Source organism: Panthera uncia (genome assembly GCF_023721935.1).
Source record: "Panthera uncia isolate 11264 chromosome D3 unlocalized genomic scaffold, Puncia_PCG_1.0 HiC_scaffold_8, whole genome shotgun sequence".
Taxonomy (NCBI): Eukaryota; Metazoa; Chordata; class Mammalia; order Carnivora; family Felidae; genus Panthera; species Panthera uncia.
Window position 1 is genome coordinate 12,947,903 of NW_026057586.1, and position 125,342 is coordinate 13,073,244.

The 125,342-nt window shown below is 41.4% G+C and overlaps 2 protein-coding genes across 4 annotated transcripts; one reads left to right on the forward strand and one right to left on the reverse strand.

Moving 5' to 3' along the window:
* Positions 1–43,249: 43,249 nt before the first annotated feature.
* Positions 43,250–117,589, reverse strand: SERPINB11 (serpin family B member 11). 2 transcript variants are annotated; one of them, XM_049619715.1, is made up of 8 exons: positions 117,275–117,589; positions 61,667–61,851; positions 60,554–60,613; positions 59,246–59,374; positions 56,317–56,434; positions 47,549–47,691; positions 46,479–46,634; positions 43,250–44,378 (listed from the first exon to the last, which is right to left on the reverse strand). In XM_049619715.1, the coding sequence occupies exons 1-8, from the start codon at positions 117,321–117,323 to the stop codon at positions 43,974–43,976; spliced, it is 1,245 nt and encodes a 414-aa protein (XP_049475672.1). In that variant the 5' UTR covers positions 117,324–117,589; the 3' UTR covers positions 43,250–43,973. The 2 variants fall into 2 exon arrangements, with proteins under 2 accessions (XP_049475672.1, XP_049475673.1); XM_049619716.1 differs by lacking the exon at positions 117,275–117,589 and adding an exon at positions 66,653–66,806.
* On the forward strand, positions 100,034–106,880 carry SERPINB3 (serpin family B member 3). 2 transcript variants are annotated; one of them, XM_049619717.1, is made up of 7 exons: positions 100,034–100,201; positions 100,744–100,800; positions 102,032–102,160; positions 102,908–103,025; positions 103,831–103,970; positions 104,461–104,616; positions 106,479–106,880. In XM_049619717.1, the coding sequence occupies exons 1-7, from the start codon at positions 100,034–100,036 to the stop codon at positions 106,878–106,880; spliced, it is 1,170 nt and encodes a 389-aa protein (XP_049475674.1). The 2 variants fall into 2 exon arrangements, with proteins under 2 accessions (XP_049475674.1, XP_049475675.1); XM_049619718.1 differs by having other exon boundaries at positions 104,524–104,616.
* Positions 117,590–125,342: the final 7,753 nt, after the last annotated feature.

The following is a 125,342-nucleotide window of genomic DNA, read 5'->3' on the forward strand; positions in this document are numbered from 1 at the left end:
ATTTAGTGAATCACCTCAACTTCCTAAGCTGAAATAGAGCAAAAGTGCTCTTTGCAGTAAAACAAATATTAGGACATTAGACAGTCTATTAAGAAGCTATAGTCCTTGCTTTCTAAATCTGTAGTTTTAAAAAAGGTTAACATTTGGAGATTGAACACATAATTTCCTACTCTCCAGTATAGCCACCATACATGTGCTTAGAGTGATCCTATATCCTAACTCTTTTCAGGACTTCCCCAATTTCAAATATTATGCATCCTTAATCCTGTAGTTGTTATTGTCACACCTTTTTCTAATTTAGGGGGAATGGAAATGCTATTAACCATATTATGAATCACAAACACGCACATGACCTTCCAACACAGAGGTCTATCTCTTACCGGAGAACCTAAGGTATAACAGCTAATTTAGAATCTAGGATGAAAATGAGGCTGTCTTCAAATTCTTGATAATGTTTCCGAAATATAGAAGGCTGCCACCGGCATGGAATTCTTCAGGTATCTGCTCTGGTATTTCTTTGCAGACTTTTTCCACAATGCTCAAACTGATCCCCAGTCCCACAGGTGGGGCTGCCCTGACTAAATGGATTAACATGGATCCTCCAAATTATTCTCCTTGAATATTCTGTGACATTGCACCTAATGGTGTGGCAGGTTCCAAGAGTTCCTTAAGGGACCCACTGCTAATCCCAAACTTGTTACTAACAGTTGTATGACCTGGGTCAAGTCTTTCACTTCCGTAACCTTCTAAATTTCATCTTATTCAGGGTTGCCTGGGTGGCTCCGTCGGTTAAGTGTCCAACTTCGGCTCAGGTCATGATCTCGCAGTTCGTGAGTTCGAGCCCCGCGTTGGGCTCTGTGCTGACAGCTCAGAGCCTGGAGCCTGCTTTGGATTCTGTGTCTCCCTCTCTTTCTGCCCTTACCCCACTCATTCTCTCTCTCTCTCTCTCAAATATATATAAACTTCAAAATTAATTAATTAATTAATGGTACCAGATCACTTATCCTTAAACGTTCCTGTACAGACATGTTTATGCATTTTGAAAATAAATGCCAATAGTATGTTTCCACTTCACATACTTGTTTTTATCTTTCTCTACGCAGGTGCACGGTTAGTTTCCAGGAATGAAAGCAAGATTCTTTCCTTCTCTTTTGATATAAAGTCTAAATCCCATTGGCAAATAGATAACTATATTTAAGGTCAAATTACTTTTTATACACTCCCCAGATTCCATCTGGTGACATGAATAAATACTAGCATTAGTATTTATTGGAGTATTATTTCCTTATTATTAAAAGGAAAAGTGTGATTTTCCTTTCTCCTATAATTACTTTGCATAGCATCTTTTAAAGAAATAAACAAGCACCAACAGAAATAAGTTAATACGCACAAGTATCCAGTGATTTGGGTCCCAGTTAAATAACTGAAGGAAGTTGAAGAAGAAAATAAGTTACGTGAAGCCACAGAAAATGTCAGCATGACTCTACCCATTAGGCCATGGTCCAGACATAGCAACCAAGGAATATTCTTTCCAAATCATTACAGAATCTGGCTTCAGATTAATTTTTCATTCCACTAAAGATATACTGTATTCTTACATTCTTTACACAAACATTTTAGTTTAATGTACAGACATGAAATTTACAATTTACAGGTTAACACAAACTAACAAAGACTCATGATGGTTTTTAAATCCCAAACATCCAACTTAAGGATCTAAAAGTCCACAGGAGCCCAAAGCCCATTTGCTTACTTAATGGTATATTTCAATGCAAGAAATGTGCTATCCTTCTTAACTACATTTTTCATGTCAAAACAAAAGGATACGTATGTTCTCACTGAAGTTTTTTAAGTCTAATAAAAGGCAAGAAAAATAATTTTTAAATAAAGCATAGGAAAAACTAGGGACAAAACACACTAAAAAACCCCATGAAATTATAGTGATATTTTATGGACCCAAACTTACTATACTTGATTGATAAATAATGTGCCTTAAATGATTGATCAAAATATTACCTAATCTCAGGATAATTTTGTTTATACAAGGAAAAGCAATCTTACTTCATGGTACATTGTTGAAGAAAATAAAAACTCCTATAGTTACTGAATTAGAATACACATACTGGAGGGGGAAAGCAGTAGGTAAAAACTACTATTGAGCATGCTTAATTTTTATTCCTATCATATAAATCAGATGTAAGGCTATCAGTAGTTACTTTTCCACCCAAGTATTTTCAAATCTATTTCTTTCAGAATATGGTTTCAAATTTTGATAACTCTGTCATCAAAAATCTTGCTGAGTGATTTTTAAAGTTCAGTTCTCATCTCAAAACTTAGTATATTCCAACCCATAATGCCTTGGAGAAAAACACTGGAAATACAGAATCTAGATTTGTACAGAATCCCCCACCTGCTATTTGTTTCTCTATTCCAAAATGGAATATGAGGTATTCAACTTGTCGCTGATCCCCTGCATGATGGTGCCTGCCATCCTCCCCACGACACCACATACACTCAGCCATAGACAAGCCAGAAGACAGAGAAGCTGACGACAGGACTAGACAATGACTTTGATGTTGTTTGATGAGTTCAGACCCTCAGGTACAGTGAAACAGCCACTGTTCTCTCTCGCACTCTCTCTCTCTCTACCTTTCTCTCTTAACCTCTTTGACTCTCATTCAAAGTGTCTGCCAGACTTCAAGTTGTGGGCTTCAGAAATATTTACCTTACTCTCTTCATAGAGGAAGTTAGCAGCTGGTTGGGTGAGTCTGAAAGAGTTCCTTGCATTACTCTGAAATATAAAGCCTCTGACTCAGACACTCCCTGCTTCCTTTTGTGATGACCATGGAAATTTTAAATAATGGCATTAAAATGCAATTATGTTAAGGCCCTTTATAAAGCAAATGAAGAGAAATGTGTCACATACGTCCTACAGATCCAATTCAAAGTAGTCAAAACAGATAGGTTTTAATAGTCAAATTTTAGCATGGAATTTTATCTAATTTGATATTAGCATCACATCGTATTTTTATGTAGTATACGTAAATATTCATGTATCGTGGGACACCTGGTATTTTTCCATATGGAAAGGCTTCCTCCCTAGAGGAGGGCAGAGAGCAAAGAGCTGGAGGACAGAGTGCCGGGAGGCACTGCTCTGGCCCCAAGACTGGGGATTTCTGTTTTTGGGAGAGCAGGGGAGCTCAGTCTTTCAGGAGTCGTCAGGTTTTACTTCACATAGATAGTGTTTCTCATTTTGCCTTACACGCTATTCCTACAAGCGTTCACCCACCCTGCCTTCATTTAGTTGTATGTTTTAATGCTAAAAGGGAATATCCTGATCTCCTGATCATTGAAAGTTGAAAGTTGAAAGTTCTCTAAGGTGAATATCCCATCAGAGGGATAGATGTGTTAGAACGTATATAAAACATGGCGTAATACCTATCTCCACCAGAGAGGAATGAGCTGGTGATAGGAACCCTGGAAACTAAACAAATAACGAAAAAGGGTGGGGGGGAATATAATTGTTAATTAGTGAGAAAGCACAGATTCCACAATGAAACATATATCCCACTACACTTTTTTTTTTAATGTTTATTTATTTTTTAGAGAGAGAGAGAGAGAGACAGAGTGAGTGGGGGAGGGGCAGAGAGAGAGGGAGACACAGAATCTGAAGCAGGCTCAAGGCCCTGAGCTGTCAGCACAGAGCCCGACATGGGGTTCGAACTCACAAACAGTGAGATCATGACCTGAGCTGAAGTCAGATGCTTAACCAACTGAGCCACCCAGGCACCCCCCCACTGCATTTTATAGTTCAGCTGTGGATAATATTCTCTTAGTTGTAATGATTTAAACAACCAAGTACTGATCTAAACAAGACTCATGATTTCTAAGGATGCTGGGAGGAAATTGTAGGGGGTGGGTGGGGAATGGGGATTCCAGGAAGCATATCTTCCTTCCATGAAACGAAGTCTACAAATAATCCATAAGAGTAAAATGTAAAACAAAACAACAACAACAACAACAACAAACCCAAAAACCCAAAAACAAAAAACCAAGCAACATTAGCATGGTATTGAGATGTCTGGAGAAAGATCCAAGCACTTGAGATTGGAGATAAGTATACACCCATGAAATCACCACCACAATCAATCATACTTTAATGAAGTGGTTTTAAAAACAGAAGCATTGAGAGTTGTTTTTCCTGTTATGGGAGAAGCAGGGTGAGAGGGGGAGGGAGGAGGGCACTGTTGGTCTACTCCATCAGCTCTGAGGTCTCCTTGGTCTCCTTTAGAGACCATTCACTGCTTAGATCCTATATGAACTTGGCAAATAGATGGATAAAATACTAGATCTAGGAATACATTCCAGCCAGGCAACTCAACTAGCTGTGTGACCTTGAGAAAATAACTTCATTTCTCTGAGCCCCCCATTCTCCCATCTGTAAAATAAGAATTCAGATCAGTACTATTTTTATTGTTATTTGAAAACATATGAATGCATGTGCACATACGTAGATACTATATACACCAGCACAGCGTTGGCTGCAGGATGGGCCCTCGAAAATGTTAATCCTCCTCAATGCTCACTTTGCCTTTGCTATATTGTATTACCTGTGATTACACACAGTATAAGAAGTTGGATCACTTCAACTGTTTTTATGTAGCATTCTGCCTTCCAGAATCTGGAGTTTTACTGCTACTATCCCTCTAGTGTGATAGTTCCATCCCTCTGAAATAATACAGTGATACATAATATATGGAGATTTGGGGGGGCACCTGGGTGGCTAAGTCAGTTAAGCATCCGACTCTTGATTTCAGCTCAGGTCATAATTTCATGGTCTCGTGGGAACAAGCCCCAAGTCAGGCTCTGCTGGGCCTGGAGCCTGCTTGGGATTCTCTTTCTCCCTCTCCTTCTGCCCCTCCCCTGCTCTCGCTCTCTCTCTCTCTCAAAATATTTGAGAGATTTTCATCCTCCTTCATAGGAGGAATGGGGAAGACTTTTGGGACTAGTGGGCAGTTGGGAGTGAAAGCTGAGAGTTAAGAGTGGGGGAAGGGACCACTGTTGGCATGGAGCTTGATATGTGGGCAAAAGAACTGAGTATTCAATTGGTTCCAGTTTGCCTGAAAGTCCCACATCCTGGGACCCCCTCAGTCCTGGTTGGATGCAAGAACAGTTCCCAGACCGTTGCTCATCTAGCACACCCCAAAACTGTGCTCCACAGCAGGTCATGGTCATTCGACTCAAACTATCTTGAGACAGACATGTATTCCAGACGCTAAGAATATGTCCTCATCTGCTCACTGATGCGTGAAATCACCGTGACTGGTGGGGTCCCAAGCCACAGTCAGAAGTAAGGCACAAAAGACTACACACGTTACGATTCCCTTTATGAAAAGATCCGGCCAAGAAAAATTGCATTTTTAATGATGCCTACATAGGTGGGCAGACTATGTATGTTAAGGGAATGATTCCCTTTACTTAGCTCTACTTACCTCTTGGGAGAGGGAAGTTTTTGTTGGTAAAAGAATGAGGAGGGAGGTGTCAGAGGTTCTGAAAATGTTCTATTTGTTAAACTGTGTACATATACAACTGCATATGTAAATATGCATACATAAAACGTATGTATGTACTTGTATGTATCCAAGTTATATTTCATAATTTAAAAAGTTGGTCAAAATACATAAGGAAATAAAATACCTCCGAAACAGGAGCAAGTGTGTTGTATGTTAACTGGTAATTGGTCTATTCCTGAGTGCAGATTTTGATGGAGGATGGGCTGGGGACCCTGAGCCCAAGATAAACAGAGTGGCAATGAGGTAAAGAGTAGGATGTCAGAGAAGGCCAAGAGACCAGACCAACACAGTGCATGATGGAGACCAGGGGTCCCCGTGTTCCCTCCAGCAACCCCCAAACCTAGCAATCCCTCCGGAGAAGTGACCTGGAGAGATTTCAGGCCTCTGCATGAAATCATTGGCCATTTTTCTACATCTTTCTGGAGATTCAGCAGGGAGCTTTCCTCTTCCCTACTGCAGCAGAAATGGGAGAAGCCTTTTGAATATGCAAATCAATAATGCATATTCATACCCACATCCCTGGTGCACAAATGCAGTGATGAGAATCTGATCTCCTTTCTCAAAGTGATGCATTCTCACAAAGGAAATATTTCCATGCTGCTCTGGACTGTTCAGCCTCCGTGTGTTCCCTGCGCACTTAGGAAGAGGACAAAAGCTGAAAGAGGCAAGCTGAAAGCCTGAGTCACCACCCGCCAATAAAAAGAAACAAGCGTCCCTAAGTAGATTTTTTTCTAAAAACCTTAGGATTAGGTGTTAAAGGCTGTCTGCGGGTGCAGTCTACACCCTCCCTGCCCAAGTACCTGCTTATTGATGTGTAGACTTACCTTCTGGGATGGATTCCCTGTGACTCAGAGCAAGCACTGTCTCTAAAGAAGCTAACAAGCATTTAGACCTTCGCCCCAGGTTTCAGAATAGTCTCTGGATAAAGACGGTCATTATGGGATTCACTCAGTTTGTATGTGAGTCAAATTAAAAAATTGTTTTTAATTTTTATTTGTCTTGGGGGGGGGGAGAGAAAGTGTGAGTGGGGGAGGGTGAGGGGCAGAGAGAGAGAGGGAGACACAGAATCTGAAGCAGGCTCCAGGCTCTGAGCTGTCAGCACAGAGCCCAACACAGGGCTTAAACTTACAGACCATGAGATCATGGCCTGAGCTGAAGTCGGACGCCTAACCTACTGAGCCACTCCGGTGCCCCAAAATGTAAATGTGTAACCTGCCCATCTCTGTTCTTTACAATGCCAATGGTTTTAATGTAAACATGAAAAAAAAATTCAGGATCTACGGTATTTATCAGCCTGTCTCAAAACATATCCTTTGTGAGAAGGATCATCAACAGATTAAAAAAAGACAGCAGAGACTCTGAGTTTTCTACAAAGTTTTATCACACCTTGTTGATGATCTGTAATCCTCTAATTCCTTTCAACCCTATCCTGTGTAAATGTGCTTAGCTTAAGGGCCTAAAATAGAATTTAATACAATATTTTCATCATTCCTCAGACTCAGATGTTCATCTGGACCTGAGAACATCCAGTTTTTTTCTGGCCCGAAATTTTCCAGAAACATATCTGTTGGGTTTGTAATCCCACCTGGCTTCTCTAGATGCACACCTGAATGCAGCAGCCTCAGGTAGAAGCTGAAACTTGGGGTGTTAGTTCATTATTGTCACTCAGCCAGACTCTTCTCCACCCTTCTGATCTGGCAATGGAAAGCCACATCTACAACACCTAGATTCTCCCTCCTAGAATACTGGCTAGAGTTCATCGAAATGGGTTTGCCCCTTGCTTAAGTGGCCACGTGTAGACAAAGGTAGGTTGGGACCAACTGGGTGCTGACACCTTTACCATCAGAACATACCATACTGGGGCATACATTCCAGTGTCTGTGCTAACATCACATGTTTGAGCTCCTTGCTGTACCCACCTGCGTCTGCTGTGCACAAAAGGAACTACAAGCCTAGTTCTTCTCGCTGAATGTTTTCCAAAGAGTCGCCAACGCTTACCCAAATTACTGGATCCTCTATTGTAAAGAGCTATTGGAATCTGAAGGGGCCATAATCTTACAGTGGCTTGTCAATTTTGTCTAGTCTTGTTTCTTTCCCAGGAAGAAGGAAGTGCCTGCTTATCCAAAATCAAATGGATCATTTATTTCCATGATGGTCTATGAGTAATATAACAGTAGAGAAAAATAAAGTCACAATTAATCTGGGAAACTTGATTTTGACTTAGCAGTTTCAATAAATTTTCTGATGGAGAAGGCTGTTGTTAATACGGAAGACAGGGTTACAGATGGATTTCCTGTTCTCTGTATTCTCATTGCACAGAGCTGAAATACGTTGAATTCCAAATTCTTCCTACCATCTATCTACCTGTTGTAGGCAGAAAGTACTTCCAAGTGGTGAAACAGCCAATAGGTAAAAGGTAAGAGATTCGAGTGACACATAAACTGGCCAATCCTCCTGGAATTACCAAGAGTCAATCATAATTAAAGTTCTCATCATTGTTTCCTTCTCCACTTTAACCCAGGCAACTCTCTTACTACCGTATTTGCAATAGGCTATTTAGAACTAACCAATCCCAAAGTGACGTAAGTCTGGGAAGGAAGTTCAGCCATGGGAACTGGTGTGTCACATCAATTCTTCTTCTTTGCCACACGTCAACAACCCCAATTTCCAAAGGCCTCACCAGTTCATGAGTACAGATGAGGTTTCATAAATTGTAATAAGCTAAATTTGACTGTCTCTTGCCCTCGCTTATTTACCCAGGACTGAAGCCTGCTATGATGCTTGAGGGTTCCCAAGGAAACAAATTTGCTCATCAGCTGGAACCACTACATAAGCCTTCCATATTTCTTGTCTGTTCTGGTACCTTCATCAACATCCTCAACCTCCAGGATCCTTGAGGCTCCCTCACCCTTGTTACTGCTGCTGGTGCTTAATGAGGGAGCACTGGTGTCCCTACCAGAATACCTTCCTGGTGCCCTCACAACTGTCATGGAGAGGTTTTCAACATCTTCATTTGGCCCCATGAAGAAATGGGAAGAAGGTCCCTTCCCTGCTCATATTATACTGTATTGCCAGGCACCTAGCAGGGATGCATCTCCCAGGATTTGTCATCTTAACAGTTTCTTTGGCTGATGCTTATCCTTAGGACCAGACGAGTAACAGAGGTTCCTCTGTTCTTGTTTTCTCACTCGCCCGTGGTGCCCATAAATGCCTATGCATGAACATCCTTTGGATAGGCTCCTTGCCTCAATTAAACAATAATAAGCAGGCACTTTGGGGGACTACCGAGCCATCATATGACCCAAATATGTCTGCATTTTCTTTAAAGTAACTACTGCACTTTCTATCTTTATTTTTTTTTTTAGTTTTTTTTTTAACGTTTTTATTTTTGAGACAGAGAGAGAGCATGAATGGGGGAGGGTCAGAGAGAGGGAGACACAGAATCTGAAACAGGCTCCAGGCTCCGAGCTGTCAGCACAGAGCCCGACGCGGGGCTCGAACTCACGGACCGTGAAATCATGACCTGAGCCAAAGTCGGCCGCTTAACCGACTGAGCCACCCAGGCGCCCCTGCACTTTCTATCTTTAACATTTAATACAAAGGCTTTATCTGAAGCATGTTTTTCTGTTACTGTCCTCAAATGGCCCACTAGGCATATATTCTCTTTAAAGGCGTAATACAAAGTGAATAAAATGCCCACTCTTTCCAACAGAAGTCTGGGGAATAAAACAAAGTAGTCTATCTAGACCCAAAGGCATCTCTCTTTCTTCCCTCATGTATATGACAGCGTCTGGTATTTCATTCCGCCTTAATAAATACTATTGAATTAATGAAAGGGCCTAGGGTAAAATAAATGTTATGACAGAAAAGCAAACAAGTGAGAGCTCTACAGAAGGAATAATTAATTGGAAGTGGGAGTCTTAAGTAGGCCTCAGAAGTAAACAAGCATTTGAGCTGGATCTTGGGAAATGGAGAAAATGAGAGGCATTCCGGGGAGACAGAACAGCAGGAGTGCAAGCCCTTGGGAAGTGCTGTACACAGCGTGCTCTCGGAATAGCCCGGCAAGTACCTAGTGAGGTGGCGTGGAGGGCTGGAGGCCCCGTAGGCTCTGCCGCCTGGGTAGGTGACGGACGATGTCATGAACAGAGACAAAGAACCCAGCAGGAAGAGTATGCGGGACAGGAGAAGAAGAGGTAACAAGGTCTGCTTTTAATATGTTGAATTTGAGATGCCTAGAGGACACCCAGATGGAAAAAAAAAAAAAGTACTTGGAAATTCAGGTCTATGAAAGAGGCAGTTGGCGATGCAGATGCGAATTTAGGAATCTTTGACACCGGGATGGTAACTAAAACCATGACTGAGATTACCAGACAAAGGGTCCAGAGCAAGAAGACTAAAACCTCATTGGGAAGGATCCCTGAGACATTTCTCCATTTACAAGATAGACACAGCAAGGATCTAGACCCCTAATGAGACTTACAAAGTCCAGGCAACCAGCTGTGGCTAGAAATTAAATACCCGAAGAGGATCTAAGTAGCAAGGTCGCGTGACTTCTCCGCAGTAGCAGCAGGAAGTCCAAGAGCAGCGCAGAGAAAAAAAATGGTTGGGTTTTGAATTTTAAATGCAGATGAGGTGGATTCAAAGTTAGTGTTGATGAAAGTGTGGTTGAAATGGTGGAGCACAAAGTTCAGGTTAGACATAGCGTAGTAAAGAGAGAGCATGACCGTCTTCACAATATCCCAGAGCAGAGACTGTTTCAGAACCATGGACATCAACACAGGGGGCTCCCACCCGAAATTCCCGTAACTGCCCTGAGCATGGTGAGCCTTGGCGGGCTACAGAGAAGATGGAATGTGGGGCACCTGGGTGGCTCAGTCAGTTAAGCATCCGACTCTTGGTTAAGGCACTGGTCATGATCTCACGGTTCAGGGGATCAAGCCCTGCGTTGTGCTCTGCAGTGACAGAGTGGAGCCTGCTTAGGATTCTCTCCTTGTCTCTCTGTCCCTCTCTCTCTGTTCTTCCCCCACTCATGGGTGTGCTCTCTCCCTCTCTCAAAATAAACAAATAAATACACAAATAAACATTTTTAAAAATGTTTATTAAAAAAATGATGGAACATAAGATTATGCACATCACTATGCTGGAAGACAAGATGTTACTAAGCATGTTTATTGGGAATGTGGGCCACACAAAGGTCAGTACATGTGACTGGGGTAAAGGGCTCAAAACTTCAGAAGTGGACCCTCTTCAGCAGATAACAAGGTCCACACGTGCTCAGAGAAATGGGCAGCTGAGGAAGACAGGAGGCTAGATATCAGATGGCATACCAACGTGAATGTTCAAGCCAGGAACGCTTGGAAGCAAAATCAAAAACAGTAACTAAGATGCCAAAGTCCTCTAGAGTTCTAAGGGGGTAACTAAGAATCTGGCAGATGGGAGAAAGGAGAAAGGGCAATACAAGAAGATAGAAAAATTCTCTGAAAATGATGGTGGGGAGCCAGAGTAAACCTCCTACCTTCTTCTCCTGGCCTCAGATAAGGAGTTCATAGGGAGTAAACAGCTTCCATTGAGAAGAATTTGTAGCAAGTACTCAGAATAAATTCAGGATTATATGAGGTATGGGTTGAGGAGGCTGTGAACTCTGATTAGAGAGCTCTGTAGTTGGGCTGAGAATACACAGTTTCTGTGGTGAAAGAATACTGACGGGGAGGGCATACTGGAGGGTGCAAATCTAGAAGGGTGCTCTGAAAGGGGACTGGCCTACGGCTTAGTGCTGACTTTCCCAAGGAACAGAACAAAAACTCTTTATTACGTGCCTTCCATAGTAAGATTCTAAAAGGGGCGTGATAAAAGCACATACGGGGAGTGAAAAAAGAAGTCCCTGTCCTCATGGACTTTTCAGTATACTTAGGGTGAAAGGACATTAAAATGCATACAAAGAAGGAGAGATACAGAGTGGCATTGACAAATAATACACAGTCTAAGTGTATAGAGTTTAGAGTCTAAGTGGACAGAGGCTGAGATCCTCGCAGTCTGAAGTTGTCACGATTGTGGCATGGACGATGCCGGTTTTGAACTTGTGTGTTTAGAATGAAGAGAAGCAGGAAGGCTACTCCGGGAGAGGATGTTCGCATCGGAAAGACCTGACCTGAGCATTAAAATTGACACCTTATTAAGGATTTGTTTCAAAATAACCCCACGATGTGGCAGAATGACGTGGGGATGAAACAATACTGGCCACGTGTTGAATCTGTTCAATCTGGTTGGTGGATACAGGGTTTGCTTTAGACTACTTTCTCTCTCTCTGTCTCTGCATGTGCTTCAGAAACAATAAAATGTAATTTTAAAATGTCTATTGGAGGGGTGCCTGGGTGGTTCAGTCGGTTGAGCATCCGACTTCGACTCAGGTCGTGATCTCACAGCTTGCGAGTTTGAGCCCCGCGTTGGTCTCCATGCCGACAGCTCGGAACCTGGAGCCTGCTTCGGATTCTGTGTCTCCCTCTCTCTCTGCCCCTAAACCACTCACATTCTGTCTCTGTCTCTCTTAAATATTAAAAACAACAACAACAACAATTTCAAATGTCTATTGGAATGACAGTCTAGGAAGAGAATAATAGTACACCATTAAATTAAGTTAAAAAAAAAAGGATAAAATACACATTTCATGTCCTCACTGCTTGAAGGGGAAAGAGACCAGTTGGGGTCCCTTATAGCATTCATGTGTAGGTCAAGTTTGAGAGCTGGGACAGAGACCTGTAGGAGACCCCTGAGGACTAGGCTGCCGTATTTTGACTGTTTCCTCTACTACAACCATCATCGTCACCCTCTTCAGCACCAAATATTCCTCTGTGAGCTCCTAGAGTTGGCAGGGAACACTCTGAGGTATGCAAATAGTCTAATCAAGATCTACCTGTCATTTCAGGTTGATGTTTTGCAATCCACGGGCTTGCTGAATTCTCATTGGTGGGCTAGGTAGGATTCAGTCCGATCGAATAAGCATCCAAGGCAGAAGCAAGAGGCGAGAGAGTAGGAGGAAAACTGGGAGGAAGTTTGCAGACCTCCAAAATGCTTATTCCTCTCACTACACTAAACTGTTTACTGACGTAATGATGTTTTCACCTTTTCTCCCTGAAGTTTCTCTTTACACAATTTTTAACTGTTACAATACAGTTATGGCCACTTCCTTTGAAAAGCAACGAATTCATACTGCATCGCTTCTGCCTCTTCTTCAGCAGTGCTAGTTTTGGAGGTTATTATTAAAATCCATCAAAAAGCATAGCAATAAAACATTACTTAAGGGAAATTTCCTACACATCTTAAAATAGATTACGACACTCCCTCCCTGGAAGCTGAAGTCATTTGCGTTTTGTTTTGTTTGGTGTTTCGTTCGTTTGTTCTGAATTGCAGACACTGAAATTTTATTATAAACTGTGTGTACCCTATCTAATCCTCTAATCTAAGTTATCTATTTGAGTAAAACCTTGCAGCAGCAAGTTCCATGGCTTAATATCATATTGCGTCATGGTTAATTCATCCTAAATGCTTTGAATGCTAGGTCTATTTTTATTTCTTGTATTCTCTGTTGTTGCGAGATGGGCAGGGCACAAAAGAATTCCATTAGTCTACATCTCTTATTTACATGTATTTACCCAATCTTCCCTTCTCGGTCTTCCTCCTCCACTTTCTTCTTCCCCCTTTTATTTATGAAATGAATGAGCTTAGCTCTCACCTGGCCATAAATACCGTGATGGAGCATTCTCCTCCGACATTTCAATGAATGCAGTCATTGGAACGTCCTACAATCTTTTCCCATGAGAATTTCAAATATCGGAGGCTTTATTGGTTTCCACTTATTTCTGCCATGTCATTTTGCACTGGGGTCATGGTCACAAACAACAGAATAATAAATGGTAAGTTCCCAAAGAATTGAGTCATCACTGTTGCTTCTTAGTAACCTTTCCTATTTGAACTCTTTTAGTTCTAGCTTAAGAAGCAAATTAGAGTCCACTTTTCCATCGCAGAATGTCAATTTCCCAAATAAATGCAATAATCGGCCCCATTTGGTTTCCTGAATTACATTTTCACCCCAACTGGAATATCACCTATCTTTCATGAAAAATAAAGATTTTAAATCTGCAGACTCATGAAGCTTTGAACAACTTTGGTGGTCAAGTTGAACGTAAGTGATGTACAGACATCCCCCACTTCTCCAAGTTAAGCCACTTGGCTTTTAAGGAAAGACCTGCATCAGTAGGTCTAACCGAAATAATTCCAAAGAGGAGTTTCTCTTTTATGAGAAAAGGTACAAAATGAGTTTTGCAGGAGCCACTGCAGAGGCAGCACTAACCTAGCAGCGAGAGTGGTACTTGCCCAGCTCCTTCCGGGGAACCGCACAAGGCGTCTCAGCAGCGAGCCCCAGACCTTTGAACTGTGTGTGTGAGCATCTGGGCTTTGTCTCCATTTACTGGTGCATCTGTGTCCTAAGGTACCAGGAAAGCCTAACAGGGGTTATTGTGGGGTCAGGGAATGCTCAAATATTTGCCATGTAAATTAATAGTAATCGCTTCTTCTTCTTCTTCGCTTGAGGCCATTTCAGCTTACAAAAGGATAGCAGGGGAAACCTTTGTATTTAGTTTTTCTATAACCTTTTATTTCCTCATCCTTTGACATCATGGTTCTGGGGGCGCCAGGGCGGCTCTGTAGGTTAAGCATCCAACGCTTGATTTTGGCTCAGGTCATGATGTCACGGTTGTGACATTGGGCCCCAATTCTCTCTCTTTCCCTCTCTCCATGCCCTTCCCCTGCTCCTGCTCTCTCTCTCCCTCTCTTTCTCAAAATAAATAAACTCTAAAAAAAAGTCACATTCAAAGAAAACACATATCCCACTCCATTTATTAGCTTCCTTAAAGAGACCATTCTAAGGACTTCGCAAAGCCTGCCACACAAAAAGTCCCTCCTAGATCCTTTTTAGATCTCTCTTCCCACCCCCAAACTGTCACTCACAGCAGCAGCTAAATATCCTTCCCTGTATCACAAATACATATTTCCTCACCACGATTATGCCCCACTTTCCATTCACCCCTTCCTGTTTTACTCAAGATTGCAGTATCCCCGCCCACGGAACACCTAACGGCAGGGGACCCACCGCTCCTCCCCACCACGCGAAGTGCATGCACATCTTTTGGAAGTTCAGCTTCTCTCCCACTCTGATTACATTTCATGAGACTATCATCCCCCTTTATTCTGGTGAAGGGTGGTAACATTTTTTGGCGTGTGTGTGTGTGTGTGTGTGTGTGAGACAGAGAAAGACATGGCAATAAAATAAGGTAGGATGCTAACATATTTACACAGCATTGTCATCAGAGTAAATCTAATGGACCTATATGAATTTTATATCCTGAGAACACAGAATACACTCTTCTCAAATGCCCATGGCTAATTCATAGAACTTGACCATATACTGGCTCACAAAGAAAGCATCCATCAGTGGTTTCAACAAAGGGAGTACTGCCAACAACACCTTCTGATCCCATCGCAGCAAAACTGGAGTTTACGAACAAAACCAGAGCACAAAAAGACCCTTCCACATAGATAGTAAACGTCCTGTTAACTCCTAGGGGAAAGGGAAAAGAGAAACTGAAATTACAATAATAATAATAATAATAATAATAATAATGACAATGGTTTCCAGTTCTAGTCAGAATAGGAAAAACATACCCCACCCCATTTTTTCCTATGAATTACAACTAAAATCCCTGGACAAAAGCCATGAGACGACTGTGAATGGTGGGAAAAAAAGGAGGAAGAAAGGCTAGAACCTCAGGACTAGAGGCACAGCTGGGTCTTTATCCTCCTATACATTCCAGCCTGTGTTCCATACTTTGGAAGTACTACCAGGGACAGGAAAGAAATCTTGAAGGAAAGCCTGTTCTCTCCAGCCAGAGGTCTAGGAAGAGGGTAGCCCGGCAGGACAGAGCCCTTTAGACCGCACCCAAACAATTACAGGCAGCTGTCATGAAGGAAGCAACGCCCCAACTCCCCCTCACCTTGGCCTGGTTGCGGCAGAGACGGTGGGGTGAAACCACGGTGAGCGTCCCCACCCTACCTCAAGCAAACAGTGTCACATGTCTGGCCACTGGTGGTGGCTGCAGCCACAGAAAACAGAACCCTACTCCTTCCCATTTACACCGAGAACACAGTCTTTGAGGTGGGATCTTGTCCACTCTGACCACCCTGAAGGAAGGAAAATGAAGAATACAATAACCAACAAACAAGTGGCCCCCTCCTCTCCCAACTAGAGAGTTTGAGAAGGATCACACAAAGGCAAGAGATGGAAAAAAAAGACCCTTCAAATTTGTATATGAAGCCCCAGGCACACCCCTGTTCCACTCATCTGTAAAACCAAACAGAATCAATAAAGCAAACACTGGGAGAAGGGAATTGTGGTGCAGTTCCACACAGGCCTCTGGATAATGCAGAAGTGGGGCAGACCAGAATAGTACTGCAAAGATTGTGGCAACTAAATCGACACTAAAACCACAGCCTACCAAAGGGAGCCAGGATGTGCTTTGTAATAATAAATGTGTTAAATCCTACCAAAGAGAAGACTGAAATGAAACCCGAGTCTCCTTACAAAATACTCAAAATGTTTAGGATACAATTCAAAATTCATCATCATACCAAAATCCATGAAAATCCCAATTCACATGACAGAAGATAATTAATAGATTTCAACATCAAGATGATACAGGTGTTGGAATTATCTAACGAGGATTTTATTTTTATTTATTTTTTTAAATATTTTTTACATTTATTTATTTTTGAGAGACAGAGAGAGAGTGTGTGAGTGGGGAGGGACAGAGAGAGAGGGAGACACAAATCCAAAGCAGGCTCCAGGCTCTGAGCTGTCAGCACAGAGCCCGACGCGAGGCTCGAACTCACGAGCTGTGAGATCATGACCTGAGTCGAAGTCGGATGCTTGACCGAATGAGCCACCCAGGTGCCCCAAATGAGGATTTGAAAACAGCTATTAGAAAATGCTACAACTAGCAGTTTCAAACACTTTTGTAAGAAATAGAAGACACACAAACAAATAAATGCAGATACACTGGAAAATCCAGATGAATCGGATAATTCCCTAAAGAAATACAGATTACTAAAACCAGATTAGAGCTGAGAAACTTAAACAGACCAATTTCCATTAGAGAAATAGAGAGCATTATTAAGGAACTACTCCACAAAAAAACATCAGGTACAGATGGTTTGACAGTAGAATTCGACCAAACTTCCAAAGACCAGAGTCCCAGTGCTCATTATTCTAGAACACTGAAAGGAAAGAAAACATCCCAATTCCTTCCCTGAAGCAAGTGTAACATTGCTACCTAAACCAGAGGAAGACAGTAGGGCAGGGAGGGGACACATACCACACATCACAAATATTGATGCAGAAATTCTAAACAAAATATTAGCAAATAGAATCCAATACGACATTAAGAAAACAATACGCCAATACCTTGTGGAATTTATTACAGAAAGGCAAGGTTAGCTCAATATTAGGAACTTTACTGCTATAATATACCATATTAATAAATCTAAGGAAAAAATATTATGATTATCTGGACATATGATGAAAAATCCACTGACGAAATTTAATACCCATTCGTGATTAAAAAAAAATAATTTAAATGCTGAAGAAAAAAGATGTCCACTATCTCTGCTACTACTCAGCTTTGCACTGAAGGTAGGAGCAAATTCCCTTAGACAAGAGAACTCAATCAGAAGAATAAGAGTGGATGAAAAAAATAAGTTAAGTCACCTGTATTTTCTAGATGCTATAATAGTATAGCCGGACAGCCATAGATAATCAGTAATAAGAGCAAATCAAACAATTAAAGAATTCAATGAAGTAGCAGGCATAAAAGAAACATTAAAGAAAGTCCACAGTTACATCCAAATACCTATGGCAAATTAGAATATGATAAAGGCAGCATCTCAAATCAATGGAATAAAGATGGACATTTAAATAAGCAACTCTGGGACAACTGGGTAGTCAATTGTAGGTAGGACAATTGGGTAGAAAAAGATAAAATTAGATCCATATCTCACCCCATCTATAGGAATCAACTCCAAATGGATAGGGATCTAAATGTAAAAAACTGAATCATGGAAGTACTAGAAAAAAAAAAAAATACTGGTCAATTCTTCTTTAACTTCTGTGAAGAAAAAGGCTTTGTAAAAATCCAGAGACAATAAAAGAAAAGCTTAATAAATGTGACTAAAAAATTAAAATTAATGCGTGTCAGAAAATACCAAAAACCAAGTCAAGCTATAGGAACATTAACAACATACACCACAGACACAAGGTCTATACTTCGAATATGGAAAGAAGTCTTAAATGTGAAGGGCAAAGGACCAAAAACTTGATGGAAAAAAATGTAGAAAAGTCGTGACCAGGCAATTCATACATAAAAGAAATTTTTTTAATGGACTTTTTTTTAAGAGAAATTTTAGGTTCACGGCAAAACTGAGTGGCAGGTAACCAGATTTCCCATATACACCCTACCCCCATTCATAGCTCGCCTCCCACACAATGTCTCCCGCCTAAGTGGTACATTTGTTACATCTGATGAACCTACAATGACACATCATAATCACCCAACGTTTATAGTCGATTAAATTAGAGTTCACTCTTATTATATATTCTGTGGGTTGGACAAATGTATAATGACACATAGCCACCAGTATATAGTATTATACGGAGCAGTTTCACTGCCCTAAAAATCCTCTGTGCTCTGCCTACACATCCCTCCCCTCCTCCCCACTCCTATTTTAAATGTTTATGCAATTAAAAATACGTGATTTCTTCTACTGCTCTTATGTTTAAAAATTCCCTCTGTGCTCTGAGATTCAATATCTACTTGCCCATGTCTTCTGCTAGTTTGTTTTGTTTCTTTCTGTTATTTTTTGGTATGAAATGAAGATCTACATATTTAATAATAATAATAATAATAATAATCAATTATCCTACTAGTATTCCTTTAAACTCTCTTCCCTCCAAATCTGGGTGATTCCCATTCATCACAGGCTGAGTTTTAACTATGTAAGTCTATTTCTGCATTCTATTCCATGCCATTCATCTGTCCATTTCTTTGCAGTGAATTAAAACTGTTTCATGAAAGTGTGTTTCAGTATTTGCTAAGGCAAGTCCCTCCAATTGCTCCTCGCTTTCAAAACAGTCTTGACTATTTTCAACTCACTTCAATTTTCTACAGAATTTTAGATTTATTTTTCAAGAAAAACATCCCATTACAGAGTATAGTGGAATTAATGTCTGTGATTTTAAAAATACATTGAGTCATGTGTTCCTTAAGGAGACTAGCCTTGTTTCTCTGATGACAGCCACTCCTGGAAGACTAGTATGAAGGCTCCTCAGGACACTTCCATCAGCAGCTTGGAAGGAGCAGGAAAGAACATACAAGGGATGTAGAAAGAGATAGAGACAGTCAGAACTCAAACAAGCAGAGACCTGACTTCCTTCAAAGGGCCAGACTATTCAGTCACTCCATGTTTACCTGAATATGAATCAGACAGAAAACACATTTGGTCTCGTGAAACATCCAAAAACCCCAGTGTCACTGGGGTACAGTCTGCAGAAGAACAGAGGTGGCATCTTCATAGGTTAGATAACCAAATCCCATCTGCTTTCACATTATTCTACTCCAGATCCTGGGACCAAGGCTGTAAGTGACGGAGAACAATTCACCCAAACGTGTCAGATCATCCATCACTCATAAGAGTCCAAGTCTTGGGAGAATTTTCTTTTACCCTTAAGGTTGGGTAAGTTTCACTGTTGGGCCTGCCTTCAATTCAGTTCATACCACGTAAATGGCATGCAGTTTCTGTTTTCATAACTTGGGAAATACTACACAACTGTAATTGTTTTGTAATGCAATTCTTTATAGTGACCCATTTAGAAACACAGGTCAAACTTGTTCTTTTCTGGGTTCCTTGGCCTGGAATATGTTCCCAAGTCATGGAATTCTCAAAGCATGGCATGGTGAGATGATAGAATTCAAGTTGCCAAAAATTAGTAAAATAGCTTAGTGCATGTTAGTAAAATAACTTAGTGCATGTTCCAAGGACACGATCTTTAACAAAGGAAGCTAGTTATAGTCTTCTTTGCCCAATGGCCACTAATTTCTGCCTCACTAAACCCAAATCAAAGCTATCACTAACACCTGCAACTCTCCTAGCTCCAGCCCCTAACCTTTCTCTGACTTTCTGTTATTTAAAGTACTCTACATAAATGCTTTATATTCCCTTAACACCTTAACAACAACTACTTAAAATGTGGACAAGTAATAATCCTTTAGGTCAAGCAGCTGATGAACTGGAACATTACCAGATTTAGTTTTGGCTGTAACTTCCCCAGGATTATTTTAAAATAAAATTATTTATGAGTGGGCCTTTGTTAGACCCACTAATAAATTTGAAGCGGATTAGTTACCAGTTTTTTCAATATTGAAACTAGACTATCTCAAACATAAGCAGCAAGAAAGTTTGTAGCACAAAGCTACATAGAGAAGACATAAAGATTTCAACAATTCCCTGTAGCAGTTCAGAAAAATTATGTCTATATTTTGATAATGAAAAGCAGAGATTTGTGTGATATTGGTTAGGGTGCTCAATCTCTTTCTGGAGTTGGACTTTCATCCATCCTTTTATTCCTTTCCATAATTACAAAGTGAGTCTGTGGCTAACCTCATCCACCCAATTCCCAAGGTTATAGAATATGTTTAACACTAGACTATAGTAGCTGGGCCCCCCTCCCTTTATTTCTGATGGAGTCTGAAAGTAAGGATATGACCTAACCTCAAACATATCTTATCAGCCTCTTAATTCAGAATTATCTGCTAATATTATAGGCATGAGAGTAATTCAATGTTTAATTTAAAATGTTATGATATTTATATAGTTCTTGTTTTATGGTCAAATACATAAAAATAAATCTAGAATGTGCCACTGAATATAGTGAAATGTGTCATTATGTTAAGTGACTCTTCTCTTCCTAAATATTCATACCTGGAGAGGCCACGTTTAATAGAGCCCTTATTTTACCTATCTGTTTTAAAAAGTTAAGTGTTCATAGCAGTTGGTTGTGAAGAGAGAAAATGCTCAAAGCCACAGAACAAGTGAGGGTCAAATGGATCAACAAAACTCAGGCCTCTCGCTCTGTCTCCTGCGCGTGCCCCTGCCCCTCGGACATCTTCAGAGGTGGATGAAAGTCTTGTGGAGCCTCTACCCATCCTCAGTCTCCTCTGCTGGATCCTCCTGTTTGCTTCCTGCTGTAAATGCTGGTCCTCTCTTCCCACCCTCTCTCTGGAAGATCTCAGCCACTCCCATTACTTCCACGGTCACCCACCACCGAGGACTCCCAAAATTGCATCTCCAGACCCAAGATCTCCTTCAATTCCTATATTCTAATGTCTACTGGACATCTCACAAGCATCTCATGATCTTCCCTCATGATCTTTCCCCAAACCTGTTCTTCCTTTTCAGCCCTTCTCTCTATGTAAATGGAACTTCTATTTGTCCAGTTGTTCAGCACACAATTTTGAGGGTAACCTTTGAATTCTCCATCTCCCCCATACTTATGCAATCCATTGCCAAGTCCTACAGTGAACTCCTACTCCAAAACCTATCCCAGGTCTATCCACTTCTTATCATCTCTTCCTGGACTACCTTAGTCCAAACCACCATCATTGCTTATACGCCTTTAGAGCTGACAACTATAGCTCTTAAGCTATAAGAGCTTACAATTATGTATATGTGTATTTGTTTAATGTCTGTCTCTCCTTTATACTTTAGGCCCCATGAAGGCAATGCCTGTGTCTGTTGTATCACTACAATAACCTCTATCTTAGTAGAAACTAACAACAGTCCTTCCATAAATGAAATTACAGAAAGAAGAGAGGACTAAACAATCTCCTCTTGTTGGTGAGTTTTCCGAGAAGTGGCGTTTCCCATGTTGAATTAGTTGAAAGCCATCAACCATATTAAAGTTAAATTTTAACTAAATATTGATAAAATGAATTATATTCTTATATTCCATAGATATAGGATTAATTCAATTGAATCGATACAAAATTTGAGATGAAAATGCCACTGCAAGGGAAAGTACTTCCTCTTAGATATCTGGTCTGCTGGAGAACAAGCCCAGTTGCTTCCATGCACCAACCCCCATGTGCACTGGCTGAGACAGCCACGATACCCAATCAACAACCATGCCAATGAAAACCATGCAGATCAGATCCTTGGCACATGCAGTCTTTCATGAATGTGCCTGAAGCTAGGATCCTTAATATGCATATAATCTCTTCCCACTTCCCTGCAGCCCATAAACATGTCTAGGAGGCCACTGTGTCTCCTACCATCTGATCCACATACTAATGCACATAACAATCTTTAAGTCAGACTCAGCAGTAGTAGAATGTCTTGGCCAAGGATGACATGAATGAAGATGCAAAGACTGTACACCAGAGAGAAGAGGGAAAAAACCTCACAGTATTATTTCGGGAGGAAATTCTATGGACATTTTGGCATCATTCACAAAACCAAAGAAGACTATTAACAGAACCAAATTTTTTTTTAATGTTTATTTATATTTGAGAGAGAGAGACAGAACATGAGCATGGGCAGGGGAAGGGCAGAGAGACCGAGAGAATCTGAGGCAGGCTCCAGGCTCTGAGCTGTCAGCACAGAGCCAGACGTGGAGATGGAACCTATAAGCCGTGAGATCATGACCTGAGCCACAACCAATGGAGCCACCCAGGCGCCCCACAGAACTTACTTTAATAAGGTTGCCCATTCAAATCCTTCATCTAGTGGTTCTTCCCCCTCCAGTCAGCAGTTCCAAATTATCTACTCATTGATCCAACAAATTTTCATCAGGGGCCAGCCAACTGGATGTTAGGCTTGCGCCACACTGTGGGGATGCCGTGGTAGGTAAATTAAAACACCGTCCCAGCCTTCAATGAGCCCAAAGTTTGGTAAAGGAGACAGCTGATGAACAATTACAAGGCAGCATGAAAAGTGCCACAGGGGGGTGTTGTCTGAACAACCAAGAAATAGAGTTCATTGAGAACTAGAGGGAGCAGGGAAACCCAGCAGAGACAAGTGGACTTGATCCAGTCTGGAGGGGAAGAAAGGAAGCCAGAGCCACACATGCAAGTCTTCAGGGACAGTAGGGAACATGGCAACCCTTTAAGTGGCCGATGGAACTAGTGGTCAAAGGCAGAAAGAAAAAAGAAAAAAAAAAAAGACTAGGGGAAATAAGAAAGGAAGAGAAAAAACTAGATAATGAAATTAAAAAGACAATCAGGATTTTAAATTAACCCATCCAGTTGTAGAAGGAAAAAAGATGTGTATGTCCAGAGAGGCCTGAGTGCTCCATTAGGTCCCTGTGTCATGCTGTGTCGTGTGTGAAAGAAAATATATATTGTTTCCTAGCCATCAATTTTAGTAGGCAAGAGTCAGTAATGTACCTAGAACGTTGCTTTTCAAACTGCAGATTATAATCCACTGGGGAAAATGAAATAAATTTAGTGGATGGACATCAACATTAAAAAAAAAAAAGAAATACATTGGTACATGATAAGACAGAATAGTATAGGACACATGAGAACAAACAAATAGAATAGATCATAAAGCACTGCTCACAGGAAGGGCAAGTATTATTTCATGGGTACCCATGCATGTGATCAATTACAATTGCTTGATAGCCACCCACCAAGAAGTGGGTCCAGTGACGATTCCAATCAAGTCTTGGCATCCCTTTGAAATCTTTCTTAAATATTTAGGGCTTACTAAAGCTCCTGGACCCTGGCCAAAAGGTAAAATTCTTGCTCTCTCTGCTGTTAAGTGAACTTGGATGCTGGGAGAATGCCTTTGAAGAGCTGGGCTCTGTGCCAAAGGTGGGGAGGAGGGGCCTCATAGTGGTCGTTCACCTTGGAGGGAGGGTCAGGGAGGGAAGCCTATCACACACAGCCACCAGGGTTTCCATGACAGTCTTGTGTATGTCACATATACCAAAAATCCAGATGCTAGGACGGGCCCATGCACTAAAGCATCTTTTCCCTGTAACTGTCCCAGAAACTTCTCTCTACAGTCAACCACTGCCTCTCCAGGGGCCAGACACAGAAGATTTGAGACTGGATGATAAGAGCCAAGTCATTGGTGTTTAGAGCCAGTTTCTAGACAGTGGTTCTATTTCTGAGGGCTTCGGTGAATCAGGTAGCATCTTTAAGAAAGGAGTTCATGACTTTTTGCTTCACTTTATATTAACTAATCCATTCTAGGCAGTGAACATTTGTTTATTATAAAATTTAAGTCCCATGTGCCACTCTTCACCAGCCAGGACATGCACAAATATCTGAGGAAAAAGAATTCATCTCCGCAGATGGTGTCAGGCTCTGGGCACGGGTAGGCAGTTGGGCTAAGTTGTGGTCATGATACTAATAAAGATTTCTGGGGCTTTATATCTGTAAATATTTTAAAGTCACACCAATCGTGCCATTTGTTGCCTGCCACGTAGGCCAAAGTTAGCGATGGCAGTTGTACCAAGTGTGTGCATGACAGGGGCGGGGCCAGGTGCTGTGAGAATGTGGCAACGTGACACTGAAGGTTTGAAGAAGTAATTACTAGAATATGTGGGCAACACACCCTCCTGGTAAAGCCACTTGCGGTTGAGGGACAAACAAGCGAACAGGAAAGCACCCCTCAGAAACTAAAACTTACCAGAGAGGCAAACTAGACTGTGAACTCGAAGGGGAGCTCTGTTGATATTTTGCTAAGTGTGGTGTCCAGTGTTGACAATTATATGAAAGACTGAGTACTGCAGTGCAGAAATTTCGAGACCGTTTATTTCATCAGGAACTCCTGGGAGCAGAGGTTGGCAAACTTTTTCTGCGAGCGACCAGACAGTAAATATTTTGGGTCTGTGTGCCGTGTGGCCATCTTTCACAGCTCAATGTTTCAGTTGTAGCGTGAAAGCAGACATAGCAAGTAAGTAAACAAATGGACATGACTATGTTCCACTAAAACTTTATTTACAAAATCAGGTTTGGACTGAGAGCTAAAGTCTGCCAACTCCTACCCTAAAGCATTAAATGCCCCTCTGGAAATCAATGAGATTAAAGACTTTGGCAAACCACACAATTGATTCTTGACAGACCTCTATCCAACTTTATAACTTAAAACTATTACACCAACTAAAACTATAAAAAGGCAACAGCAAATTAGCCTCTCTCTTGACCCTCACAAGCATATCCCTCAATATCGTTATTTTATTATTGTCACTATTGTTATTACTATTTTCAGCTGAAAATTTCAAGCGATTCAATTGTTTTTCCAAGGGTACACATGCTGTAATAAATAGAATTTATGCACAATCATTTGACTCCATAAGAATCAGAAAATCCAGAATCCAAATTTTTGTTTTGTAGCTAACCAAATTTCCTAGACAAGGAAGATAAACTTTCTATGTTTCTAACTCGAAACACGGAACAGAAACTTTCAAAATGGTAATGGTGACTAACTTGGGAAGCAGTAGAGAATTTGAGAAAAGAAAGACTTAATTCACTGTTATGACAACCGCAAACAAATCAGAGTCCTTGTAAGTGTTTCCATTTCCTCACATATCTCTTTCTCCTCCTTCTCTCTGTCTCTCTCTCTGTCTCTCTGTCTCTCTGTCTCTCTCTCTCTCTCACACACACACACACACACACACACACACACACACACACACACACTCTGAGTCCACCCAAAACTCTGGAAATAACTGGCAAAATCTAAAATGTAGGACAGGAGTCTTGGAGGAAGCTGCCAGGAAGTCTTGGAGTGCCAGGCCTAACCACCCTAGGTAATTGATGCCTTCTAATCTCACAGAATCTCCTTCACCAGTTCCCCCCAAAATACTGAGCAGCAACCTCTGTTTATCCTCCACCCTGATTTCAACTGTGATGGAGCGGAGGTCCAGACCCACTCTGTCATATGAGATGAATGGCTTGCCTGGCTTTCACAACCTTTAACAAGAGACCGGGCTGGGACTGCTGTTAGATTGTGGTGTTGTCACTGGATCCTTCTGCGGGTCCTGCGGGTGTGGCTGAGAGCAAACCACTCATAAATGGATGCTCTGTGCCCCACGGACAGAAATGGCCAGTCACTGTCCATGTGCAGGAACACACATTCCCAACCACTTTGCTGAAACACTTCATAAACCCACCCCGTGTAATGATTTTATGAGACCTGGCACACATCAAAGTTCATAATCTGAGCCTGAAAACAGGTAGCAACAGGTGTGAGAAAACAGCTCTGGTCTTTACTTTGTATCCCCTACGGCATGCTCTCATTACATAACATCATGTGCCCTGAGATGAGTACCTTCCTACTTTTAAACTTCAAAGTCTCATGTATAAATCCCTAATATTTATCTCAATAAATGTTATTGCTATTTGTTTCCACCTTTGGTGACAGGTAATAACATATTGGTCAACCATTACAATGATCTTATATAGAGAACTGTAGGCTTTTTACTGGTGATGTGATACAATTCTTGTCCATAGTTGAATAAAGATTTTTAAAATTCTTCAAGTTTGCCTCACTAACTCACCTTTAAAATGATACTATTGTAAGTGAATTCTGTTCAGTCAACCTGCAAACCTATTGTAAGTGAACCTGCAAACTCCAGTGTCTGCCATTAAAACAGGCTAATTGTAATGCCAAGGGGACCAGTAGAAAGAAATCAGGGTCCTTCTCATCTTATCCCTGATTTTTGTCCCTATTCATGCCTCCTCTAACCCCAAAATTTCTCAACTTCTCATAGGAAAAGAAAAAATGGGGGAAAAAAAGGTGGGGGAGAGGAGGGGAAATGAGAAGAAAAGAAGTATAGAAAAATTGTTTTCCTTCATTTCAGAAATAGGAAAAAAAAAAAAAAAAACAGGAATCCTCTAGCTATGGCCTGAAATGCCACCTCAACTCAACACTTCAGATTGAACACTGTGGGCACTAGGAAATTACTAACATTTTCCCTGCCTCCTTCCAACAGTCCATGCTCTGTGATGGCTGGAGATACTTGGAAAGAGCTTTGGGGCAGGCAGAGCAACTAACTGCAGGAGGCTTTCCAGGAGAGACAATGCTCCAACTCCTTCTAGAACAAGGAAGGAGAGAAGCCAGTGAGGTTGACTGAGCTGGAGGGAAGGGCTTGGGCACAGAGAATCTCATGCACTACAGTCCTTGGGGCTCCAGCTTCTCTCTGGATGGCCCGGACAACCAGCCTTATCCCATCTTTGCACCTCTGGGGAACATTCTAAGACTAGAGGGCTTGTACCTAGAAAATGTCACAGGTGGAGCTTTTTATCTATTTGCTGGTGTTCCAGGCAGCATCACCTACAGCAACACTACCAAGTTCAGACAGGAAAACATAATCTGATTATTTCTCAAAGAATAAAGGAGGAAATCTGTGTTTGCTTTGGAGCAAACCCAGACCCCATATTCTGTCACGAAACATGAACAGAATAGCACACTTCCCTAGTGTGAAACTGAGGTTTTCAGTCCGCTCTGTATGGATCTCCCAGCACTTTTCAGCCAGACAAAAGACTTCACACCTCTTTTCTAAGATAAACTTCCAGAATAGTTTTACTTCATCCCTGTCAAGGAATAAATGCAAATTGATTTATCAATATAAATATAAGCTTCTCTTCAAATATGTTAGCATTGAAAACTCCACCATAGACTTTGGATCAAAATCTTCCAGCTACAACTTTGATTAAATGCAAGGTTTCCTGTTGTAGTTCTGTTCTAACCGCAGAGGTCAGGGCGTCACAAATTAAAAAGTCCTTTTCCTTCCCCTCCTCTTGTGTCATGCCGTTTGGGGGCCCCATGAGAAGCCCACTCCCTAGTCCATCTGTATCGAATGCAAAAATACTAGCAGAGATATCCAGGCTATAAATTATTATAGAAGACAACATTTACAGTACAGAGACCTTCTAAAGCTCAGCTGTACCCAGCTTTGGCTTTTTTTGGAGAACTTTGGATTCTGAATAAGTTTATCAAGTACTCAAAAGCTCCAAACATTACTAAAAACAACAACAAGCTCAAGCCTCTCACCATTGTTGCTAGAAGTTGCCAAATATCATTGATAATAATGAAAATATCATCAACAGGGAGCGTCTAACACGTAGCAGACTTTTGGGGGGAATGCAACTTGTCATCAGGGTTTTAGATCATTTGCTGTTAAAAAAAAAAAGTAGAAAACACTAGTTTGTAAATATCCATTCATTCATTCACACATATTTATTCGTGTCGTTACGCCTGGGGGATAGAAAGCCCAGATGCAAGAATTAAGTATATTCATTCAGTGCATAAGTTATCTTTTATAAGCATGGCTTTGTTCTGCAATTGGCAGGCATTTTTCACACACAGTAAAGAACAAAGCTGATTTTCCTATATCCAATATGTCGGCCAGTGGGATAGAGGCTGCCATCCACTGTCATCCTCATCGCAAAATCACTCTACAACGACCCTGAAGAGAATAGAGTAGGACAGGGGAGTTTACAATGCCTTCAGGGAAGCAAGAGAAGACTACAGTTTTACCAAGCAAGTCATTGTCTGACTTCCAGAAACCCAGATGCCGGAGGCAAAGCTGTTCCTCTGAAGGCAGATAAATGCCCACACAGACAGCCCTCAGGCTCTGGGGGTTGTCATCCATTTTCGGGTGTCTGAGAATACTCTAGAATAACCCAGCATGCATAAGAATGCCACTTACCTCCTCCCACTGCAGTTCTGCCACCTGCACTGATGGGCTCAGGTTCCTCCTGCCTCCTCCCTCCTGACTCCTCACTCCTCCCACCTCACCTCTGCCAAGGTCCAGGGAAAGTTCTCCAGAATTCCCACTGGCTCAACCCCTGAGGGAGAGGCCGGTCACTACAGCAGCAGTAGTGACAGCAATGCACGGAAGTCCCTCCCCCCTCCCAGACTGCACTAGTACGAAAATCATGGAGGGGACACCAAAGAGGCATACCAACTAGGCTTCCCTGTCCAGCTCAGGAAGGCACACGGCAGCCCCCTGCTCAGCAGGAAGCCTAGGGTGGTGCCATAGTGTCTGTTATTCATCCTACTATTTGTTCATGAGCAAGTAAACCACAGAAAGAAAACATCCCCATCTAAACCGTATGTACCTGGATGTTGGGCAGGTTATCAGTCAAGAGCCAAGGATCAGAGCCAGCAGAATAGAACACAAAGAAGGGATGCACATGAGGGTAAGCCAGAGCCAAGAGGGGCCAAGCACCAGGTGCAGGACTCAGACAGTCCTGTCCTCTGCCCAGGACTGAGACCATTCCGAGGGCACTCACTATCTAGAGTTCAAATGGTGTCCCTGGAAGATGAAACGACTCAAGTCCCAGATCTCAAGATAAGCTTGCAACACATGGATCGTTTTTGCCAATGACAGATGGCAATGTGCGACTCTGGAGAAACACTGATGACCCAATACACGACAGAGACCATATACTCCAAACCAGACGTCAGGATATGTCTTCTGGGAAGCACACTTTTGGTGGCAGAATACAGAAGGGTGTGGTGTACTGGAAATTCCAGCTCCTCACCTTGTACCCATGTGACCTTTGGCAAGCTCTCTAAGTCTTGCTTTGCTTATTTGAAAAATGGGGAGGATTTTGGTAATGGGGAAAAACGGGGAGGATTAATGGTTGAGAGGATTGGGGCGCCTGGGTGGCGCAGTCGGTTAAGCGTCCGACTTCAGCCAGGTCACGATCTCGCGGTCTGTGAGTTCGAGCCCCGCGTCAGGCTCTGGGCTGATGGCTCGGAGCCTGGAGCCTGTTTCTGATTCTGTGTCTCCCTCTCTCTCTGCCCCTCCCCCGTTCATGCTCTGTCTCTCTCTCTGTCCCAAAAATAAATAAAAAACGTTGAAAAAAAATTTAAAAAAAAAAAATAATGGTTGAGAGGATTATAGGTAGCATACGCAAAGTACTTAGTATATAGTAGGCATTTAATAAATGTGTTATTAATGTAAAAACAGATTGAGGCAGTCCTGGAAAATCTGTATCTATAATGAGAACTTCTATCTACATGTTCTATTCTTCTATCTACTTGTTACCCACTACTCAAGGTCCATGTCAAGTCTCCCCATTTTCACCATCTTCTATATGAGCATGCACCCATATTGATTTCTTTCATTCTTGATAATATGTTTTCAACATATATTTTACTGAATGTTCTACCTTTTAGATACAATTTTACCTTGTAAGTTCTAAGTCCCTCCTATAAGATCTTTTCCTGAGCACAGAAAGCAAGCCATGCTACTTTAAAATCCCAAAGATTTAATATAACGTAAGAGACCTGGTAAGCATTTGAAAAATATGTACTTAATTAATTGTGGTCCAAGCAGTATTTTTGGTTGGCCGTGACTATAAACATCCTTCATATCCACCTGCACATTTCCTAAATTATTTCTGAAAGAAGACTTTTCATGTTTGCATTGCACCATGATCTATATGGAAAATAAAAATCCTATCCACCTCGCAAAATTATTGTCACTTTGCTTTTGTCGTTAAATACAGCTATGGCCCTGTGACAGTGGAACATGGAGATGTCGTGTCTGTGTGCTGAAATAAGGAGACATCCCTGCTTGTGTTAAATAAAGTCAGCCAGCATCACTGATTTATGGAACCACTTCTGTTCTCTATTTCCATTTATTTGGGCTGGGGATACCCAGTCTCCATCTTACTGGATGCCCTGGTCCATGGGGTGAGTGCCAGGTTAGAAAGGGTAAGCATGGCAAAATACAGTAAGTTATCTGAAGGTCACTAGTCTTTTATAGAAACAACATCCCCTGTACCCCCTCACCCTCTCACCACAAACACACTCACCCCTATGGATACAGGAAGAGTCAGACCCATTGCCAAGGCTAGACTTAGGGTATAAGTATGAGTACATCCCTTTTCCTCATTCCCTCCCATTCAAATGCCCAATGCCCTCCAAATCTCCCTTAGGTTTTGACCCCTTCCCCAGTAACAAAACCTGTTCTTACCTCAAAAGCAGTGATATTTGCCATTACTTCTTAATCTGAACCTTTATCAGAATCACTTTCCCAAAGAAACCCGTACTTGGATATCCCTCTAATCTTGGAGGAAAGAGTTTTTCCCTTAAGAGATTTTTTTTTAACGTTTATTTATTTTTGAGACAGAGAGAGACAAAGCATGAACGGGGGAGGGTCAGAGAGAGGGAGACACAGAATCTGAAACAGGCTCCAGGCTCCGAGCTGTCAGCACAGAGCCGATGCGGGGCTCGAACTCACGGACTGCGAGATCATGACCTGAGCCGAAGTCAGCCGCTTAACCGACTGAGCCACCCAGGTGCCCCGATCCCTTAAGAGATTTCAACATCAGAAGCAGGTGAAAGAGTTTTGAAGATAACACCTCTCCATATTCTAATGTATTAACTAGTACAACGGTTTTAAAGCTGTGGGAAAAGATGAGATTTGAAAACATACATTTAATTCTCACCCCCTCATCCCATCCCCCATATAATGTTAATGGAAATTCTGTAAGAAATTGTAATGATAAAAAGTACATCATTGATGGCAGGGAAGAGAGTTATGTAAGTACCAGAAATGCCAGGGAAAGATAAACAGGGTTGACTTGCAAATCACCATCACAAGGAGCAGTGACTCAGAGGGAGTAAGTGATGGGACCCTGCACTCCCCTCCTGGACATGAAAATAGAAGAAAGAAGTGGAGGAAGAGAATCAGGGGGCATGACCAGCGGAGAATGGCTTCACATGGACTCTCTTTTGCTGCTGCAGACTGGTGGAACTGGAAAGCAGAGTTCCAGTGGAACCCAGAAATTCAGATGGATACAAGGGCAGAAAGCCCCTAGAAGGAGATTTCCTGAGATGAGAAGACATGTTAGAGTGAGGAACTTCATGAAAAAAAAAGGTCTTAAAAACCAGGGGTACCAGAAGTTACACCAAGATACCACTGGCAAAGTGTTCGAAGAGTGAATTCCCAGGGTGGCTTTGTTATAAACTGGTGAATAAAACAGGGTTCTTCTACTCAAAAATGGATTGGATACTTGGCCACAGAGGATCCCACACCTACCTCAAGGCATTGAAAAACAACCACCATCACAAGAAAAAAAAGCAAAACAAACATATCAAAACAGAGACAGGACAGCACAGAAATGAGTCTTCCCTAGCAGGCTTGTCCATGACTCTGAATCTCATCTTCTGCCCTGACATTTTCCTTGCTGAATTAGCAAATATGAAGATTGATGACATTTCTAAAGGGATCCAAAAATCCAAGAATGGTCAAGACCTCCTCACAGAACATTAAAAGAATGTAATTGAGAGACATGAAAGAAAGTCTAAATGGCAGGACTTATTATGCTTATGGATGGAAAACTAAATATTGGAAATATGTCAATTCCTCAAAATTTTTTCATAGATTTTTTTTTGCTATTCAACCAAAATCCAGTAACTTATGTGTATGTATTTGTAAACTGATGCGCTGATTCTTTTTTTTTTATTTTTTAGACATTTTTTAATCAAGTGTAATTAACATACAGTATTGTATTAGTTTCATACGTACAGTATAATGATTCCAACAATTCTGTATATTACTTATTGCTCATTATAAGTGTATTTAGTCCTTTTACCAATTCCACTCATCCCTCCACCTGCCTCCCCTTCAGCAACCAACCACCAGTTTATTCTTTATATTTGAGTCTGGTTTTTTGGTTTCTCTCTCTCTCTCTCTTTTATTCATTTGTTTTGTTTTTTAAATTCCACATATGAATGAAAGAAATCATGTGGTATTTGTCTTCCTCTGACTTATTTCACTTAGCATTATATCCTGTAGCTCCATCCATGTTGTTGCAAAGGGCAAGATTTCATTCTTTCTTGTGGCTGAGTAGTTAGTATTCCATAGTATGTATGCATATATATATACCACATCTTTTTATCCATTTATCTATTGATGGACACTTGGATTGCTTCCATAACTTGGTTATTATAAATAATGCTGAAATAAACACAGGGGCACATAACGTCTCTTTTACTTGGGTAAATACCCAGTAGCAGAATTACTGGCCCATATGGTAATTTCATCTTTAATTTTGGGGAGAATGTCCACACTGTTTTCCACAGTGACTGCACCAGCTACCATTCCTACCAACAGTGCATGTGTTTCCTTTTTCTCCACATCCTTGCCAACACTTGTTATTTTTTTGTATTTGATTTCAGCTATTCTGACAGGTGTGAGGTGGTATCTCAATGAGCTTTTGATTTGCGTTTCCCTGATGATTAGTGATAAAGAGCATCTTTCCATGTGTCTGTTGACCATCTACATGTCTTCTTTGGAAAAATGTCTATTCATTTCCTCTGCCCATATTTTTTTGTTATTTTTTTAAAATTTATACCCAAGTTAGTTAACATGTAGTGTAGTAGTGATTTCAGGAATAGAATTTAGTGATTGCTCACTTACATATAACACCCAGTGCTCATCCCCACAAGTGTCCTCCTTAATTCCCCTTGACTGATGGGCTAATTCTAAAATTTATATACAAATATAAAAATTTATATACATAAAAGAAGACAACCTTGAAATATAAAAACAAAGTTGGAGCCTTCCGTTAGGAGATGCCAAACTTAGAAAGCTATAGAAATTAAGAGTGGTATTAGTGGAAGGACAGACTAACAGGCCAATAGAGCAGAATAGAGAAGCTAGAAACAGATCAACGAATTTGATTTTTATTTAAAACAAAGACACCACTAAGTAGGGGAAGAGGGAGGGAATACGGATAGCCATACTTCTTTTAAACAAATGAAGTCTGACCTATACTTCACAGCCTTCACAAAAATAGATTCCAGATGGATTATAGTTCTTAAGGGAAATGATTCAACACTAAAACTTCTAGAAGATAACAATGGGGAATATCTTCGTTAACTAGGTTTAGACAAAAATTTCTTGAACGGATAACAAAAAGCATTAGCCGTAAAGGAAAAGATTGATAAATTGATTCCATTAAAATTAAGAACTTTCTGGTCATCAAAGGGACACCTTCAAGAGAGTGAAAACATAAGCCAGAAACTGGTAGAAGATGTTTGCAAAAAATATTTATGACAAAGATCTGTTATCCAAATACATGAAGCGTGTTCTACAAATTAGTAATAAAAGGAAAGAAAACCCAATAGAAAAATGTGCAAAAGATTTGAACAAGAACTTCTCATACATTGCTGGTGGGAGTATAAAGTGCAAACTCTACTTTGGGATACTCTCTGGCAGTATCTCAAACTGATTATAAGTCTGTGTATAAGCTGTTTCAGCCCTATATACGTACTCAGCAGAAATGTACACACACATGTGTCAAATTAACTGCATATTCTGCTTCTCTCATGGTTTGCATCCTGCATTTTTAGTGCCAAATCTTGGAAATTCAGAAAGCCTAGTCTCTCAAATTCAGGTATACGCAAACAAAACCTTGACTTTCAAGGCTATTAACTAGAAAATCCATTGAGGAACCCTTTCACTACCCAGAGCATTCTCTTGCTTCATGAAGCCAATGTACACAGAAAGCCTAGAGGTGGATCTGAGACATCAAGGGGGCAAGTAGCCCTCAAATATTATCGCAAGCTATCATCTGATATGTTTAAAATCTAAAAAGTAAACCAACTGAAAATATACAATAATAAGGAATTATTTATAGAAATCCTGCTGCATCCTGTAAATGAACACTGTACTGCTCTTAAGAATTATTTAATGTTTTAAGTACACAAATCAAGTTTAACATGATATATGCAATATAAGCCTTCTTAAAACAGAAATTGAAATATATGTGTATATATACATAGGAAAATTATAAAGGATACTGGCATAATCTTAACAAAGGTTAGAGTTCAAGGAAGAATTAATAAGGTTTTTTTTTTCTTTATGATTACCTATGATTTCTAATGTTTACACACTGGGTAAATTTTTGCAAATACAATGTCTCTTTAAATTTTCAATGGATATAAGAGGGTGGATCCTATTCCGTTCATTACTGTTGAAATTTGCTTCCAACATTTTTTTCAGAGCATAGTTTCTTACTTTAAAAATATCCAAATTGAGGTCCAGAGAGATCCAGTTGGGGAATTTAATTACACGTCAGTAAAATAATCTTTACCTGAACCAGCAAATAGGTAGTAGGTGTACAATATATGCACACTTCGCTGTCTCTTATCCACACTCCAGTGCAAGTACCTAGAGGGTCACAGAAGAATAAAAACTGAGGCCAACAGTATAGCGATTGGCCAAATGGATCATACAGCAATGTACAGCAGAAAAAGATGCTAAAATTGGTGGGCGAAGCTTGAGGGGAGACTAGATTTGCATCATCTCCAGAAAAAATCTCCTCAAAGGTGTTTAGTAAGACAAAGGGATAAAGAAGTAACTTTATAATGGAGAAACCTAGCAATCGTCACATCATCCAAGCGATCAAGGTAAACATCACCATCAATAAGACATATCAACATCATGAACACCCTGATGTGGTGCACAGATGAAAGCACATCATTCTTCTGGTTTTCTTGCCCCAAATGCAACACCTCACTCCAATTAGCAGAATACATTGGACAAATCCAAACTAATGGACATTCTGTAAAATAATGGATCGATAAAAACTGTCAAGGTCATGACACCAGGAAAAAAATCAAGGAATTTTTACAGAACTGGAGAAGACTAAGAAAACATAATAACTAAATATAATGTGAAACCCTAAGTATGGGCCCAAAACACAAAGAGAACGTTAGCAGGGAAAAAAATGGGCGTAATTCAAGTAAGGTTTGTAGTTTAATTAATAAGACCGTACCAATGTTAATTTTATATTCTTGATATCTGCACTAAGGTAATGTAAGACGTTAACATTACAGGAAATGGAGTGACAGATATAAGGCAACTCTGTATTACGTTTTCAACTTTTCTATAACACTAACATTTGTTCAAAATGAAAAGGGAAAGGAAATCCTTACAACATAAAAAAAAAAAAAGAAAGAAAGAAAACCTCAAATAATTTTGAGTCCTGACTATAGGCCAGATACTGTTCTGGTCATTGTCATGAGCGAGGCAGCCAAATTCCCTGCTATCTGACTTATACTCCTTTTGTAGATACTGTATACATTGAACAAATAGACAGGAAAAGGGGGAACTATTAAATACAAACTGAAAGAAATGTAATGAGTAGAAATGTAATGAATATTTATAATACCAACTGAAATAGCCCATAAACTATTTTACCAGTAGGATAGAGATTTACAAAGTAAATACCATACATACATCTATACCACACCTTCCCCTCCCTCCCGCCACCAACTCTGCCATCTAGTGACAGGAAGGGGAGCTGCCCCAATACATCTAGAGCCTTTAAGCAAGTGTCAATTAGCCCAAAGTGTTTAAGGACTATAGGACTTAAAGGGGAGTGTGGCAGAAGCAGAGTTAGAACACAGGCCTTTAAACTGCCAATCTAACCCCCCGCTCCAACTTTCACAAATGTACCAAGTAGCATCACAGCAATGGTGCAGAGGACAGAACACAGACTCTAAAGTCAAGCTGCTGGGGATCACATTTTGGCCCTACAACCAACAGTGTGACCTTAGGTAAGTTACTCATTCTTAGCCCAAGTGACCGAGGGACATCACATACAGTTGTGGGGATCAAATTGGTAAAATCTTAAAATGGTGGCTGGCATGTAGTAACACCTCAATAAACTTAGTTCCCACTGCCATTACTGTCATAAAAGCTGAATATGAGATACCACCTCATACGTGTCAGAATGACTAAAACTAACAACACAAGAAACAACAGATGTTGGCCAGGATGTGGAGAAAGGGGAGTCCTCTTACATCGTTGGTGGGAATGCAAACTGGTTCAGCCACTCAGGAGAATGCTGCGGAGCTTCCTCAAAAAGTTAAAAACAGAATTACCCTACAATACAGCAATTGCACTACGAGGTATTTACCCAAAGGATACAAAAGTAGAGATTTGAAGGGGTACATGCACCCCAATATTATAGCAGCGTTATCAACAACAGCCAAACTATGGAGAGAGCCCAAATGTCCACCGACTACAAAACGGATAAAGAAGAGATGGTATCTAAATACCATGGAATGTTACTCAGCGATAAAAAAGAGTGAAATCTTACCATGTGCAACAATGTGGATGGAGCTAGAGTGTATTATGCTGAGCAAAATAAGTCAGTCAGAGAAACACAAATACCGTATGATTTCACTCACAGGTGGAATTTAAGAAAACAAAACAGATGAACATATGGCAGAGGGGAAACGAGAGAGAGAGGGAAACAAATCGTAAGAGACCCTTGAAGACTTAAAGATAGAGAACAAACAGTTAAGGGAGGGAGGTGACTGGGGGATGGGCTAGGTGGGTGATGGGTATTAAGGAGGGCACTTGTGCTGAGCACTGGATGTTGCTTGTAAGTGATGAACCACTAATGTCTACTCCTGAAACCAAAATTGCACTGTATGTCAACGAACTAGAATTTAAATAAAAATCTGGGGGTGGGGAGGAAGCTGAGTAAAATTTAGCTGAAGTAATTTCAAAACCTGGTTACATTATATAACACGATGAAATTTTGTTTTGGAGATGCCAGAAGACTCTTGACCATCCTTAACAATTTGACTTGATTTGAATGATGTCCTAACAAACTAGCAACCGCTAAACTGCTCAGCTCGCTGTTATCAGCACCTTGCACTCAGTTAGACAGGTTGGACGTCCCCTTTCACTTATAAGCATCATTGCAATCGGTCAGCTGACTTCAGTGGTCATGGACTCTCCTCAACTGTGGTTTAGATGTTCTGGGAAACCCAGCTCAACACAAGGTGCATCTTAAACCTATTTACATCGGAGTATACAGGCTCTTTCACCTTCTTTATCAGAAGAGATTGCGCATGCAGAAATAAAACATTTTTCCACATTGCAGCCTGGGGTCATCTTAATTTCACTATAAGCAATCCTATTAGAATTGTCACATGAGTTCTGCCATGGGCCAAGTTCACTGCATTAGCCCCCAATCAGCATATCTCACTCAGACCAATAAATGCTCTTCATTTCCCAAATCAAGAACATAGTAGACACTCGACGTACTGAAGGATTTAAAGATTTAATTCCTCAACTGATTCAACTGGCATTTATTGTGCATCTGTTATGTTCTATGCATTACTGGAACTGAGACAACAAAAAATATTTTAAAAAACAGCCCTTATGAAGTTCACATGCTAGTGGGGAAAGACTGTCACTAAACTAAATAAATAAAATATATAATGAGAGTGACAAGTATTAACGAGAAAAGCAAAACAGAGAAGAGGGACTGTGTGTAGTGAGGCTGCGAATTAGAAGTTTGGAGGCTGATATGTATAAGTGAAAACTGGGAGCATGGCCAGATGGACCTGTGGTCCACGCAGGAATTCAGGTGGCATGGGCACACAGGTGGGAGAGCGCACTGGAGCCCATATGCACGAGGAACCAAGAGGCATCCTGGAAAGAATTCATGTTCAGGAGGAGAGTCAGGGCGTCCATGAACCAAGGACAGTGGCTCAGGTTCAGAGATGAAGGGCAATTGTATAAGCAGCCCACCTGTATGCTCAGGTCATGTCCCTCCCACACTCGAGCCTGAGTCTCAGGGCAAAAAGCTTCATGGGGCAGTTCAAATAGCCTCTGCGTCATCCTTGAACAAGACTGGGACAGCAATGCAGCCCTGCTTGGGAATGACGGGATGGGATACGGCAAACAGGTAGTGAGAGTTTTCCGACCCCAGCTTCCACTGCAAGCAACGAATTGCCTCCTCACACCAAATCCTTGGGCCCCCTGGACAGGGGCAGCAGGTCCAGGCCTAACCCAGTGCGGTTCTGGACACAGCACCAACAGAGGGTGGCCCCTTCATGGACCCATTAGTGACATCACAGGTGGCTTCTGTGGCACCAGAGAGAGGGGAGCAGATTCGACACTGAGCCAACCACAGGGAAGGGAAAAGTGGGGAGTCCCAGAGAGGATTTGGGGCACTATGGAAGTAAGGGGTGGGATTCTGAAGGACCCACAGTAACCAGTGGGAACAAGCGCAGGAAGAGTCTGTTGGTTCGGTGTAAGTTCTGTAAGACTTACCAAGATTTAATTAACAGAAAGCAGTATTTTAAAAAATAAATCTGAAGATTGCGTACAGAACCTAGAAACCCTGCCAAACCCACGCTGGTAAATGTCAGCCAACAGCCTTATTACCTCTTCACATGAGTCTTTTCTACATTGATGGTCAAAGATGCTTGGGGACTAGACTGGGGGATTCTTGGCATAGATGTATCAGAGCTGCTGTGAGCGACGCTGACTCATGTCCACATTACCGGACATTTCCATCACCCATTTAAGCATCTTAACGGCGCCTTCACTGTCACACCTAAATTGTCAAAGATGCTATCTGCATATAACCAAAACAAACCATGAGCAGGCATTGTACCCGTACCTCTAGCCTCTTCGGGTTCTGTCAAAATAATTGTTAACGTGGAAAATACTCCTTATGATGTACTTTATGTGGCTTATACTGCATCTTTCCCATTACAAAGGTGGCCATTTAGAAGCTCAAGTGATGTTTACAGAATGCAAATCTGATCAAGTCATTTGTCTCGGAAGAAAGTCCTCATTCCCTGAAACGGCTTACAGCGTTCCACATTAGGAGGTCCCCACCCATCACTCAATGCTTGTCCTTGCCCATTGAAGCCTTCTCACAGCGCCCAGCACCCAAGTGGCGTTACTGTTCTGAAGTCTGTCTTCTCTGTTTATGAAGACAAGGACTGAGGCTCTGAGGCTCTTTGGTATTCATTTTATATATACATAAATTCATATATATATATATATATATATATAATGAATAAAATACATAAATAATATGTATAATAGTACACACAAGGCTTAGAACTTAGGTGCTCCAGAAATCTATCTTCCAAAAATTAACCAGGTTATAAATGAATAATGAAATGACAACAATCTTTTTTTTTTTTAATTTTTTTTTTCAACGTTTTTTTATTTATTATTTTTGGGACAGAGAGAGACAGAGCATGAACGGGGGAGGGGCAGAGAGAGAGGGAGACACAGAATCGGAAACAGGCTCCAGGCTCCGAGCCGTCAGCCCGGAGCCTGACGCGGGGCTCGAACTCACGGACCGCGAGATCGTGACCTGGCTGAAGTCGGACGCTTAACCGACTGCGCCACCCAGGCGCCCCGACAACAATCTTTTAAAGTCATTCACTCTTGGGCAGCAAATCTGGGGCTGACTGGAGGTACACGTGCTTTTTTGTGTTGGACTGAGGGTGGGCTGGGTGCCTCACTGAACTCCGCTTTCTCTACTGACCCAAAGGAAAAATCAAGTGCCACCAATGGAAAGAAACAAAAGGAGAAGGTTCCCCCACAATAAGACATAGAAGGAGCAGCTTCCCCGAGAAAGGCCCCAAAACAAGAAGAGGGATGACACTCTCAGGAAGTGAATCAAAGGGACATGGGACATGAAAGCAAACACCAAGAGCTGGCCGAGCATCAGTGTTATAGCTGCCGGGAGAAGTGGAGCCTCCTTCCAGCTGCCCTTTTCTGTTGCCTTAGGTAACTAACAGCCATTTGATAGTTTGACCACAGACCATGACATAATATCCAGTAGGATTAAGGTAGGAAAACCATATAACTTATAATCCAAACCAGGATACTTTTGAGCATGAAATGGGAAGCTGTTGGTTGTTACACAAGGAAAATGGGGGTGAGCTAAGACCGGGCCAGTCACACCAGTATTTTGGTTACCCCATTAATCCAGGCACTCCAAGGACAGCATGGGGAGAAGGATCTAGATTCCTCAATGCAGAAGTCTGAGGGGGATTTCTCCCCAAGAAGCGTCTCCATTAAGTCTTCATTTCTGCCATTCCATTCTACTCCTGAAAAAAAAAAAAAAAAATTAGAAGTCAAGGGAAAAAGCTGTACTTATCAGTAAACACACAGACAAATCTCTCACTGTACCATATTTTTTTTCACTTCGTCTTTTAATTGTGCAGTAATTTCACATGGAGGAGGTCACTCTGAAAAGAGAGATCCGAGAAAAGTCCGAGGTTCTATGCCCCGTTAATGCACAAGGACGCAGAATCTGGTGTGACGCTATTTACTGTCCAGGGGGGCGTCCCAGGCTTCCCTGTACATTATAGTGAGGATGTGAATGCAGTTAGGAAAGCAGCGATTTTGCCTGAGTCACTGTGACATTGTATATACCAAACACTGATCTGGAGGTTCAGTGTTCCTGAAATAGAAAAAAAGACGATTGATAAACTAAGAAGAGTGTTTAAGTATGAAAGGGAGTAAAACTGATAGAAATGAAAACAAAATACTATCAGAAAACACTTAAAAAAAAAGTAGAGACTTTTTGGTTTTTGAAATCCATGTAAAGGAGATTTCCTCCCTACTAACTTTTTTTTTTTCTTTTAATTATTAGTCTTTAAGTTTTTTGGAGCAGTTTTAGCTTTACAGAAAAATCGAGCAAAAAGACTTCCTATCTACTCCTTTTGCCCATCCCTCTGAATTTCCCCATCATTTAACATCTGGCATTAGTCATACACGTATCCTCCCATATGGTGTCACATTCAACAGTTTCATGGCTCTCGGTGATGGATACTTGGGTTGTTTTCCTGTCTTGGATATTATGAATAGTCCTGCAATGAACCTGGGAGTACAGATGTATCTTCAATACACTTACTTCATTTCCACTGGATATGTATCCAGAGATGGGATTGCTGGATTTTATAGTAGTTCTGTTTTTAACTTTCTGAGGAACCTCTGTACTGTTGCAGTAATGGCTAGACCAATTTACACTACCACTGACCGTGCATAAGGTTCCCTTTTATTTACATCCTTGCCAACACTGGTTAGTACTTTTCTTTTTGACACGGCCATCTTAACAAGTGTGAGGTGATATCTCATTGTGGTTTTGATTTGCATTTCCCTGACGATTAGTGATGTTGAGTAATCTTTTCATGTACCTGTTGGCTTTTTGGAGGTCTTCTTTGAAGAAATGTCTTTCCAGGTCCTTTGCCCATTTTTTTTTTTTTTTTTTTTTTTTTTTTTTACTGAGATATAATTGACATATAATGTTAGCTCTTGAAAGAGTGAAAATAGCTGTGTTCTCTGTATCTGGGGGAGATGTAGGAGAAAAAGGTCAAAGGAAAAGACCTCAAAAGGGAAAGGCTGCAGCAGGTGCAAGGCCTTAGGACATGTTTTCACAGCTGCTCTTAAGGAATGCCTTGAGCCATTAGCATTGTCCAGGGCCTTCATGGCTGACCCTTCCTGGTCATAAAGAACAATCATCTAGAAATTCAACCTTGAAAAACAAAACCATTAAGTTGATTAACACACTCGCTTAGCTGACTTTTTGCACGTAGTCTTTAGCAATTTCCCTAATAAAAGGGGGCCTCATTCTGACTTCAGCATGAGGACCTTCACTTAACTGCATTTTGTTTAAGGACTCATCTTTTGCAACTCTGGCCATACTCCCTGCAACGGGTGCCTGGGTGCCCTAAAAAGCTCCCCATCCTACAAACAGACTTCGGAGAATGACTCCATCCAGCACCCCTCCCAGCTTTGCTCTCCCAGGCTGATTTAGTCACTGTCTCTCCAAGTCCTCCTCTCCTATCCCAGCACTCACACTGGTGTTTCTGAAGGCCCCTCTCTGAGGCTTATTCCTGGCTTTGACTCTAAATGATGACCATCACCAGCTCAGTCCCCATCCCTTCAAGCGGGTTTTGGGGTTCTAGGACTGCAGCCTGTGAGCAGACACTCAGTCTGAGTCTTTTTAACAGACAGAGGCCAAGCCAAGTGATCGCCATGATGCTCTGCTATGGTCAAGCCCACAGCACTTGGCCTATGTGATACCCCTGAGTTCCTATACAGCATATGCCAGGTTCACGTAGAAGGACGCGGCATTCACTGGACAGGTCCTAGTCATCGTTTCATTAGGATGTTTAAAGTGAATAGTAGATGCCAAGATACAACTCTTTTCTCCACCCATCATTGTTGCTTCAGGTATCTCCACTGTAGCACAGTTAAACCCTCTGTGCTTGGGGACCACTGGGTTATTCTGTGAAGTAGGCCAAGGTGGCCTCTTGACTTTATGCCATGTGACAAATGGGCTTATAAAGGATCATTAGGATAGCCCATCCTTCAGTGCCCTGATGGGGAAAAAAAGCCATCACTGGCTGCCACCACTGTCAGTAGAAAAAGAGGGTGTCCCATCACCTTAGGGGGGAAGCAGTGGCCTGTTATGGACTGCCCCTTCTAAGATTGGGTTATGGAAGAGAGAACAGAAGGGCCCCTATGCTTTGTTCACATCTCTGAGAGAGTTCTGGTAGGAAGCATTTATGAAGAGGGCACTGAAAAGGCAGTAAACGTATCATGGCCATCATTATCTGATTATCACTTCATGTTATCTTGAGTAGAAATTAAGGAGGATTTCTTTTTTTAAAAAGGTTATCTTTTAAATAAAAATCTCCTGATTGATTTCTGTTTTTGCTGTTCTGAATTTTTATTCATTGCATTATTGAAAAAAAAGAGAGAGGGAGGGAAGAAGGTAGGAAGGAAGGAGAGAGAGGAGAGAGGGAAAGAGAAAAATGAAGGAAAAATGGAAAGAATAAAGGAAGGGAGGGAGGCAAAAAGAAAAATCAGTTATCCAATTTAGGGCTTGAAAACATTTGGCCAAAAATTCCACGAAAATGTTGATTTAGACTCCTCCTTCTTCAATCTCCTTTGGTAAGTCATTTAATTACTGGAGTATATTAAAAATCTTCACAGAACTGAAGGCATTTTATATATTTATTATAATGAATACAGAATTTTGAACTAAAATTCATGATGTTATGTCTACACATGCAAGGAAAACTATATTTAAAAATCCAACCAAAGCTGAAGCCCTTAATTTAGTTTTCTGAAGGTAGATTGGTCACTTGTTCAAGAGATCACGGATACATACAAGTCAAGTAAATCTAACCCTTGAAAACTGTTCTCATTGACTTGATCATGTCACCCAGATAGCACTTAAATGAGGCCCCAAAGATAAGAGAACCAGAGAAGCTTTTTTTGTAAATGTATCTTCTTCCATGATTTCCATAATTTTAGGGTTCACCAATTCAAGGTATAAGTTGAGAGAGATCCTAGACCCATTTTGCTGATGAGCAAAGTAAGGCACAGAGGTGTGTAAGGGATGAGCTACTTTTAGTCATGGGTTTGTCCCTGTACCTCTTCTGTGACCCTGAGCCCCCCTCAGCCCCACTTGTTTAGGGAGAGGCAAGCTTGCCACAGAAGACGATCATGTTGGTAGGGATGTGCCTTATGAAAAACAGGAAAGGGTGGTTCGCCATGAACTGAGCTCGGATGGGGAGTCTTTTTACAACGAAGCTGTCCCCAGTAGCTGCTGCTGCCTCGGTGCCCTCTTCATTGACATCCACATATGACTTGTGGATGACCTTTGATAAATGCAGGCCTTTGGCTGGTGATATTCCAGAGAGATCAGCTTTGATTTCGTTGAAGATATCTGTCATCCCAAGGGAGTTTAGCAAAGCATTTAGCTCATACTTCATTTCAAGTTTGAACCTGGGGATATGGACTTCAACTTCCCTCTCTATCATGTTAGCAGAGCTGGTCCACTCGTAAAACGTCTTCATGTTCAGCTGTTTCTCTATCTAAGAGACAAAACACAGATGAGCCCATGTAAGCCAAACACGTGCCTGTGGCATTAAATGCCATTCGTTTTATAATTCTCAGTGTGAATGATTTCATGTATTGTTTTCTTTTGTACCTTGAAAATATGCTCAAGTCCTATCTGGGAAAAAACAAAAAAACAAAAAACACAAAGAATGTTGCATTCAGCCACATCTTCCCCATTCTATTGTCTACTTTTCATCGATGTTTCATAAGTAAACGCCCCAAACGTGTATCCTACAGTCTTCTGCCTTAACTCCCTCAGATGCAGACTTCATCTAAACTCCCTCTCTTGCCTCTGAAGTCCTTGTGTTTCCTGGATGAAGTCACCATTTCTTGATTTGGTTCTCAACTCCGAAACATTAAATCACACCCTCTATTACAAATTTGTTGCTCACTTGACTTCTGTGATGCCAGGAACCCCTCATTACACCTGGCTTCCCTCCTGACTTTGCCCTTGCCCTCACTGCCTCTGCTATGTGACTACTCCCGAAGTCCCGAAGAACTGAGGTTCTACACACCTTCCACACCTCCGCTCAGCCATGCAGCCTACCAGGCCCCTTCTCATCCCCCCACCCAGTGCCATCATTCCGTGTAAGCCCTTCAAACCGCTCCCCTTGGGCATGTGATCCCTCCAGCCAGTCCTCCCCACAGCTCCAAGACCAGCAGGCCAAAGCCCATCATCCCACAACAAGAGTTGAAAACTTTTTGTCACCTTCTCTCCATCCTGACAATATACAATCAGACATAAACTATCTTTTCCTTTTGTCCTTTTCTGCCCTAATCCGAGTTACCATGATGCAAATCTGTCTTACTGGTCTCATATCTCTAGGGCATTTTCATGAGCATTTTGCTCTAGTTGGAACCCCAGGGTACCCTTGTTCACCTATTCATCTTCTACCCCTCCACCTGTGAGACATCAAGGTTACTCTACCAGGAGCCTTCCAGATCCCCTCATTGTCTACTCTCTCTACTCCCACAGGACTTCCGGCAGAGAATCATGGCACTTGTTACATGCTACTTATAACTGTGTGTTGGAACCACACATTTGTCTATGTTTCAGAACCCACTACGTCTATGTTCTATGTTCCAGAACCCACTAGAATTCTCAGCATAAACAATGTTTGGTGTATGAATGGCTAAACGAATAGATAAATGAATGCATCACAAGCTAATAAAGACCACTTCTACACTGCTTCCAAAATGCTATCTGCCTCCAAATATCTTCCCTGGCAGTCCACAACAGGTGCCCAGAGGTCTGAGCCCCTCTGAATCGGCCATGCCAGTATCACACCTGTTCTCCTGGCCACAGCCATGCTTCGCTTCCTAGAGGTCCACACACACACATCCCAACCCAGGTGCTTCAAGAAGCCTTCCCTAGGCCCCACCCGCCCGTGCCACATTGTTTAACCTCAAGCAGGCGCTCCCTGCCTTAGAAACCTCTGACTGGGACCATCCCGTCCGTGCATGTACGTCAGCTTCCTCTTTGTCATTCCTGCAGAGCACTGGAGAGTTCCAGCAAGGCTGGGGAGGTGCACTCACTTCATGTCAGTGGCTTGCCTGCTTCTGTGCTAGGCAGTTTTGGCTGCAGCCAGAGAGGGGGGCTTTGACCCAAACCCCTGCCACCACCATGACCTTTCTCAATGGCTGTGGCACTCATTTCCCCTACAATAGCAGGATGCTAAAAAAGAGTGGTTGCCTCACGAAAGCATGTTATAACTGGGTTGGAAAAACTGCTCCCGAGTGGAAGGTGGCTTAATCAGATTGCTGTGTACTAAGACCCTAACCGGCATTACAAATCCATCACTAGAGAAAGATGCTTCCCAAATGTCAAGTAAGCAGCAGGTGCATGTATTAGTACAAGATGGCACTTTTGCCTCCTTGTGCCCTCTTTTATGGAACAATAGATTATTCCCCCTGGAATGCATGGTCCCGAAGGCAGGGCCCAGGGTCCCCCTTCCTCTCACAGCCCCTGCGGCCTACCGCTGAACCCAGCGTGTGACTGAATTAGGGACTGACCACACTAGCATCACACACACGTGCACGTGTTTCCTCTTCACATTAGCATTTTCTAACTTCACCTGTTCCAGGCTGGCCGTGCCCGCGGGAAGCAGAACAATCATGCTTAGTTTGTGGTTCACGTAGGGCAGCTCCAGAATTTGCATCCGCGGCTCCTTTATGAAGGCTAATTTATAAGTTCCCGTTTGATACATCATTTCCACAAGTACGCTTTTACCCTATTAAAAAAGGGGGGGGGGTTCTCATTAGGTACAACAGTCACATATTTGCATGCACATGTACGTATGCTGATGTTTTTGCAAAACACGAATATTTGCATTAACACTAAAGGCGTGGGTAAAATAAAACCAATAAAGGACACCCTTTATTACTTTCCTTTGCAAAGGTTATGAATTTTTTATTTTAAAATAAGTCATTGTTAGAGCCTGTCTAGTTCAAATACTATATACAGTCATCTACATATAAAATATCTTTTATATATTAGCTTGAGACGCATTCAAAACGAAGCTAGCGTTACCACCTAAGATGATTTATGTGGAAAAATGACATCATAGGATCATTTTCTTTGCTAATCCAATTGGAGGCTCTCTAGCAGAAAAGTAATACGGAGAGCTGTGTTGTGCTGAGAAAGCAACCCCAGCATACGTGGACAGAATGCATGGCTACGGGAAGAGGCTCTCTTATCTGCGAGAGGGGTGCCAGTGTCCAAAGGCTCCAGTACGGGCCCCATGAGAAAGATTACTGGCACTTCGTGTGGAAAAATGAAAGTAAAATTCACAGAAAACACAATTAAAGAAACCTATGGAGGGGCGTCTAGGTGACTCACTCGGTTAAGTGTCCAACTTCGGCTAAGGTTGTGATCTCGCAGTTCGTGAGTTCGAGCCCCACATCAGGCTCTGTGCTGACAGCTCGGAGCCTGGAGCCTGCCTTGGATTCTGTGTCTCCCTCTCTCTCTCTGCCTTCCCCCCATTCACGCTCTGTCTCTCTCTACCCCCGCCCAAATAAATAAGTAAATAAATAATAAACATTTTAAAAAAAGAAAGAAACCTAGACCAGTGTCTTCACTGAAACTTTCTAAATTGGCCTTAACATTCTCCAGAATTTATCATCAGTCTGAAAACAAAATACTTACCCCACTTAGCAGAAAAGGGGTTTTAATTGTCTCTCTTTCCTGAAACTTATTTTGCCATTGTCCTTTGAAATATATGGCGTTCACCAGGACCATTACACAAGAAGGATCAATTGTGCCCTTTCCAAAGAGGTTTGTGACTTTTCCTTATAATAATAATTTAAAAAAAAAAGATAATATATTTGGATTAGAACTTGGGTTTATTGATAACAGAGAGTTGAACATTCACTAGAAATCTGGAACCATTTCTTAATTTTTTTTAATGTTTATTTGCTTTTGAGGGAGAGACAGAGCGCGATCAGGAGACGGGCAGAGAGAGAGGGAGACACAGAATCTGAAGCAGGCTCCAGGCTCTGAGCTGTCAGTGCGGAGCCCGATGTGGAGCTCAAACCTGCAAACTGTGAGATATGACCTGAGCCAAAGTCAGACGCTCAAACCGACTGAGTCACCCAGGCAGCCCTGGAACCATTTCCTTTTTAAGGCTAGTTATAAATTTGAGACACCAGAAGAACCCTTTTATCTCCTGGCCATGGAGGCTGTCCTTGTCAAATGAAGTTTATATCACAGGATTGAATGCTTTGTTATTTCTAATCAGAAGATGGCATCTGGAGAGTAGCTAGTATATTAGCTAATGATTCACTTGTCTGATACCTAGTCATATCCAATGCCTTCCTATACATTACTGCTTATTTAGAAAATCTTTAATAATTTCTTATGGCTTCCCTTTAATAGTTATCAGGCTTCATACTTACCAGCACTTCACCACATCCAAATAGGTTAAGCATTCAAAAGATTCACTGATTCTTACAATGTACTAGAAATTCGTGTATCACAAGTATATACCAACACTTAAAGTAAATACATATCTAAAAATCAGAATTTATAAAAAACATACAAGATGTTTACTGCTTTGTTAATATACTGTTCAAATTGAACACCAAGCCCCCTTGGTGCACCCTGCTACACTGCAATTTACAAAACCTTAATTCAATACAAGCTAGCAATAGGAAACATAAGGATATCTGGAACATCAGACTCTAAGCTTAATTTTTCCACTACTGTTCTACGTAAATTAACAGATCTGAAAATATGTAGACCTTTCCAAGCATTTTCTAACTTAACACAAAGAACTGAATAAATGCATATTTTAATCTTGTCACCTATTACTAAACTTGAATAACACCCATCAGTCCACCCATCAACAAAATATTGTTGACACTTCACTGATAAGTGAAATAGTGAGATACAAATATGTTAGGGGCAGTCTTCAGGCTCAGAGAAGTATTTATTTTGTTCTACTGACATGTTCTTCATAAATGCAATTAGCTTTAATTTAATACTTTGATGTTATTTCATCCTAATTTTATTACTTAATAAGCTTTATTTCTCCTGTACCAAGGAATATGATTGCCTACATTCATAAACCTCAGAGACTACCAGTACAATGAGTTGATGGCGTAACCACACAGACGGGGATTTCAGTATGGTACTTTGTGCATCTCTAGTGGGATAGACCCAAGGACAAAAAGAACTCCAAACAACATCTTAAGCTACTGTTATATTTTATTAGTATTGTTATTTGGAGACTGTGTGTATTGTTGGATGATGCAATTTTGCAATAATATTGGTGACATTGGAATCTGGGATTTTTGACACAAGATAAAAGGGAAATAGATGTAAAAAAGGGAGGGCTGTTAAGTAAAAATCCTTTGAACCGGAATTTGAATTGGTCGTATCAGTAAGAAATTATGCTGTATTTCATCTAAAAAATATATTCACTGAGAAGGCCTTAAACAATGACCATGCCAGTATCAATGGGAACGCTTGTACCCAGGCTATGGTCTCTAATATCATTTCTCATGAGAATGATCCAGGATTCCCGCGAGAAGTAATTCTAGGTCATCAGCAGGACAGGAGTCTGGAACATCTGGTAAAATCAGAAAGCAAAGAAGCCATCAAATTCCACAAGAGTAGGGTCAAAAGGACTTAGGAGCCAATATAAAGATGGGACCCCTGACTAAAAGGAGACAATAAATGGAAACATCTCAAAATGTTTAAATTTATGAATTCATAATGATACTTTAAAAAGAAAACGGGGCACCTGGGTGGCTCAGCTGGTTAAGCGTCCGACTCTTGATTTTGGCTCAGGTCATGATCTCTGAGTTCATGGAATCGAGCCCTGCGTTGGGCTCTATGCTGACTGAATCCCTGCTTGGGATTCTCTCTCTCCCTTTCTCTCTGCCCCTCCCCTGCTCAGCTCGCTCTCGCTCTCTCTCAAAATAAGTAAAAAAACATTTAAAAAAATCTTTGGGAAAAAACTCATTGACTGTCTTCGAGGATGCTCAGAGGGAGTAAACGTTGGCTCAAAAACTGGTATTGAAGAGAAGGAATCTGGCATCCTTTTTTTTTGTTTTCCTCATATCAACTGTACTTAGAATAACCAAATATTTTATGAGAAGTTTCTCATAATCCAGATTATAAAGAAGGAATGGAAGAATTGGAATACTGCATGGGGCGCCTGGGTGGCTCAGTCAGTTGAGCGTCCGACTTCATTCAGCTCAGGTCATGATCTCGCGGTCTGTGAGTTTGAGCCCTGCATCGGGCTCTGTGCTGACAGTTCGGAGGCTGGAACCTGCTGTGGATTCTGTGTCTCCCTCTCACTCTACTCCCACCCCCCAACTTGTGCTCTGTCTCTCTCTCCTTCAAAAATAAATAAACATTAAAAAAATTTTTTTAAAGAAATAAATGTTTTTAAAAAAAGTATTTTTAAAAAATTAGAGCTAAAGGAAGCCAGGCAGTCAACGCTGAAGGGGTAAAGATCTCATAGGCAGGAGAAACACAAACAGATGAGCTCAACAGGGACTTCTGAATAATTTTTTCCTCAAGGTATAGTGAAGTTTCAAAAGTTTCCCCAAGCCTCGATAAGGAAAAACATGACAGAAACTGAAGACCAAGAATTTAAGAACTACTTTTCTCAGTGTCTCAGTGCTAGTGAAAAAATAATTGAAGTTCAGGAGCTGGCAAGGTGGGAGAGATGTTTCAGAATAACACAAGGAGCAATCCACTGAGAATGTATGGCAATTTAAATACCTATGCACTTAAAAACGCAGCCTCAAAATATGTGCGGCAAAATTGGACGTAACTAAAAGGAGAAACGTAAAAATCCACAATCATAGTGCAAGATTTTAATACAGCTTTTCTCAGTAAATGATGATAAAAAGCAGTCAAGAAAGAAGCAAAGACACTCAAACACAGACATCACAAATAACAAAGTCAGCCTAACCGATAAAATTAAAAAATCTCACCCAGTAACTAAAGAATACACATTATTTTTAAGTGCACATGAAAATTTTACCAAAATTAAAATATGTTTTACCTCAAAAGTCTCAATAAATTGCAAACAATTGATTATTATGTTCTCTGATTACAACAGAACTGAGCTAAAAATCAGTAACTAAAAAACCAGAAAATTTCCACTTTTAAATAACCCCTGAGTCAGAGAAGAAATCTCAATGAAAATTAGAAAATATTTTGAGGCCCCTGGGTGGCTCAGTTGATTGAGCATCCAACTTTGGCTCAGGTCATGAGTTTGAGTCCCACATCAGTCTCTCTGCCTCCAGTGTGGACGGATTCCACTTCAAACCCGTTATCCCCCTCTCTCTCTGCCCTTCCCCGCTCACGTGTGCGCATGCACGCACACACTCTCTCTCTCTCTCTCTCTAAAAATAAAACATTAAAAAAAAAAGAAAATCAGAGAATATTTTGAACTGAATGATAATGGAAATACAATGAAAAATTGTGAGATGGAGTTAAAGTCATACCTAGAGGGAAAGCAATTGTCTTAAATGCATATATTAAAAGAATGTCTGAAAATCAACTGTTCATCTCAAGAAAATTACAGAAAGAGTAGTAATTTAATACCAAGATAGTAAAAAGAAGGAAATAAATGATAATCATAAATATTCATGTAATAAAAAAACTACAATAGGGAACACACAAGTTGATTCTTTGAAAAGACTAAAAAATTACCAATCCATACCAAGTCTAATTAGGAAAAAAGAAAAAATGCACAATTCATGTTTCCAGAAATAAAAAAAGAGAAAACATTATATAACCAAAAGACATTAAGAAGGTAATACAACTTTATTATGAGCAATTTTATGCTAATACATTTGAAAATTCAGATAAAATGGCTGTCCCTTGAGAAAAAAACTCAAAAACGTACACAAGAAGAAACAGAAAATATAAGTAGGTCTCTATTTATTAGAGGAATCAAATCTCTAATCAAAATCTTCCCACATAGAAAACACCAGGCACAGAGGGCTCACCTTGAAATTTATGTAAGATTGTTTATGTAAGATTGGCGTGAATTCTTCCAAATATTTGAAGGAGAAAAATTCACACCAATCTTGCATAAACTCTCTTTTGGAAATTAGAAAAAGGGGAGAAACACTGCCAACTGGTTTCATGAAGTGAGTATAACCTGGATACCTGAACTGACAAGAATATTTGAATAAATAAAAACTAAGGTCAAATTCTTTCATGAACACAGGTGCAAAACCTCTAAAGAAAATATCAGGAAATCAAATCTGGTGATATGCAAAAACCATAACATACCATGATCATGTTTTGTTGATCCTAGGACAAAAAGGTTGGTTTAACATTAAAAATCAATGTAGTTCCCTAAATTAGTATACTAAAGAAGAAAAATCATAGCTAAATAGATACAGAGAAGGCTTCAATATGATATGGTTAGTATCTATGCCTAAAATTCTTAGTAAACCAGAAATAGAAACTTCTTTAATCTGAAAAAATGCATTCATAAAAATACAGCAACAAACATTATGCTTAAATACATATTATCAAAACCATTCAGAAACAAGATATAAATCCAGAAACAAGACACAACGTAAGGATGCCCAATATCAGTACCTCTATTCAGTGGAAAGTCCTAGCCAATAAGAAAAGAAAAGCAGCAAGGAAGGCTAAAGAGGAAATGACTGTATTTATAGAAAATCTAAAATAATATAAGAGTAAACTAGAGTTATGAGAACTCAGCAATCTTAATATATGACAGCCAGTTATATGCTCCTACATCAACAACAAATAAAATTTGGAATAACTGATACTAGTAAAAATTCAGTAAACACCTCAAATATCTGAAAACCATTTGTCACAAGACATTAACATAGAAAAATACAAAATGTTAATGAAAGACATTAAAGGGGACCTAAATAGAGATAAACTTCGTGGAAGTGGATTGGAAGCTGAATATTATAAAGATGCCTGTTCTTCTCCAACTCTATAGACTCTATATCACTCCAACTAAAATTTCAACTAGAATATTGACAAAAATTGACAAGTTGATTTTAAAATGTACATGGATTCCACTTATGAGTGAAATCATATGGCATCTGCTCTCAGGCTGACTTATTTCACTTAGCATAATACCCTCTAGATCCATCCATGTTGTCTCACATGGCATGATCTCATCCTTCTTTATGACTGCATAAGAAAAACAACAATGGGGGCATCTGGGTGGTTCAGCTCAGGTCATGATCTCACCGTTCATGGGTTCAAGCCCCGCATCAGGCTCTGCACTGACAGTGTGGAGCTGTTTGGGATTCTCTCTCTACCTCTCTCTCTGCCCCTCCCTTGCTTGCTTGTGCTCGTTTTCTCTCTCTCTCTCTCTCTCTCTCTCTCTCTGTCTCAAAATAAATAAGTAAACTTAAAAAAATGAATAAACAAAGAGCAGAATCAGACCTATAAATACAAAGAACAAAGTAATAATTGCCAGAGGGGAGGGGGTTGGGGGTTGGCCAGAATGGGTGAAGAGGAAAGGGAGATACTGGCTTCCAGTTATAGAATGAGTAAGTCAAGGGAACAAAAACCACAGCCTAAGAAACATAGTCCGGGATACTGTAATAGTGATGTGTTGGGACAGATGGAGCTACACCTGCGGTGAGCACAGCATAACGTATAGACTGAATCACTATGTTGTACACTTGCAACTAATGTTACCAGCGTGCATCAACTATACTCAAATGAAAATAAATAAAATGTATGTGTAATGCAAAAGATCAAGTTAAATCAAGGCTCTTTGGAGAGGATCAACAATGGACTTAGACTTCCAGCTATCAAGACATATTATGAAGCTACTATAATTGTGGTGTTTTCATGAGAATAAATAAATAGACAAATGGAGCCCACTGAAGAACCCAGAAACAGACTCACAGATATGATCATCCGGCTTATGAGAAAATGTACGTTGGAGTGTCATGGTGACAGGAACCTTTTCCCAATAAACAGTGGTATGTGAGGTAGATGTCCATGTGGAGTGGAATGAACTTTTAAATGAATCTTGACTGTAGTGAAACAGTAAAGCTTCTAGCAGACAGCATAAAAATATTTTCATGAGGTAGGAGTAGGCAAAAGATTTATTTAAAAGTATGCCAAGGTACTGACTATAAAAGAAAAGATTGATAAATTTTGCTCCTTTGAAATTGAGAACTTCTATTCATCAAAGGCACCATTAAGGGAAGGAAAAGACACGATACAAAATGGTAGAAATTACTTGCAACATACATATTCAGTATATGCAAAGAATTCCCTAAAAATGTGTAAGAAAAAAACCAGACAAATCATCCTGATGTATGGACAAAATATTTAAACAGGCACTTTACAAAGGAAGATATGAAGTGTATAAAAATGTTCAATGATATAATTCAAAAAGGAAATGCAAATTAAAACTAAACTCCCTACAATGGCTAAAGTTAATAAGACTCACAGGTGTTGGCAAAGTTGAGGAACAAATAAAACTCTCATTCATTGCTTGGGCAAGTGCACTGGTAAACCACTTTAGAAAATTGTTTTGGGGGCGCCTGGGTGGCTCAGTCGGTTGAGCGTCCGACTTCGGCTCAGGTCATGATCTCACCGTCCGTGAGTTCGAGCCCCCCGTTGGGCTCTGTGCTGACAGCTCAGAGCCTGGAGCCCGTTTCAGATTCTATGTCTCCCTCTCTCTCTGCTCCTCCCCTGTTCATGCTCTGTCTCTCTCTGTCTCAAAAATAAATAAAAACGTTAAAACAAATTTAAAAAAAAGAAAACTGTTTTGTATCTATTAAAATTAAATACACACATACCTTATATGGTCAGCAATTTCATTTCCAGGTATCCATCCAACAAAATCACATACAGTATATGTACCAAAAGAAGTGAATCAAAATGCTGATAGCAGTGCTGTTCATAATAGACCCAAACTAAAAATGTTCCGAGTGTTCATTAAGACTCAGTAGACTGGATAAATATATTTAGGTATTTTCAGAGAACAAAGATAGACATCAATGAAAATGAGCAAACCATGCAACATGTAGTCACAGGGATGAATCTCACAAAATGTTGAGCTTAAAAAACTGTAAGCACATGCTTTATGATTCCAGTTAACATGAAATTTAAAAATAGGCAGAACTAATATATAGTAAAAGGAGTCAGAGAAATCTTAATGTTTGGCAATAGGGTGGGTTCGTTTCTGGGAGGAAACACGAGAGTGGCCTTGGAGTGTGCCCTTCCTAGTAACTAATGTTTTATTTCTCTGACCTGCTAAAGGTAGAAGGGGGTTACCTGAGGGCATTTGCTTTTGTGATAATTTCTGCTTTGTGATAATTCATTGAACAGCAAACATATACTGTATATATTTCTGTAAATATATATATATATATATATATATACACATACATATACACACACACATATATATATATATTTCAGTCAAAAAAATTATTTTAAAAATCAAGATAAGGGGCACCTGGGTGGCCCAGTCAGTTAAGCATCTGACTCTTGATTTCAGCTCAGGTCATGACCCCAGGGTCTTAGGATCAAGCCCCACATCATCTACCCCACTGAGCATGGAGATTAAGATTCATTCTCTCTCTCTCTCTCTCTCTCTCTCGCTCTGCTCCCCCAAACTTCCCCCACTTGCACTCTCTCAAAATAAAATAAAATAAAATAAAATTAAATTAAATTAAATTAAAATCCAGACGTAAGAAACATACTGACCAACTGCAATGTATAAATGTTACCTGAGTCCTGATTCACACAAAAGCGAGACAATTGGGGGGAATACAAAAACTCGCTGCATATTTGTTAATATAAACGGTTATTTTTAACTTCCTATATGTAATAATGGTGCAGTGGTATTTTCTTTTAAATAATTTATATTTTTGAGAGACACAACCTGAAAAAAGATATCTGGGCTTTGTCATGGAAGAGGCAGTGAGAGAAGAGTGAGAGTACAGATAGAGAATTGGCCTTAAGTAATAAATCTTGCAGCTGAGAGGTAAATAAGGATTCACTATATTATTCTCTCTCTTTTTTATTTAAATATTTCCTTAACTAGATGTTTTTAAATAATGAAATGAACACATCTTTAAATCTAAATATTTAATCTGCCATTTTTTAAAGAAGTATTTGACAACTGCAAGATTGATTTTAAAATCACGAAAGGTGGATTTCAATTTAATTAAATTTAATTGCAGAATGTACAACACTTCTATAAAGTAGAAATACTGTTCTTCTCATTCTCAGAATCACCTGGCTTAGCTCACAATCAGGACAAATGATTGTAAAGAATATTCCAAAATACTCCCTTCTTGTCCTCCATTGTTGATCTATGTTAGGTCCTGGAGGTCACCCAGCTTCCTTGTTAGCACTGACTCAGGGAGTTTATCAAAACAGTGCAATTAAAGTTTGAAGACACCCGTGGGACTTATTCTTACCATTAGTTTTACTTTCAACCCAAGCATTAATAGTTTTCCTCGTTTCTTCTGGAGACCGTTCAAAATCAACAGTTTGCGGCGTGGTTTGATACAGTTTCTCAGAACAGTTTAGATATTGCTGTAAAAAGAAAGGACAATAGCACAACACAAAAATAGTAGAAGGGAAGCAAAAGCCTACAGCTCTATGTGTTCTAAAAATCACAACACAGAGGGGTACCTGGGTGGCTCAGTCGGTTAAGCATCCAACTCTTGATTTTGGCTCAGGTCATGATCTCATGGTTCATGAGTTTGACCCCCAAGTCTTGGGCTCTGAGCTGACAGCATGGAGCCTGCTTGGGATTCTCTCTCTCCCTCTCTCTCCATCCCTCCTCTGCTCGTGCACACTCTCTCTCAAAATAAAAAAAAATGAAACTTAAAAAAAAAATAAGTAAAATAAAATCGCAACACAGAGACAAAAGCAGCTCGTGTTTATATGTCTGAAAGGAAGCCGAATCCATGTATACTTATTCTTTAATTTTTTTTTTATGTTTATTCATTTCTGAAAGACAGAGAGAGACAGAGCACAAGCAGCGGTGGGGCAGAGAGAGAGAGGGACACAGAATCTGAAGCAGGCTCCAGGTTCTGAGCTGTCAGCACGAAGCCTGACACGGGGCTCGAACTCACGAGCCGTGAGATCATGACCTGAGCCGAAGTGGGACGCTCAACCGACTGAGCCACCCAGACACCCCCATGTATACTTATTCTTAATAAAGCAAATGGATTTAAACAAATCAAACAGCTTTCCAAAAGGAATGTTCAGAAGTGTTTGGTTGCCTCTTCTGCCCTATCATTGGCATTCTTTGTTCTAAAATGCTCAAAGCAAAATGGCAAGTTACAATTTACTCTCACTGCTCTGTCCTCTCAAACAGACAAATGGGAGTCACTGCCCTACGTTCTAGATGAGAAAACTGAGGACTAGAGTGACGAAGTGATTCAGGACCGGAGTGATTACATTTTGCTTGTTGGAGGCCTAACAGAGGGTTTGGTCTCCCCGTGGTATTTGTATCAACCTCCCTAAAAGCCACTATAATTAAAATGGTAATAATATTCTCCGGTGGACATAATTGACATTTTTTCAACTTTACGTAAAATGTGAACAAAAATAACTTAAGGAATTCACTATTTTACTCACCTATACTAGTAATCCAAGTAAAAACAGTGTGCAAAATCAGTATAAAGAACCTAGCCCTCTCTTTTAACCAAGTTCCCAAGCTGGCCCCAATATGACATTCTGGACCCACCACTGATTACCACCCATGCATGGCCCTTGATTTCTAGAACTGGGAACTTTCCACTGCCTCACTGCCAAGGCAGCAGTCAAATCTACATCGACTCAAATGAAATTGCCTGCTGTTCCATTCTTGAGACCTTGGGGACATACCTCTATGGTATGTCCATAGCAGGACCCAAGGCCCCACCATGAACTGAGCAGGATGATACAAGACTTAGAAATATGGCAGGTATGAAAGTGGCTGCCTGGGGTGTGGCTTGCCATTTGCTTGACTGGGTTCTCTTATGCCAAAACCATTATAGAACAAAAGGAAAGCTTGCTAAGAGCAAACTCTGGGCCTTGGGATGACTCTTGTCCTGAGCTGGTCCAACTGTGGCTAGAACATGCTTAAGTGATTGTCCTTAATCCATGAGATGAAAGTTTTTCCAGACAGAATCCTGGGATAATAATATCTCATGCACGATACAGATCATGACAATCTGCACGACACTAATGAGGAGCTTCACATTTTAGGAACAGATGCATTCGTCATTATCCCAAATCAACATTTCTCTACTACCTATGTCCAGATCACTGTTTGGGGAAGACACAGGGCGGGAGAGAGAGTATTCCAACTTTAGGGACCATGACTGCTAATCCCTACCACATCAGCAGGCACTCCATAAAAGAGTCACTGTAAGCTTTTAGGACAGTAGGAAACAACACTTCTAAAACAGGTCCACACCCCAGGATGGACCACCCCAAGTTGCAAAAATTCTGACAATCAACTGTTAAGACACAGACTACATTACCAGACTAGAGGAGAACATTAGAAATTCAGGACTTCATTCTGCTTCCCCGAGCCAGCATTTAAATAAAACTGGTCAAATAAAAGCTATGTCACTGAGGCTAGCATTTCACCTTAATCACATCAGGATAACACAGCAATTAAAACAGGAAGATAGATTTGGATAGGGGTCACACTCAGGCTTTGCCACTTAATTATCTCGGCTACCTTTGTCAACTTGACTTTTCAGAATCCGCCTCACAATTGTAGAATTAATGGCAATTTTGTACTTATATTAGGACTATGTAGCAGTTAATGTGATAAGACCTACAACGTATTAAGTAAACGGCACATGGTAAACACTCAATAAAACTACATATTACACTGCTGTTGGGAAATGTTATAAATAGTGTTAGAATCTTGAAGCTAAAAGGGATTTAAGTCTAATTCTCTCATTTTAAAGATAAAGGTGACTTTCCCAAAGTCATGTGTCTCACAGGGAACAGAATTCACATCTCTTGGCTCCCAGTCCGGTATGCTTCCCATTGATTCTTAGTACTCTGCCATTAAAGACCTCTGAAGAAGGGGCGAGAAACGTATTTTGCTTTTTCGTGATCCACAAGAGAATTCTTAACTACTTTGTTTTGTGCTTCATCCCTGACCTTGCTTCTTGGACAACTTTGGTGGTTTTTGCAAAAATAAAATTGTTATGTGATATTTCACAACTTTAAATGGGATTTTGATAAAACCATTTCACTGAAACTCTAAGTCAGCTCAAAATTTAATCTCTTACAGATGAATGCCATGTGGCTCTTCTCACTCTTCCCTTATTTTATGCTTTGAAACTAGAGGATGCCAAGACAGCTGTGGGTCACCATTCCAGACGGACTTACCTGATGGAACATCATCGCCTTTGTCCCGTAGAGTCTGTTGGCCATGCTGAGGGTATAGTTAGAGTCTGGCTGGTTAATTTGAGAGAATAAGACTCCAAACGCTGAATGAATCCTTCCAGCTTGGCTGCACTGAAGCACCAATAAACAAAGGATGGAGTGTTAAGTTGCTTGATTTCTTGCCATTGGAGGGTTATAAATAATGTGGAAACAGTAAGTAGACAGCAAGGTGTTTGCCTCTGAATAAAAGGGTAGGGAATACTAACAAGCAAAGAGTTGGGGAGTTTAAAGCATGTTCCTTCTCTAGATTTCCTCCAGCACAACAATCTCAGCACTCTGTGACCTTAGTCACAAGTTGTGTGCAGAACTGTAAGCTATTGCAAAACACACAAGCACTTGTTGGCCCCTATGGTTAAATCCAAAAGCACAAGTTTTCATAAAGAGATCCTAGTGGGGTCTTTAGGGTGACGATCCAAGTTTTGCTGCTGTCCCTGTACCTATAGAATCATCTCTGTCACGCTCCTTCCAACGTCTCCATTTTCTGTGTGACCATGGAACCAAACACTTTAGCCCTTTGCTGAACTGATCTCACTCACCCATCCAACCCATTCCCAGGAGCAATTCTGTTAGACATACGGCTTTGAGGCATCTGCACTCAAGGACATTATTGGGGTCTACCCACATTCCCTGAAGCAAAGTTTCCCAAACTACGGACGTGCTTTAATCTCCTCACAACAAGTTGGGTTCTGTGAAGCAAGTATTTTTTGAACCTGTATGTATTTATGTGTTTTCTGAATCAATCACAATCAAACACATAACCATATCACGTGTGAGTTCTAATTTTGATGTTAACAGGAATTCTCCTACTAGAGAGAAGTGGGAATCACAGTCCCAGGCAGTGTGGGCTGGGCAACATCAGGCCCCGTTTTCCTGGGGTCTAACTATAAGGCAATGGGTCCTCTCTCAGTGACCCCACTGCAACAATCTACTCCCTCACAGATGAGGCTGGCAGACTCAGTCTCATGTTGAGATTTACGGCACAGTCCATGAAAGAACAGAAAGCTTGAGCAAGAATAACAATAAGACATATGATAAAAGCTGGGGGACTTTAATACTGTAATTATTTTCATTATGTTAACTGTATAGGCTGTAGCAATTACCAGGAAGACTAAAGGACTTGACCAACGGAGACAATGCTTCTGGGTCCTTTAGGGGCCAAAGAGAGGCTCTGCCACTCAACCCCTGCACTATTAGTCCTTGGTGCTCTTATGTTGAAGAGCATTTGATAGCTCAGTAGTGATACTATCATACCTTAGCTGAGGCCTTGAACTCTGGTTTTAAGGATTCTGCAATACGATTAAAGTGAAGCACCTAGGAAGGAAAAAGAGGAGTCAATTGATATCAAAAGCAACATACAGTCTATAAATGTGAATATTTACAAGTTACTGTTTTTCCATTTCAGAAAATGACCAATGATAACAGCTAACATTTAGTGATGTCATCTTCCGGGTACCGAACTAAGCTTTGGCATATCTTACCGAATCCTCGTAAGAGCTTCGTAAGTAGATGCTATTATCCCCATTCACGTAGGGAAACCGAGATCAAGAGAGAGGTTCCCTGACAACTGTCTGTCCGTCTCCAGACAGTAATGAGGCTCCTCTGCCCCCTCCTACTGTTCTCAGGCCCTTCACTATGACAGTGACCCTCTAGGGTCATGTAAAACATCACATGGTGTCCCTTTACAATATCTACTTTAAGCCAAGAAAATCATGAAAGTGCATCAAAATATGGAGGAAAGAAATAAAGGACAAACAATAATATGATGTATAAGTATCCAAAGAGTTGTTAAGTGATATTCATCTAGACTTTCCATAGCGACCAAAAATACATATAATGGAAAAATCACTACGTATCAGCCTTTGTAACCAGAAAAGTCACCCCTTTTCTCTTAGTCTTTCTGTTTCCCCACGTGCAAAATAGGGATAATAATCCCTACCTACCACATAGGGCTGTTGTGAACGTCAAATGTACTAATGAATTATTTTTTTTACACTTGAGAGCTTTTAAAGTGTTATTAAGTTTTTCTATTGGTTGCAATCCTGGAGGGCAAGAATAGTATCACACATGTGTTCTCTGTCATATTTAAATCACTGAAAAAAAGTGAACTCCAAAAGTAAACTACAGAAGGGTATGCATGGGAACACCAATGGGAAGGAAGAGACTGTGTTGCGTTTATTGTGTTATTTGCACTATAAGTATTGCATCATTTAACCATTATTCTAAGAAATATGATTTTCCCAAATGTGTTTCTTCAGTCACAAGATGGCAGAATTTCCTTGGTATCAAGATGCGTGTATCTGGCTGACCCAGACGGGTGCACAGAACACGTGAAAGGTCTGTGGAAATCTCTACTGTGTTCCATACCTTCTCCATCTGCCCTGCACTGTTTCCTCTGGCCCCAAGGAGAACCATACTTAGAGCATAAAGCAGACTCAGTGGTGAAAAGAAGATGTTTTCTCCTACGTTGTGCCTGTTCAGCTCTTTGAACACATCAAGGCAAAAGTCAACGTTTGCTGTGCTGAGAGGATCCATTTTATGCCAAGCACTACCTGAGAACACATGGAGGGAAAAAAATCTCAGAATATTACTTGGAAGTACAGGTAACACATAGAGTTCGGTTATTAAATTTCATGAATTTATGAGTCTGAGCACACTGCTTCGTGAAAAATTACATACTAATGAATAGAAGTCACTAATGAATAGAAATCACTAATGAATAGAAGATTTAGTGTTCCTTTCAACCAGTGGTTCAAAGCTGTCTCACTCTCATTTGTGAACATTTAAAAGTAATTGTTCTGCGGCAGAAGAACAGAAGGAATTAGGTCTTCGTGCTCTTAATGTCAATGCTACAAGATCCTCCTCATCCTGGAATTTGTACAGAGAAATTCTCTAGCTACACAAGTTCAGCCAAACAAGTTGCTTTACCACTAGACTGCACACCTTCACAGCCTCACAGGAGAACACTTTTCTCTTTCCAGATACCTTCAAGTTCTCCCCAGATAGCACTGTAAAAACATTAACTACCTGCTGCTCATCCTTCCCTTCCCTTCCCTTCCCTTCCCCTTCCCCTTCCCCTTCCCCTTCCCCCTCCCCTTCCCTTCCCCTTCCCTTCCCGCCCCTCCCCTCCCCTTCCCTTCCTCTGTGCTGAGAGGACACAGATTTCATGAATCCACTTTCATGTAACCATGCACTTCAGAGAAGGCTTCAGGATCTCCATACCCCAGGGGCCAGCCTTGACTGGCCTAAGCCAAGTGAGGTAATTCTGTCTCCTGCAACAGTGACTAATTGGGTACCAACTTTGAGTTATATTCTGAGGATCCAATGTACAGCATGGTGACTCTAGTTAATAATACAGTATCATATAGTTAGTTGAAAGTTGCTGAGAGTAGATCTTAAGCATTCGTGCGCACACACACAGAAAGTTAACTGTGTCAGGGGTTGGATGTGATCCTGGGAATCATTCCATGGTGTTTATGAATATGAAATCATCACATTGTACCTTTTAAATATATACTATTATATTCGGCAGTTATTGCTCAGTCAAGTTTGGGGGGAAACAAATAAAATTTTAACGATCAGAAGGTGCCGTGATTCTTGCCAATAAGGACAAAAGGTCATTGCTGGGCTTCTAGAAGAGGCTTCCCTCTGATAAAAAAAAGAGAGAGAGAGAGAGAGAGAGACTCACAAGAGGAAGACATCCCTCTTCTTCCTCTTGTTTTGTCTTCATGTGACTACTATCACAGCAGCGACTGTGTGACCGGGATGTAGCCAGCCCAAGAGGATAAGCCAGACGTCGGAGAGGAAAGGTGGACGGAACCTGAGTCCTTGCTGATGCACCATTAAGTGGATGGATTAATCCACCCTGGATCTGTCCTACCTTGGGATTTCTCATCATGTAGGATGATGTTTCCTTATATTTTAACTCATTTTGGTTGAGTCTTCTGTTACTTGCGACAAAAAGCACCCCAGCCTCCCCAGGCATTTCTTCCTACACCCTTGTCCGCTAGGACCCATTAGCCCACCTGCCTCACATTCACACATTTCTAGCACAGCTGCATCTTTCTCCCTTATTTAGTTCCCCAGCGATCTACAACTACTTTGTTCTTCTTCCTCTCATCTTCTAGATTACAGCTTCGCACTCTTGTAGAATTCAAGTCTAGGCCTATATTCTGTAGGCTATTATGACAGGTGACCAGTCCACTGCCTCCACCCGGGTATGTTTATTTTAGTTACTAACCTGCCTTGTTTTCAGTACATATCTGAGTTGAGCTCACTGGAAGTGTGTTCTCTGGGGCGTGACTCTGTTGGCTACTGATGTAGGCATTCGTGTCATACCTCTCACTAAAACATACTTCTCTGTGCCTTTAGAGCCAAAGGAAGCTAAGCTGAAGGTGAATGCCTCAGAACTGGGGCTGGGAGGAGGGTGCACAGCTCAGCGCTTCTCGGGCAGAGACAGCTGAAAGGAAACGTGTCGCTTGTAGACTTTCAAAATAATGACCCACCAAATTTATATGGCAAAAATGGTGATGACACATCCCTGTAATTAAAACTGGTTGTCCTAAAATAATCATTAAGGACTAAGTGCTATGTATTCGAATCATCAGACCACCCAAGATAGTATAATAGAGCCTAGCAGTTATATTATAACAAGCCTGGACTGCATTTTTCTTTGCTTTGGACAATTTTTTCTAAAGGTAGAACACAAGGGTTTTGCTAATCTTATTTAATGAAAATACTAGCATGTGCCTTTAACAGGATACTGTTCTTCAAGTTAGTTTTAATACAGCTCTCTGTAGCTGGTCTAATAATAACAATATTATTGTTGTTATTCCAGAGCGACATGGATAGAGCTTGAAAGCTCTTTATTTCACTACCTTAATAATGAAACCAGTTTTGGTCCAATAATGAGGCATGTCCGAGGCAGATGCTCTTTATACTGCCTTCTGCGTTTCGGTAAATGGGGTTAGCTAATGGAATCAGGTTCTAGAATGAAATTTCAGATTTCAGATTTATAAGTGAATGTAAATTTATTCTTCTTACATCTACATCATCATATTGTCATTATTAAAAACCTGCCTACATATTAGAGTGAACAGTAGCCCTACAGTTATGGGGGCACCTACCAAAAGAGTCTGGAATATACTGATAGACCACCTGTATGAGCCACCTACTTTTATATTACTAATCTGTTGGTTTCTTTCTCTTTTTTCAACCACAAGCATAGAAAGCAGAAGTAATCACACCCCTCAGTTCTTGGCACAGCCATCATTGGACCATAATTCTCTTCTTGGCTAACTGACTTCAACCCAATTCATTTTCTTTCTCCTCCATCCCCGTAGACAACACTTATCATTCGTTTAAAGCATATTCTTATACCTACATGTGTCCTTAAAAAATATTTGTTTCTTTATGTAGCTTTTCATTTTCATAAATGAGCTTATATCAAGTAATTTCTTTTTCACCGAGTACTTTTTGAAGACTCATCCGTGTCACTCTGGAAACATCATCTGTTACTTGCAAGTACTGTGCTTTTGTGCCTTTGCATTTTGCCAATCCATTCCCCAGTGACAGACGCCCAGACGGCCTCCTCCTCACGTCGTCACCAGCAGTGCTGCGATGGGCATCCTCACACAGACCCCCCGATGCTCCCGTGTGAGATCTCTTCACAAAGGAAAGGACTGCATCACAGGCTCCATGTACATGCCAAGCACTGCATACGTTATTCAGAGTTTAAGTCGTACAGGATGGGTTGGGTTACCCCAGTTTTGCAGACAAGGCGGTGAGGGGTTGAGAAATTCACATGGCATACGTGGGGTGGCCATGACATGAATGCAAGTCCACGTCTTCTGAAACCTATGCTCATTCCACTTGCCACTGGACACATTCAGATAAGCTTTTATTTGAGGTAACATGATTTTACTTTTGTGGCACTGTGACTATTATCCCTAATTGATAAGGACAGCATCTTACCAGAAAAATTAAGACATGTTGTCCAAGATATAAGGCATTAATAGGCTTAATCTGTTCACGAACGGTTACTAAATATAGTATTATTTGCCTCACTTCACAGTGAGATCTTCTAGCTCTCCAAGCATTTGGTTCACAATACCAAGAAGAGAAACATTAGGCTTAGGTTTTTCAACAATTACTGGGAATACATAATTCTAATTAATTCACGAACTTTGGCATTTGGCATGTCTATTTGCAAGATAGAGTTTTCACTATCGTTAACCTAGCTCTTAAGATCTCTATTTTCATCATTCACTTTCCAAGGCCTCACTCTTCTTAGTACAACAGAGTGTCCATACTAATCTTAAACTCAATAGATTTTATGCAGTAACCTTGACTGACAATTTCCCCTACATCTGAGTAATTGTCTTTGGAAAACACTGAGACGCAAATATGTGGATGAATTCGCCGATTCTTGTTAACTGAGTAACTTCCTCACTAGATTTAGCGTTCTTTGAGGGCAGGGAAAATCTACCGGTGAAATTATCAGTGTCTTGCACAACCACCCAATCACCAACACATATTAGAGAAGTCAACATTATAAACAGTTTACAGTTTCTGGTCTAATTAATATTATGCAGTCAGTTGCCGAAAAGAGGATGCCATGAGGGACAGAAGTCCCAAGGCACAAAGAATCCTACCAAAGATGCACAGACCCCAGAGAAGGTTCCACCCAGGAGATGAGGGAGAGCTGACGTGCCCCTAGAAGTAGAAGGACTTTGAATTGAGCTCCCAAAGAAGGAAGGAATTGCAGAAAATTCCTTGTAGTATATCGTCCTGCCTGCTTTTAGACTGAAAAAACCCCTCCCAAGCAAAAGGAATAGGTCACCTGGAGGCTGCCATGGGAGAAAACCAAGAAAAAGATGCCGGAAACTGCAGCCCTTCTAGGTTAAGAAGGGGGATTTCTAGGAAAAAAATAAAAAACTATTCAGGAAACGCGAAGAGAGGACATGTCTTAGAGGGGGATGTTGGCAATAAAGTACTGAAAGAGGACACAGCACTGGAAGGCATTCTTCCCAGGACATCAAGTTATTGATAAGGCCAGTCCAGTGCAGTTAAGATCTTCTAAAGAACCAAGAAGAGTTTTGCTACACAGAGGCCACGGCCATGTGTAACCAGCTCCGTTCTGGATAAGGGTTATTGGTAAGTAGAAAGTATCAACAGAGTTCTGTTTTGCTAAACAAATCAGAGGTTGGAAATTAAGTCAGCCTGCCTCCAGGATTTTAAAAATGCACACCATCCACGTTAATGTATTAACAAGCATGATAATGTACTCATCAAGGGATCAGCAAAAGGCACGCTCAAAGAATAATCTTCGCCCTCGTGTGGCTCATTACACACCTGTCCAATCGTCCTGTTTTACTGCTCTTATCTGTTCGGGTCTGGCAACAAGCGCAGCTGAAACACTGAAGCACAGAAATACTTCTCTTTACCTTTGCTGCTTTCCCGGGTGAAGCGGACAATTTGGCAGGTGAGATTGGAGCTGTGTCCCTGACGAGGAAATATAAAGCCTTCACTTTTTGCCCCTCCCTTTCCATTGTGTCCTTAGTGATTCAGCTCCACATCCGCCTGGCAGAAAGCACAGCCCTGGGAAGGAAGTCCCTCTAGAGGCCACCCGGAGCTGCCTTGCATCTAGGAGACTCTCAGGACGGCCAGTGCTTTCTGGAGAAGTGTGCAGTGCTTACCCGCCTTCTGCCCTGCTAAGGAGGAAACATTTGCAAGCCTAATCTCTATTCGAGAAAATAAGCTGTCTTTCTAAAAGGAGTACCTGGAACATATCCAAGTGGGCAGGGCCGTGTTCAAAATTCCAAAGACTGCTGTTTCCGTGTGCACAGCACAGAGCAATTCAAAAAGAAAGCTCTCGGCTGTGGCAGAAAGATTCCAGCCATCATGGCTGCTTCCTGGCCTGAGGCCCATTCATCCCGAGATTTTCTGAGCTCTGTTGCGCGGAGTAGATGTTTTTGTGCGAAGCTTCTGCAATCTGCTGGCAGGTAATTCCTGTCCCATATAAAGGACATAAGAATGAGCTCAAGCAGGACTTACTCTGTGGTTTCAGTTTAAAAGCTTGGTAGGAACAACAAGCCACCTCTACCTAAACTGAGTTCAGAGGTATGATTCAGCACCATGCAAGAAAGATTACAAATTAGGGGTAGAGATCAAAGCTAGAGACAAAAAAAAAAGGGGGGGGGGCTGTGCAGTAGTCGAGAATCAGCGCCAAGAGACAAGCCTAGCTTCCCAGAGGCTATTCTTGCCCGTGTGATCCAGAGCCCAGCCTCTCCGGGGGAATACCACTGTCCACACTTAAACTATGATGGCAGACTGCACTGCGCTTGCAATAAGAGAAAGCCCTTTATGGCCAGTGATTTTTCTTTTCAACAGGATGTTCTCCCCTAGTCGAAACTCAACCCTTCTAAAAGACATTAAGAGCCAGAAGAGTGAGATGTAAAATTGTGGCCCTAATAGCCACCAGGCCCATAAGATTCTCATAGAAACAAGTGTATACAACGAACCCTACGGAACTAAAAAGAGTCCTAGATCTGTCCAGTCTTTTTTGCCCAGGGCAAGTGTTTTCTGTCATGAGCCCATTCTGCCTGGGGGTTTCCATCCACTTGGAAGCCTCGTGTCCATGGCTAGCACTCACCTTCCACCTCTTCAGCTTGTCTCATCTCCCTGCAGATCTAATAAGGAAAAGGCTGATTTGCTTAGCTTTCTTGCTATCTAAGGATTGAGCTGATCCAAGATCTTCTCCATCCTTGGTCTAGACAGAACCCCTGTTATTTTCCGCTAGAGAACAAGTTCTTGCACTCCATTTGATTTTTTTCTTCCAGGTGGAAGGATACTCATTAACATAACACTCTTTGTCCCTCTTTACTCTCTCACCCACTCCTCCTTCCCCAGTGTCCCAGCCTGGATTCCCCAAAAACAGAGCCTTAGACAAAGTCCTGCTTGCCTGGAATTAATTCAGGAATGATCTCAGGGAATAGAAGAGAAAGAAGGGGTCCAGGAAAAGACAAAAAGCTAATACGATGATTGTTGTAAGGTGGCCACTGATACCTGATCCCATGGACCTTCAAAGGAACCTTATAAAATGTATCTCAGAACTGTCCACAAAGTGAGGGAAGCATTTATCCCCACTGGTCAAAAGTGACCCCGTGGGCGTTAACTCGGGTCGTACTTGTACGCACATCAAGCGTGCACATCCCACACCAGGGCATCAGAAAAGCGGCGGAGCCGGAAGCAACATGTGAGTGGAGATGTTATCAGGTTACAACGCACGAAGGCATTGAAAGCATGTGTACAACCTATAGCCTCCCAAGCAGCTAGATTAGGTGGGTGACAGAATGTCCAGTGGCTCAGAACAGCTGTCCCACCCCTCTAAGCCATGACCTTACCTGTAGGCAAATTTGGGAGAAAAGCTGCCAGTTTCCTTATGTGGGTGCTAGCTACCCAAAGGAAGTGCACAAAAGACTCTGGTCTTTTCGTCCTGCCCTAGGTACTTCCTGGGGCAGTGCCCCACATTGAGGGTCCAGGAATTCCTATGACTAGGTTGTACATCTGTCTAATTCTGTGGACAATAATTTTTTTACTGTTTATTTTTGAGAGAGAGAGAGAAAGAGAGAGAGTGAGCACGAGTGGGGGAGGGGCAGAGACAGATACACGCAGAATCCAAAACAGACTCCAGGCTCTGAGCTGTTGGCACAGAGTCCAACGCGGGGCTCGAAATCATGAACAGTGAGGTGATGACCCGAGTCGAAGTTGGACACGTAACCTACTAAGCCACCCAGGTGTCCCTGTGGATGATAATTAGAATCCATTGCTGCCTCATACCTAATCCAGTCTTTCAACCTATCTGACCTGTCATAAATATTTTGTTCTCCATCTCCCTAATTCTTCACTTTTCTCTCAATATTTTTCAAGACGCAGGTGAGGTAAGAGTGTTATTTATTGGACCTCATAGCCTAGGACAGTTAGCATGGGCTAGAGACAGAGTACAGGCTGGATTTCTGTCCCCAGGTATTCCCTCCTCTTGGGCAGACCATCTTGATGATGGCCTCCATCAGGAGTTAAAGAAACATCTGGGGAGCCTGGGTGGCTCAGTCGGTTGAGCGTCTGACTTCATCTCAGGTCATGATCTCGCAGCTCGTGAGTTCAAGCCCTGCGTCGGGCTCTATGCTGACAGCTTGGAGCCTGGAGCCTGCTTCGGATTCTGTGCCTCCCTCTCTCTCTGCCCCTCCCCTGCTCACGCTCTGTCTCTCTCTGTCCCTCAAAAATAAATGAACATTAAGAAAATTAAAAAAAAAAACAAGAAGTTACAGAAAAATTTTAAGAAAGAACCTGGAGGCAACCAAGAGGGCATAAGTAATCTTAACAGAAATTGCTTTAATGGTGTTCTAAAGGAAGAATGTAGGCTGTAATGCATTGCAGAACATATTAGAAAAGAACACACCCTTGAAGGGAAGTTGTAACATAAGATAACCCTAGAGGAAGCAAAGTTGAAGAACTTTTATCTGTGACTTTATTGAGTAAGTTGTTCTTGGGAGCTTAGCATGGAAGAGAGGGTGAGGAGGAATTCAGGAGCACCTACTCTATGTGGGAGATAGAAAGGGATGGAGAATGTTGACTTCTGGAATTTTCTTTTTTTTCCATTTGTAAGCATTTATTATGACTTCTGGAATTTTCATTTGCATTATGTCATCCCCCTTTGTAGGGTAGCCAAATTTAGCAAGTAAAACTACAGGATGCCCAGTTATAGGAATAATTTTACAGAAGTATATCCCAAATATTGTATGAAACAAATTTATACTATATACAGCACGTTTCCACTAAAAAAAGCATTATTTATCTGAAATTCAAATTTAACTGGGTGTTCTGTATTTTATCTGGCAACACCACTTCTTTGACATTTTCCTGAGAGACTATAGTAAATATATATATTTAATGGACATTTATTTGACCTAGACACAGAATTAGGAAAGGTCCACAAGGCAGCTTGATGCAGATTTGGGTACCAAATTTATGTACTGAAGAAAAGAAAAACAAAATGGACAAGTGGCTATTGTTAAGAGAAAAGAGAGAAAAATTGATGAGAAAAACCACCCAAAGAGATATAATGTGGCAAGATGCTATGCGGATGGAAGAACCAACTTTACCCAAAATGACAGATGGTCCTTCCCAAACAAAAGAGTAGAGCAGAAAAAAATGGATACACATTTAAACAAATTTGCACATATGAGGGGCACCTGAGTGGCTCAGTCGGTTGAGTGTCTGACTTCAGCTCAGGTCATGATCTCACAGTCTGTGAGTTCAAGCCCCGTGTCGGGTTCTGTGCTGACAGCTCAGAGCCTGGAGCCTGCTTCGCATTCTGTGTCTCCCTCTCTCTCTGCTCCTCTCCCACTCATGCTCTGTCTCTCTCTCTCTCCTTCAAAAATAAATAAAAACATTAAAAAAATGTTGCATATATGAGAGTTAAAAGTTTTGTCCAAATTGTTAATTCCTTATGGACAGAGACCACATTTTTGCCAAATGCCTGACATTCAGTAAGCACTCAATCACCATTTGTTAAACTGAACTGCTCATCTCTTTATTGACAGGAGGGGAAAGGGATGTGTTTCACACGGAGATGGGGCAAGACGTGAAGGTTGGGAAAAGTGAAGAAGGGCCTGATAAGACCTAAAAGACTTCACTGACTGTCACTTGGGGCTGGAACCACACGATTCATGATACAAAGTGAGAGTGATGTGCTAACAGGTACATTTTGCTGCGGTTTGTACACTCCCAGACCCTTGGAATGTAATCACCCAGCCAATCTCCATCTTTTTTTTTTTGCAAACATTTCAGTTTTCTGATGGAACATTTACAAAAAACAGGACTTTCCAGTGAAACTAGAACTCCTACTTTCCCAGACATAAAGCTACTCTTTCAAAAGAAGTCAGGTCACGTGAAAACCAAGAGTTTGGAGAACAACACTGAGGGCACTTCCCTAGCTCTTGACAAAGACCTGGCTGCAACAAAATGGAAAGAGTGTGAGGCACCGACCCAAGAAAAATAATCAACAATGCTACTGTTTTATTTTCCACGAGGCACAGAAAGAGCCTTTCAACTACAACAAGCAAATCCAAGTACTAGAAAGGTGGGCCCTTCAGCCCTCGATAGGTCTCCATACTTTAGTCCGTATACTTGCGGTATTCTTCAGGTAAGTCAAGAGGAATTCACTACCTAAAACAAACAAAAAAACTGAAAAAAACTAAAAACAAAAACAAAAAACTGGTCTCTCAAAAACTCTTACAAGTCTCATCAAAAGACCCTGGTAAGAAACTAGGCAAGTCACAGATCGGGGGAAAATACTGACAACACATACACCTGAAAAAGGATAGGTACTTAGAACACACAAACACTTACAACCAAAAAAAGTTAAAGACAAATAAATGGTCAAATATTTGCACACACACTTCACCGAAGAATATGTATGAATGGCCAACAAGCGCAGAACAAAGTGCTCAACATCATTAGTCATCAGAGAAATGCAAACTAAAACAAAAGACGTAACATTTCATAGCCGCTAGAATGAGTACATAAAAAAGGCCGACCATACCAAAGGCTGACGAGGAACTGGAGCAAAGAGAACTCTCGCACACCTGCTGGCGGGGATGTAAAATCGGACAGCCAATTGGGGAAAAGGGCCAGGTTCTTCAAAAGTTAAACGTGCACCTACCCTGTGATCTAACAGTTCTTCTTCAAAGTATTTATCCGAGAGAAATGAAAACGCATTTCCACCCCTAGCCTTGCACGAGAATGTTGACAGTGGCTTCAAACACAAGAGCTGAACACTAGATGTCCGAACAGAGAAAATATAAACAAACTATGACACGTCCATGTACTGGAAAACTACAAAGCATTGAGAAGAAACAAGTTACCAATACATACAATAACACTGAGTCAATGTGAAAAGCATTAATGCTGAGTGAAAGAAGTCAGACGAGGGGAACAAAAAAACTACGCAGGCATCCGGTAAGTACATACGATTTAAAAAAAAAACAAAAACAAACAGCGGTTGTTCCTCTTGGGACAGGGTTAACTGGGAAGGGGCATACACCTCGGTGCAGGCATTAGTGAGTAAACTGACTGATTTTAACACTTCACTATATGTAAATGATACAGTAATAATAGTGTTCTATTTTAAATTAGATAATCTAATTTAACTTTTCCCAACATTTCCTTAATATTTTTTCCCAATATTTTCTTTTCCCAATATTTTCCCAATATTTTCTTTTTTCCAAAAATTTTTATAGTTTTACATTTTACATTTAAAGGTTAATTCTGAGGGGCGCCTGGGTGGCTCAGTCTTTTAAGCGTCAGACTTTGGCTCAGGTCATGATCTCACGGTCTGTGGGTTAGAGCCCTGCATCGGGCTCTGTGCGGACAGCTCAGAGCCTGGAGCCTGTTTCGGATTCTGTGTCTCCCTCTCTCTCTGCCCCTCCCCCTCTCATGCTCTATCTCTGTCTGTCTCTGAAAAATGAATAAACCTTAAAAAAATGTTTTTTAATAAAGGAATAAAAGTTAATTTTGAATTAATTTTTGTATGAGGTTTAGGTCAAGATTTTCTCTCTTTTTTCTTTTTTTTTTTCTTTCAAATTTTTATTTAAATTCCAGCAAGTTAAGATACAGTGTAATATTAGTTTCAGGTATAGAATTTAGTGATTCAGCACTTCATATGATACCCAGCACTATCACAAGTGCCCTCCTTAATCCTCTATTTCCCTCATCCCGGACCCACCTCCCCTCTGGTAACCATCAGTTTGTTCTCTATAGTTAAGTGTCTGTTTCTTGGTTCCTCTCTGTTCCCCCCATCCCCCCCCACACACACATACACCATGTTCATTTGTTTTGTTTCTTAAATTTGCAACAACATGAGTTGGGTATCATGCTAAGTGAAATAAATCAGTTAGAGAAAGACAAATTCCATATGATTTTCACTCGTGTGAAATTTAAGATTTTTTCTTTCATTTTTTTGGAGGGGAGGGTCTATGGCTGTCCAATTTCCCCAACATCATTTGTTGAAAATGCTCCTTTTTCCACTGAATAGTTTTTGAACCCTTGTCAAGAATCTACTGGGCATACTAGTGTGAATCTTCTTGTGGATTCTCAGTTCTTATTCCATTGATCATTGTGACTATCCCTTTGCCAATACTACACAATCTCGGTTATCTATATAATACATCTTATAACAGAATAGAATGATAATTCGTATTTCTTCTTCCTCTTTAAAATAATTAGTTTAAAAGGCTGTTAGGCTTAGAATTAGTATTTAAAATAATACTCTTTCAGACATAATTTACAAACCAGGAGAAAGTCACCAAACCTTAGTGACCCTGGAACAGTCAAGAAGCACCTAGGACATACACTGCAAATCCTAGTTCCTTGCACTTGGAGAGGGTTTGGGCACTGGTACCAGTCTGTCGGGGTCTCAACCACAAAGCCTCCCATTGCCCACACTAGACACTGACTTCAAATATGTCTTGCAGGACTTCATCAGTATCATACAAGTTAGGGCATGAATGGAAGGAGGTTCTTGTGGTTCTCTAATAGTTCATGTGTATAAATTACTTCTCCAATGTGATCTCTTACATTGATGGCCCTCAATGAAACTCTCAATAGTTATACCTTCTGTGGTCCCTCCCTCTGTGACTTGCTTTAAACATTAGAATGTGTCAAAAATTTTGTTTTGGTTAATATATAAAAGTCAATTCCTTCTTTCCTATAGACTAGCAATGAACAATTGGAATTTTTTTTTAATTTTTTTTTTAACGTTTATTTATTTTTGGGACAGAGAGAGACAGAGCATGAACAGGGGAGGGGCAGAGAGAGAGGGAGACACAGAATCGGAAGCAAGCTCCAGGCTCTGAGCCATCAGCCCAGAGCCCGACACGGGGCTCGAACTCACGAACCGCGAGATCGTGACCTGAGCCAAAGTCGGATGCTCAACCGACTGAGCAACTGGAATTTGAAACTAAAAACAAAGCACCATTTACATTAGCACGCCCAAAATGAAATACTCAGATGTAAATCTAACAAAATATTATAAGACGTATATGAGGAAAATTACAAAAGTCTCATGAAAGAAATCAAAGATATAAATAAATGGAGAGATATTCCATGTTCATAGATAAGAAGACGCAATACTGCTAAGATGTCAGTTCTTCCCACTTTCACCTACAGATTCAAAACGTTCCCAATCAAAATCCCAGCAAGTGACTTGGTAGACTTCTGCAAGCTGACTCGAAAGTTTAAGTAGACAGGCGAAAGATCCAGAATAACCAACACAATATTTGTTTAGGATAAGAATATAGCTATGGGAAGGTTATTCTTTCTATTTTTTAAATTGAAACAAAATTGACATATAACATTGGGTAAGTTTAAGGTGTGCAACATGTTGATTTGATATATTTATATATTACAATATGATTACCACTGTAGCTGTAGCTAAAGTAATACTTCTACCATGTCCTATAATTATTATTTTTTTTGTAGTGGGAACAATTAAGATCTCATCTCTTAGCAACTTTGAAGTGTATAATACAGTATTGTTAACTATAATCACTGGGCTGTGCATTAGCTCTCCAGCACTTATTTACCTACTAGTTCTGACATATTCCCAACACAATACTGAAAAAGAAAAACAAAGTCTTCTTGGGTAGGGAACTGATATTACCTGACCTCAAAACTTACTATAAAGCTACAGGAACTAAAACAAGGTACTCCTGGTGAAAGAATAGACAAATATATCAATGGAACATAATAGAGAGCCAGAAATGGACCCATGCAAATAAAAACAACTGACCTTGACAAAGGTAGCAAAAGCAATTTAGTGGAGAAAGAATAGTCTTTTCCACAAATGATGCTGGAATAACTGGACAATCATCTTTAAAAATGAATTTAGACAGTAACTTTATACTGCTCGTAAAACTTAACTCAAAACTGGTTACAAACCTAAATGCAAAATCAAAGCTATAAAACTTCTACAACACAATACAGAAAACAATCTAGGTGACCTTGGGTTAGGTAACAACACAGTTTTTGGATACAATATCAAAAGCATTCTCCCAGCAACACATTTGGTAAGTCGGGCTTTGTTAAAATGTAAAACTTCTGCACTGCAAAAGATACTGTGAAGAGAATGAGAAGATAATCCTACGACCAGGAGAAAATATTTACAAAACACACATCTGATAAAGGACTTGTATTCAAAATATACAAAGAACTCAAAACTCAACTATCAGAAACACAAGCCACGTAATTAAAAAGGGGGCAAAAGATCTGAACAGACATCACCAAAGGAGATATGCAGGTGACAAACACAAAAAGTACTCAACATTATTTGCCATTAGCGAATTGCAAATTGAGGTGACAGTGAGATAGCCCCACACATCTAGCAGAATGGCCAAAATCAAAAGCACTGAAAACCCCCAAGGCTGGTGAAGATGTGGCACAACAAGGGCTCTCACCTGTTGGAAATGCGAAATGGTGCTGCCATTTTGGAAGAAAGTTTGGGAGTTTCTTAACAAAGCTAAATATAGTTCTACCACGTGATGCAGTAATCATGCTCCTAGGTATTTACCCAAATGAGGTGAACACTTATGTCCACGTAAACACCTACACACAAATGTTTATAGAAGCTTTCTTCACAATTGTCAAACACTGGAGCAGCAAAGATGTCCTTCAGTAGCTGAGTGGATGAACAAACTGTGGTACCTTCATACAATGGAATACCACTTGGCACTAAAGAGAAATGAACTATCAAGCCATGCAGAGACACGGGGGGATCTTAAATGCATATGATTAAGTGAAAAAAATCCAACATGAAAAGGTTAAATACTGTTTGATTCCAAGTACATGGCATTGTGGAAAAGGCAAAACTGTAGAGACTGAAAAGATAAGCAGTTTGCAGGGAGTAGGCAGGGATAAATATGTGGAGAACAGAAGTTTTAGGGCAGGAAAATTTTCTATAGATATTGTAATGGTGGATATGTGACATTATGCATTTGCCAAAGCCCCAAGAACCGTATAACATAGAGTGAACTCTAAGGTAAACTATGGACTTCAGTTAATAATAATGTATCAAGATCCATCCATCGAATATAACCACACTAATCCAAGTTGACAACAGGGAATACTATGGAGGGTACAGAGAGAACCCTCTCTACTTTCTGAACAATTTTTCGGTAAAACTAAAACTGCTCTATGAAAAAGTCTATTCGTTGTGTGTGTGTGTTTGTTTTAAATAGCAATGCGATGCCTGTCCTGGACATAAGCCTTAAGAAGACCCACTAGTTTTGACCACTGTGCCGTGGGGAGTCTTTAGCCACCAGTAAGTCCCAGTACCATGCTTGAGAGACAATGTGAGAAGGCCACACAGAGGGATCAAGCGGAGAAAAAAGTCCCAGAAACAGCAGAGGAGAGTCAAAGAACCCAGCCAACAGCAAAATCCGAGGCCCAGACGCTGACCCCAGCTGAGCCACCGCAGCCAGCCTCCCAAGCCACTTCCGACAGCCTCGAAGAGGCACCAGACATGTGAGTGAGCGGTCATCCTGGAGTTTCCAGTCCCAGCAGACGCCATGCAGGAAAGACAACCCATCCCCTCTGTGCCCGGTTTTGAGGTTCTGACCCCATACAATTGTGAGCAAATAAAATGGTTATTTGAAGTTTTGCTACTCAGCGATAGATAAGTCAAAAAGACCAAACAACATAAAAGTTACTGAAGAACAGCAGGTATTTTGTTTTGCCTCCCTTCCCCATCATGTTTGGCTCCAAGCAAGTGCAAAGTATAACTGACTCACAAAACAATCATAGGCCTTATGAAGGCAGGCGGCTTTCACGCTCTGTCCATTCAGCAGAGGTTACTAGGGGGGTGCAGTCAGTTCAGTTTTCTGCTATCATATCCTTTAGTTTGGAATTTTAGGAGTGGAGTCAATGATCAGCTGATCTCATTGTGTAAAACATGTTTAGTTGGCAAACATGACCGTAAGCGACAGAGGAGTGACAGGTGGTGGTTCCCAGCCTTCATTTCTAAGTCTTCCTCACTAGGAATACGTGGATATTCAACCGATATTTATGGAGGGCCTGCCATGAGCCAGGCACTGTGCTTAGCATGCTGCGACTGGCAGAGAAAACCACAAAGCAGCTGTCACCAGGGATGTGTCCTTCAGTGACTGTGTGGCAAGTGGTGAGCTGGCTTGGATGGATCCTATTGAGACATCCAGGTTTTGCAAATGTTCCTCCACCCTTGTTTCAGAAGGCTCCTGATGCTCTTGTTACGAAAATAAGTATATAATAAAAATAGAGGGGCACCTGGGTGGCTCGGTCGGTTAAGCATCCAACCTCAGCTCAGGTCAAGTTCTCAAGGTGAGTTCGAGCTTCGTGCTCTCTTCTATCAGCATAGAGCCTGCTTGAAATCCTGTCTCCCTCTCTCTCTGTCCCTCCCCCGCTGGTTCTCTCACTCACTCTCAAAATAAATGAACTTCAAAAAATAGTAAAAATAGTAATAGAGAAGCCCTTCTTACTTAGTTATAGGAAATACTGAGTTTCTGTCAGTAATTCAGATTTTTCAGTGCAGCATCTTCATCGATTATAAAGAGGAGTGCTTTCTTCTGTAGCTGCCTGACGTCTGCTGCTAATTCCCCTTTATCCCAGGGAGTATCTCTCTCGCATCTATGGGCACTGAAGCTTCCGTCTTGGAACTGTAGTCCCCACCTCGCTGCCTCTCTGCCTAAGCCTTGGCCGGAGTGGTGGGTGATTGAATCTGAAGTGAAAGGGAACATCCATGGTGCCCAAACTAGAAATATCTGATGTATCTGTGAACTCTGTTCAACCCCTCTTCTGACGGCCACAGGCCCTGAATTTAAGAACTTACAGGCTGGTGTGCCTCCTGACTTTCTCAGTCCCCCAAAAAATCACCACCACCACCACCCCCCAGCCTGACCTGGCACCACTCTCTCCACTGGCATGCCCCTGGGGGGCTGCATTCCACGGTGCTTGTATTCCTGGGACGGGGAGGCAAAGTTCAGCTGCACAAAGCCTTACCCAGAGAGGACCCAGGTTGACAGCTAGGAGTTACGGTGCAGTCATACTGTTATTTTTAGATTTTCAACCAGTGAAATGCTGAGAGCAGGAAGTGGTGAATATTATATGCTGCTGTTATCTGAAGCTTGTGTATACAAAACAGTCTCATTTGGGGAGGGGAGGGGAGGGGAGGGGAGGAGAGGGGTGGGGAGGGGAGGGGAGCAATGTCAGAAGACCGTTCTGTTGACTAACTCGCTGCTTCACAGGAAGAGGCCAACTAGAACTGCTTCTTCCAATTACACAGCACGATGAAGAACTACGAGGTGATAACATTTGTAGTTCACGTTTGCTCAATGTATTAAAGGACAAAAGCTTGCAGAATCGCCAGAGCTTGTTGGGGGGGGGGGCGGGTGGCAAAGGGTCCTAAGGCTTTAAGATTGATTGTGTTTAAACAACGGTCCCAGATTTTTCAGGTAGCTTCATGGAGCATCAGCGTTGCTACCTTGTACACGGAGTCTAAGCACACTCTGTGTCTCGGCCTCTCAAATTACTTCTTCATTTCGCTGAATGTGCGTTTAGTGGCAGATACTCTGCCAACTGAGTGGCGGAGCCACGTAGGGTAGAACTGGTCTCATTTTACTCTTACGGAAGCGAGGACGAAACCGGCCCGGGGCAAGCACACAAAACACGCTAGATTAATTAGTGATGATGAACCAAATGACAGAATACATCATTAGTGAACAAATGACCAAATCGTGTTGTGGTACAAGCAGACGCACCAGAGCTGGTCTCTAGGTCCTGTCGTCCCCAAACCCAATTGCCTCAATTCTGGGAGACATTGGTGGGGTGTGGAAGAAACTGGCCTGACACCCTCACTCAACTGCATGTAAAATGTATGGGTTTCAGCTTACACACACGAGAGCTGAGAGAGACCCCCAAGTTCACTTAGGTCAAAGTGCTCACCTTACAGAAGACAAAAAAAGGAAGCTTAGAATTGACTACTTGGTCGGGACCTGACTAGGACTGGAACCTACTGGTAGTCAGTCTGCACCTTGACCAATCAGGTCGCTTTACCTTGATGACATCTGACTCTTCCTTTTTTTTTTTTTTTTTAATTCTTTTTTTTTTTTTTTTTAAATTTACATCCAAGTGAGTTAGCATATAGTGCAATAATGATTTTAGGAGTAGAATCCACTGATTCATCCCCTACATATAACATCCAGTGCTCATCCCAACAAGTGTCTTCCTTAATGCCTCCTGCCCGTTTAGCCGTCCCTCCACCCACAACCTCTCCAGCAACCTTCGATTTGTTCTCTGTTTTTAAGTCTCTTGCTTTGTTCCCCTCCCTGTTTTCATATTATCTTTGTTTCCCTTCCCTTATGTTCATCTGTTTTGTATCTTAAATTCCACATGAGTGAAGTCATATGACTTGTCCTTCTCTGACTAATTCTGCTTAGCAAAATACACTCTAGCTCCATCCACATTGTTGCAAACGGCAAAACTTCATTCTTTTCGATCGCTGAGTAATACTCCATTGTGTGTGTGTGTGTGTGTGTGTATATATATATATATATATATATATATATACACATACCACATCTTCTTTATCCATCCATCAGTCAATGGACATTTGGGCTCTTTCCATACTTTGGCTATTGTTGATAGCGCTGCTATAAGCCTTGGGGAGCATGTGCCCCTTTGAAACAGCACCCCTGTATCCCTGGGATAAATGCCTAGGAGTGCAACTGCTGGGTCATAGGGTAGTTCTATTTTTAGTTTTTTGAGGAGCCTCCATACTATTTTCCAGAGTGGCTGTACCAGTTTGCATTTCCACCAGCAGTGCAAAAGGTGAATCTTCTAAATTTCCAAGCAATGACTTTTAAAATGATAAATGGGGGGGGGGGGGGGGCTGTGTGGCTCAGTCGGTTAGGCATCCGACTTTGGCTCAGGTCATGATCTCACGGTTTGGGAGTGAGCCCTGCACTGGGCTCTGTGCTGAAAGCTCAGAGCCTGGAGCCTGCTTCGGATTCTGTGTCTCCCTCTCTCTGCCCCTCCCCCGTTCATGCTCTGTCTTTCTCTGTCTCTCAATAATAAATAAATGTTTAAAAAAATTTTTTTAAAGCAAAATGATAAATGGTGGGGTGCCTGGGTGGCTCAGTTAAGTGACTGACTTCGGCTCAGGTCATGATCCCATGGTTTGTGAGTCGGCTCTGTGCTGACAGCTCGGAGCCCGGAGCCTGTTTCGGATTCTGTGTCTCCTTCTCTCTCTCTGCCCCTCCTCCGCTCATGCTCTGTCTCTCTCTCTCTCTCAAAAATAAATAAAAATTTAAAAAAATTTTTTAACAAATTTTTTACCTCATTCGTTTTAGAAATTATATTGATGACTGAAATAACACTCTCTGAAATTCACAACAATGAAATTTTAAAGTGAGGGAGAAAAAGACCAATATCAATATCATTAATAAAACAAGGGATATTTTACCAGATCCTGCAGCCATTAAGGCGTAATAAGGGAAAGCTACAAACAACTTCAAACGGATAACTCTGACAATTTAGAAAAAATGATCCAATTCTATGCTAACCATAAACTAGTAAACTAAGGTGAAATAGGTCATCGTAATTGTTTTATAAGGATTGAATCTCCAAGTACAAATGGTTTCATGAAAAGAATTTCAACAATCATTTAAAGAAAAATGAATGCTAAATAGAAAATAGAAAGTAAACAGAAGAGAAAAAACACTTCCCATTTCATTGTATTAGGCCAGCATTACCTTGATACCAAAGACTGATGAAGACAGTATTTAAAAAAACTAAAGAAAACTACAAACCAATAACTCTCCATGAACATAAATGCAAAAATCCTCAACAAAATATTAGCAACTCAAATCCAATAATGTATAGAAAAAATTAGATAACATTACCAAGTGGAATTTATCCCAAGTATGAAATATTGGTCCATCATTCAAAAGTCTCCACCATATCAACAGTTTAAAGAAGAAAATCATATTATCATAGCAAATGATCCAGAAAACATTTAACAAAATCCGGCACCCACTCATGATCAAACCTCAGCAGAATAGGAATAAAGGCAAAGTTTGCCTCAGCTTGCTAAAGAGCATCTACAAAAAACCTACAGCTAACAGTAAATTTAAAAGTGAAATATTTAAATCTTTCCCTTAATACCAGGAACAAAACCAAGATGTCCCTCTTGCCACTCTTATTCACCATAGTCCTGGAAATTCTAGCTGCTTCAATAAGGTAAGAATAAAAGAATGAAAGATGTATTGGGAAGAAAGAAAACGCTCCTCATTTTCAGAAGACAGGACTGTCTACATAGAAAATCCCAGATTCCTATAGAGGAATCTCCAGAAAACGTCTATAATTAATAAGTGAGTTCAGCAACGTTGCAGGATACAGTATCAACACATAAAAGTTAATCTCATTTCTCTATACTAACAATGAGCATGTGGAAACCAAAACATACGTTAAATTCAAAACACACGATTTGCTTACGATTTCTCAAAAAATAAAATACTTAAGATATTCACATGTCACTCATTCATAGATTTCTTACCTTATCTCTTAAAGGGAGAAAGTATTTTGTATTTCAGTGTCATTTTTTTAACTTATGCCTCACTTGGCACTTTTTTTTTTTTGCCACATTAATTTACTGCAGAATACTAGCAAATCTATGCAGATGATGAAACAAATCAATTCAATTCCATCTCACTGGAGGACATGCAAGCCAAGATCATAGAAAATATATGGGTTAGATAAGTTTGTACAGACATTAATTATAGTGCAGTTGGCCAGGAGATCAATGCTGAGGACTTAACAACATACATTTAAATGAGAGTGTCTATAAGCAGAAAACAAGGTGATGTACTCATTGGCTAACGTAAATGTGGTGACCAGAGGCTCAAAGGAATCTAACCCTATAATTCCCAAAAGAGGAATGGTTCAGTATCCACTAATTTAGTGCTTCATGATGACTTTAAAGAACATAATTATCACGAATACGAAAATTGGATGGTATCTTGTTTCTTCTCTAAATACGGCCTAAAGAAGAATTTATGGGAACCTGGCTACCTTGCAATGTTGCAAAACATCAATATTCTAATTATCACAATCTGGTGTGAAAGGAATTAAGAATATGTTAACATCACCGATGTTAATATTAATGTTCTGATGAATATTGTGAAAACTCACCTCATCCCTTGTTGGGATGAGCACTGGGTGTTGTATGTAAGTGATGAATCATGGGAATCTACTCCCAAAGCCAAGAGCACACTGTATACACTGTATATTAGCTAACTTGGCGATAAATTATATTTTTAAAAATTTTTTAATGTATAATCATACCAATAATATATTAGGCTTATAAAAGACACTCAAAAAACAGCAGGTTCCATTACTATAACAGCCGATGCTGCTGAAGACTGTTCAAACTATGTGGGGAGAGAATGTGGAGCCCTCATACTCTCCCAGCTGGAATACAAAAGGGTGCAACCACTTTGGAAAACAATGTGGTTGTGTTATTTTTTCCATCTTTATTAAGATATAAGTGACCCATTACACAGTGTAAGTTTAAGGTGAACACACTATTAATTTGATACACTTACATATTGCAATAGGACCATTGCCATTGTGTTGGCTAACACCGCCATCATGTCACGTGATTATCCTCTCTTTCTTGTGTGTGCGTGAGCTGTTTTTGTTCAAGGAGAGCTAATTGTTCATCTCTGTGGGGGGATGAAGGCTCGGGTCTCTTACGCTGCCATTTTGGAGACAGCAGTCCAGAAAGCTTTAAATCTCTCAGGGATGAACAATTTCACTTCTAGAGAAAGTCTTCCTCACATGTACAAAGAGACATTCATTGTTAAAGCATATACTTACCATACGATCCAGTAATTCCACGCTTTGAAATTGACCCAATAGAACAGAATGCACATGTCACAAAAGGACTAGTATGCAAATGCTTATAGACACCTTATTCATAACAGCCCCAAACTGGGAATACCTCAAATTTTTATCAGCTGGCGAATGGTCATGGAAGAGTATTCAGTGATACAAAGGAAGGAACTACAGATTCCTGCAGCAACGTGAATGAAACTCCCAAACACTACACTGGGCAAAAGAAGTGGGACAGAAGGAGTATATATTATATACTTTTGTTTACATGATGTCCTAGAACAGGCAAAACTAACAGAAATCTGATTAGTGGTTTCCTAGGGCTGGAACTAGAGAGGAAAAAGATGATAAAACAGCCCTAGGAAAATTTCTGGTTGAAATGAATGCTCTACAACTTGATTGGGGGGTGATTACACAGGTGTTTACATCTGTCAAAAGTCACTGCACTATACTTTTATAATGCATGAATTTATTTTATGTAAATTATAAATCAATAAAATTGATAAACAAAGAGGAATAGGAAAAGGTTTGTCCAAAGTACACAAAGTAACTACTGTTTTTGGAAGTGGGGGGGGCAGAACGTGTCTTAATTAAATCTGTTTTCAAGAATAACCCCATACTTAAGAAAAAATTGCAGGTTACATTATGCATACTTCTCATGTCACCTCACCTAATTTTGTGAGGTAGATTCAATAAAATCTTCAGTTAAATATTTTAATGGTTCAAAAAGACCATGAAGTCAAAAACAGCATGTGTGTGTGTGTGTGTGTGTGTGTGTGTGTGTAAGTGGAGAATCCATATACTAGTATGGTTTGGGGCTACAGCCTTGATTCATGGTAAAGTGCCAGCACTTTTAAAAATCATTGCTTTTGCACCACCTGTATGAATCTCAACAGAGTGAAAAAGGCAAATAAGGTCTTAGTGTTTTTATGAAACTGGTTCTCATCTTGAGCTCTGGGAAACTTCCAGGGTCTGCAGATCACACAAGAAGAATCCTTTCTACACATATTAACCTTGGAAATGTTTACTAGATTAGAAATTCAGAAAGTCTATATAATTAACTTAAGCAAAAAGTATGCTGCTAAAATACTGGTAAGATGCTAAATTTGCAGTGGGTAAAGAAGGGAAAATGTGGACTGTAGACTCCCAAAACCTTGAGTGACAAAAGAAGTTTATTGCATAGAGTGGTTAGAAGAAAGTGGTTTATTTGCTTACCTAAGAATAAAAGAGTTCACAAGAGGGGGAGGCTGTTTAGAAAAGGCATGTTATAATGAAAGAAGTTCATGAGAAAATAGAAAATGTGAATAAGAGAACATAAAGAAGGACAAGTGCAGGGCACATAGGTCTGAAGCTTAGAAGATGATGAGAAGCTCAAAAAGTTCCAAAACAATATCCTTTTCTCTTTCCTTTAATGAAATAGGAAAAGACATCAACTGGAAGTGATAATGCTATAGGATGAGTAGAGAATTTGAGAAAGGAAAGAAAGTTAATAGAAGCTTGGAGGGAAATGTGAAAGGGAGTTGACTCAAGATGATAAAAAGATTGGGAAATAATGTTGGGAGAACAGCTTAAATCAGAAATCATGACTTGCATGTGTGTGAGGGTGCTAAAATATACCTAACATGAAATTTACCACCATCATCATTTTTTAACTCTACAATTCAGTGGCATTAAGTACATTCACACCCTTGTGCAGCCATCACCAATATGGTGGTTCCTCAAACTGTTTTACACACACGTGCACCATTTTACATTTCCACTAGCAATGCACAAGGGTTCCGTTCTCTTCATATTCTTGCATACACTTGTTATTTTCTTGGAGGGCATCTGTATATCTTCTTTGGGAAAATGTCTATTCAAGTCCTTTGCAACTTTTTATTGGGTTTTGGTTTTTTGTTATTGAGTGGTAGAATTCTTAATATATTGTGGATATTAATCCCTTATGATTTGCAAATGTTTTTTTTTCCCATTCTGCAAATTGCTTTACACTCTCTAGATAGTGCCCTTTGATGCAAAAAAAAAAAAAGTTTTACATTTTGATCAAGTCCAATTTATCAATTTCGTCTTTTGCTGCCCATGTTTTAGGTAGCATATCAAAGAAATCATTGCTAAATCCAATGTTATGTTTTCCACTATGCATTCTTCTAAGAACATTCTAGTTTTAGCTCTTGCATTTAGGTCTTTGGCCCATTTTGACAATGTTTATATATACAGTGTAAGGTGAGAGCCCAAACCTGATTCTTTTCCATGTGGATACCCAGTTTTACCAAGATTGTCCTCTTCTCCACTGAATGGTCTTGACACCCTGTCAAAAACCATTTGGCCATATATTCAAAAGTTTATTTCCAGGTTTTCTATACTATCCCACAGGTATATAGTCTGTCTTTATGCCACACTGTTTGGATTACTGTAAGTTCATAGTATGTCTTGAAACTAGAAAATGTAAACTTCCAAATTTATTCTTCTTTTCCAAGATTGTTTTTTTGGATACTGGGAATGTCTTGAGACTACATTTGAATTTTAAAATGTGTTTTCCTGGGGCACCTGGGTGGCTCAGTCGGTTAAGCGTCCGACTTCGGCTCAGGTCACGATCTCACGGTCCGTGAGTTCGAGCCCCGCGTCGGGCTCTGGGCTGACTGCTCAGAGCCTGGAGCCTGTTTCAGATTCTGTGTCTCCCTCTCTCTCTGACCCTCCCCCGTTCATGCTTTGTCTCTCTCTGTCTCAAAAATAAATAAACGTTAAAAAATAAATAAATAAATAAATAATGTGTTTTCCTGTTTGGAAAAGAAAAAAAAAAGTCATTGGAATTTTGATAGGGATTGTATCAAACCTGTACATAGATTTGAATAGTATTGTCATTTTAGCGATGTTAACTTTCCAAGAACACAGGGTGTCTTTCCTTTATTTATGTCTTAATTCCTTTCCTCAATGATTTGTAGTTTTCATTCTATAAATCTTTGGCCTACCTAGTTAATCCCTGGTATTTAATTCTCTCTGATGCTGTTGTGAATGCATATGTTTTCTTAATCTCCTTTTCAGATTCTTCTTGTTTAGAGTACAAAAATACAATTTTTGTTTGTTGATTTCATATCTTGGAAATTTCCTGAATTATTGATTAGTTGTAACAGACATTTTGTGGAATCTTTAGGGTTTTCTGCATATAAGATCATATCGTCTTAAATACAGAGATCATTGTACTTCTTCCTTTCCAATGTGAATGTCTTTAATTTCTTTTTCTGGCCTAACTGTTCTGTCTGGGACTTCCAATACTATGTGAGGTAGAAATGGAAAAAGGGTAACAGAGTTCAGTCTTTCTCTCTGCAATATGATGTTACTTGTGGGTATTTCAGAAATATCCTTTATCATGTTGAGGAGATCTCCTTCTATGCCTAATTTGTTGAGTATTTTTATCATGAAAAGGTGTTGAATGTTGTCTAATGATTTTCTACATCATTCGAGATGGTCACATGATGTTTTCCCCCTCACTCTGTTAATGTGGCGTAGCACATTGATTGATTTCCATCTGTTGATCTATTCTTGCATCCCATAAATAAATCCTACCTAGTCATGATGCATAATCCTTTTAGTACGCTGCTGAAGTCAGTTTGTTGGTACTTTATGAGGATTCTAGTATCAATATTTATAAGAGATATTGGTCTGTACTTGTCTTGCTGTAGTGTCCCTCTTGCTCTGATATCAGGGTAATGCTGCCCACAGAGAATGAGTTAGGAAGTCATCCCTCCACTTCAGTTTTTGGAGACGTCTGGAAAGGATTGAGGTTAATTTTTGCAGTATCATATACAATTCACCTGCGATGTGACTTAGCCCAGTGCTTTCCCTTGTTGGAAGAAACTAAGACTTTAATGAATACAAAATAAGACCACATTCGTCTTTATGATCAGATCAAATATAATCCATCCACCATCCTATTTAGGATGCCATTCTCTCTCCCTGGATTCTCCCTCTCTTAACAACTTTAAGAATCCCAGAACATTTATTATGTGCAGATGTGGAGGGGGAATCTCAGTCTTCTATGTGTTTTACAGAAGAAATACCAGAAACCTCTCTTGTTCCCAGGAAGTCTCGTGCTACTGACTTGCTGTTGCAGCCACTGCCACACAGTGTCACTAGTGGTGTGGCCTGAAGCGGGTAGCAGACGGCAACACCAAGGATCTGGACCCTGCAAGAGTGACCGCCAGACCCTTTGCTCAAGAGCAACCCGGAACTTTATTTTTTTTTATTTTTATTTTTTTTAATTTTTTTTTCAACGTTTTTTATTTATTTTTGGGACAGAGAGAGACAGAGCATGAACGGGGGAGGGGCAGAGAGAGAGGGAGACACAGAATCGGAAACAGGCTCCAGGCTCCGAGCCATCAGCCCAGAGCCTGACGCGGGGCTCGAACTCACGGACCGCGAGATCATGACCTGGCTGAAGTCGGACGCTTAACCGACTGCGCCACCCAGGCGCCCCGAGAGCAACCCGGAACTTTAAAGCCTCACACACGTCTTAGTTGACACCTAAATTTGTGTCCACAACACAGTTACAAAGGATATAACTTATGACATGTTATGCGTGTGGCTATTTTAAAATAAACTCATTGTAGCACTCTTTAAAAGGCATCCAATGGAATCAAGCTATAGTACCTACTGTTTACCCGTTTCTAAAACACACGAACAAGCCCTTTCACTTTTCAAGATTTTAAATCATTCTTCGTCACCTGGAAATTATATTTCCATTTCACTTTCTTCAAAGAATTTCATCCTGATTTAATATTTTTATATCTTAAAGTCTTCTATTGATAACTTGGTCATCCTTCCTTCCAATGAAAATGTTTGTGAATTTAAAATATAAAATGTTCTTACTTCCCATGATCATATTGCTTTAAATGTTTAAAATATGTTTTCTTATCCCTACACTTACTATTAGCATAAAACTGGAGGAAAATATTAAAAAATTGATGCGTAATTATTGAACACAAAAGCTATTTTTTTCAATTAGAGAAACATCTCTTAATGGGATGAATCAGAACATTTCCCTGTGCTTTTTCGTTTAAGATAAAAATGTATCTTGCTAAAAAATCATTGGTTCTGCATCTAACACAAAATTTTGGACTTTGCGGGGCGCCTGGGTGGCTCAGTCGGGTGAGTGTCCGAATTCGGCTCAGGTCATGATCTCACGGTTCGTGAGTTCGAGCCCCGCGTCGGGCTCTGTGCTCAGAGCCTGGAGCCTGCTTTGGATTCTGCGTGTGTCTGTCTACCACTCACCCGCTTGCTGTCTCTCAAAATAAATAAATGCTAAAAAAAATTTTTTTGGACTTTGTTAGGAGCAGGTTGAACCATTAACCATTTTTAGAAATGAAATAAAATGAAGATTCACTTTCATAGGAAAAAATATTCATGATGAGATTTGAAAAAATAGATTTTATATGTGAACTGAATAATACACACCATATCTGAAATAAATTCCATAGGTTTTATGTGATGTATCTGAAAAATACATAACCCGGTAAAACACTCAGTACAACCAGTTAGTTTGGTATCTTCTTGCACCTGAGACAGTATCTGGCACAGCAGAAAAGAATTTGTCACAGTAAGTAGCAAAGTCCTATTTAGTGTTCAGTAGCCTTTGAGATGCTCTTCTGCTTGTCTCTCCCGTTTAACACAATCTTGATAATAGTCAGAGGCTTAAAGGGGCTGTGTTATTGAAAAATTATCATTACTCCCACGGTCACTCTGCCTTCATTTATATATATTCTTGATTCGGAACTCACCATGAGCTAAAATACTTCCCTTCTGACATTCTATTCTTCACAGATGACAGGAGTCTGTCGAAAATAGGGAAAGGGAGAAGCCCTATGGGTGGGCGTGAAGTATCTCAATTAATTGTGAAAGAGTTTTGTCTTTGTTGCCTCCTGGGCATCCCTATAGTAAGATCTGAAGTAGGTGACAAGTTTGCTTTTCTTTTGTGAAATGTGGAAGAACTGGGACGCCTGCCTCTGTGAACACAGGACATTTTCAGGCATATAAATTTTGGAGAAGAGGACACATGCATTTGAAATTTTGTAATTCTCCTATAAAAGTCTCTGTGGGCACCTTTGGGGTTATTCTAATCTGAGGACTGCTGTTTTGGAAGATGTGTGGGTTAGGGGAAGCCTCTTGTCTCTAGGATAGTCGGCTGTGAAGGGTCCATGACCCACCGGTCCACCTTGGTGGCATTCGTTCTGTCTCTTTCCTTCCCTCCTTCCCTCTCTTCCCTTCCCTCCCTGCCTCTCCATGCATAGTCTTCCTCCCCCACTTCTCTCTCTCTTCCCCCCGCCTCTCATCCTATAACCACACACACACATCATCCGACCAAGGGGGCTAAGCCAGAAGTGGTCCATCATTAAACACATCTTGCCTTTGGAACTAGCACTCCTGGGAAGTCTGGGGTAGGGCCACTCACATAGCTTGCCCCCTTCCTTTACTGTTCCCTCACTGTCCGCTCTAGAAACTAGGGCCTGACCTCCATGGTCTCTCCAGTGCTGCCACCAGAAGTGGTCCAAAAACCAATGGAGAAGCCAAAGTGAAGCTCCTTCTGAGCTTGTTTCATGAGGCCGAGTGTGGATGAGCACCACAGCAGCCATGACCTCGGTCGGATGGTTCCTTCAGGGCTGCTGCAAGTCCCTCCTACTGCCAGTGCCATGGCCTGTCCACTTGCTGTGTCAATCCTAACACCTACAGTCTTGACCCCAGCATCGTCAGTAGATCACGAAGAAGTACAGTCTGGTGTCCATGGATTACCCAGTGTCTGGGCTGTTCACGCTTACCCAGGAGCACATGGATGCAGGGATGTGTCTTGTACTTAGGTAAAAACAGCTAGATGGTTTCTTCTCCACTGTTAAAAGTTTTGACTTCAGCTAAGGGAGTGTTAACTGTAGTGGAGTGAATACGCACTGCACAAGTACAGTAAAGGTAACTTCATGTCTATCAAGTATCTCAGAGTATGACCTAATTTAGCTATAGAAACTTTGCAGCCGTAATTAGTTAACACGGGGAAATACCGGCTTAGGGTAAGTTCTAATCCAGTATCCAGTTGTCCTTAGAAGAAGAGAAGAGACACACAGAGGAAAAGATCATACAAAGACAAAGGCACAGACCGAATGCACAAACCAAGGAACAGCAGGAGCCACCAGAAGCTGGAAGAGGCAAGGGGTCTCCCCTAGAGCCTTCAGGGGAGCATGGTCCTCACAACCTCTTGATTTTAGAGTCCTAGCTTCCACAAGGGTGAAAGAATACATTTTGTTCATTTCCATCCACACAGTTTTTAGGTACTTAACGATGGTGGTCCTAGGAATCCACTACCGTGCTTGAGAGTGGACGAGGAGTTCCCCCTGTATTTTGCTGCCTACGTTTCTGAACAATCTTTACTTACCAGAGCAAGCATCAAGTATTTCAACAATTAAAAAACACCTTTAAAGAAGCACATGTACTTCCAAGCATCACTGGAATACTATTGTATATCAAATTGATACTGACCAAAATTCAACTTAATGCCCTGAATTTCAGGAATCCATGTTAATTCATTGTACTTTAGGTAAAAGTACAATGAATTAATACGCTTTGTCAAGTACTCCTCATAGCGTAGGGAAGACATCACTGGAACAATTCAAGGCCAGGAGTTTCTTGCGCAGTGGTGTATAATTACTGGTACCTATGAAAGTAGATCTGTCATGCTTGGGTGGCCGGAAAACTGAAGGAGGTGATGATAACTGTTCCTGGCAGTCTGGAGAGACAGATGTTAAAGGCAGCGTCACTTCCAGAATGCAGAGGCTTGTTCCAGAGGTTAATGAGATGGGCAGTATATGGTGATAGGATGGTCATGGAATTTTGGCTCAGGGTATGAGGCTAAGTCACTTGCCACCCAAATGTAAAAGGAACCTTGGCAAACTTCCCCTGTCGGTGACGTCCCTGCTTCTGGCCCTGTGCTGGAGACCACGCATTTAGCCTACCACGTCACAGAAAATAACTAAGAACCCATTGCATGGACAACGGGTCACTAAAGATGCCTTAAAAATATGATGGCCAAACATATTATGTAACCATGCCTAAATTCAAACAAATCTTCAAGAAACATTCACCCAAATGTAAACAGCCAATAATCAGTTGTTCCTGGTTACTGCTAGACTTGGAGCACAGAAAGAATGCTCTCTCCTTATGTTCCAAAGACAGGCTAATTCTACTGAAACATCACCAGAAGCCCAAAACGGAAGGGGTGGACAGCAGTGTAATCTTTCTGATAAGATGAAAAGTTATAGAATGAAATTTTAAAACAGAACTGATGAAAATGATTTAAAATATCAATCAATCAAAATGATAAACATCAACCCAAAACTAATGAAAAGGAAGGGCTGTATGAATGGCACTAGAGATGGAAAGGGAGGAAGGGAATGCTCTAAACTGAGACAAATGGACCAGGTAACTCATGGACTGAAGCAGAGTGGCGAAGGGGCCCAGGTAGGCTGGAAAGGGAGCGCCTGCAGAAGACCCCCAGGAGAAGCAGAAACCTGCAACTGAGGGGTAGCAGTGGGAGGGGGGTCAGAGATATAGAGCACTAAAGGTAGAATCCCAAGGGAGACGAGTCAACAGTGACAATTCAGAAAATTCCCTGTCAAGGACTGGATAAAGGGCCATCAGAAGGCTATGACAAAACCACCCACGCATGGACTTTAGCAGGAATGTTGACAGGGTATAATGGGGTTAGAGTACAATGGATATAGAAATAGATGAGCTATCTGTCCCCATCTAGCTAAACCTCAAGCCTGAAAGGACAAACCACAGATGGTTTTGATGTGGCTTGGTGTTTGGACAAATTTTCTTTCTTTTTTTTTTTTTCTTAATATATGAAATTTATTGTCAAATTGGTTTCCATACAACACCCAGTGCTCATCCCAAAAGATGCCCTCTTCAATGCCCATCACCTACCCTTCCTCCCTCCCAAATAGTCTCCTGATTTGTTCATTTTGGCCACTCTGACTGGCCTGAGGTGATATCTGAGTGTGGTTTTGATTTGTATTTCCCTGATGAGGAGCGACGTTTAGCATCTTTTCATGTGCCTGTTGGCCATCTGGATGTCTTCTTTAGGGAAGTGTCTATTCATGTTTTCTGCCCATTTCTTGGTTTATTGGTTTTCTTGGATTATTTGGTTTTTGGGTGTGGAGTTTGGTGAGCTCTTTATAGATTTTGGATACCAGCCCTTTGTCCGATATGTCATTTGCAAATATCGTTTCCCATTCCGTTGGTTGCCTTTTAGTTTTGTTGATTGTGTCCTTTGCTGTGTAGAAGCTTTTTATCTTCATGAGGTCCCAATAGTTCATTTTTGCTTTTAGTTCCCTTGCCTTTGGGGATGTGTCAAGTAAGAAATTGCTGCAGCTGAGGTCAGAGAGGTCTTTTCCTGCTTTCTCCTCTAGGGTTTTGATGGCTTCCTGTTTCACATTCAGGTCCTTTATCCATTTTGAGTTTATTTTTGTGAATGGTGTGAGAAAGTGGTCTAGTTTCATTCTTCTGCATGTTGCTGTCCAGTTCTCCCAGCACCATTTGTTAAAGAGACTGTCTTTTTTCCATTGGATATTCTTTCCTGCTTTGTCAAAGATGAGTTGGCCATACTTTTGTGGGTCTAGTTCTGGGGTTTCTATTCTATTCCATTGGTCTATGTGTCTGTTTTTGTGCCAATACCATGCTGTCTTGATGATTACAGCTTTGTAGTAGAGGCTAAAGTCTGGGACTGTGATGCCTCCTGCTTGGACAAATTTTCTAAGAGCAGTTGGCCCTCAATGCTAATTATCATTGGTCACAAATAGGTGCTATATGATACCCAATGACATTTCTCCATTTCTGAAGCAGGCGTGCCCCCTAGTTCCCAAGAATTACATCTCAATGATGAAGCTCCCTACCTTCCCCACCCACACTGCAAAAAAACACAAAAAAACAAAAAACAATGATAACTACATATCCTTTCCCCCATGATTTTTCTCCACGGCACATTATGGTTAAAGATCTATCCTTTCTGATACATGAATATCTGGTTCATTTACATTCACTGCTGTACAATATTCCGTTGGATGAACATAGCATGATTTCTTTAGTCTTCTATTAATATACATCTAAATTGTTTCTACCTCTTGCCATTGCCAACTGTACTGCAATTAACCCCCTTACACGTGTATCCTTGAGCACTGCATGTAGGGGTACATCTAAGGTGTACTATATTTAGACAGAGAACTGCCGACTCTTTTTTTAAGTTTACTTATTATTTTTGAGAGAGAGAGCACAATAGGGGAAGGGCAGACAGTGCGAGAGAGAATTCCAAACAGGCTCCACATTGACAGTATAGAATGTGGGGCTCAAACCCAAGAACCATGAGATCATGACCTGAGCTGAAACCAAGGGTCAGATGCTTAACTGACTGAGCCACTCAGGCATCCCGAGAACTGCTGACTCTTAAGCACATACTGCCAAATATTCCCAAAGTAGTTGTACTAACATCTTCACCAAGATTTTATCAATAATTCTCTTCTTCCACATAACACCAATCCTGAGTATTTAAAAACTGTTACTGGTGTTAATCTCACTGTTGTCTTAATTGCATTTTCTTAGAAAGGTGAAACATCTTATCACTACAAACGTATTATATCTTTTAGTATTTACTTGTCAAGATCCATGGAAAACATGTTTCAGATTTCAGTTGGAATTGAACTTCCCAAGCCCATCATAAGTAAGCAGCTGATCCCACAATCTTTATAATCAAAGTTGTCACCATAGCAACTAAGCACCACAGCCACCTGATGTCCCCACACCTTTCCACTGCACTTTATGTCTTGCTTCCATCAATGGGAACTTGTTGCCATATGCCAATGCCCCATTTGCTCTCAGCACGTGCTTCTCAATACGTGAGCAACCTGATTTCCATTTGAAGATATTTCTCCTAAAGCAATTTACTTACTGTATTGGTCAAGGGCCCAGCAGAAAATAAATGACATAGTCAAGATGGATAATTCAGGAAAGTTTAATAAAGAGACTATACAATGTATGGTCAGGTCTAAGAGAAACCGAGAAAAGATAGTGAATATCACAAGACTGACAACAGTGGGGAGACACTGCCATCCCTAGACCTAAAGAGCAAAGGGAGAGGTTACCAAAATCCAGAAAACAGCTGTAGCTACAGAAAAGGTTTCCCAATAGCATCTGTGGCTTTTGGGAAATAAATGCATTCATCCCTTGGCAACCTAGCTGAGAGGAAGCTAGGTGACTCTTGTTGCCTCAACACTGGCCAAATGCAACTGTCTGTCAGAGGACGAGACCTTGATTATGGCTCCCTATGTCTCAGCTTCCTGGAACCCACAGGAAGTTGAAAGAGCAAAGGGTAGAACTGGAAAAGCAAATTAAATCCCCAGCAAACCAACATCTCATATACTCAAGTTTCTTTACCCCTCTAGAACTTTGCCTTTCCTTTGATACTCCAAAGAAGGCATCAACAACATTACCTTATATAAAGAGCATATAAAGAGCAAACAGATAAGAAACATCATGAATCCAGTGAAGAAAAGGGCAAAAGACACGAGAAGCTTTTCACAAAGAAGGAGGTTCAGCTAAAACAGAAATGTAAAATAAAATACGTATGGATTCCATTTGTTGACTATGAAAGTTTTGAAGTCACCCGGAATACTGGAAGCATTTAGAATGAAGAGCTAAAACCATAAAAGGGCGCAGAGGTAACAGATGACCTGGTGAATATTAAGGAGTAACACACAAGACGGTCAGTGGGCACATGGTGATATACCCTCATGGCTGGAAACTGAAAACAGGTCATTGAAGACAGTAAAAAAAGCAATGGCTAGAAAAAGCAGTGGAAATAAAAGAAAGAGAAGACCATGTATCCTGGCTTCACAGTATGAAGTTGGGGGAGTGAGAAGGAGCCTCTGAGGAAAGATCAAGTGACATGCAGTCAGTCATGGGGAAAATCCATTATTTCAGAAAAGCAAAGAGGAAGAGGAAAAGCGGGAGCCCATGCCTACATTGGTGTTTCTTGCCAAAGGAATGTCACCATGAATCAGGGAGGGAGTTGTAAGAGAACAACAAGGAACAGTGTTGGATTCAATCGAAAGCACAGAGTAGGATGACTGTTCTGGGTGGTGCTGGAGGTGTGGAAATGGGGAAATGGGTGGGGGTAATATGGATTTGTCTGTCTTCCATGATATACTTACACAGGAGACCACTGCCCTAACTGATGTCTCTTTAAATCTTAGCGGAATGAGTGATCCTCTGTGAATTTTTTTTACAAAGCTACTTAACCCCATTCTGATGTCATTCAATGTATACATAGCTGTATCTATATCTGTATCTGCAGGGAATACAGTAATTGGCAGATATTCTATTACTGGATGCTTAGTCTCCACTAACCAGTTTGCCTGCAAACAGACACAAGCATATGCTTCGTAAGAAGGAAGAAATAAGATTTCCCCTAGGACGTGCAACTTGACACATCATGCCCTTCACAAGGAAGTAAGGGTCAGGAAAACCAAGGGGATATTTCTTCACCAACCTATAAAGGCATTAGCAATAGGAGGATGGCTCCTGAAAGTGTACATTCCTAAGTTTTATTGGGTTCCTGGAACCTAATATCATTGGTTAATGATATTGGTGTATATTTAGAAAATACCCAGAGACACAAGTTGGCAGGTAATCACATGCGAAAACGTCTGAGAATTGCTGAGTCTTCTGTGACAGTGTTAAGACATCAGGATGTCACAATCCTGTCTATTACGTGCCAGGAACGCTTTTTGGGAACAGAAGAAAAGTATGAAGTTATTTTTCATGTGAGCCCAAGCTCTCTCTAAATTTAAGCAAACTCCTGGTCCTTATAATGAGTCCCCTTTCCTCAGACTCACTTCTGCATGACAAATCTTAGCAGCTTAGTCTCAGGAGAATTCGGCCTCGGTCAGAAGTTCCCTTCAAAGCCAATTGATCCCACATTGTCACCAAATTTCTTCCTTCCAAGCCCAGCCTGAGCTGCTTTTTTTCTGTCCCGTGAGGTCAGGTCCCTTTCTCTTGGAGCCCAGAGAAACCCCTCCTGCTCCTTCTCCTCCTCCTCCAGGAACCCCCATTTCTATCTGGTGACAATGGCCTGTGATTGTCTCCTGTGACTGAATAGGAGCTTGACAGAGAAGCGCCTATTCCTCGTGTTTGTAATTTTTCATCGTGGTTCTTTTTCTTGTCATTTACTTCTGTCTTTGGACCCACTCCTTCATCAAAACCCCAGTAGTCTTCCTCCTCCCTTACCCTCATCCAGTCTCAACTCCGGGATCCTGTTACATAACAGTCCCACTCAGAATTCACTCCACACAGGGGGCTAGAGGAGAGCTAAGAGCAAGCAGCCATGCCCAAGGGGTCGGGCCCCCTACCTCCACCCCCTCCCTCCATCTTCTGAGCTCCTGGGACATTGTTGTAGGTGAATCTTCCTGTGAATTCATGATGTGCTGAGACACAAGACCCTGTCCTTGGCAAGTGTTAGAAAGGACCCACAAGAGTAACGAGTGCTGGAGAAGCGTGCTAGAACTCCCACACATAACCCCGTCATATTCTGATGGGAATATAAAATGGCATAGTCTGGCGGTTCAGAATCAAACACAGAATTACCATATTGACAGTGAGTTCACTCCTTGGTATATGCCCAAGAGATGAAAACATACGTCCATGCTGAAATTTCTACGTGAAAGGTCACGTCAGCATCATTCACGATAGCCAAAGAGTGACCAAACCCAAATGTACACTGGCACATGAATGGATTACAAACAGTGCTATTATCACACGATGGAATGTTATTTAGTCATATAAAGAAACGAAGCAGCAACACATGCTACAATATGGGTGAAGACCGCTAAGTGGAAGGAACATGAGACAAGGCCATACACCCTGCAAGTCCATCTAAATGAAAAATCCAGAACAGACAAATTCACAGAGACAAGAAGATTAGTGGCTTCCAGAGACTGTGGTAAGGGAGAACCATGGAGGGGTCTCTTAGTGGGGGTGATGAAACTCTTCTGGAATTAATTCATGGTGATCTGCACAACCTTGTCACTGTACTACAAACTAGTGAATTTTACATTTTAAAAAAGTAAGCTTATAGCATGTGAACTATAAATTCGACCCGCAGTACAAATAGCCCCCACCCTCATGGCAGGGCAGATGTTGTGCCAGATGTCCCACGATCACCACCCTCTCCCCACCACAGCCAGGCTTCAGGGTACGGTGTATCTGGGGAAAAACACTTTCTTTCGTCTGCCTCTTTCCCCGCCCTCCTATTAATTTCTACTAAACCCCAGCTTGAGAGAGCTGTCTGGGGGAAGGGAGGGTTGGATATGATTTGATTCTCTCTCTGAGCCTCACGCTCAAAGGAAATCACCCTGATTTGATTCGCCACTCGCTGTTCTTGGCTGTCTCAGGACGGAGCCCTAAACGGGCATCTGAAAGCCCAGCCTCCTCTCCTGGTGACCGTGGGACTTAGTATTTGACTGAGCCTCACCTCTTCCAATTTTGTAGGAAGACTTTATTTTCTTTTGAGAGTGCAGAAGGTTCCTTTCACTTAAACACAAGGAGATATGTCATCTCATACCCAGAGTCTGTCTAACCTAGTCTGGGTAGCGGATACACAGGCAGGTTCCTGAGCCAGCTTATCTGCCTGGATAGCTCACCTGTGCAATTCACTACCCCTAGAAACCTGAGCCTTTATTCAACTGCTCTGTGCCTCGTTTCTGTCATCTGTGAAATGGGGATAACAAAAGACCTGCCTTAATAAGCTGTTAAAGGTGTCCCCACTCAATAGAAGTCAAGTTTTTAATATTAGCCCATCTATGCACGTGAGCAGCATAAGGTTCCAGTGATAGAAGAATTAACCATGGCATTCAAAGAACACTTTTTCCTCATTTTTTCTTACCACTTTTTCTGACTATGGTGTCCAGTCCATGAATATGACACCGGAATAGTGAAGGCCAAGTGACAGATAAACGTCATGATTCTGGAGCTCAAACGATCTATTTTTGATTCATATTTATACAAAAAATCAGAATGCTGCCACTCAAGATGGTTCCTGTTGATATCGATTGTTCTTCTCATTGTGAGCAGGTGAACACCGCGAGGTAAATGAGCCCCACACTGATCTTCAAACACAGAGAAAATCCGGGACTGGCTGCGAGGGGGCATGGGCGGTCCCAAGGAGGACAGTTCTCAAGGCACAGCCTTTAGGGGAAGACAACAGACTCTTGTTCCCTGCCTATTGCTGGGCCACCTCGGCAGTAGAGCTTTCGACAGAATTCGAGCTATTTTCCTGGTTATACAGAATAATTACTAAGGAAATGGACAGGCTGAACAAGCCTGTTTCAGAACAGGAGACAGAAAATGTAAACTTTTTCACTATTTCTGTTTGATGTGGGCCTTAAAGACATCAACATCCAAGAGAAGACTTTTTAAGGGTTATTTCCAGGTGGCTGTAGCAGGTGGGTGAGAGGAAGCTGGCATTTTAACTTTATCCTCACTGGTACTAGAAAAGACACCTACATGCATCTCCTAAGAGCCGAGGATTGCAGGGCTGCAGTATTTTCTGCTGCATGTGGAAAGGAAGTACAGTAATGGAACAATCATGTTTTATTCTCATAAATATTTTGAGTGGATACATGTCACGGTTAGCCTGATTAAGAAATCAAAAGTTGATTTACTTGAAATACCAACTGCAAGGAGGAGCGGAAGGTGGCAGGAGAGAGGTATATATATTCAGGATCTCCCCACTCACTGCAAACAGGCTGACAGGCTCCCTGCCCACCTCTGCTTCCTCCAGGGACACAGGTAAGTGCTTCCAGCCGCTCCAGCTTAATAACTGGAATCATTTCTGAAAATAATGGCAATGACGCTTTATAGCATGCGTCTATTTCATTCCATGCGATTATATTCTACTTACTCTGCCAGAGTACATTTGAAACACCTTCTTCATCTGATTTACCCTTTATTTATTTATTTCTGATTATGCAATGCCCCCTGTGGAACATGGGGGGTGGGGAGAGGGTCTGGCACCCACAGAACCTTGAAGGAAAAGGCAGAGAGGTGCCTCATGGGACGCGGCTGAATGTTATGACATGAATCTGTGTGTTAGTATCTGCAATAAAGCATTTTCTACCGAGGCCTAGTCCTGCCCGTAATGAAAGAAAGAAAGAAAGAAAGAAAGAAAGAAAGAAAGAAAGAAAGAAGTTCCATTACTTTATCACAAAAGTTTTTTTTTATGTGTACAGTAATTTTGATAGTTGTCTAATTATGAAATTTATACATGTACATTGCAAGGGGTTAAAAAGTAAAAGGAAGAAAAACTTTAGTTGCCAAAATCCCACAATCCAAATAAAAGTCATTTCTTTTCAGAAAATTTCATTATACCAGGGCACCTGGGTGGCTCAGTCTGTTAAGTGTCTGACTTAGACTCAGGTCATGATCTCGCGGTCTGTCCGTGGGTTCAAGCCGTGCATCAGGCTCTGTGCTGACAGCTCAGAGCCTGGAGACTGCTTCAGATTCTCTGTGTCTCTCTCTTTCTGCTCCTCCTCAGCTCTCTCTCTCTCTCAAAAATAAACATTTAAAAAAAATTTTTTTAAGAAAATTCATGATAGACTAACCCTCCCTTCAGTAAAGCCATAATATGAACCTGATGCTTCTCTAGGAACTCCAGGTCACATCAAGGTCGCCATGGATTCACTCAGTGAAGCAAACACCCACTTTGCATTGGATCTGTTCCAGCAGTTCAAACTATCAAAGAAGAATGACAACATCTTCTATTCCCCTTTATCCATCGCATCAGCATTAGCCATGACCTACTTAGGAGCCAAAGAAAACACCGCCCTCGAAATTGGGAAGGTAGGTGTCAGCTGCCTACACACTGACCAGCCTAGACGGATCTCTCCGTTGGCTTGGGTGCAGATGACCACAGATCCGGCTGTAGAGCACAGGAGGCTGGGCAAACATTCCCATAACTGGGTGAGCACAGAGCTGTGGGGAGCACACGCCCTCCCCTGGGCTCTGCCCCATTTGCCTCCCTGTGCCTACATTTCCTCTGGGAGCTGGGATGAACTCCCACAACTGCACAACAAGTAGAGGAGAGGCTTAAATGGAAGAGTAACAGTCAAAGTGAGGCGCTGACTGAAATCCATGGAAAACATCCTCACGTTTCCTGAACAAATAACAACACAGGATTCTTTGAAGTGGCCGGTGATCAATCAGCTTTGCGGTCGTTTTTCAAGGAGCAAATGCTTACGCTGCAGTTTTCTCTTTTTCCTTTGCGTATTGGTTTTGTTTGGTTTGCTATGAGGTTTTGTTTTGTTTGTATTGGGGTTCTTTCTCTCTTTTTGACTTCCAGATCTTTTAAGTACTTTTCTTGTCCCACTTCCTGCCTCTTCCAGGTCCTTCACCTCAACGAAGCCACACACAACACGAGAGGAAGAACTACGACAGATCACGTGAGTCACAGAGCACTGGGGTCTAGAAGGAGAATCACACACCCAAGAGGGTCCCACTTTAAAACGGGAATTTCAGATAAACTGGGAAAAGTCAGCTTTTAGGAGAAATCTTAAGCAAAATAGATTGGACAGAGTTGTTTCTCATTTCATATTACATATTGATTTCTTTCGTATTTTTGTTTCCGGAGTGGAGATCACTACTGTTCTTAAAGAGCTTCAAATTCCTGCTCTGCTGTTCACCACTGGGGAACGTGAACAAGACACAACTGCTCTGAGGCACAGTGACCTCAGCCTGGAGAACTGGGAGTAATAAAAGAATCTGCCTCAGTACATACAGACAGATGTAAAACATTACGACAGTGCCTAGATTACTGGAAACCCTGACAAATTTTATGTATTGTCATCATAGAAAAACAATAATTACAGTAATCATAAAACTGTTGCTAAAATAGTATCATTTTAATTAATTCACAAATGGAATTAAGAGGAATAAGCACACATCCAAGTAAATTGTGAAAAATGATTATATGAGTTATAGAGTTTATAACCTGATGGTCCAAATCTCTTAGCTAGCAAGTGGAAGTTTCTGGATTCAGACAGGCCTAGGTTCAAAAATTGTCGCTGGCTACCCATGGCTCTTTGGAAAGTTTATTTAATTCTGAGTTTCTTTTTTCATCTGAATTAGTCTAAAGACCCACAGATACCAATGTGAAGTCCTTACCAGGCACATACTGTTCCTACATGTAAGAGTACGGCTATCATGAGTGAAGGTCATGGTCAGTAGGTCTTAGAACATAATATCATCTAGGAGGGCACAGGACTTCATGTCATAATGTAACTGAAATGTACAAATCCAACATTATCATACCAGTGATGCTGCTAAAATGAAATATGCTTCTAGTCCTTAGGGAGCTTACGTTTAGCTGGGAAGCTTAACCTAATTGTTTGTAGCAATTAGAAGGCAATCCAATGGTGGAATTGTACTGCATCTACAGTTCAAAAGTGAAAAGACTGGATTATTTAGAGCAGGAACAAAGAATTTCCTAGAAGAGACTGAATGTAAAGATTCTGAAGAATATTTAAGTAAATCCACCGAAAATCAGGGAACAACAATGAATGTCATCTGTGGGAATACCAAACTTTACCTTCGGATCTAATAGATATACATGGGGTTAGTATTTATATTTACGTTGACAGAGACTACAATGAGCTTACTTTTTGATATTTGAAGGTTGAAAAGTTGGGCAATGTGCACCACCAATTTCAAAAGCTTCTAACGGAATTAAAGAAACCCACTGATGCATATGAACTGAACATTGCCAACAAGTTCTATGGAGAAAACAAGTTTCCATTTCTTCAAGTAAGTTTCACCTGGCCTTCCACACCTTATTTGAATCCTGGGCCGTCAGTCCTTCAATGACCAAACGGGAGACAGTCAGGCAGATGAACCTGGCTGATCCACATGGGGAGCATTTACACGGGGTGCAAGATTCCCTTGCCTCAACTATACCAGATGAAGTTTCCTAGAACCTGACAATCTGCCAGTATACAGTGTGGGTTCAGGGATTACTTTATAACCCAAGGGAAGCCTCAGTAGCATAGGAAGTCATGAGATGCCCCTCGTGAGCTGACACCACTGTTACACAGTATAAATTTTGATGGGCAATGACTAATGGGATACTGATGAGAGGGCAGGCTTGTGAGTCTCTAAGGAGAGTTGGGGAAGTACCAGGGAAGACTGAATGCCCAGAATGGAAGACTAAGGATTGACAGTACTGGTGAGGAGTCCCAGAAGCACACCATCTCCTTTGGGGCATCACGCTTTGCAGTTTGCAACCCACGGCCTCTCCTGTCCCAGCCTAGGTACAGAAGGCATTGCCCTTCGAAGACTTCATTCTTGCACCAGCCTGTGCTTCCTTTTCACGTTACCCACGTGGTAACTGTGTAAAATATGCATGGGCAGGAAAAAGTAGATTTCTCCAGGGTTCGTCTAGATTCCTCGTACTCTGTCTTGTCAAGATTGAAGATAATTAACTTGGGAATACATAGTTACTGACAAATTACTCTTAATTCTTCTTTGTGTCCTTCCTTCCTTCCCACATCAAAGGAATATATGGATAACGTCAAGAAATTTTACCTAGCCAGTGTGGAATCTGTTGATTTTCAAAAGGCGGCAGAAGAAACTCGTAAGAAGATTAATTCCTGGGTGGAAAGCCAAACAAATGGTAGAGTATGGGAGCTCTCCCATTTAAAAAACAAAACAAAACACTTTTGAGTCCCTGCTGTGCATGAAACCTATTCTTGACACCCTATGGGATGCCCATGGGGCGGGGCTTGGCTTTGAAGAGAGGATGGAGAAGGGCACTGCAGATGACCGAATGGTCCAAGTCAACGTGGAGAGTAACAAGGGGAGCCCGGGAGGTAGAACAGAAAGACGACTACAAGGAAACACGGCTGGCAATCTGTGTTTGCTCGTGGCCAGAGATGACCGGATATCTGTGAACCTCAACACTCTGCTCAGACCCTGTCTTCGGTTCACATCCTCTGTTCTCTATTCTAGTGGAGAATAAAGAGGAAGACACCGCGGGGAGTGGTGTCTGACAGCACGTATGTTTCAGACTAGAGAGCTTGCGCCATTTGTCCTAAAGAACAGTCAAGCCCTATTTCCTCACAGCCATGAGCCTAAAGTTGAAAAACAGAAAGGAAAGGAGGGAGGGAGGAGTGGAAGAACTGAGGGAGGGGAGGGGGGTGGAGTCGCTTGCAAGAGCAGCTGACCCCAGTGTATGACTCTTCAGTGTGTGGTGACCGAAGTCCTCCAAAAACAGAAGCTGAACACCTTTCCCATGACAACGAGGGGTGTCTCTATAAGGCTGGTGCCGTGAGGCAAGCTGAACCTTGAGAACCACTGCTCACTGTCCCTAAAGTATTGACTTGTGTGAATAATTAATGATTGCTTGTAACTTTCAGAGCATCTTCCAAACAAACCACTTGTACTTCTACGGCAGACCTCTGATGTTCTTACTTTTGCAGGAAAAATCAAGGATCTGCTTCCCGAAAACTCTCTTGAGTCTACCGTTCTGGTTCTGGTGAACGCAGTCTATTTCAAAGGACTGTGGGACAAGAAATTTGATAAAAAATATACGGTGGAGGAAAAATTTTGGCTGAACAAGGTATTATAATTGATTTATTTATTTAATGTTTATTTATTTTTGAGAGAGAGAGAGACAGAGCATGAGTTGGGGAGGGGCAGAGAGAGAGGGAGACCCAGAATCCGAAGCAGGCTCCTGACTCCGAGCTGTCAGCACAGAGCCCTACGCGGGGCTTGAACTCACAGACCGTGAGATCATGAATGGAGCCAATGTTGGACGCTTAACAGATAGAGCCACCCAGGTGCCCCTGTAATTTATTTATAATGATGTAACACAGTCATACATGGAATGTTAACTTTCAACTCCTATCTGATAGTGTGTACAACTGCAGGTAGAAAACAGAATTTGTCATGGCTGCATTGTCCTCTTCTTTGATTTTTTTGACTCTATTTACTTGGGGATACTTGAAGAACCCTACCATCTGTTAGAAGGAGGATGTGTATCTCAATAGCATTATCTTCCGTTGAATAATGCCTCACTTGGCATTTGTTTGCCACGTCAATTACCTCAGGATACAAGCAAACCCGTGCAGATGATGAAACAATCCAGTGTCTTCAATTTCACCTCACTGGAGGACGTACAGGCCAAGATCCTGGAAATGCCATACAAAGGCAAGGATCTAAGCATGATGTTGCTGTTGCCAAATGAAGTGGACGGTCTGCAGAAGGTACAGTCTTGTATCTCTGATTCTTCCTACTATTGCCTGACTTCCCAGCAGTACAATGCTTGTGTGCGTCATTCACTGCACCAATGATCACAGTTAGCTGGTGGTGGCTGACAGAGTTCAAGTACAGAGTACGTCATTTCTTCTCTGCCAACAGCCTAAAAAAGAATTGTTAAGCAGAATCTGGAATGCTGTGTGTTCCAAAAAGTAAATATCTTTTTTTTTTTACATTTTATTTATTTTTGAGAGAGAGAGACAGAGAGAGACAGAGCACAAGTGGGGGAGAGGCAGAGAGAGAGAGGGAGACACAGAATCTGAAGCAGGCTCCAGGCTCTGAGCTGTCAGCACAGAGCCCGACATGGGGCTCAAACTCACAAACCGTGAGATCATGACCTGAGCCGAAGCCAGACGCTTAACCAACTGAGCCACCCAGGCGCCCCTCAAACAGTAAAGATCTTAAATATCGCAGCGTGATATAGAAGATTATACAGAAAATCTCAACATCACAGGTCCCATTAATATTCTGAAAAACCTACCTAGGTACACACATTAATATTTTGCAACCATAAGAACTTCTAATATATTCCAGTCTATTCATGTGAAGACAAGGAAATAAGCACTCATATGTAGGCAACGTGACACATGGAAATATTTGCAAGCTCACTTATAAACAAAACGAGCAAATTAAAACAACAAAGGGTACATTTGAAATATTAAATCACAGTCGTTTTGCAGACAACGGACAAACAGATTTAGCTTTTCAATCTGGAAGTATTCTGTTGCTAGGAGCTCGAAAATCATTCATTGCTCAGAGACAAACAAACAAACAAACAAACAAAAAATGTGTGTGGAGGGACTACCATTTTCCTCTTAAAACTGTTATAATGAAGTTAATATAGAAGAATACCAACAATAGTATCTGACGCATAAAAGACAATCCAAAGATGGCAGCTTGCAATGACTCCAACAGCCCGTGATGCTGCTGACATCCCAGTGACCTTGCTGCAACCAAAACAGATACTGTGCTAACGCTGGGCTTTGGAGATCCTCAGGGAAAGTAATACGGCAGTACACATGAAGAGCCACGACCCTGTGCATACTCCAGCTCAGCAATCCTCATGATCAATAACATCAGGAATCCCAGTCCTGGGATTTTAACTTAAAGTAACGAATCCAACAAGGCAAGGAGCTCAAAATATTGAAAGGTTCAGAACAAGGAACAATGGCGTATCTTCCTATCGCCAAGAGTTTAACTTAGCGACTGACACATAGTGAATGTTTAAAAATATGTATACGTTGAATCATCAATTTAGTGTTAATAGTGTGTAACAATTTAAACTTGTTTAGAGTACTATATATCTGTATGAGAAATGTTTACAAATAGGTCAAGCAAGAAAAAGGAATATAAGTAGGACATACACTATCATCATTATTTAAATCAGGGTGTAAAAAGTTAGGTATACAAGGATAGTAACAAGACGAGTCTATTTGAAAATGAAGCATGTCATGTGGGGACTGTAAAAAATAGATACATAGTTCATTTCTCACAAAATGATCTGATTTAATAATTCTGTCGCGCATATATGTATGCATATGTATCCATGTGTATATATTTATACAATGCATATGTATTTATGGATACAGAAATATAACACAGTCATGAATATATAGTACATTTTTCAATTGTATAATATCTTTTTATGACTGTGTTATTTTTGCCTCCTCAGATAAGATGTAATAAACTGAATCTCCTGTATTTACATTTACTGTCAAAATAAAAGGTTTCTATAATTCAATCCAATGTTAAATCATGTTTGATGTCCAATGAGAATCATGTCGGTTGTTCCTGTTTTCTACCGCTGTAGCTTGAAGACCAGCTCACCGCTGAGAAACTAGCAGAGTGGACGAGCTCACAAAATATGAGCGATAGATGGGTGGATTTATATTTACCTCGGTTCAAAGTGGAAGACGACTATGACCTCAAGGCCACGCTGCAAGCCTTGGGGATGCTGGACGCCTTCAATACACAGAGAGCCAACTTCTCAGGCATGACAGGGAGCCTGGATCTCGCGGTGTCTAAAGCCCTCCACAAGTCCTTTGTGGAGGTGACTGAAGAGGGCACCGAGGCCACAGCTTCTACAGACGTAAATGCTGGGTATACATCACTGCCAACTTACCATTTTCGTTGTGATCACCCTTTCCTGTTCTTCATCAAGCACAATAAGACCAACTGCATTCTCTTCCTGGGCAGAGTCTCTTCCCCTTAGATACAATTAGCCTGCCACTACTTACTGAGAAATGCAGTTTTTCCAGTACACTGACTGCTAAAAATAACATATTCTCTTTCATTCTTTTGTTCCTTTCCAATCTCATAGTCATCACTGGGAACGTAATGGTTGTCTATCTATCTCCCTCTTTCTACAAACACATGTAAACCTACTTTATCTCCCCATGATAATTCCCCTTTGGACAAAATGTTCAACACGAGGTAAAAGGATATTTTAATACTCTATCTTCTACTAAATTTGAATAATATCTATTTCAAAAACCGTATCTACTCTTCAAACGTACTAACCTAAATACCCACATTTATTTGAATTTAGGTGACATCTAGCACCCTTACTTGTCTAAATTTCTTTTGTTTTGTGAAATAGATGATCAATAAAACATTTATTCAAATTATTTGTTGCTTTCCTCTTTTTTTCGTTTCAACAAAGTACAAGTGACCCACCACACAGAGGAAAGATAATTTAAAAATATACTATCACATTAAAAAGAAAATTCAAAATAGGAGCAGAGCATGGTAAGGCTGAAGGTAGTTTGGTACCAAACATGAAAGGTGCCGTAGGCCACGTTCACAACTTTCTATTTTATCCTAAAACAAATGGAAAGCCAGTACGGGTTTCATTTGTTTGTTTCCCAAAGATGAGACTGAGATCATCATATCTGCATTTTAAAATTATATCTCTGGCTATTGTGATATAAATGGATGAGAGAAAAGAACAGTGTAGATACAGTGAGATTAATCAGTAAGCCATCAGAATGTCAGAAGTGGCACTGGGGAAAACCAGATATGTAAGAATTACTTCACAAGTAAAGTGCACAGAATTCCAGCAACACATTATATATGACAGAAATGAGAGACAGAAGCCAAAAACCATGTCCAAGTTTCTGGCCTACCCAACTGGTCGCATGGAAGAAGATTTTGTTTTGGAAGGAAGAAAAGATCGTGGGTTTAGGTTTGTATCTGTCGAATTTTAACTGCTTTTTTTTTAAGTTTATTTATTTTGGGGGGGTGCGCATGCAGGGGGGAAGGGCAAAGAGAGAGAAAGAGAATCCCAAGCAGGCTCTGCACTGTGAGTGCAGACGCAGGTACAGGGCTTGAACTCACAAACCATGAGATCATGACGTGAGCTGAAATCAAGAGTCCGACACTTCACCAACTGAGCCCCCCAGATGCCCCTTAATTATTTTTGAGACATCTCAATGGACTTGTCCAGTAAGCACTAGAATACATGAGTCCAGAAAGCCAGTGCAGGATATGATCTGAAGCTCTAAATTTGTCATGTTCAACATAAAAGTTTTTCCATATTTATTCAGGAACTCTAAAACTTGGTTAAAAATAAATAAATAAAAAAGGGCAGCTAAAGGCAAGAATGAGATCCTAGGGAGAGAATGTAACGTGATGAGAAAGGAGGGCCTAGAACTGCCTCTGAAGTACATCAACATACAAAGATCAGGTATTGACAAGTTTTAGTTTCTAGGACACAGCTTTGCTTAAAAGGACTGTGTTCATTCCAAATCCTTCTCAGTCAGTACTGAATCCCCGCTGATTTCATAAAACGTGAATTCTGGAGGATTTGAGAAAGGTCTAAATTTTCTCCGGCAGAATTCAGCAGCCCAAGAACACAGCAGAGCAAGTAAATATTTCAGCACGTAAGGATAAGACTCGGCCACGAGAACTGAGCGACCACGCGGTGAACAGGCTGGGAAAGGAAGGCAAGGTGGCCCGCGGCTGTCTGGATGCACAGAGAGGCTCTGGGCTACCTGACAAGGCTGAAGAAAAGAAATGAGAGGAATGAGTTGGTGACAAATGTAAAAGGATCAGAAGGTTGGCCCAAGACCTGGGATCCTGAATAGTATTTTAAAAGAAAGTTTTCAGTAAGAAGTAAATTCAGAGTGTCAACGCTCAGTCTTCTAAATTCAGTCTTCACTCATTTCTAATGATTCAATGAAGGCGAAACTGGTATAGCATTCTGGGGGGTTCGAAGACTTGCTTGTTGGAATGCCTTTAGACCACAACTTTCAACTGCTTGTTATTTTATTTGGGGTTCAAAAGAAACTTTACAAAAGCACGCAAGACAAAGGCTCATAGGCATCGGAATCCTATGCGGTAGAGGGCACGAATGATACCTAGTTGTGAGAACTGAAAACTTTTGCCTGCATTCTAGGCCAGTCAGAGAAGCAACCAGCGACTGCTGCCTGCACTGGGGCCCTGCGTAGGGAAATGGATGGAAAATTCAAATCTCGTGTCTTTATTTTTAAAGTAATACATTATAATTCGTTGCCTAACACAGGATATACTGACTCCGTATTGATAAATAAAGAAATGCCTCAGTGAAAAGTTGTATAAGGAATGGATAGTTACGTGCTCTCCAGCTTCTGCCCCCACAGAGTACACCTCGCACCCATCACAGGGGTCCAAACTCTAATTTTAGTTCTAAAAGCTGGCCATATCAATGTTGGAGAGAATACGGAGCAAGAACGCCCATACGCTACTGGAGGGGGACACAGAAAGGTGCGACCCCTTTGGAAATCAGTGTGGCCAATTCTTATAAAAAGTAAACAGGTACCTAACATATGACCTAGCAGCCCCCCCCACCCCCCGCCGATATTTACCTAAGAGAACTGAAAACCTGTATCCATGAAAGGACTACACCCAAATGTCCAGAGCAACTTTATTCGCAGGGCCAAAAGCCAGAAATAACTCAAATATGCATGAGCAGGGGAATGGACAAAGAATGGAATAATAGGACTCGGTGACAGACAGGAAGAAAAGTACCGACTCCTGCACGGGATGAACCTCCCACACGCTGTGCTGAGCAAAAGCAGCGGGACGGAGAGAACACGTAATGTGTGTTTCCACATCTACGAAGCCGAGCCTGCGGTGACCAAAAGCTGACTGGCGGTTTCCTGGGGCTGGAGCTGGGGAGGATACTGATGGTAAGAGAGTCCAAGGGAAACTTCTGGTGGGACGAACGCTCTACAAGTTGATTGGCTGGTGGTTACACAGGAGTTTATATTTTCGAAAGGCACTGATGTGCACGCTTACAGGGCATGCGTTTTCTTTCATGTAAATTATGACTCAATAAAGTGAGCCGAGAAGGATGAGGAAGAGAATTGCACAAAACACACATAATTACTATTGTTTCTGGAAGGACTTGGGTGGAAAAGACTTCTTAATTAAATTTGTTTTTAAGAGCAACCTCCTTCTTACCAACTCCGGGCCAATGCTCAATGTGTTCATATACATTTAACCATATTTAATGATACGCCGGTGTCCCTGTCATATGGAAGCATCATGAAACTGCAAATTAAAAAATGAAATTCTGTGATCTGTGATCTACCAAGTTGCCTTCACTGGTCATCAAGATGTTAAAAATGACCATATTTAAATTGTAATATGAGACTTGAGGGAGTTTAATGAGAAAATTGATTTCCAGATAATTTTCTGTTAAATGTCATGAGATAACATTTGGCATTTCAAGCTATTTTTATGTCAGTTTTTGACACAATTTTCACAATAGTCAAAGATGAAAGCCGAGCTTCACAAACTATTTCTGTTTATAAATGGAAGGATACATACCTTCTTCCCTTATGAGATGATATCGTCCTCTGGGGACAACCCTCAATGGACAATCCTACCGACTCCCTCAGAACAGGGAGTCTGCCCAAATTATTTATGCTGTATACCTGAAGCACACACAGGTGGTCAGTGACAATGTGACAAATTAACGAATGACTGAGTCTTTCCCCATAAACCACTCAGGAGCCTATCATTTGTCCTATAAGAACTCATTTGTATTTCTACTATAAAAGACATAATAAACATCTGGAAAATGTGTTATCTGCCTCACTGTGTGCACTGTAGTGTAGGCCATTCGACTAACAATTATTCTGTCCCTACAGTGTGCCATGCTGAATCAGGCAGTGGGTTCCCATATATAATAGGGTGACCAAAAAATAAATAAATAAGCCAAGCGTCCTGAAGGCCAGAATATGGGAACTGGATTCAAAACACAAGCAGGCCAAAATTTGGGAAAACGTCCCAATGTTAGTGATCAAGGCAGAGTTCAAGGTCTGGACCTAGACGAGGAGTATGAATGCGATATATTACAGGTAAGTACCTGAGACCGGTCAGAAAATAGCTGGTGGGCAATCAGAAAACTAAATATCCAAAAAACTTAAGAATCCCATAAAGAAAAGGCAAACTCATAAATTCAGGAAGACATTTTACAATAGACAGAACAGCCCAGAACTTCCCTGAGGGTTCTCCCTCCCAAGTGGCTATGCGTGTGTGATTGCCCAGAGGACAGGGATGTCCCAGAGCACAGAAACCCAAGGCCGGGCCCCGGCCTTCTAGAATCTTAACATTTAAGACTGCTAATGTTTCTGTGTCTCATCACTGTCTACCCAAATGGGTGGAAACCGGCAACACGCACAACCCAGAAGATTGCCTAAGATGATTCATATTTCACTTGAGACTACTAATGTAATTGCTTTCTCCCTAAGAAGGACTCTTTGACCTGTATTTTTTATCTAACACTCATTTTAAGAAAAACAATAGCTTGCGTTTTTAGTATGTTTTTTGAGCGGTCAGACCAAAGGGAAGTGAAGATAACCTGCACACAACGGAGCACCGTCCGCATTTCCGCCTGGGAGGTGATGTTTACGCCCACTCCAAGAGTGGCACATCAACGACCTGGAAGGCAACGCACGCTGACACCGCTGAGAACCGGTCATTCCGCCGACACATCCCGCAGTGACAGGCTTCCAATGTGGCAATGAGATACCGTCTGTTTGCAGATGCAGAATGCCATCACAAATAGAGAATCGTACGTGAGTAGTTTTAAAACCCAGGGGATTAGTCTGTGTGAGCTCAGTGAGCCAGACCTCGTAAACACCCTTGATGGGCTTAATACACATATTGGGGTCCTGGAACACTTTTCCAAACTCTGATGCAGAGACATAAAGCAACCTGGGAGAGAACTGCTGCTCCACCTGGAATCCAGTAACACTTTAGAACTGAGGAAACGGCACCTTATATTCTAATACGGTGGCTAAAAGCAAGATGACCGTGATTTGGTTTAACAAGGCATGACTCATACGAAATAAAACAGAAAACTCGGCAATTATCCTACTGTCTACGAGGAGTCGCTATTTTCTACACTCTGTAACTCTAATAAGTGGGCTTGCTGGATACTATTTCCAAAAATCTGGCACTATCAGTTCAAGACAGTAAACACGATGATAAAGAAAACAATGTAATGAGCTCAAAGAGACAGAGACTTGAAAGTATATTTACGACCGCATTGTCTTACATAAATTTTGGAGTGAGATAGGACAGCTGTGGTAAGTAGGCTGCGACTAACTGCCCTAATAGTAAATGCAAAAACACAAGGTCAATGCCAACAACATTAAGGGCAAATACAAATTAAAAATAGGGGCACCTTGGGGCGCCTGGGTGGCTCAGTTGGTTGAGTGTCTGACTTCGGCTCATGTCATGATCTCATGGCTCATGAGTTCGAGCCCCGCATCCGGCTCTGCTGACAGCCCAGAGCCTGGAGCCTGCTTCGGATTCTGTGTCTCGCTCTCTCTCTGCCCCTAACCCACTTGCATTCTGTCTCTGTCTCTCTCAAAAAATAAATAAACATTAAAAAAATTAAAAAAAAATAAAAATAAAAATAGGGGCACCTGGGTGGCTCCGTTGGTTAAGTGTCCAACTTCGGCTCAGGTCATGATCTCGCGGTTCACGAGTTCAAGCCCTGCCTAGGGCTCTGTGCTGACAGCTCAGAGCCTGGAGCCTGCCTCAGATCCTGTGTCTCCCTCTCTCTCTGCCCCTCCCCCTGCTTGTGCTTGCTCTCTCTCCCTCTCTCCCTCTCTCTCGAAAATAAACGTTAAAAAAAACTTTTAAAAATAAATTAAAAATAAGAGGCTTAATTCTTCCTGTCGAATACAAGAGATTCCCCCCTCCTCTCCTTTTTCTCATCATTTACTCTAGAAAATGTGTAATTCTAAGCACTTTCTCCTCTTTGAAATGTCTATACCCCCTTTTGAAGATTGAGCCTTCTGTCAGCTTCATGGCTTGAGGAAAGCCTTTTCTCAAGGACCCGTGAACCACCTCTTGGAAATGTAAACTTCATGGGAGCCAGCACCCCATCTCCCAGTTTTCTAGAAGGGTAGGCACCTAAGTCAGAGGGCCAGGTTTCAAAAACTGCCTCCGACCCTAAAAATAGAAGTCTGTTTTTCCTCTGGATAAAGCCAAGTAGCTCACACAGATGGTCACCTCAATTCCCAGATGAATCTAGGATGAACTGTTTGTGACACATGATGCTATCAAGTCCTCTTACTTGAGGAATAGTTATGGTTTATTGTTTCAGAATATGTATGTTATGAGTTCCATCTGCTTGGCTATATAACAGGCTGTGGTTGTCCTCTGCCTTTATACTCTCTTAGTGAATGGCCTGTGATACGCGTCACATTCTGGTTTAAGGCTTCTTCAATAATAAAAGTGTTTTCTTTTTCTACCACCTTTGTCAGGAGAATCTCTAGGTTGGAAGAACACTTTAGTGTTTAATTCTATTTCCCCAACACTTTCCACAGTTACAAAGAGCATGCTTCGTCCCACCAGAATCCTGCCATGGGACACTAAAAGAAAATGTGTGTGATAATTTTAACTTTAACGTTTGTTTATTTTTGAGACAGAGCATGAACAGGGGAGGGGCAGAGAGAGAGGGAGACACAGAATCCGAAACAGGCTCCAGGCTCTGTGCTGTCAGCACAGAGCCTGACACGGGGCTTGAACTCACGGACCGTGAGATCATGTCCTGAGCCGAAGTCGGACGCTTAACCGACCAAGCCACCCAGGCGCCCCGATAATTTTAACTTTAAAGAAAGGACGTTCTGTTTTCTTATACAGCCTCTGATGCTAAGCTCTACCAAGATTCCTAACCCACAGGAAAAATCAGATCAGAAATATTTACTGCTTTCAACTCGCACATTTTGGTGTAATTTTTTATGCACCCAATAAATAACGAATACGGGAACTGATTTTTTTTACTTTAATTTAAATGTAATGTAGCCGTGTGCGGCTGATCGCTATACTATTGAAAACCAGAGGTTTAAAAATTTTGTTTGCTTGCCATTTCATGGCTCTATCCGTGAATTTGGAGTCTCAAGCAAGGCAAGAAAAGTCCAATTTTACGTCCCCATGGGTCCATCATATGTGCCTTAGGAGTCCAATCACCTCCATACTTCTAGCCAAAGAGCCGCTTGATTTCACCCACAAAATTTCATTAAACGGTAAAGAAAATCATACCAATAGAAACTCAGATCTACAGAAAGTACTAAAGATTGACCAAAATGGAAACTGTGAGTAATTATAAAAGACATTTTTGCTCATTTTCAAAAGATAATTGACGGCTTAAAGCAAAAACAACAGCAATCTATTTCAAGGTTTATAAGAAACAGAAATAAAATCTGTCACTAGAAGAGCAAAACGGAGGAGAGCATAAAATGGAAGCACACTCTTTGAAAGTTCGCACATTAACAATTAAGTGGTGTATTTCCTGAAGATGGTCAGTGAAGGGTTAAATATGCAAAGTGTAGAAGATCTAAACCAACCACTAATAAATCAATATTGGAGATAAATATAATACTAAAGGGGCCCCTGGGTGGTTCAGTCAGTTGTGCACCGACTCTTAGTTTCAGCTCAGCTCATGATCTCAAGGTTGGTGGGTTTGAGCCCCGTGTCAGGCTGTGTGCTAACAGTGTGGAGCCTGCTTGGGATTCTCTCTCTCTCTGCTCCCCCCCCCCCCCGCCCGTGCATGTGCTCTCTCACTCCCTCTCTCTCAAAATAAATAAGCTCTTAAAAACTGGGGCGCCTGGGTGGCTCAGTCGGTTAAGCGGCTGACTTCCGCTCAGGTCATGATCTCGCGGTCTGTGAGTTCGAGCCCCATGTCGGGCTCTGTGCCAGTTGACTGCTCAGAGCCTGGAGCCTGTTTCAGATTCTGTGTCTCCCTCTCTCTCTGACCCTACCCCATTCATGCTCTGTCTCTCTCTGTCTCAAAAATAAATAAACGTTAAAAAAAAAAAATTAAAAAAAAAAAAACTAAAATGAAAACTAGCTTATCAGGGCACCTGGGTGGCTCAGTTGGTCAAGCGTCCGGCTTCAGCCCAGGTCACAGTTCATGAGGTCAAGTTCTGTGTTGACAGCTCAGAACCTGGAGCCTGCTTCTGATTCTGTGTCTCCCTCTCTCTCTGCCCCTGCCCCACACACGCTCTGTCTCTCTGTCACTCTGTCTCTGTGTGTCTCTGTCTCAAAAATAAAAATAAACATTAAAAAAACATTCTTGAAAAAAACTAGCTTATCAAACACTTTAAAAAATGTAATACTGAAAATTCTCAATCAGAAAGATGTCAAGAAAAAAAGAAAAAGGAAACAACAAATGAAACAAGCAGAAAACATGGCAATATGGAAGATTTAAACCCAAACGCAAGCGTAGTTACATCAAACATAATGATCTAAACGTTCTATTTCAAGGACAGAAACTGTCAGACCGCCAGAAAAAGCAACACCCAATGGAACACAGTCCAGCTCCAAGTTTGGTATTTGACTGCTGAGGGCATTCAAGTCCCATGGCTCTCTCCCTGGGACCCACATCTGGGTTCGCGGGTAAGAAAGCCCTAGAGCTCCCTCCCTCGGCACCTGCAGGAAGTGCAGGGCACCAAGCAAGCCCTGACAACCAGGTTAAGGAGCTCTTACCCAGGGCCAACTCCTAACCACAGTAAAGCCCTCCTGGCACCGAAACCCGGAACCTCAGTATTTGAGTACTGAATCTCTTCATACCTTCTTCGTGCATGCCTGGCATCATCAGTCTCAATGTCCAAGCAATTTTTTTGGAGGGGGGTCCATTCTACCTCCAGAAGATAACCACAGCATCCCATTACACGATAGTTTTAAAAAATAAAAATAAAACCTTTAAATACAAGGACACATCTAGGTTAAATGAAGGGATAGAAAAAATACACCATGCCAACGCCAGTCATAGGAAAGTTTGAGTGGCTACATTATTATTATTAAACAGAGTAAACCTCAGGACAAGGATGGGGCGGTCCTGACATCTGATGGAACCAGGGGTGCCCGGGGGGCTCAAGTCGGTTAAGCCTGGACTCAGGTCATGATCTCACCATTTCACGGGTTTGAACCCCACGCTGGGCTCTGCACGGACAGTGCAGAGCCTGCCTGGGATCCTCTCCCTCCCTCTTTCTCTGTCCCTCCCCACTCACTCTGTCTCTCTCAAAATAAGTAAAAATAAACTTAAAAAAAAATAATAAATAAATAAAAGAACAGAGGGGGTGCCTGGGTGGCTCAGGTCATGATCTCCTGGTTCGTAAGTTCCAGCCCGGCATCCGACTCTGTGATGACAGCTCAGAGCCTGGAGCCTGCTTCCCATTCTGTCTCACTCTCTCTCCCTCCCCCACTCATGCTGTCTCTCTGTCTCTCAAAAATGAACGCTTAAAAAAAAAAATTACAAGGAAAATAAAACAGAGGAACCAGAAACTGACCCACACATACATATGTCACAAAGTTTCCAAGGTAAGTAATTATTGGGGTAAAAAGAGTCTTTTCAACAAATGATGCTGTAACAACCGAAAATTCACATGAAAACCAATGCGCCCTAACCCTTACTTAACAAAAACGTACTCAAGATAAATCATACACCTCAGTGTAAAAGCTATTAGTATAAAAGTTCTAGGGAAAAAAATAAATAAAACACAGAAAATGGTCTTAGCAAATTTGAGATAGGCAAAGATTTCTTCTTTTTTTTTTAACCTAATTCTTGCTCAACATGTTTATTTTTTTCTTCTTTTTTTTCTTCAATTTATGAAATATATTGTCAAATTGGTTTTCCTACAACACCCAGTGCTCATCCCAAAAAGTGCCCTCCTCAATACCCATCACCCACCCTCCCCTCCCTCCCACCCCCATCAACCCTCAGTTTGTTCTCAGTTTTTAAGAGTCTCTTATGCTTTGGCTCTCTCCCACTCTAACCTCTTTTTTTGGCAAAGATTTCTTAAATAAGACCAAAACGAGAAAGAAAATCCAGAACTCATAGAAGAAAAAAAGCGACGAATTGGACTTCATCAAAATGTAACCCATCCCACTGCGGGGGCGCCCCCTCTCTGGCGCCCGGCAGGAACCCCGGGCATGGGGCGCGGGGTCCCCCAGGCACTGGCGTCCTGCCACGGCGGGCCGGGAGGCCGGGCGGGGGTCTCCGGGGCCCGGATCCCGGGTGTCCTTAGCGTCCTGCATCACCTTCCCCACCACCCGGCGCGTGAAGAGGCAGCCGCAGCTTCACGAGGGCCCGCAGTGGCCTACCTGGGCTTTGGGGACTGCGTGCGGCGACGGTCTCGCCCCAGGCCTCCATCTGGCGGGCTAGGACCCTCCGTCCCTTAGCAACCACACAGCACGCGCCGCCTGCTGTGTGGCTGAGGCCCAAGTGGTCCGGCGCCTCCCGGAGGCGTTCACCGTGAAGTTCACCCACGACCAGAGGTGCCCCAACCCCGACTCCAGAGGATGCTTCCACGGGGGTCACGGAGACCGTGCGCAAACAAGGGCTGAAGGGGACGAGCCAGGGCCTCACGGGGCCACCCGCCTCTCCGTCGAGACCCACCCCCGCGCAGCTGGTGTGGAAAGGTCAACTTAAGGAGGCCCGGAACCCGGGGTCACCGGGCGCTCCCAGCTCTCGCGTGAACACGTCCCTGCGTCATCGAGACCCGGATGCGGGACGTGGGGACGCGCAGCTTCAACCGCGTGCGAGCGCGCCTGCAGGCTGTGAGCGGTGAGCGGCTCAAGGCGCTCTGCCGGGGCTCTGACCCCCGCCTGGGCAGGGCCAGCCTGGACGTGGCCATCCTGTTGGTCGTCTGTGATGAGGTGGAAGCAGCTTAGGTAAGTGTGCAAGACGGACTGAGCCCCAGAGGGGCTGCGCGGGGTGCTAACCCCCAGGCACCTCCAGCCCAGCCCCTGCCGCCCTCTTACCATGATTGCTGTGCAGTCGAGCCCAAAAGCCCCCTTACCCTGTCCTTTGCACTCATGGCCTAGGTCAGCCCTCTGTGGCCATCGAGTCCACATGTCCTGTTGTGCCACGTGTCCCTTGTGGTCTGGTATGACACCGCCATTTTATCCACGTGTTCGGCCATGGCTGGGTGCCCCTCTGGCCTGTGAATCTTTGCCCACTTGTCCGTGTGCTTACTCTTGAGCTGTGTGCCTCTGTGTCACGTTCCGTGTCACATGACCCTGTGCCCCGCTTCCTGGGGTGCCTGTGTGGCTTGGGTCCATAGCCCTGGAGCCCCAGCCCAGCCCCAGCCAGTGCCTTCCGCTCTGGCAGCAGGGGCATCTGCGCCGTCCTCCCACAGCCACCTCTGGGGCCCCAGCCTGGCCTCACCACATTCCAGGGGCTTAGCGCCATGCCCTGCCACCCTCGTCCTGCCACGGGCCTTAACTGACCCTCAGGCCCTCCCTCTTCTGGCACAGGGTGGTACCCACCACTCTCCCCAAGGCAGAATAAACTGGATCCTGGGCAGACGGCGGGGGGTGGGCGGAATGAAAGAAGAGAGTTAGAAAAGCAATCCGTATATTTGACGTGGAATTTGTATTCAGAATATATTAAGAGCAATTACAAATCGACAACGGCAAGACAATGTAATAGAAACAGGCAAACGCTTTGGACAGACACTTTACCGAAGAAGAGAACCACAGTGAGAGAACACCTGCACACCCATCAGAATGTGTGCGATGGAGAAGACCGGCCACACCAACCACAGGTGAGAATGCAGAGCGACTGGGCTGCTCATACGCTCCTGGTAGGAGTGGAACGTGGAGAACATTTCTTAGAAATTTAAACGTATCATATGATACAGCAATTTCACTCCTAGATGTCTAAATGAAAACATACGTCTGCATAAAGACTCACGCGCACAAATGTGCATAGTAGTGTTATGCATGGTGGCCAAATGCCAGAAGCAACACAAAAGCCCATCAGTGGGTAAGTGGGTAAACAAGATGTGGTTTCTCCAGACAACAGAATAGTGTTTGTCAGTAAAGGGTAACAAACTACCGACACCTCAGCAACGTTGATGAATCTCAAAAACACAACGCTGAGCAAAAAGAAGGGGGCACGAAAGAGGATATCCTATCTGAATCCACTCGAATGAAACCCTAGAAATGACAAATCTACCCTGACGTGATTGAAGGCAGATCAGCAGTTGCTGGGCTGGCGGTTGACCGGGAAGCAAAAGAAGAGAAACTTGCAGGGATAATGGAAATATTCTGCATCTTGGTTGTGGTGTTTTCATGGATACATACATTTACAAAGATTCACCTTCTACATTTCAAGTAGGTGAATTATTTTATGTAAATTGCATCTCTGTCAAGCCAATTAACTGTTAATTTTTTTAAGTCTCTTCTGAACCTTCCTATGGAAAAATCCCAAATAACATAAGTAGATACTCTCCCCCCCAGAAGATAGAGCTTAATCCCTCCACCGCCAGTAGGATAAATGGAACTTAGTGACTTGCTTTCAAAGAGTATAGAGTACGAAAGGGGAAAAATAGCAACTTTATAGTGTAGAAACCTGACAGGCTCTACCTGAAGGAGGAGATCAAGGTTAACATCCCCAGTGATGTCACGTACATGTCAGGTTCTTCCTCATATGATGTAATGAGAAGGCACTTCACCTCTGTGATATTCTTTCAGAAATCCCAGAACCCCAGTCTAACCATGAGGAAACAAGTCAGGCAAGCCCCAAATACAAAATACCAAACCAGTGCCCCTCAAAACTGCCGAGGTCATGAAAAACAAGAAAAGGTTGGTAAATTGTCACAGATCAGAGGAGACTGTGGAGATATGACAACGAAACGTGTTGTTATTTTCTGTACTAGATTCTAGAACACCTAATGGACGTTAATGAAAAAATTAATGGTAACATCCAGGTAAAGCCTGGAGTTTACCCAATAGTAATTATGTTAATTTTCTATTACTTCATAATCAAGTACCAAAAATATTCCCACACAGCTCTATGGATCAGAAGTCCTGGCACAATGGGACCAAATCCCATTTAGGGACTACCCCCAGGGACTTACAAAGCTGGAATCAGAGTATCAGCCAGGCTGTGCTCCTTTCTAGAGGCTCTGAGGAAGAATACACTTCAGCTGGGTCGTTGGTCAAATTTATCTGTTGCACTTACAAGACTGAGTTTCCCACTTACTTACCGTCTGTGAGTTAAGGGTCACCGTAAACATCTGAAGACTCTCAGGGCCTCGCCACATAGCATCCTCCATGTTCAAAGTTAGCAAGAGAATTTTGCTTCTATCAAATCCCTCGGGCTTTGCCTCTGACATCCCTGTCTCTGAGCTCTAGACCAAGATCCTACAGGTTCATGGGATTAGACCAGGCCCACCCTGGTAATTTCCCTTCCCTAAAGTGAACTGATTTGGATTCTCAGTTGCTTCTGCAAATTCCCTTCACAGCAACACCTACATTAGTATTGGATTGACTAGGACACCAGGTGGAATCGTAGAATGCTGCCTGCCACAGTGACCGATGTACCAACATTGATTTCTTCGATTTGACAAACATGCCCTAGTGCTGTGAGATGATAACATTAGGGCAAGGAGTTTATGGAAACTCACCGTACCATCTTTGCAACTTTTTAAATCTAAAACTATTCCAAATAAAAGGTTTGTGTAGAAAACAGTGTCTTCAAAAATGCGAAGTAAATGGAATGTGCCATCTTGTGCCTCCTGGGACACAAACTGATAGAATCACTGTATTTGATGACTATGAACAGTAGCAGCATAGAGGATTGAGGAGCAATGAGGAACAATAACAAGGAAGCAGGAGGAGGAGGGAGAGAAGAGGAAAAGGAAGAGAAAGAGAAACAGGAGGAGGAGGAAGCAGCAGCTTACATTTATTGACCATTTAAGTGCCAGGCATTTTCTTAAGTACTGTGTAGAAATAGTCTTATTTAACCTCTGCGATGACCAGACAGGGCATTATCTTATTGAGTTATCTCCTGATGTTACAGTTGAGGAAATTGCAATAGAAAAGGTTACATTCTAGGCTTCCTAGAAGTCGCACAGTCAGTCAGTGCTGGAGGCGGGAATCAAATTCGGGTAATCGGACTCCTGAGTCTTCATTCAGAAGCATCTTCCCATTTGATTCCCCATAGTTCACACATCCACAACATCAACCCACTCCTTCACCCATTCTGCTCTTCCCTGAAAAGCAGGTCGCTTCCAAAGAATGTAACATACACAGTAGTTTACATTTGACCCAAATACTAGTAGTGCGAATGCAGTCCACCACCATTAAAGCCCAAATGACAGTGTCCTGAAATGCCTTGCATAAGAGAATATTTGAAACCCCAGTCATCTCACGTGTCTTTTTCCCTGTGCATAGAGCTCCGAGCTCATTCTGATGAGCTTGTGTTTATTTGTAAACACAGTCTTTCTTTTTTAATGTTTATTTATTTTTGAAAGAGAGAGTGAGACAGAGAGACAGAGCATGAGCAGGGGAGGGACAGAAAGAGGGAGACACAGAATCCAAAGCAGGCTCCAGGCTTGAGCTGTCAGCACAGAAGCCCAATGTAGGGCTTGAACCCAGAACTGAGAGATCTTGACCTGAGCTGAAGTCGGCACTTACCCAACTGAGCCACCCAGGCGCCCTGTAAACACGTTCCTATGCATAGAGTTTGATCTACTGCGATTATATTTCCAATGAGATCTTAGCCAACCTATCTATTTTCAAGCAGATGTGAATTATCCAATTCATTCTGAGAACAAGAAGCAAAAGATTGACTTGCAAAACAATTAAGTGGAATCTTTTTTAATATTAAACTCTGAGAGTTTTCTCTTCTTGAGAAATTTCTCTTCTCTTACAGCATATCGGCTGTGCCATTGGCACTCCCAATATCTGCAGCAGATGAAAATATTTTTAATCAATCCCTCAAAACAACTAGGAGTTCAGGCATCCCCAAAAATGTGGGTCCCAACTTCCCTGCTATCTTTCAAGCTTTTGTCTAAGGGGGCTATATATTCTTCAGGATTCTTCAGGCACCGAGTAACAAAACTCAGGGGTTTTTTGTTTTGCTTTGCTTTTTTGGTAGAGTGGTGAAAACAGTGTATCAAGTTCTCTCTCCATAGATACATGACAGGTAGGTAGTGGATAGGTAAGTGGGTAGGTAAATAGGTAGGTAGGCAGGTAGATACATGATAGATGTCTCCTTTTTTCAGATCACTTGTTTTCAGTATTGATCTCATCTTCTACTATATAAAGGAAAGCTTCCTACGTCATGAGAAGACTAGTGTTTGACTTCAGCTAATACCTAGATTATCTTCCAGCTAGTAACCCTCAAGAGAGCTTCTCTCCTCCCATCTTTATGTGAAGTCCCAGACCACATTCCCACCCTTTACACAGATTACTGTGGCTGGAAGATAAGTTAACAATGATTGGCTAAGCCCAGAACATGTCACCTTTCAAGGGCCTTTAGTACTGTGGTTACTTCGTACTAATGGTTAGCAACCTCACCCAGATTGGCACCAGAAAGGACTTCACCAGCAGCTCCTCTGCTGTTTGCCAAATAGGATGTTGCTCAACTGGGTCACTTGGCTTTTTGTCCCAAGGCCATCCACTTATAGACATGCCCAGCTCCATTGAGGACATTTGTGAAACCAAAAAAAGAGATCCTGGACGCTTGGTCAAGGATATGTGGAGTGAGGAGGCTCTGTCACTGAGGCTGGTGGACAAGCACCAGTTAAGATCCTGAACTACCATTGTAGTTAGTGACACCTCTGTCATATCTGTCTTCTTATCAGAACATCCCGACCTGCATTTTGAGCCACTGTACTTTCTAAAGCCTTATTACTCATAACTCAGATGAATCACCTCCTCCCTTGCTTCCTTGCCTTTTTAAATAAACTTCAGTTTAGGGGCGCCTGGGTGGCTCAGTTGGTTAAGTGTCTGACTTCGACTCAGGTCATAATCTCATGGTTCGTGGGTTCAAGCCCCACATCAGGCTCTGTGCTGATAGCACAGAGCCTGGAGCCTGCTTCGGATTCTGTGTCTCCCTCTCTTTCTCTCTGCCCCTCACCCACTCTCTCTCTCGCTCGCTTGCTCGCTCAAAAATAAATAAACATTCAAAAAGAAAAAAAATCACTCAACAAAATACCCATTAACACTCCTTTTAAATTCCTTTTTAAATTCCTTTAAACATCTTATTTCATGCTTCTTTTATTCTTATTTTATGTGTAATAAATGTGTACATATTTAAGGTATACAACCTAATGACTTGATATCCAAATTAAAATGATCCCATTCACCATAGCATCAAAAATTGTCAAAATAAATTCAATGAAAAAAGGATTTGTACACTTAAATCTATAAAATATTGCTGAAAGAAATGAAATTACTAAGTAAACGGAGAGACATTTGATATTCATGGATTAGAAAATTCAGTATTGAACAAATTGGTCCATAGATTTAATGCCATTCCTATCAAAATTCCAGTAGGCTTTTTAAATAAATTGACAAACTGATTCTCAATTTTACATGAAAATGCACAAGACCTAGTCTAACCAAAAAGGATTCTGAAAAAGAACAAAGTAATTACACTCACTGATTTCAAAATTTACTACAAAGTTATAGTAATCAAGACAATGCAGTATGGTCATATCAGTAAGCATATAAATCAACAGAACAAAATTGAGACACCAGAAATAAAACCTTATATTTATGGCTAATTGATTTCAATAAAGGTACCCAGACAATTCAGTGAAGAAAGAATTGTCTTTTTGATAAATGATGCTGTGGATAATGATACATCTGTATACAAAAAAAATCATAACCTAGACCTTACCTCACGACACAGACACACACACACACACGCAGAAATGGACCATGGATTTAAATGGAAGAGTTAAAACTGTAAAACTTCTAGAAGAAAACAGGAGAAAATCTTTGTAAACTTGGATTAGGGAAAGAGTTTCCTAGAAACACCAAAAACATTATCCTTCAAAGATAATATTGCTACATTAGACTCTGCACTTCAAAAGACGCCATAAAACTGTCAGATACTGCTTCACAATCACCAGGACAGCTATTGGCGAAGAGGAGTAGAAATGGTACCCTCCTACATTGCTATGAGATTGTAAAATGGTTGCAGCCCCTCTGGAAAACAATTTGGCAGTTCCTCAAAATGACAAACACAAAGGCACTAATCCCATTTCTAGGTATGTACCCAAGAGAAATGGAAATATGTGTCCACACAAAACTTGTATACAAAATGTTCATAGCTGAGCTATTCACAATAGCCAAAAAGCAGAAACAATATAAATGTTCATCAGTTGATGAATGGATAAACAAAATCTGAAATATCCACGTAACAGAATATTACTCAGCCATAAAAAGAATGAAGTATTGATTTATGCTGTGACTTGGAGGAACCTTGAAAATCTTATGCTAAGAAGTCAGATGCAAAAAAAAACCCTACATATTTAACAATTTCATTTATATGAAATATCAAAGAAAATTTTACAAATACAGAAAACAAATCAATAGTTGCCTGGGATTGGGGATGGAAACAAGCATCAGGGAAACATTGTAGGATGATGGATATGTTCCAAAACTGGATTGTGGTAACAGATGCACAACTATAGAAATCTACCAAAAATCATTGAACCATAAATTTCCAAAGCGTGGATTTTATAGTAGGTAAATTACAGTTCAATAGAGCTGTTAAAAATAATTGATAGGCTACAATATTTATCTTCTCAAAATCGCCTTTATTTCACAATATCAAAAGGCTTACACAACTGACAACAGATAATATGCTCCGTTTGAAGAGAAGATGAAAATATGGGAATCCTTTGTCTGATACATTGTTTTATTTTTTCCTGGCTTTAAGCCTGAATTTATGTTTTGCTGACGTGCTTCTAAATCCTCTTTCTTCTATGCACTTTGCTGCACTTGCCGAGAAAGAAAAAAGTAACACATGAATCGAGTAAATTACTGTTTTATTTAGGCGCGCCTGAGTGGCTCAGTTGAGCTTCCGACTGGCTCAGGTCATGATCTCGCGGTCCGTGAGTTCCAGCCCCGCTTGGGGCTCGGTGCTAACAGCTCGGAGCCTGGAGTCTGTTTCAGATTCTGTGTCTCCCTCCCTCTCTGACCCTACCCCATTCATTCTCTCTCTCTCAAAAATAAACAAACGTTAAAAAAAAAAAAAAAAAACCTCCCCCATTCATGCTCTGTCTCTCTGTCTCAAAAATAAATAAACGTTAAAAAAAATTTTTAAATTACTGTTTTATTTGTGTATTACATCAAACTATTGGAACTAGAGGGACTCCAAGAATCACTAGTCTGTGTCTTTTCTGAAGAGTCTGTTTCTCGCCAT

What these genes read in the sequence shown, in the direction of transcription:
- SERPINB3 (XM_049619717.1), top strand. Translation starts at nt 100,034, where the DNA reads ATGGATTCACTCAGTGAAGCAAACACCCACTTTGCATTGGATCTGTTC. An exon ending in GGTGGAAAGCCAAACAAATG is followed by an intron (nt 103,026 to 103,830) that starts GTAGAGTATGGG and finishes TTACTTTTGCAG; the next exon opens with GAAAAATCAAGGATCTGCTT. An exon ending in AAAAATTTTGGCTGAACAAG is followed by an intron (nt 103,971 to 104,460) that starts GTATTATAATTG and finishes CAATTACCTCAG; the next exon opens with GATACAAGCAAACCCGTGCA.
- SERPINB11 (XM_049619715.1), bottom strand. Translation starts at nt 117,323, where the DNA reads ATGGAGGCCTGGGGCGAGACCGTCGCCGCACGCAGTCCCCAAAGCCCA. An exon ending in AGGCGATGATGTTCCATCAG is followed by an intron (nt 56,435 to 59,245) that starts GTAAGTCCGTCT and finishes TTCTTTTTACAG; the next exon opens with CAATATCTAAACTGTTCTGA. An exon ending in CCCCTTTTCTGCTAAGTGGG is followed by an intron (nt 46,635 to 47,548) that starts GTAAGTATTTTG and finishes CTTTTTTAATAG; the next exon opens with GGTAAAAGCGTACTTGTGGA.